The sequence below is a fragment of the Pararge aegeria genome, chromosome 16 (assembly GCF_905163445.1).
Source record: "Pararge aegeria chromosome 16, ilParAegt1.1, whole genome shotgun sequence".
In the NCBI taxonomy this organism is placed as follows: Eukaryota; Metazoa; Arthropoda; class Insecta; order Lepidoptera; family Nymphalidae; genus Pararge; species Pararge aegeria.
The window spans coordinates 9067549-9211727 of record NC_053195.1 but is presented as its reverse complement, the minus strand read 5'-3'; the positions used below and the strand labels follow the sequence as shown (position 1 = coordinate 9211727).

The 144179-nt window shown below is 36.1% G+C and overlaps 20 protein-coding genes, 1 long non-coding RNA gene and 1 pseudogene across 21 annotated transcripts in view; 12 read left to right on the top strand and 10 right to left on the bottom strand.

Moving 5' to 3' along the window:
* Positions 1-12316: 12316 nt before the first annotated feature.
* On the top strand, positions 12317-14831 carry LOC120630410. Its single transcript, XR_005659028.1, has 2 exons — positions 12317-12450; positions 14633-14831. It is a non-coding gene; the product is annotated as an uncharacterized LOC120630410 (long non-coding RNA).
* A 502-nt stretch (positions 14832-15333) lies between these two features.
* LOC120630712 lies at positions 15334-17319 on the bottom strand. The gene is made up of 2 exons (XM_039900000.1): positions 17305-17319; positions 15334-16004 (listed from the first exon to the last, which is right to left on the bottom strand). Exons 1-2 carry the CDS (start codon positions 17317-17319, stop codon positions 15684-15686), a joined length of 336 nt encoding a protein of 111 aa, XP_039755934.1. The 3' UTR covers positions 15334-15683.
* Positions 17320-19434: 2115 nt separating this feature from the next.
* On the bottom strand, positions 19435-20695 carry LOC120630563 (neuropeptide-like 4). The gene is made up of 2 exons (XM_039899819.1): positions 20565-20695; positions 19435-19727 (listed from the first exon to the last, which is right to left on the bottom strand). Exons 1-2 carry the CDS (start codon positions 20667-20669, stop codon positions 19527-19529), a joined length of 306 nt encoding a protein of 101 aa, XP_039755753.1. The 5' UTR covers positions 20670-20695; the 3' UTR covers positions 19435-19526.
* Positions 20696-24192: 3497 nt separating this feature from the next.
* Positions 24193-37560, bottom strand: LOC120630635 (cuticle protein-like). Its single transcript, XM_039899898.1, has 6 exons — positions 37549-37560; positions 36626-36848; positions 33683-33747; positions 33366-33553; positions 31366-31564; positions 24193-24492 (listed from the first exon to the last, which is right to left on the bottom strand). The coding sequence occupies exons 1-6, from the start codon at positions 37558-37560 to the stop codon at positions 24193-24195; spliced, it is 987 nt and encodes a 328-aa protein (XP_039755832.1).
* A 3047-nt stretch (positions 37561-40607) lies between these two features.
* Positions 40608-41372, bottom strand: LOC120630506 (pupal cuticle protein C1B-like). Its single transcript, XM_039899755.1, has 2 exons — positions 41314-41372; positions 40608-40823 (listed from the first exon to the last, which is right to left on the bottom strand). Exons 1-2 carry the CDS (start codon positions 41323-41325, stop codon positions 40608-40610), a joined length of 228 nt encoding a protein of 75 aa, XP_039755689.1. The 5' UTR covers positions 41326-41372.
* A 13128-nt stretch (positions 41373-54500) lies between these two features.
* LOC120630634 (cuticle protein 38-like) lies at positions 54501-55762 on the top strand. The gene is made up of 2 exons (XM_039899897.1): positions 54501-54534; positions 55466-55762. Exons 1-2 carry the CDS (start codon positions 54523-54525, stop codon positions 55760-55762), a joined length of 309 nt encoding a protein of 102 aa, XP_039755831.1. The 5' UTR covers positions 54501-54522.
* Positions 55763-60819: 5057 nt separating this feature from the next.
* LOC120630632 (vegetative cell wall protein gp1-like) lies at positions 60820-62705 on the top strand. Its single transcript, XM_039899896.1, has 2 exons — positions 60820-60831; positions 61257-62705. The coding sequence occupies exons 1-2, from the start codon at positions 60820-60822 to the stop codon at positions 62703-62705; spliced, it is 1461 nt and encodes a 486-aa protein (XP_039755830.1).
* Positions 62706-72270: 9565 nt separating this feature from the next.
* On the top strand, positions 72271-72848 carry LOC120630631 (cuticle protein 65-like). The gene is made up of 2 exons (XM_039899895.1): positions 72271-72282; positions 72456-72848. Exons 1-2 carry the CDS (start codon positions 72271-72273, stop codon positions 72846-72848), a joined length of 405 nt encoding a protein of 134 aa, XP_039755829.1.
* Positions 72849-75661: 2813 nt separating this feature from the next.
* Positions 75662-76431, top strand: LOC120630501 (predicted GPI-anchored protein 58). The gene is made up of 2 exons (XM_039899750.1): positions 75662-75679; positions 75772-76431. The coding sequence occupies exons 1-2, from the start codon at positions 75662-75664 to the stop codon at positions 76429-76431; spliced, it is 678 nt and encodes a 225-aa protein (XP_039755684.1).
* Positions 76432-77235: 804 nt separating this feature from the next.
* Positions 77236-77852, bottom strand: LOC120630503 (F-box/LRR-repeat protein 17-like). The gene is made up of 2 exons (XM_039899752.1): positions 77795-77852; positions 77236-77703 (listed from the first exon to the last, which is right to left on the bottom strand). Exons 1-2 carry the CDS (start codon positions 77810-77812, stop codon positions 77236-77238), a joined length of 486 nt encoding a protein of 161 aa, XP_039755686.1. The 5' UTR covers positions 77813-77852.
* Positions 77853-79715: 1863 nt separating this feature from the next.
* On the top strand, positions 79716-80414 carry LOC120630504 (cuticle protein 16.5-like). The gene is made up of 2 exons (XM_039899753.1): positions 79716-79771; positions 80094-80414. The coding sequence occupies exons 1-2, from the start codon at positions 79754-79756 to the stop codon at positions 80412-80414; spliced, it is 339 nt and encodes a 112-aa protein (XP_039755687.1). The 5' UTR covers positions 79716-79753.
* An 8800-nt stretch (positions 80415-89214) lies between these two features.
* On the top strand, positions 89215-96396 carry LOC120630505 (larval/pupal cuticle protein H1C). Its single transcript, XM_039899754.1, has 3 exons — positions 89215-89269; positions 95303-95494; positions 96205-96396. The coding sequence occupies exons 1-3, from the start codon at positions 89258-89260 to the stop codon at positions 96295-96297; spliced, it is 297 nt and encodes a 98-aa protein (XP_039755688.1). The 5' UTR covers positions 89215-89257; the 3' UTR covers positions 96298-96396.
* Positions 96397-103202: 6806 nt separating this feature from the next.
* LOC120630630 (proline-rich protein 36-like) lies at positions 103203-118451 on the top strand. The gene is made up of 7 exons (XM_039899894.1): positions 103203-103756; positions 104228-104232; positions 105096-105490; positions 106634-106816; positions 113785-114380; positions 116136-116158; positions 117708-118451. Exons 1-7 carry the CDS (start codon positions 103203-103205, stop codon positions 118433-118435), a joined length of 2484 nt encoding a protein of 827 aa, XP_039755828.1. The 3' UTR covers positions 118436-118451.
* LOC120630508 lies at positions 113794-114455 on the top strand. Its single transcript, XM_039899756.1, has one exon. It carries the CDS (start codon positions 113809-113811, stop codon positions 114445-114447), a length of 639 nt encoding a protein of 212 aa, XP_039755690.1. The 5' UTR covers positions 113794-113808; the 3' UTR covers positions 114448-114455.
* Positions 118452-120201: 1750 nt separating the features above from the next.
* On the bottom strand, positions 120202-121082 carry LOC120630502. The gene has a single exon (XM_039899751.1). It carries the CDS (start codon positions 120712-120714, stop codon positions 120202-120204), a length of 513 nt encoding a protein of 170 aa, XP_039755685.1. The 5' UTR covers positions 120715-121082.
* A 3394-nt stretch (positions 121083-124476) lies between these two features.
* Positions 124477-125145, bottom strand: LOC120630509. Its single transcript, XM_039899757.1, has 2 exons — positions 124734-125145; positions 124477-124619 (listed from the first exon to the last, which is right to left on the bottom strand). Exons 1-2 carry the CDS (start codon positions 125107-125109, stop codon positions 124477-124479), a joined length of 519 nt encoding a protein of 172 aa, XP_039755691.1. The 5' UTR covers positions 125110-125145.
* Positions 125146-128697: 3552 nt separating this feature from the next.
* Positions 128698-129366, top strand: LOC120630538. The gene is made up of 3 exons (XM_039899791.1): positions 128698-129109; positions 129221-129244; positions 129284-129366. Exons 1-3 carry the CDS (start codon positions 128734-128736, stop codon positions 129364-129366), a joined length of 483 nt encoding a protein of 160 aa, XP_039755725.1. The 5' UTR covers positions 128698-128733.
* A 3171-nt stretch (positions 129367-132537) lies between these two features.
* On the bottom strand, positions 132538-133106 carry LOC120630480 (myosin-1-like). The gene has a single exon (XM_039899722.1). The coding sequence runs from the start codon at positions 133094-133096 to the stop codon at positions 132599-132601; it is 498 nt and encodes a 165-aa protein (XP_039755656.1). The 5' UTR covers positions 133097-133106; the 3' UTR covers positions 132538-132598.
* A 1060-nt stretch (positions 133107-134166) lies between these two features.
* LOC120630664 (calphotin-like) lies at positions 134167-134610 on the top strand. Its single transcript, XM_039899928.1, has one exon. The coding sequence runs from the start codon at positions 134203-134205 to the stop codon at positions 134608-134610; it is 408 nt and encodes a 135-aa protein (XP_039755862.1). The 5' UTR covers positions 134167-134202.
* A 1643-nt stretch (positions 134611-136253) lies between these two features.
* On the bottom strand, positions 136254-138588 carry LOC120630629 (annotated as a pseudogene).
* Positions 138589-141318: 2730 nt separating this feature from the next.
* LOC120630628 lies at positions 141319-141888 on the bottom strand. Its single transcript, XM_039899893.1, has one exon. The coding sequence runs from the start codon at positions 141853-141855 to the stop codon at positions 141319-141321; it is 537 nt and encodes a 178-aa protein (XP_039755827.1). The 5' UTR covers positions 141856-141888.
* Positions 141889-144122: 2234 nt separating this feature from the next.
* Positions 144123-144179, top strand: part of LOC120630627 — a 582-nt gene continuing 525 nt past the window's right edge. The window contains exon 1 of the mRNA XM_039899892.1: positions 144123-144179. This exon is cut by the window's right edge and continues 525 nt beyond it. Coding sequence (XP_039755826.1) covers positions 144123-144179 — 57 coding nt within the window.

Genomic DNA, 144179 nt, shown 5'->3' with positions numbered 1-144179 from the left:
TTGACATTGCCTAATTATCTTAAGCATTGAAGTGTTTTTCTATTTTTTCCATAGACAATTTGCCGTTATATATTTATAAGCTGCCCGCACACACGGCTATTAATAGATATTATCGTCAATTTTGTTCATATTTTCAACAGTATTGACGTTTGTGTGGGCAGCCATTGCCATATACTGGGAGTATCTCAACGTGATCAAATTTAACAAAACTAAATTGTCATAGCTAAATGAGTCGCGAAGCTAAAGTGGGTAGGGAACATAGCTCGAATAACCGATGGACGTTGAGGTCCCAAGTTGCTGGAATGGCGATCCTGCATCGATGAACACAGCGTTGGTAGGTTCCCAACGAGTTAGACAGACGACATATCCGAGAGCCGCTGAAAACAAGCGGTCCAGGATCATGGATTTTGGTAGTACCTACAAAAGTGGTCATCAATCGATTAAGGTTTGATGATCATGATGATGATGATGACTTACCGAGACGCAGTTTTATGTTTACGTGATTAAAAAAAAAATCGCTAGGCTTACGTTAAAGGACTGTCATGCCTGATGAAAAGCAATAACTACGTTTCTAGGCATACATACCTAAATAAACCCATGATTAACTTTCGGTTATGAATCGTCCCGTCTCGTTTATGAAAGTTTTGTATAAGATGACAGGTCGTGACTTTTGTGCGACAATCTTTTTAGTGGGACTATTCCTATCTGTGCCCCTACTCTGTCTCCTAAGGGAAACAGACATTGAATAAAAAGTCTCTCCCCTTAGACTGACCAAACTAATTATTTTCGGTGTTTTCTACCGCGGCTTTTTAGGGGGACAGATTGGAATAATGGTGCAATCTCATCTCACATAAGAAGTAATAATAGAATGTCGAAAAAGAGTGACTGCTCTGTTTCTTCTAGAATGTGCCTTCCAAACCGGTCTTCAAAATTCCAAAGTGCTTAAAAAGTCGGCCTACTTAAAATACACATTTTTTTCCTTTTATTCTTCTTTAAAACATTGGAAACATAGTTTACGGGTTTTTAGACCATTTTTATCACGAGGCGAACATGACTTTGCTTCGCCATAAAAGGTAGTAGGTATTGGTTCAGAAATTGATAATTTAGATAGATATAGCAGCAATTTGTTACGGAACGTTTGCATTCTTGTTAGCATTTTAATAGCATCATTTTGAGATTAAATTAGTGGATTATATGTTTATGTTCTTCATTGTTTCTTTTTTATAAACTGACTTTGAATCACACAACATAAGAACCATCATTGTGTTTCATTTATTGTAGTTATACGTGAAACCATAATTTGGTATCCATTTTTTATGTAAGAAGGATTTTTAAGGAATTTGAAATTACAAATATAATAAAGAATACCTATCCTAAAAGCTAAACGATGTCGGTAAAGAAAGACCTAACCGTTTTTTTATTTCAATGCAAGTTAGACTGCAATCTCACCTGCTGGTAAGTGATGATGCTGTCGAACGGGCTAGCCTGTTAGGTGTATTTTAGTTATATTAAACCCATATCCCTAATTGGTCTCTAAGCTACATAGTACCTGAACGCTGATCGCTTAGCGGCAAATCTTTGTAGGTACAGTGCTAACGACTGAAGCCGCCCACCAGACAATACCGAAGAAAATTCAGAAATTATACTATGCATTCCCGAATTGCGCCTGCCGGTAATGAACCCAGGACCTCCGTCCTAAAAGCAAAACCCTCACCGCTGTGCCAGTGAGGTCATCATATATATGAAACTGACTTTTTATGAATACAATACGGGCTGATGTATTTTTGATATACGAGTACCTGATACCTAATATTATATCAAAACCTACTCATAAAACCACGTGAGGCATAGTAGTTAGTAGATTTTACTCTCAACTTCTCCAATATCGAAGTGGAGTTAATTTTAGCATACCATTGCACTTATAGGGGTTGATTTAGAAATATCTAAAACACGTGATTTAGTTAGTTGCTGTTTTAACGTACACTTAGACGTGCGTCTTATGTTGTGAGGTTTGTTATAAATTGGTTGAACTATGATGATATTTTTTTTATTGACGAGGCGAAAGTATACTATACTTGTAGTATACATACACCTGGATCTTCTCGTAGTTTTACTGAAAATCAAAGGAAATCCCTACTACAGAAAAATTCAGGCAAGTGACTTTGTTTTCACCGAATTAGCTAGATTCTGGAGAAGAATTTTATATTCCGGGACTTTAGAATTTAAAAAACAAAAAAATGAAATACCTCTGATATTTTGTAAGTACAAAATCTAAACCCTTACTAATAATTAAAATGCGAAAGTGTCATTATTTATTTGTCCTTTCCGAACGCTTTAACTAAGCAACCAATCATCTTGATTTTTAGCATAGAGTTAGTTAAAAGGACGAAAAGTAACATAGGCTACTTTTCATCCCAGGTAAAAATAAAAAAATTTGTTGCCTGTAAAGTCGGTATACGGGCGAAAGTTTTACGTGACAACGACTTTGAGTCGTAAAATAATTTTAATGTGAATATTCATTCGTATAGTAGGAAGAAGGATGAAATAATAGTAACAATTTAAAACATTTATTTATACAAAGAATTATATTTAAAACATTAATTTATACAAAGAATCTCGCACTGAATTTCATATTAACAAAATTTTATTTTTACCTTTACACATACATACGTATTTATATACAAATATACATACAATAACTTGCAATACATTTGCGTACAATGAAACAGCGTTTACTACAAAGGGACGCGTGCCTTTCACTTTTTATGTCTGTCTCTCTCGCTCTTAGGCGGGCTAACCATGCCCGAGTGGAAGGGACGCGTGCCTCTCACTCGCTCTCATTGTGAGCGCATAACGTGAGCGGAGCGTAACGCAGTTTCTTGAAGTGTCACCCGGCAAACCAATTTATAAGACGTTGTCACGTCAAAACGGTTGTCGCGGGGTTCTAAGTGTAAACCGCTCGTAGACGCAGGCAACAACACACACAGACACCTCAATATTATCTCGCTGTCGTTATGTCGCCCCGTCGCGTCGTCGTTTTGCATCGGCGGTTAATAATACACCTCAGATCTTTTTGAGAAATGAGTTCATTAAAAAATATCGGATGGCAATCATAACATCAGCTGTGCTTTAAATTGAGAACTTGTAGCCTTTTAAAGGTAACATCTTTCCATCTTTACAGTCAGCTTATAACAAATTCATATAACCCGGAATTACGATTACGATTTTTTTGTTGATAATAATACGTACGCACTAATAAAGTTCGAACAATAATATAAGGTACTGTACATAAACTAAAAAGTTCTTATGGATTATTATAGATTATGTTATTTAATCATACAAATACATAAATAGCTATTTTTCAATATAAATGCGAGAAGGGTATGTTTGCATTTCTAAAATTTATGTAGGATTATATTATTTTTATTTAATTTATGTTTTGATAAAGTTCTTGTAAAGCTATAATTATTATATACTTTTGTGAATACATATTATGGATGGGATAAGATCTTGATGCCTAAGGCACCGGAAAGAACAAAGTCAGAACGATAGCTCAGGAAAAACTAAATATGAGTGCAGGTGGGCTATGCGACGCGGTGGGTCGAGGTAGGTGGAATGTAGATATTGAGTGAAATAGCAGGCAAAGTTTAAGTGGGAAAAAGCTACTTATCAGAAGTTGTATGCGGACGAAGAATAATAAACTTGCAATCCAATATATTAGACTACATATAATAAGTAATTTGGAAATTGTATACAACATTACAATAGACTACCGGTATCTTGAAGATGCTCTTAAGAAGTTCAAAGTTTGTATAAAGGGTAAGCTTATAGAAGATGTGAATTATTTAAACAGGTTGCTTCTTGAATAATTTTAAATAACCGTCACTGATTACAAAAAAAAACACCCGGCTTGTTCTGGGCTTCTTTCTAGACCAGGTCGCGTTCCTCGTAGCTTTAGTAGCTTTAGTTCCAAGTTTCCGAATGTAGTTATCGCTATACTGCCTATTACATAATGGACGCATCAAAAGTTTTGACTTTGACATTAATAAAGAAATAATTTACTTTAACATTTAAAGTTTATTGGTGTTGATTTTCGTCTCTAAAGCTAGTATCGATGTTTACATACCTGACACCTGGTCGCAAAATACCTAACGTACGTAGGTTGTGCGTGTCTAGAAAATAAATAGATAATTTTGAGCATAACCTTGATCTAAACGGCTTATGTTTTTATTTTAAAAATAATATATAACAACTGTTTTTGCATTCACACCTAATCACTGCTAAACTTATTAAAATCACTCAGAAAATAGCGGATTACGTATTTTTCCACAACTTTTTCCAAACCCTCAGTATGTATATTAAATGAAAGGGCTAGTAGTAACTTTTAATGTACACTATTCAATATAGTGCACATAAGTAAGGGTTTTTTTTTAATTTTTTATAATATATTGGATATTTTTATGTTAAATTTCGTTCATTGTAAAGTCTACTTCTCTTGAGGATGCTCCGGGGTCGGAGCGTTAAATGCGTAGAGAGGACATTGTCGAAGATTTGTTTGGTGTCGAGTGTAAAGATTGAAAAAATTATAAATTACGCCATAAAAATTCTCCTGCTTTTCGCGGAGAATGAAGCTATATTTATATAATATAAAAATTAAAGTCCATTATTTTTGCTCAGACATTATATTGAAAGAAATAAAATGACCATAGGTACACATACACTAAGTACAAAAATATTAAGCTTGCCCAATCTTCTTTTAAAATGGCTGCAGATGAAGCTTAGCTTAAGTTTATTGAAATGAAAATACAAAAATAAACAATAATTTGTAATAAGTATTTAAGCGGAGCTCAATCCAGTTGAATAGTAACAAAGAACGATCTTTTGATCGGTTATCCAAGGTTAGCTTTTAGAAGGGTTGTTTTTAAGGCCGGATCATCACATGACTTTATAATTTGCTCACGTATGATGGCTCCCAGGTCGATGATCCCTGTCGTAAGCTACTTACGCTACCCGCTTAATCAAACAGGAAATACTTTAATATACACTCGCGAAAATATCATGGGAGTGCGTTTGTGCACTACATTCAATGATTATTTATTGAGGTCCATTTTTCAAACCAAACTTTGCAGGTTATTTTCACCAAACAAACTTGTTTGCTTCTTCGAATATTCTATAAGAGCTGCCACTAATCTCGTATTACAAAGTAAAATCGGAATTTAATACCAAAATATACCAAAATATAACAATAATATATTCAGCTTATGTTAATTATGCTAGAACCGTTATAACTTTCAGTTTTTACATACAAAAAACTAGTAGGTAAGACACTTTTCTACCATTACGCTTAATTTTCCCTATTGAGCTGTCGAAATTTTCATAAATATCTTTTTTTCGTTTAAGTTATTATTACCTCCGATGTTTATGGACAATGGTGATCAATATAAATGATATACTACCATATTCGACTCATGTTCGTACAAACATTCATGTGAAACAAAGAGTACCTTATTTTAGATGTAGTGCTCGTACTCGGTACGTTTTTCTGAACTCAGTCCCATTAGTTCTTTGTATAGTTTTCCGTTATGGTCCAAGTCTTCAAGGACACCCGACATGTATAAATTCCGATCAAATAATAAAAATTAAACAGTGCTATTGCGAAACCTAAGGGTGGAAGTAGCTTTTAAACTTAAAGCAAATTTGTGGATTTCATATAAAATGTTCGCCAAATTGGTGAGTTCTACTTGTTACGTTATTTTCATAGAAATCATAAAATTAAAAGGATTAAAAGAATAACCTACTCCAGTTTAAATAATTAATTAAAGATATAGCTCTATTGTTTTCTAAACTATTGCATTTTTGATTACGAGTAATTAGTTACACAACTAGAAAATGCTTGTGTGATGAACATGAATGTTTTACAGTGTTTATCTGTATATTATAAGTATTTATGTTTATTATATTCATAAAAATATTCATCAACTATCTTAGTACCCATAAACCAAGCTACGCTTACTTTGGGGCTAGATGGCGATGTGTGTATTGTCGTAGTATTTATTTATTATATTTATTATTTATTAATTAATTAAAGGAGAAGAAAGAGACTACTAAAAACCTGTTCGTTCAAACGGTTAATTTAGTGCGATACTGTAAAATAAGCAATAGTTAATTTACGCGGTATATCGCAACGTTAGTTTAGTGGTTCAATACTACAACTAACTTTATTAAAATTAGTAACTTTGCTGAGATTTATGATTCCCCATTCCAGTAAACTTCCAGCCTTAATGGTGTTTTTATTTTCAGGTATTTGTGTTCGCCATCTTCGCTTTTGCTTCAGCTCTGCCACAGCTGTACTCTAGCTACGGGTACAATGGATACCCTGGCACGTATCCCGGCTATTCTGGATACTCCAACCCAACATCCTACTTGGGTTACGGCAGTTACTCGGGCATTCCTTACAATAATAACTATGGTTACAATTATGGATTTTAATAATGTCAATAGTACCTAAGATCTGAATTATTTTATTTTAATTACGTTTATTTTAAAGATTTTTTTAAATTAGTGTTTATTAACAATAGATAAAGGCCCGCGCACAATGACACGGACCGCAATGCAAGGTATTGCGTTCCCTTTTTCCTTCTGTAAAATCCTTATAACTTCGCACATCGGTCTGTCTTTGGTGTAGGTACCTACTCCATAGGTTCTTGCAACGTAATGTGATGATACGAAAAGCTCCTTCACCCCGTATCCTTAAGGATTTTTGGCCATATATAAGTGCAATAATGTTTTCATGGTTTTGTTTTTCTCATTATAATAAATATCGTAAAGAAAAGTTACATAAAACCGTGAGTTTTATTTTGCTAAGTAATTTTATAAGGAAGATAAATAAATAGTTGCAACGCTTATCCTCAGCAAAACTTTTTATTTCTACGATAAGATATTACGCACTTACTCTTTACAATGTACGAGTATGTCAGTCAATCAGTATTAGAGTATAAGTCATCATCATCACCCAATAAAGGGCCCAATACAGGGCACGGGTTTCCTCTAAAAATTACATGGGTTTAGGCCATAGTCCACAACGCTAGCCAAGTGCGAGTTGGTACACTTAGAACGCCTTTGAGAACGTATAAGATTCTCAGGCATGCAATTTTCCTCACGATGTTTTCCTTCACCGTTAAATCAAGTAATATTATAATTACTTAAATTTAAAAGGATCTAAGTAATTATGGTACAATTATTTATTTCTTTCACATTTGTTTTATAAATATAACCTAAAATAAACTATGTAAAACTAAATAAAATCTAAAACGTCTTCGAAACCACCGCAGCGATTCACAGTTCCTAAGATGCTGGCAGCATTGCCCCATTAGATGGCAAAACTAATTCGTTGGGCAAGGTAACCCTTTAAGTAACCCTTTATAAGTAATTATATTTAAATATTGATGCAATGAGGGAAATAAAGACAGCTTTATTTTTTGCTTCATAAAAGTACTGGAATGCCATAAAACGTAGCTACACCACACCAGTTGAACTTGCTCTTTAAACAAACGCTAAGGCAAACCTTAATTAATGCCAAACAGGAAACTAAGGCGGTGCGCAAACGTAGATACTTATTTGTTACTGACAAAGGAAACGCAACTAAACAACATCATCATCATCACTTCAGCCGATTGACGACCACTGCTTGACATAGATCTTTTGTAGGGAGTTCCAAAACCCACGATCCTGGCCGCTTTATTTGATGTTTTCTGTCTAGTGTGGGGTCACTATTACAGCACCTTAGGGCCCCAGCTTCGCGGCTCATTGAGCTACGCCGGTGACTCTAGTTCTTCTACGGATCTCCATATTTCTGATTTGAACACCTAGATATACTCCTAACATAGCTCTTTTCATCGCGCGCTGAATGATTATCAGGCCCATAGTAACATTGTAATTAATCTAACAATAAATAATTAATTATTATGATATAATTTGCACCGTATTCCTATTAATACTTTAATAAAACTAGCAATTAAATAGGCCCTTGCCCAGTTTGAAGCCATCGGTACAACTTAATGATATCTTAACTGAAACCTGCTTAGTGCTTCATCACAACACACCATAAATCACTTTATAATCCACGATCGATGTACGTAGAATGGAAGTAACTGAACACTATATTTTCCAGCGCACCAAGCAAATAATGTCTTATTAATTAATTGAATAAATAAATATACTACGACAATACACTCATCGCCATCTAGCACCAAAGTAAGCGTAGCTTGTGTTATGGGTACTAAGACTGATGAATATTTTTGTGAATAATACTTATGAATATACCTACATGTAAACACCCCGATTCACAAACATTTTCCAGTTGTGGGAATCGAATCCACGGCCTTGGACTCAGTAAGCTGCCAACTGCGCCAATCGGCCGGACAATAATACCTGTGGTTAACGTGTCACGAGCCGTTAAAAAAATGTCCCGGTTGCGTATTGCCTAATGCGATCAATAAAGTTATGTTGTATAGTTATATAATTATTTCTGTGCTAACCTTTCCTCAAACAATAACAAACAAAGTTGCGTGGACGTTATCACAAGATTGTAGGTAAATATTATGTAGTTATGGCTTTATCTGGATATTGATGCCGATTTGCAATCATTGACTCTGATCATAGAATTATGATGAATAGTATTTGCTTATTATAGGAGATGTACTATTATACCACGTGCAACTAAGAAGATAACATATAAATACATAAAATATATACGGCTTAAAGGCTTCTAGGTGGCAACGTACCGAAACGTTTTAATACAAGGTATTCATCATCTCAACTGATAGATATCCTCTGCTGGATTCAGTTTCACATACCAGTAGCTCTTAGATAGCTCTATATATTGCACACTGAGTGTATCTGAGTATTCTTATCATGCTTATGCAAGCGACCATGTTTCGGAGGAAAGCAGGCAGAAGCTATCACATATAGTACCATAAAATTATGCCATTAATAAGTTATTTGAAATTTATTAATATACCTAATATTTTATTAAACAGTTTTAGTATACGCTAGGTATAAATAAACTTCTTACGTCACGAGATTGATTTTATTGATATTAGCAAATTAGTTCGTTTTTCAATAATACCAGCAGTGGTGTACTGTGAACTATGAGTGGAGCTCCCGGGCTCGAACCCCGGGAGGGTCAACTAGATTATGAAAATTAAGCTTAATTATTAAGCTATACTCCGCGAACAGCAGGAGAATCTGTATGGTGTAATCCGTACACTCAACACCAAACAGATCCTCGGCAATGTACCCTCTATGCACGTTTCGCTCTGAAACAAGAGCGAATCCGCATCCTCAGGAGATGTTAAGTGAACAATTATTCATTGTAAAGTCAACATCTCCGTTATTGTTAAGTGAATTCCTGTTTCCATCAACTTGAGGCGTACGTGTTAAGCCTCAGTAGCCTGTAATTACACCGGTACCTTCACTATTCAGACCGGAACAGCATTGCAACAATGTTGCTTTGCGGCAGGAATAAATATGGCGATAGTACTTCCCAGGACGAGCTCTCTCAATAAAGCTCTACTACTTGTTTTTATTTGGTCTGACCAGTGGGAGGCATAGGCCGTGGCTAGTTACCATCCGACTTAATAAGATATGCCGCCAAGCGAAATAGCACTCCAGTACAGTGCCACGTAGACTGTTCATCGCTTACCATCAGGTGGGATTAAAGTTAAGGGCAAATCAACTTGTAAAGGATTAAAAAAAAACTTTGTTTTTCTGGATGTAAACATCTTTCAGGTTATCAATCCAATGTAATCTGATCATAAATGATTTGGTGGATAGGTGGATATCTCCAGGCACGTCATGAATAGCCTGTTACAGTCCAATGCTGGACTAAAGGTCTCTTCCAATGGGAGGGTTTGCCCATAATCACCGGGCTGGGCAGACGGGTTCGCATCGCAGGTTATCGCAGTAGATGATAATAGTAGCACAGAGATCACTGCTCCCCGTTCTCTTTTATATTCCCTTAGTGGCCTTGAACGACACCCGCGGGTAGAGGTGGGGTGGTAACAACTGCATTCTGATCTGCCGTCGCCACACGGCTCAAGGCACCTAGGTAGATAAATTCCATAATTACCTACCTCTGTATTTTTCATCAAGATCGGTTCAGGGATTAATAAAAAAATAAATATACTACGACAATACACATATCGCCATCTAGCCCCAAAGTAAACTTTTGTTATGGGTACTAAAATGTATGATACATATTTTTATGAATAATAGATTCATATATACTTATTATATACAGATGGAAAGAAAGAAAAAAGATTTATTTGGATATACACACACTAGAATTAAAATACTACTTATAGTCTACACAACAATTATAGGAATGGTGTAGGAATGGTTTGGACTGTAGGCATTGGCGGAGCGACGCTTAAAAACTATGGATATGCTATAAAATAATATAATTTAAAAGTATTATATAATTTAAAAAAAAAAGAAAGAAATGTGTAATAATAATTAAAAATAATATACAAGATTTGTATACATATATAATATTTTGTTACAGCGATCAAACCGATAAAATAAAATAAAAAAGAATAAACACACGCAGGCACCCTTGTTCTGTTCGTTTTTGCAAAAGATATTCTCTTAATTTCTTTTTAAAAGAGAGTTTAGACAAACAGATAAACACTAAGACACTGAAAAATATTCATGTTCACCACAACAACACTTTCCAGTTGTGGGAATCGAACCCACGGCCTTTGACTCAGAAAGCCGGGTCGCTGCCCACTGCACCAGTCGGCCGAATCGGGAAAAAACAAACAAACACACTCTCACATTTCTAATATTATTATTGATGAAACCTATATTCTATTAGGAATGTTGATCAGATCACTATGCAAATACATGGGGCAGTAACACAACATTGTATGGAACTTCATACCACTGTAATAATGTATCTAAGTTATTCTTTATTATGTAAGTATTCAAATTGGATTATAAGACTTATGGTTATGGATATTGTGTTCCATTTAGCTATGTTAATAAACTGGTTTATATAACAAAGCTGTAATTAAATAAAGAGTAGGTATTAAGAGTTATTAAGGTTTATGATCCATAAGACAGATGTAGTTGAAACAAAAAAAGGAAACAAAGATCGGTTTTTTTTTGGTATCAATTATATCCAATTTCTGTTTTACAGAGCTCACGGGTAAAGACGAATTATGGACCTTAACCCTAATTAGGCTCTTCAGAGTTTCTTCAGAGACTATGAGACTGTGTATATTTTTATTCCACTTAAATTTAGCCCGTGTCTGAAATATTACCTGGTGTGTTAAGTACTGATGCAGCCGCAGATGATAATGAAATACACCTTTTTCGACAACGACGACGGTTTTGTGTCACTTCTCATAAGTAGAACATAAAACTATAGCTTTGAGTTCGTCGGTCTGCCTAATGAGTATTATTACAGCTGATCATTACAGCGTCGTCAGAACATCATTCCAGTTCCGTAGGTCTCAGACTTTTCAGGTTCTACGAATTTTAATTACTCTTTAAACATAAGGATGATGTATTATTTTACTATATTTAGGTTGAAATACTAACATGAATCGATGTAATTTAAAAATTTCGGAATTTAATTTCACTTAATTTCATATAAATTGTACGTTTCGAAGAGTTTTTTTGAGTTTCTTAAACATAGTTTTATTTTTCCATTTGTCGAAATGTTGATTAGCTACGAAAGTCTAAGTTTCAAATTTTTTTTTTTAGTTCTTTCAATTCCCTATGAGAATGAAAATTCAAAAAAAGTTATATAGTCTATAGCAAGTTATATATACCGCGAGACCCGGGCTATCAAAAAAATGACTTTACCTATTTAACATGACTTTACAGAAATTTTAGGTAGGTACGCGGACGAAGTGTCGTGGTATTACTATTAATTTAAAATACTATTCCTTAAATCTGGTTATTGTATGCCTTCAGCTTGATTTCTTGTAAACGCTAGTTGTATAATAATTTTAAAAAAAACCAAGCTAAATTAGAGGGAGGAAGAATTTTAAACAGAAAAGGTCACTCGTTATATAATGTTACAGTTATTTGTATAATATATAGTTGGTCAAATATTGAAATATCAATTAAACACATATCGACACGCATTTTGGACGATGATGGCTATCGTAGCTCTGTAGTAAAAAGCCAAGCGTAACCCTGAAATGCATAGAGATGACGCGAATTACCTAATACGGATGTCAATTACTCACAATCACATAGAATATATCACTGCTTTGAAGATCAAGGACGGTTTTTATCAAGGTATAACAAGACAAGTGATCTAGGCGTGGTCGGAGTTATAGTATATAAATCAGAGCATTTGTTCGATGGATATCACTTGTGAAAACTCTTCCAAGCGTACCTAACTATTTACCTACGAGTACAATGCTGTTCAGGCTGGTGAGTTATACAAAGTTTTATTGAACTATAAAAATAACCATTAATCATCATCATATCAACCGGGTAGGGATTTTTGAATTCCACGGTCTTCTACCGCCTCTAGGCTCTATCCAGTGGCTTTGTATGTCGCTCTCTTTTTATATAGTTCGTCGACGTGGCCATTGAAGCACCTTGGAATCCCAGCAATCATTAGATTTACCGTCGATTATAACTTTATTCGCAACTTAAACAGTTGTTGAGCTATATAGAAAACTCTGGTTATTTTACGTTTTACTCAATAAATTCACGTGAATAATCTATTTATACTGACAATGAAGCTGAGGAGTTTTAGTTTGAACGCGCTAATACGGGAACTAACTATCAGATTTAAGCGTAGCATTATGGGATGTAGCTTTAGGAGCGCAGAAAACGAAGTAATAGGGCGGGCGGACGAAGCAACGCGGTAGGTTATTTTGTTTAGAATAGCGGATGAAAGTTTGTATGAGAAACATATAAGTAGTATAATTCGACAAAGTCGTGGGGAGTAAACCTAGCGGGAGTTCCCTCCTCAACTAATGGATACTTAATATTTATTAACTTAAAAAAAGAAATATTTCAATCCCACAAGACTCTTGATTTTCGACACACTGGACAGACCTAGAGCTTGCAAAATAACCATTATGGTCTTTTTTAAAAGATTGGCAAAAGAAGTTATTCTAAATTAATCTTTGTAGTAGTGAAAAATTTTACATTTATTACCTACTATTAAACGTCCGTCTTATACAAACATAGTGCAAATCCGAATCCTAAAGAGACCGTTTTCTAGTTAGAAGCTTGGGTTAGCTAACGAAACCAACGCACTTTTGTTCAGCCTATAATGAATCTAGAGAGTCGAGCCAAAGTTTAAAACTAGTTTAATTGTAATATAGAAAAGATTGCAAGAACTCGTAGGGGCTCTTTAGAACTATTTTTTAATTCCAACGAAATCTAAGCACTGAATTCGATGTGAATTAGGCTCTATAAACTTCAATAGGCTAGTACTCGACTACTGAAGTTGAAAAAGCAATAATGGGAAATTAGAACTCGAGTTCGAATCTTGAGTCACAGAGAAATTCAATTATGTATTAAGAGCGTTATAAATATTTGACTTATCCATCCCCTGTAAGGATTTACAGTAGGAATGACATGTATTGCGTGCGGTCTTTAACCTTTTCAATGTCGAAGGTCAGGTAGTAAGTAAATCTTAGCGCGCCTTTAGCACCATTGCTTATTTTTATTGAATTTCTACAAGATTTTAGAGCTTGTGATGATTGTGAACTTAATTTTTTGGTTACTCTATATACTCTACAATAGTAGTTTGTTGAACATTTGGATAAATTTCAATCGTAACAAGAAGTTTTAGAGTCACTTCCGAGCATAGAGAAAGGGTTGCATCTATTATCCTGAGTGTAGCGGCTTAAGTTTAGAGGCACCCTAGCTATAACCCTGTATTTAGAACTTTATTGGTAACGCTTTTGAATTGGGGTAGTAGGTACAAAATTAAACCACGCTAATACATATCGATGTAATGATTTATTTTAACTTTATGTAACGGGTCCTGTAATAAGGCATAAGCGAGCAAGATTTTGTTTTGATATCTATTGCTTAAGTAAAGTAAGAAGTAAGACATTCTGAAGTCCGATAAAACTCCAACATCGTTACTTTACTGAATTATATGAAGTACATAATCCGGTTGATAATTGTACGGACACGATTCGTCTTCTCTTCGTGTATACTTACAGAATAGGGGTATTTATTGCTCGGGGTTAATAAAACTTTAACTAATTTGGAATGTATTATATAAATAAACTAGCGTTTACCCGCGACTTCGATCGCGTAAAATAGAAATATACTTTAATTTTCCGATACAATTTTTATCTTCTATTCTTTTGAGGATTGGTTTAAAAACATGCAGCGTGCATTTATAGGTAAGAGATTAAATTCAATAAGTGGAGCTCTCTTAATATACTTGCAGCTAGCTGTCATTCATACTTTATGAAAGACCGCTGGCATATTTTATTCGCAAATATATTACAAAACGTCTTTTGGTACACATGCGCGTTCTGTCATTTTCGATGCGTTTTGTAAAATAACAAACTTTTCGAAAGTGGCATCTGAGAATTACTATTATTCTCTTTGTGACATTTGTTTTCTTTTTTTTCAGTTTGCTTTAATCGCCCTGGTGGCCGTGGCTTTCGCCAGCCCGAAACCCGAGCCTCAAGTGGTCGCTTACACCGCCGGCGCGTACCCAGCTGCCTACCCTTACTATTCCGCGGGAGTGTACTCCCCATACACCGCCGCTGCTTATCCATACGCCTACAATGGATACTACTTTCGTTAATACCTAAAACGCCTGATAACTGACAATATTTTTTAAAAATTTTATTTTTTGTATTTCGTTTTTCGGAGAATTTTTAAAATTGCTTTCATTTACAAATAGACATTCGCTAGAAATTGATATCGATATGCCATTTACGTGTTAATAAATTTTTTCGCATACTTCTCTGTTTCATTATATTTTTCGCCTAATGCACTTTTGGAAACTTTTAATTACACTGCTGATTTAAGTTAACATTATACTGAATACTGAAAATGCGAATGATGTCGGGTAAAAGTGTATCCTTGGGGTGTATTCTTTTATTAAAGTAAATTCTATACTGAATCTATCTTATTAAATAATTATTTTAGTACTATAGATGTTATAATATGTGTTTAATTTGGCCCAAACTTTATTTAATTTGATGAATGTTGTTTGAGATAGAGGACAGAAATCCTCAGCGGACAGCATCCCTCATTTAAGGTTTAGCGATACTGAATACTTTATTTTTTGTAGAACTACAACTAAATTGAATGCCACATCAGAAAACAAAATCAAACGCAGACGAAGTCGCGGGCAACAGCTAGAATTAAATAAATACTAAGAAAATATTTTATAACATCCCACAATAAAAAATGATCGTTAATTTTCTAACTCTGGGCTAGTACTGAAATATATTTAAAGGAATTCAAGGCTAGGCAAACTGGGTGATCGAATTCAGCATCTCGTGATTCGTTGTTCTCTTGATAGCATTAAAATAATGAAAATTCAAGAGCAACTTGCTTTAATAATTTTATTTTCACCTACTTAATTAAAAACAACAATTTAAAAAAAAACATTATCAATGGATCAGTTTTACCATAATTAAAATATATTATTGACATAGTTCATATATTATTTACTTTCGATAAAACCAGTCAGCAGAGTAAGCGTAAGGTATCGAACTGTATGGTAGAGTTAATGCTGAGTTAACTACTGGGTAATAGTCCTGGTAAGATGAACTATAGCTGTATCTATAATCTGATAATATTGGTCCTACTGCAGAATATGAGGCCAGTGGACTATAAGCGGAGATTGCGGGTAAGGGAGCGACTGGTGGAATAAGTTGAGCAGCACCGGGCGCTACCAGGGCAGCAGAAGTTAGCTGCGGTGGCAATAGTCCACTGAATATAACAGCGGGATCTGCTGTTATGGCTGACGATAGCGCCAATACGGATATCTGTAAAAGAGAATATTTTTTAACAATCCATTTAATGTTCAGAAATATTTATTGATTAAAACAAGCAATATGTGGTATGATGAGAATATTGTAAATGCTATAATGTATTCGTTGGTATCTCTTAAACGCTGAAATGGCTGAATGGATTTTGTTGAAGTTGATATTTAGATAGATACCAAGATCGGTTATGGGGTTCTTATAATATGAAAACAAACAGAATACTCAATAAATGCGAAAATTTATTTGTTGGCCCTTCTTCCATGAACGGACTTTCGCATTTTAATAACTTTTTCATCACACTTGCTCGTAGCGATAGCCTTAATACATCGATATTCACGTGATAATCGCACTCTAGGCGTTCTTAGCGCAATGAGCTAAAAGCGAATGCTCCTAATACCGCCTCGACTGTAAAATGCAATGTTACTAAACTAGATGTATAAACTTCTACAGTAGAAAAATATATTAAGTGATACGAATAGTATATAAAAGTAAATCACGGGCTGATCTTGCATTGATCTAAGTAGATCTAGTATTTTACTTCTATCTTTTTTCGGCGATAATATTACTTATATGCTACTACTATTATCAAACAATCATTCATAAAGATGGTTCCTCGGAGAGTTATTGGTTGTAAAAGTTCTGACAAAATATGTTCGACTGAATAAGAATTAAGAAAAGACTAACTAACTTACAAACACCATAACGGTTTCATACCATTTTTTCGTTTTTTTAATAAATAGTCCCCTAAATATAACGTCCGAACGACTGCACCAAATTGGATAATTCTTTTTTTTGTATTATGTATTGTCAGCGCAAGGTTTATTTAAACAAAATTAAAAAAATTTAAACACATGACACAGTCGTGTTCATCCATTATAATAGTATATATGTCAGACTCTGTCTGTTTGTTTGTTACCTATATGCGGCTCAACCGTAGAACCGATCTTCGTGAAAATTAGCACGCAATATGTAGCTTGCATCCTGGAAATGGATACATAGGATATGAGTTATCACGGAAATCCTGCTAGTAAAAGTTACCCGTGGAATTCAAAAATACCATTTTAAAGAAAGACTTGGCCGCTTAACTTATCTATATATAATTAAGGTTCTAAATTATAATATCTATATATATTATAATTTAGAACCTTCATTAAAACCGGGAAAATAAAAGCTTTATGCGGAATTTTTCAAAATACAAAATAAACGCGAGCGAAGTAGGCAACAACTTCTTTTTAATATTATTTACATAAAAACTGAAATCGAAATTCAAAACTACGAATCAACACTTTACATAACTTACCAATAATAACTTCATATTTGGTAAGATTTTCACTTGTTTTCAACTGCTGACTTGATGACTAACTGAAGATGACAAAAACACCGTAGCCTTTATATTTGGAACACTCTAAATGGAAACAAAGTGACCAATAGATTTGTGTAAGTATGAAAGAATGACCGCTCCGAAAATTATTGCCAAGGTTGTTTTAAACGGTTTTCATGAAAACAAAAGAATCTATAATATTTTTAACAAGAGTTCAGTTGACAAAGTCTGGTATCGTTTTTTTTCGTGATGTCGTATCCTTGAGATACAAAGGATGACGAATATTTCTATATCCACAAAACATATATGGCAGACAATGCTCCGGAACTGTGATATGAATGGAGTAAATTCAATCTCCTTTCATCCGGAAGTAATGATTCAGTCTAAGATGGTAACCGGGCTAACCGGTTTGGGGTTTGACTGTCATGTATATTAAACCCCACAGTATTAAGAAACACGACTAATATTGAAAGATCAAAAACCAATCCACTTTAGTAGTGTTTCTCGACCAGTATTTAGCAATCGACCGTAATGATTTTATAGACGTAAAATCTGAAAAAATGTTTTAAACGTTTACCATAAAATGAGGAAAATTTGTAAGCTGGCAACATTCCACGGGTGTTAAGGGAATAAAAAACCCTCTAAATCGATTAATGGTATAGCTTTACGTAATTTATTTACCATAAAAAGAAAGCCTGCTTCCGTCTCATACCGTGTCATCACTTACCACCAGGTGAGATTGCAGCCAAGGGCGAACTTGAAGTACAATAAAAAAATAAACACTAAAGCTATTATATCATTAAATTTACTCGTTTATGGAGATAGAACATTTATGTATGAAATGTTGTAATAAGAGCGTTATTAGTAATTGAGGACATAAATATTAATATAGGTAGACCATAAATGTAATTATGAATTCTTGTAGTTCCTTACGGTTAAAATACATTGTTGTATTAATGTATGGTAATTGTCATTTATCTGTGAAGGCAGTCTGGTAAGAAGGCAACGGGTACAAATCAATGATTATCCTACCTACTCGTACAATTTTATGGTCGACCATATCGTCATGGCAGTATGAATTCTTTTCTCTCGAACAAGATATACCGGATAAGATTTCTGATTAGGTAATCTAAGAAATTATTAACTTTTCGCTGTGAAATAGTTCTGCCGCCTTTAAGAAAACCCGCGCCGACGGCAAAATAAACATGCTGTTGCCCGCGGCTTCGTCTGCATGTCTCATGGAGTAATGAAGCTCAGATACGAACATGCATACTCAAAATATTACACGTCTTTTGTGGGTAAACGTGTAATACTCGAAATGAAAAAAAAATGTACAGTTTGAAAAAGTACTACGGCCCTTACTACCTATCTACGACTCGACTCGACTCATTATTAAGTTAAAAGCTGTTTGGAACTTCGAGGAGGTCATGACGACCTATCGGTGTTCAGGGCAAACAGAGTAGCCTAGCACTTCTACGGCTCTGAACTTATGACCAAAAATTTTATTCGGTGGAAAGAGGTCGTATAACAGACTTACTCATCATAGTGTTGAATACTCACGATATGAGAAGCCAGTTGGAGAAAGAGATTCCTTAAAGCTAGGAAAAAATATGCGAAATTTGCTTGCGAAAAGAAAGTTCGTTTGATTATTTATAAATGTTGTGGACAGCAAGGTGAACTGCTATATAAAAATAACATATATAATATGTAGTCTCATTTAAAAGATACAACAACAATGTTCATCAACATAGTAAGCAATTTTATTTAATAAGTTGCATTTATTTTATTTGCAATTCATGAAGTACAAATGCAACAGGTGCTCTATAAATCAAAAGGTGAAATACCTTTTGATTTATAACAAAGAGTTGTACAATAATATATATTATTTTAAATACTTATGTCTACTGAATTCTATATCGTGTTATTCCTGCGGAATAAATAAAAAGTTAACATCGTATTTGTTTCATCGTAGTTAGCTGAAAGGACGGAGTAACATAAGATTTAACTTTTCCAGGAAAACAGACAGTTCCCATGGGATACGGGTAGTGTATAATATGAAATTTGGATAAGAGTATAAAATAAAAATCGATATTTCAATTGACAATCGGTTTTAATGACGCATTAAAAACAATAAAAACATCAAGATCCATTAACTTATCACTTTCGTTAATAAAAATTCATAAGCTCAATATTCGTCATACTCAAAGGTAGTAAGAGTACGGGGAGGCGTAAGTGTAGGCTGAGTAAGCGACGGGGGAGTACGCGCTGTATGGAGAGTACGCAAGCGGCGCGGTGTACGCTGCTGCGACGGGTGCGGTGTACGCGCTGTAGGCTGCAGTCAGTGGTGCTGTGTACACCAAAGGCTTTGCGATGGCGAAAGCCAAGAGAGCGAAGAAGATCAGCTGTAAACAAAAAATAATTATGTATCATCACAGATATACAGAAGTAGACAACAATAGTGATGATCTTTACTAAGGAGGCCAGGCCTGCTATGTACTAATCTGGTTTCGCGGTACGTCTGTATGACTTCCTTACTCTGTGATATTATGTGTGATATCTTGTCATTGATTTAAAGTAAAACCTATTCATTGGTGACTTTAATTTTGTGTTGTGTCTAGGTGGTGCGGGGGTGCACACTTGGTCCTTGTTTTTATTATAATGTATTTAGTACTTATATTTATTTTATTTTATACTATTAGTATGTTTAGGTATAAGGAACACAGCCCTGTCGATGTATAAATTGCAAAGCTGGAAATTTCCCGAAAATTGTAACTTAATATTTGCAAATACAGAATAAATTGTGAAAAATTAGTTCTGGTAGATATTCAATATTGTAATTGTTTAAAGATAAATAAAAAAAAATAAAAATGATTTTTATTTTTTTTTCTTTTATTAAGTTCTATTTGATTTTGTTTTTTACACAAATATCTTCAATCACAAAATGAATTAAACATCAAATATTTAAAAGCTGATTTGAAGCAAATCAAAGACAAAAAGTAAAAGGAGAAGAAGATAACACTGAAATCCAATCAATCTATAGTCGGTGAAACTGCAATAATAAACAAAAGCTGCTACTTAATAGTAAAATATAAGTTCAAAAATACATAATGAAATTTAATTAACTATCTCTTAAAAATAACGGTTTATATTCGTAGGTTAATTAATGGCTACAACAATTTAACGTTATGAATTATTTAGCTATGACTAATATAAAAAGAATGAGAAACACTAATACTTACAAACTTGAACATTTTGGTAGTTTGTTTTGATTGTCCGTTGAACACTGACTGTGGTGATGCATCCCGACAATATATAAGGGGCAGTAGTGACCCCCGTATTGGCATCGTTTCGGTGCCTACGTACACCGCAAGGACACGCGATCGGGACTTGTGCGTGTTACGAATACACTAACACCGTATTATATACAGGGTGATAGGATTTTTATTAAGGTGCTGAGTGCTGCTAAATGAGGTTGAATATGCTATATAGATTATAAATAGATGATCTATATAGTTCTTCACAGCAAAACTAAGATTTGTTATTGTTGACCTTATTTCTGACTAAAAGTCCGATTTACACGATTCAATAAAAAATTTCAGATAGAAAAAATAACAAAGTTGACTGTAACGAAAATTTAAAGAACGTATATATCAGTTGTTTATTTTTTTTGAGTTTACACTACACTCGTTTAGATTGTTTTAATTTTTTTTATAACTGATACTTCCTTAAAGTGTAGCTAAAACTTTTGATTAAATATAAAATTCAATTTATGACGAAAAAGTATTATAACGAATACTATGCTTAAAAAATCAGTCTTAATAAGAAACAAAAATTACTATTGCCTACAATTGGGGTCAACACTGGGACGTTACAGGCTCATGATATTTATTTCCTTAAATTTTGTATTTTTTCGCTAGTGAGGTAAATAAATTATTTTGAGTCTATCTCTATGCTCGGGCCACTTGACACCCAAAAACCAACTTTGTTTTTTCTATATACAACTGTTGTTGCATCATAGTACCTACTATAGACATTTTAAATATGAATAATAAAGTAATGGATTAATAACCGCATAATTCATACAATCGGAATGAGGATGTTAAGAGAAAGATATCATGTAATATTTTTAGTAATCCATCAAGCCTTAACCTTACCGTATATAATGTTTGCTATCTATACCTATAATTGCAGTATCTATTTCGATCATAAGTCATGACAGTTGATAGTATAACTGCCATAACATATGTTAGCGGTTTTTTTTTTAATTTAATTGTAATAGTGTAAAAAGTTAAGCATATTTATTTAAATCCGCCTGTATAACGGATGTTATAAGAATGTAAGGATCTAATGTTGTGTGTAGAACATTCGAAGCAGACATACATGTCGCATTCAAATTAAACTATGTACATCCTTAATCGGCAGACAATAATTTAAAACATAGCCTTACCCTTGAACTTGAATATTTGGTCTCGACTAATAACTTGTAATTCGTTGTAGCAAGATATTTATACACCATTTGTTAGTAATTGCTTGCATGCCATAATTATAAATTTTATTTTAAATGTCCTTTGTTAAAATTTCTCACTATTTGCTCGTTGTGTAATTTTTCCTGTATAATTGAGGAAGGCTGACTACTGAAACACAGTTTATACTAGTTCAGTAGTCAATGAACAATTGGATTGTTTTTACAATTGCACATAGGTATTTTGCGATGTAAATGTACCTACCTAATAACCATAACCTATAAATATTATACATCTAAATAATTTGTGAAGTTTTTACAATTTTGTATTTTGTAGTTGCTATGTGTATGTACAATATGTAATGAAATAAATAAATAAATAAATAAAAAAAAAAAAAAAAATTATTAGCATTATGATTTTGAGTTCTATATTCTGTTGTGGAGTCAATATAAACATACATATTTGACGTCTCATGAGTGTATATAGTGTAAATCCTGAAAAAGAAATGAAAAAAGATTTAATGAAAATTTTAAAATTTTGTCGCATTAGCAATATCTCTTTATTTTAGAAATACAAACTCCTACTTAATTGGTGAATTTAAATTTAGCGGGTATTTCACTATTTTCCTCTGGCCAGTTAGAACGTTTCTCGTTAAGATGGCTGGATTGGAAGAAAATAAGTAAATTTTGGTGTGGGTGACGGTTGGTGAGTAATTATATATAAAGTTAGTTATAATAGAAGTCATAGAAACCCACTTAAATAATGTCAACTTAGTTTATAAAACGGAATGTACGAGTACATTAGCAATAAAAAAAATTAGTGGTATATCATAGTATACTGCTTTTATAGTGTTGAAAGTTCTAAAAATACTGTCAATTTTTACACATTAAAAGTTTTTATTTGAGGGAGAGGCCGAGTATGACGGCTGATTCATGCCCTCGTTCGATAACTTATATTAGTATAATGCCAAATGATGTCATCCGTATGTCACATTATATTGTTCTATTGTGCAGCGCTTAAAAAAACACCTGCCAAATAGAATTAATGTGTACGAGTACGTGTTTTTTTTTTGCTTCTATCAAACCTACGTTTTTATTGCCATGAAATTTTATCACCACCATGGTTGACACCAATGGACTGAGTTATAGCTCTTTTATTGGGAGTTCCAAGTACGACGGTCTTGTGCCGCTTTGGTCCAGCGGCTTCCTGCAACTCGTTTCATTTTATCTGTCCCGCGTTGGGGATCTACCAACGGTGTAAGGTCGCAATTTCAGCAAACTGGGACCCAGACGTCCATAGGTTCTCCGAGCTATGTGCCCGCCTATTGCCCCTTTAGCTTCGAGACTCGATTGTCAATTTTGTATCCACTAGAATACGGGCATTTACGGGTAAGGTCAACGTTGAAGATTGGGATCGGCACACTGGGAGCTGGAGCCCGCTTGAGGAGCTAGGTCTGAAGGGTAAGGATGAATGGCGAACGTTTCTTGCATTCACCATCGGTGACTGAAGATCGGAGGGAAGGCATGGTGTTTCTCCTAAACCTCGCTTATTACTGGTATCTTCGGAGGGCTTGTGGGTGATGGAATCGGTAGTATCCATCACCTACAGTTTGGTCTTCGAGTTAGTGGGCATGCTGCACACACCTGACTGGTGAAACTAGAAACAGAGTTTCCAAACCTTCTAGCGTAGCGGTTTAAGCGGTGAGTACGAACACCTAACGGGTTTAGAGTCCGTAAGAAAGAAATAATCTTCGTGAGAATTTTCCGATGAATAACCGTTCTCTCTGAGACACAGGGGTGGACACTAACATTAACCTGAGGTTTTTTTAAAAAAGAAAACGCAGTTTAAATAATTACAATTACTGTAAACCCACTAATCTCATAATATTACTGTGTTATTTTAACCTAAATTACAACTAAAAGAACAATGTGCGCACCGATGTGAGGTGTCTGCAACATTGGCATGGGGCAGAAGGAGCCAATCCGTTTTATTAAATCCATGTCTGCTGCTGCTGAGACATTCATGCTGAAAATATGTTATTCAATTTGTGAAATGTTTGTTTAAATTGAAATGTCACAATCGTTTTTCAATTTAAATGTATATGAAATCATATAATATAATATGTTACTTATAACTAAGATTTATTCTCAATTATTTTGTCTGCCAGTCGGTTTGATCTGCATAATCTCTAAACCGCTGAACCGATTTGATTGGAGTAATTTAAGGTTTTGCACTTAATAGTAATTTAAGTAACTTCAATTCTAAATTTTATGTTTAATATTTTCGCGGATTTGTTAGGTGTTTATCATTTGAGAAAGGCGCTAAAATAAAATTCATCTAGATACGATATAGAATATATTATTTATTTACATTAATACCATTATGGGAGTAAGTCCAGGTGCAATCATTTAAATAAAACGGGAGCTCTGTATGCTGCAGCCACTATAGGAGAAGAGTACGCAGTGGCAACATTGGCAGTGTATGCTGCAGCAATAGGGGCAGTGTACGCTGCAGCAACAGGGGCTGTGTATGCCGCAGCAACGGGAGCAGTGTATGCTGCAGCAACTGGAGCTGTGTACGCCGCCGTAAATGGAGCGGAGTATGCAGAGTACACAGCTGGCGCAGCCACATACGATGCCGGATATGCTACGGAGTGGATGCCGGGCTTAGCGACCACGACAGCGATCAGGGCGGTGAAAACTATCTGAAAAAATAAATCAATGATTTTAATAATCACAATAAATTAAAATTAATAATAGTTAAGGTAGCCTTTTACTTTTAGTGATAAGGCCTTTTGCATATAATTTATGTCAATGTAAGTGTTCCTGTGTGTGTTTCCTTTATTATGCAGTAAAGTTGTTTAAATAGGTAAATAAATCACTGTTTTTATCCCGTACCAGAGTACCGTGGAGGTTTGGGCTTTGAATCTTTCTCTCCTTTTAAAGAGGAGGCCTAGTGTAGTGAAAGCATAATTAAATGCTCTGACTATTTTTCCCCCAAAGGAAATGTCATTATGGGTATGGGTCAAACATTTACTTTGTATAACCAAAATGTCTGTGCTCTTTAGTGATAAATTGTTAAGCTAATGACGGAGATTTAATGTGATGTGAAATGTATGCAAATTTATATGAGCATTAGTTGTATTATGAAGATACGGCCTAAAGCTTTTTTAGTATTAACTGAAAAAGGAAGCGATCCGCCATGACAGGTGAATAGCCGAATTCGAAATAATTACTTAATTTATTATTTTCATAATTTTGTACAACTTGAACTACGAAAATATCCGCGTATATCAAGTATTTTGTGATCTCAAACTATCTATGAAATACATATAAATGCTATGTTTTTGTTATCAATACAAAAATCAATAATCTTTCCCTAGGGAACAAGGACTTACTAAAGATCTAATTTGTCTATGACGTAACGTGCGCCATGGCACCCTGCGAACGCTTTCGCGGGAAATAAGTTTTTTTAATATAGTTGTCAATTTACATCAACAAAACCTTTAATTTTTGGATAAACAAAATACATTTTGGATATAGTACAAACTTCGTAACTGGGCAATTTTTTTTAATGTAAAAATCTATTTTTATAGTTTACATAAAACTATCATGTGTTTATACATAACGTAATCCATCAATTCATTGGAATTGGACCAATTATTAGCACCTTCCTATTAAAAATAAATGTTTTAATTAATTAATCTGTTAATAAATAATTGAGTTAATACAATGATTTAATTTTTACCTTATGATGCCATTAATTGGACAGTAAAAGGTCAACGAGTGCCTTACAAGTTTGAAAGTTAAGTTAAGTGGATACATATTTGGTACGTTCGTAAAGACACTTAGGTGACGTAAATGGCTTACCTGTTTGAACATTTTTAGTGTCTGAGTTTTGTTTGTTCTCGTTCAAAGGAGATAAGGGAATGATGTTTGAAAAGCAATTTCAACAACTTAAATAGTTGACGAGAGGGAAGATAATATTCTCGACATGATTTGGACGGTTTGCTAACTTACGCTGGGCGACTACCCTGCTCCGAATTCAAGACAAACATCTAGAAGCAGTTTATGCAATAATGAAGCAGTAATAATTTTATAAAAGTAATGACAAAACATTTAGTTTCCTTTTTTTAAATATTTTCAAAACAAAAAGAATAGCGCTTTAATTTCATCTCTTCTCTCGCCTCACAAGGATAGTCCTTACTTTAAGAAATTTCCTTAATATAAAAATATTTTCAACTGACTTAAAAAAGGTGAAAGTTCTCAATACGACTGTATGTTTAATTTGTGTATTGCACCGATTTTGATGTTTTGAGTGGTGCGAAATACCTGAGTGGTGGTGATATTTTAATTTCGTGACGATCTATTGGAAGGGTCCAGGGAAAATTGAATGAACTCTTCAAATATATAGCAACACCTATAGCGATTTGAGTATTTTTTTAATGTAACTTTAGAATTTTATTTCGATAAGTACCTATAGTTAGACACGTAAACTGATGATTAAGACCAGGGATTTTTTTTTACTTGTAATAAATATTTTCTACAACATTTTTAAATTGGTGGTTGTTGGTTGGTTCTTATTTGTCAAATATTTTTTTTGTTATGTCATTCCTCTCGCAAATGAGCGATTTTTCATTCTCTTTTTCGAATGAAATCAATTTTGTACTGTGACAGTGATTATAGTACATTAATTAGTGGTTAAGAAAATGTTATTGTTCACAAATAAACAAAAACTCTTTCGGCTTTAAGTAAGGACTAAAACAAATAAACACACTTTCGCATCGCATTTATAATATTTGTATGAATTCATTATCTCCATGAAAATCGTATTGAATATCTTAATATTGTATGAATCGTCCACCTTAGAATGCAACGCACTACCTCGCACGCATTGCGTCAGAGGTCAGCGCGAGCGTGCCAGTGCTGTGCTTCACTTACCAGCATTTCAACACTTCAGAGGTCAATGCGCCTGTCAAATGTGGATCTATACGGATCATTCATGGTTTTGCTGATCTTGATAATGATAAACTATAGCGACATGGCAATTCTTGTTAAGTGTATAAAGGTTATTTTTCTGTAATCCCTTTTTATATTTTTGTTCATATAATATTTTATATTTATAGACGAGCGCTTGACTGCAATCACACCTGATGGTAAGCGATGATACAGCCTATAGTGGAGCGCGCTTGCCTAGAAGATGACGGCCGAGTGGCGCAGTGGGCAGCGACCCTGCTTTCTGAATCCAAGGCCGTGGGTTCGATTCCCACAGCTGGAAAATATTTGTGTGATGAGCATGAATGTTCTTCAGTGTCTGGGTGTTTATATGTATTTAATAAGTCCATGTATATTATTCATAAAAATATTCATCAGTCATCTTAGTACTCATAACACAAGCTACGCTTACTTTGGGGCTAGATGGCGATGTGTGCATTGTCGTAGTGTATTTATTTATTTATTATTTATTCACTCTTGATTTGAAGGTACTCATATTGTAGGTACTGGGGAAAATGGAAGCTGGAAGGGCCTTCCAGATCCTAGCGGTGCGGATCAGAAACGACGATGCAAAGCGGCTCGTACGCGACGCGGTATATCGACCACGTAGGGATGCAGATCATTACGTTGCCTCGCGGTTCGATGGTAGAAAAATAAAAGTAGTATTAAAGCTTTTTGTGACAGAGCTCGTCGGCGGAAATGCTACAAACATGATTATTTTTGCAATATTGTTGCAATGTTGTGTTCCGATCTGAAGGGCATGGTTGCCGGTGTCATTATAGACACAAGAGGGACAACAAGGCCTCAGGTTGGTGGTCACAGGGCGGCGCTGGTCTTTCACTTACCATCAGGTGACTCATAGGCTTGGTCCGTCGATTATGACTAAAAAAAAGAAAGGACGAACTCTTTCAAGTTTCCCTAGAAATGGAATTTTGTCATTTCATCGGCTTCTTTCGAATTTTGTTAACATACGGAAATAAGTCTCCGTATAAAAAGAATTTTGGAAATATAAAAATTATAAATTGTAAGTAATTGTAGTAATATATAATTGTATTGAATTCTATAAAAAAAAATATACAAGTGTTTATATGTGATAGCGAAATTACTTTATCAGCTTATTTGACTAAGATAGTCATTAAAAGAAAAAGAATAAAAGGTTCGAAAGTAAAGAAAATAAGAATTATTACTGGCGGATATTTCGGGTAACATACCAACCTACAAAACTTAAAAAAAGTGAAATATGGCTTGATGATGAATGCTGAATTAGAATGAACCCACAGAAAATTTACATTTATTATCACATGCGAAATATTTAACTTTGATACAAACAATGCCCTATATATAAACTGAGACTAACAAATCTTTAGTCAAGCAATTTTATAATAATTGATTAACTACTAAGACTTCTGAGTATGACAAACTTGTTAAGTAAAATCAGTCTGCTAAGTAAACCTACGTATACGAATATATACCTCGTGTTGTTATTTATCATACAAAAACGTCTGCCCTTCAAAGAGTACGTCTAGGTTATTGAGTTGATTCATATATACCCTTATTATCATAATTGATGATAACTCCAACTATTATTTTTGAGTTCGTTGACCTCTCCTTTAATATTTTAATAAAGTTCATGAAGGTTCATGTTGGTTTATTTGGTCAGGACCTCTCGGACTCAATGCTTGGTCAGGCACAAAAATGTTTGGTATTTGGTTTTCGGACAATCGATCCCGTTCTTTCTTAAAAGTATAAAATTTAAGTTTAAAATAGTTGATTCAATGTTTTCACACAAGTAGTTCAATTCGCGTATTTATTTGCTATCTGCTACCCTTGACTTCGTCCGCTTTTTTAAATCCATCATACACCGTTAGTTTCCTTCAAATAAAAAGTATTTTATGTCTGTGTTCAGGATACGAGCTGTTTAGGATTTGCTAACTTTAGTTAATGTTTGCGCTGTGCTTATTTTCATATTTCATAGTATCAGGCAATTAGGCCCATAAAAACACATAAAATACAAAACAAGATCATAAGTTAATTAAATATTAAAAATAATATTTATACGCTTCTTAGCAATCTTAAAATATATACTATAATAAATATAACTTTTTAGTAGTAGTAGAGCTTTTAATGACAGAGCTCGTCCAGGGAAGTACTACCGCCATTGTTATTTCTGCCGCTAAGCAGCATTGTAGCTTGTGATATGTCACAAGCTAAGCTATTATGGTACTAAGATAGCTGATGAATATTTTTATGAATATAATATACATAAATACTCATAATTTAAACACCCAGAGACTGAAAAACATCACATTTCATTTCAGACACAATCTAACATCGAAACGAACCCACGTCAAAAGTAAACTATATAAATAAATTTATAATTTCTTCAATCCTTATACTCCACACCAAACAGATCTTCGGCAATATACCCTCTACGCACGTTTCGCTCCGAAACCGGAGCATCCTCGCTGTCTGTCTGTTTTGTCTCGCTTCCCTATAGCGACTGTATACTACGCCCTCATACTAAAAGTCCGAACTAAGGAACACGTACATACCCCAAACGGGAACGGTAATTCTCATATCTGTTAGCCTTAAGTTGATCCAGAGTCAGCTGCACTTCTACCATACGAGTTGTTAGACTACTTTTCGCAGTTGTACCCAGACGTTTCTTGTACCTTTCCCGTATGTACGATGTACAATGGTTATATACGTAGTACGGATTATGTTTAATGTAAAAACCTTAGTCGAAAAAAAATATTTCTAACCTCAAGTTGTACATTATCCGTCTCAGTTATTATCACTGACCTGCAAACTCACATTGGAGAATTGCAGTGGGTCAAAGCTCTCAATCCCATGTAGTTGGATATTTGAAGGCTGATAATGATGACGATGATCACGACATTTTAAAGGGCACAGGAAAAGGCTCGTCCAGTTAAACGAGCCATTGATAAAGAGCAGCGTTACCTACTTATCATTCAGACATCTCGTAATTGTCCTTCGTGTCTCAGTATAAAGTTGCGTACAGCTTGTAGAGTAGCATCATTCAGTACGCAGTTGCATTGAATACTACCACAATGTTCAAATTGGTTAGTTGAGTTTATTTACCTATTAAATACAATGTGAGCTATTAACCATATAATTATTTATTTTTAAACTATTACAGTCAAGCAGTTTATTATTTTTTTATTGTATATATAGACTCCATTTTTAATAATTTTAGTAATTTTACTATTAAAAATAAATTTATATTATTTCAAATAAAAAAATAATGATTGATATGAATCAAATCAATGAAAATTACCCACTCTCTGTTATTAAGCTTGAGATTAATTAATTTTAATTACAATGATATATTTAAGCTTTCACTCCATTATAACAACTTATTAAACCGATTTAAGAAATCAAAGTGTGATTGAATAAATTCAATTAACACGTCTTTTGATTCGGATTAAGTCTCTGAAAAGTTTGTCGCTCGCTTTTAATGTTTATAAATCTATATTAGGTTTACATTCTAAGGAATATGTAATTCAAAATTTAAATTCTTCACCTTTTTTTACAGTTCTGCTTCGTCTGTTTCTTGGCCTTCGCCGCCGCCAAGCCCGCTGTCTTTCCAGTCACCTATACAGCACCACTGGCTGCATACACCGCCCCCGTGGCTGCGGCGTACACGGCACCTCTAGCGTACTCTGCGTACACCGCTCCAGTCGGTGCTTACTCTCCCTACACCTACGCATCTCCTTACTCTGCATACTACTTCCGCTGATCAAACCACTCTGGACATAGTTTTACTGTGATACAACAAATGTCTTTATTCAATAAATTATGTGAACAATATTGTACTGAACTTTAATTGTTTTTATCTACCTACTTATTTACTGGCTGTACTGATATTTAGTCCAACACGATGAAAAAATATTTAATTCGTCATCTTTGTTTGATGTAAGGCTTCGGCTGTGCCTAGTTAACATTGTGTTGGCAATACCATTCGCCATATTGCTTTACTACCTATATGATACCGTGTTGTAATATAGCAGGGGTAGCGAACAGAAGATCTGTATTATTTGTAATTAAATAATATTGAATGATATTATTTAAATAGAAATAATACAGTTATATTAATGAGTATTTGTTTCTTAGCTGTAGAATAGAATGCATTATCCAAATTTACTGTTTTCTCATTTAAACTCATAAAAATATTATTTGTCAAAAAAACCGACAACTAAAAAGCAATAAATAAAGATTTTCTACAAAGATTTTAAACTAAGATTTTCGTGGTTTATCAACATTTCTTAAGTATAGTTCAGCGGGTACATACCACGATAATATTTTGGATTTGTCGACATTTCGACCCAGTTGCATGGATCGTGGTCACCACGGGACTGCGTAGGTACGAGATGTCAAGTCGGATGTCACGGGCAGAATCTGACTACCCGCTGTCGTGTTCTTTTTGTCGGTATTTCACGAACTGTTCGACACACTACACTGACAACGCCACTTTTCAAATTGAAACGGTGTTTATCAGAGCTAAGCGATACTTCGCGCCCCAGCACAGGCTTCTTGTATATAAAGCGCAAGTTCAGTCTCACGTGGAGTATTTGGAGTACCACCAGATGCAATATCGGGCAACTCGACTTGTTGACAATCACAAACTTACCGGGCTGGATACTTTGGCACACCGTAAAGAAGTCAGTTCTCTCTGTGTTTTCTACCGTCTGTCGCTGTTCTCCGACCATACTATGCGTTGCAGAAACAAATTTCACCACCTGGATGGCCGGAGTTCTTCGTCTGCCCGTTATACCAGATCTTTTCTCCAAATTAGGGAAACATTTTTATAAATTTAAAATGCATATAAATTTTTTTCGGAACCGACAGGATTTGAACCTGCGACTCTCGGGCAATCGCGGCCTGAGCGCTTTCACCAATTAAGCTACGGCTCTCCTAACGTCGATGCCGAAATTAGTATATGCCTTTCACATCAGTCTTATAGCGACTGTGGCGTCATCTAGTAGGAAACGTTGTAGTTTCGATCTACTTTTTCAAAGGTCCATATTACAATGAGACACGTTTGAAACAAGAGATGACACATTGCTTTTTATATTTTTATAACTTAAAAAAAAAAATTATATGCATTTTAAATTTATAAAATTGATAATTCCTCCAAGGGTAGGTAAAAACAGTAATAAAAATTATAAAAATTGTGGAAACATGTTCATTGGTGGCGGTGTTCAATGACATCAGGTGATCCACTTGGTCGTTTGCTCGCTATTTATTTATTTATAACTAAAAAATCAGGCACTGCCCATCTCTATATGCAATAGAATACAGATTTCATAATTTGATATTATTAATTTATGTCCATTGCTGGAAAAATTAATTCCAAAATTTGGAATAGTGGTAGCTGATATTTCGGGTCAACATATAGGATACCTTTTATCCCGATAAACAATAAGTTTCCTCCGGGATACGGGATGAAAAAAAATTTATCAATTTTTTATTTTATTTTAAAGTGTATACTATAAAACATGTAGTGTCTAATTTTAATGAAGATCTGATAAATATTGTCGGAGATAAAGGACATAACTCTTCACAAATAGAAATAGCAAGGCATATGGGACAAAGATCGAATACATGCGTACCATACTACTTAATATTATAAATGCGAAAGTTTGTGAGGGTGGATGTATGGATGTATGTATGTTTGTATCAACTAAAATAATGACAACTTACTAACTCACATCTATTCTAGCTTCTCGATTGACTCATACGCGAACAAAGTCGCGAGGGTCCGCTAGTTAATTAATATAAGCTTCTTGTTTATAACGATTAACATTTGAAATAGGGGATGAAAGTGTGCTTGGTAAAAATTTACTTAAGAGCAGTTAGTTATGCGCGTATGAAGTCCTGGGAATCGCTCATAAATAATACAATTTTAGTTAGTAAAGTTGAAAAACAATAGTTTTTCTTAACTTAGCAAAAATCTTATGCTTGTTACACATTTATGATATATACCTACTCAGAATAATTTATCTTTGGATGTCAATAACCTCAGATCGAGTACTTGACGGAAATCAATCAAGTACTCGATCTGAGGTTATTGACACTTTGATTTCAATTCAATTGTTTCAAAACTATGATGAAGTCAGCTTTTGGTTAGCTGAACTCTATCAAAGTAAATATAAAACAAAAAAATATTTTATTTGAAATAGTTTGAATATTCCGAGTAAAGAGATTAATGCCCGTTTTCACTAGCATCGTATAAGGCAATGCCTAAATAAGTCACGCCTAATCTGAGAAGATTCCTAAGCATTCCTCAACCGTTCACCATCATAGCTATCACCTAAGAGTTGGTGTAACATTTTTTTTCTATAGACATCGCCTTACTCATTAGGCATTCGATTGAGCGATGCTTAGGATTGGTGAAAACATATCGTGTTTTTATTTTTATTATTAAAAAAAAATGTGTTGAAGTAACAAAGGGGTTAATAAGAGTACTAAATTTATCGTAATGCTTCACATGATTTATTTGAATGAGACAATATCATAGTTAAACAACGTTCTATAATGGTGTGATCAGCGGAAGTAGTACGCAGAGTAAGGAGATGCGTAGGTGTAGGGAGAGTAAGCAGCGACGGGAGCGGAGTACGCAGAGTACGCTAGAGGTGCCGTATAAGCCGCAGCCACGGGGGCGGTGTACGCAGCCAGTGGTGCTGTGTAGGCCACTGGGAAGACAGCGGGCTTGGCGGCGGCAAACGCCAAGAAACAAGCGAAGAAGAACTGTAATAAAAAATAAAAAAAAATCATAAAACAAAATTATTTAAACTAAGTAGGTAACACCCAAATGAAAAGAAAATGCAGAAAATACAGCTAGTTCTGTTAATAACGTTTCTTTCGTTTTATTAATACACTAGCTGTGTCCCTCTGTTTTATCTGTATTATGCTATCCATCCATTTCCTCAACAAATGGGCTTCTAAAACCGAAATATTTAATCTTATTGAACTGTCATTATATAGATTAAAGAGCTAAATCGAATAGCAACATGTACTAATTCGATAGATTTTCCTAAGCATATGAACTAAAATATAAAACTATTAAAATATATTATTAATAAAAACTTTCAATCATCATATTAAAAAGATGAATAATTAAAACAAACTTTTGATTTTAAAATTTGACGATTTTATATGCATGAATCACTTCAACTTCAATAGGTTCCTAATGTCTGTAAAAAACATCTTCTATAATAGCACATTGATTAGAGTTGAATGAAATTACACATACGAGTAAAATCTAGCAATAGTTTTAAAGGAAAGCATACAATATTATTTTGTTTAATTAATTCAAAATGTTATTATATATACCTAACATTGAAAATAGAATAAACGTATTTATTGAAGTTATTTTTAGTTCGTTATTTTTGGGTAATAAAATTCAACTAACCAATTTAAACATTGTGGTAGTATCAGGGCAACAAGTACTGAATGATGCTTCTCAATAAACTGTAGGCGACTTTATACTGAGTTACGAAGGCCAATTTACAAGATGGCTGAATGCTAAGTAGGCGTAGCTTCTATTTATTACTCTATAGTTTCACACGAACAGCTTTTCCTTGTTTCCTTTCTAATGAATACTTTACCGATCACTAGTAGTAATATCGTATGTTTTATTGTATTGAGTTGAATGGTGACAGAACGTTTGGCTCCGTTTTGGCGACAAGATTCAGCCTGGCTGTTTAGCGCAGAAATGCAGTCAGCATTGTTGGCACCTTCCACGCGGGAATGACTTGTTTAGTTATAAAAGTAGTTATAATTAAATTGTTACATTATCACTTAATTATTTCAAAAGGTTTTTGGAGGGAGTCCCGAATTTTAAGGCCAAGCCGTTGTATCAGTACTCAGACCACGGATATGGAATCCGTTCTTGTGGACCAGTTTTAATTTCTTTAAAAAATATATAGTCTATTAAAACTATTATATAAATAAAAAACAGTCTGCGAAAACTACTTTACTTTGTGATATTGTATGCGAAGAATTGTCTTTTTTTTTTTTTTTCATGATATTGCTTTTATTTCGTCACTCTCACCTTCGAAATTGTCCCCCTAGATTCCTTATAAAATTTCCTGATGAAATAATTTATTTATTCAGGAAAGTAAAATAAAATTGTTCCACTTCTCAATGCCTCTTATTGTATATGCCCCGTCCATTTCCACTAAAGTTTTCTTATTCTAGTTGTTCTCTTATATACAACTTCTATTTTCGAACGGTTTCTGATGGCTCCACACAAAGTAACTTAATGAGCCTTTATGTTTACAACTACCTTTGAACAATTATATTAAAGATAGTTAAGACTCCATCATAATGTTGCATGGTTTGCGACAATAAAGCGGTCAAACACAGACGAGGAAGGTATAAGTGGAGAGTATACTATGTGGTGACGGGTGAAACCGCTGGGAACTGGTTGTTCGCCTTATCTAGAGGTCGTAACGTAATGGAACGTATATTTGCCACGCGGCTACGTACCAATATACTCCTCTCATACGTCCCGTGACATTAATTATTCATTATTATGAAAATGACGCTTAATTTCCTCTACACCACGAAAAGCAGTATACTCTGAATGGTAAAATTTATAATTGGCTAAACAATTATCAATTTTGATGTCAAGAATTCCTGAGGATGTTACGATGTCGGGGTAAAACGTGCGTAGAGAGTACATTGCCGAAGATCTTCGATTTCTAAGAGTAACCTAAACAAAGATATTAACCAACACTAATTGTAATGACTTGTCACATTTCCCCCTTTCATTCATGAATAAGAGTCCGGATCACTTTCGCGCATTGATGTGCTGATGCTGGTAAAAGTAGCCTTTAACTATAACTACGATATGCAAAAAATCATCGGCTTCACGTGCAGGAGGCTGAGTGCGAACCCCGGCACACATCTCTAACTTTTCTAAGATATGTGCGTTTTAAGAATTACATATAATTTGATTTAAGGGTGAGGGAAAACATCGTGACGTAATCCGCACTCCTCCAGCGTCTACGGCCTAAGCCCTTCTCATTCTGTGAGGAGACCCATGCCCTGTAGTGGGCCTATAATGGATTGATGATGATGTAAAAACCCGCATTACTAATGCAACACATAGCTCGGGGCAACCCTACGTGAAAAACCTGAATGCCTGAAAGTTTTCCATTATTTTCTCAAAGGCGTATTTGTAGCTAAATACTGCTGAGACCACTTACTTACGTAGTTAATGCCTTAACACTTCTTAACTTTTCTCTCTTAAAGAACCTGCGATTGCTTTGCTAATTTAGCCAAATGCTAAATGCTCCTGAATTTAACAAATCATAATAATTTTCGTCAATTACCGTATCGGGCAAATAATCATTTATTTATTATTGTTCGGCACCTCATGAGGTTTAGTGGCAAGAAATTCTTAGTACCAGCTAGGAGTAGGTGTAGGAAATTCGAAAAACTCTTTTTGATTTCGTAGACATGCTTATATAAAATAACATTTCATCAAAAATTAGAGTAATACAATTTCGTTTCGTTGCTGGAGATAATACGTACTAAAACTACTAAGTTTGGGAGTTATTTAATTCAGAGGGTACTTGATAATTTACCTTTTCTGCATATTAGAGTACACATTTGGCTATAAATTAATCTCTAATATAACTCTAATATACAAACAAATGAAAACATATGAGCAAACTATTTCGGTTATTTGTTTGACTACGGAACCCTGAAAAGGTGTATGGAGTAAATTAAAAAGTTCAAATATAAATTGCTTCAATAACATTTATTATAACCATTCAGTTTCGTATTTATTTTTTGGGATATTTTTTCAGCGGAAGTAGTAGGCAGAGTATGGAGAGGCATAGGAATAAGCTGAATACGCTGCGAGCGGAGCGGTGTAAGCGGAGTACGCTGCAACCGGAGCGGTATATGCGGAGTACGCTACGGGTGCCGTGTATGCTGCTGCTACGGGAGCGGTGTACGCCACAGGTGATGTGTACGCTAGGGACACGAGGGGCTTGGCAGTTGCCAGGGCCAGGAAGCAGGCGAATACAAACTGTAAAGAAAATAAAAACATTATAGTACCTATACAATATAACAAAAAAAAATTTTACTCCATTACATGAGTATGTATTAATGACCCTTTACTGCAATCTCAACTGGTGGTAAGTGTTGGGCTAACCTGTTAGGGAGTATTGCAGTCATATTAAACCCGTACCCCTAATCGGTTGCTACGCGACATAGTACTGAAGAAGTAAATCGTGCTGCATAGGCATGACAAAGCTTAATCTAAGAAACAAAAAAAAATATATAACCAACGTCCGACGACAAAAAATTTATAATTTATAAGAAATTTAAGGTTTTTTTTATTTATTTCTTAATGCTTTTACTTTTAGCCCTTGTTGACTTTTAAGTTGTCAAAAGCATAATAGTATGATAACAAATATAATAAATTTTATTGCTTGATAATAATCATTATGAAGCTAAAAAAGTGTCCACCAATCCGCACTAGGCCAGCGTGGTGGACTACGGCCTTTACCCCTTCTTATTGTGGGAGGAGACCCGTTCCGACCCGACCCGTAGTGGGCCGGTGGGTTGAAATGATGATGACGAGGTAGCTTCCATAATTAAATGGGGAAGCTGGAAGCTTTGTATGCTATCCAATACTATTCCATCCCCGTGCCCCCTAGTGGGCCGGTAATGCGTTAATATGATGATAAAAAACATGGAATAGGTTGATGAATCGATTTACTTACCAGTTTAAACATTTTGGTACGTTATCAAATGCCACTTTTCGACTTAGTGATGCCAATTCAGTGTTCGCAGTGAATTTTATACTAAAGTCTAGAAGGTCGACAAACGCAACGATAAGGCAACGGCATTTGTTGGTGACACCACGTTTTCTGAATTACGATGAGTCTTGAGATAGGGAAGGAAACTACGTACAGAACCCTTGTAATTTTCTAGCTCATGGTTAAACATTCTATAAACTTTTATACTACTTAAGATAATTTTCATTACATATTGTTATGAAGAGTGCCTTGTGGGGAGGGCACATTTGAATACAGTTGCCACGAACTCTCCTCTTTCTGCAGGTGTCGTACGAGGCGACATACCGAGTATATCGAAAAACGGGCAGTACCGTCCTTAGTGCTGCTACTACAATTTACTATCACCTATACTATCACCAAACCAGTGTGGTTATTTTGGGGAAAACCTCCCATCGGGAGAAGCCATTGACGATTGAATAGTTGCTCTAGAGCTTAGAGTTCTTACACTTTTAACAATTGTTCGAACCCCTTTCAAGTAAAGTTCTGAAACAACTTTCATTAAATCAATGTAGATAAGGCTCAGATGGTTATATTGATGGTAATTTAGTGTGAATTTTAGTTTTTATCTAAAAGAAACCTCACAAAAAGATTGATCAATCCTTATTTGAATGATTGATGTATACAGGAGTGTGAACGTACGAGTGTTTGAATTATTATTTTAACATTTATTCTTGTATCTTAATCTTTTTTCTTTTGATATAGAATAAGCCGTGAACTTATTTGACCTCAAAGGAAAACACATAACGACATGATTTTTTTTTTTAAAAGAACTATGTATCTCTAGTTATTTCTCAAATATTGTTCCCAGATGGAAGTTATGGGACCAATATTTTATTTTAAACTCCAATATTAGTTAGCCCTTGAATGCAATCTCATCTGGTGTTAATGAAGTCTAAGAAGAAGGTGCCTTACCTTCTTCTTAGGCTTCATTAACCTATTTGGAGTACGAAACCCACGTCGGTGTCAACGCGGTCTCGCTTAGCAGCACGTCTTTGTCAGCAGTGTGGTAACTAGCCAAGGAGTCTTCCAAACAAGAGAATACGTAAATAGGTAGACATAATAATCTCGTCGCGTGCACTTTAGCGCTACAGAAACTTGGTTTATTAACTAACTAAGACTAGTCGCTTAATTAATCAACTTATCAAGTACGGAGTACGCTGCTAACAGTTACATTGTGTTTGTAATGCATAAAACCAATGTATTTGAAACTGAAAGTTTAAAGTACTGAGCTTTTTACACTTTCTTGATAATCAAAATAATGTTAGTAAAACATTTCTTTAAACATATTTTCTCGGTCTTATTTACTTTTACAGGTTTCTCACAAAAAAATAACTAACTGTTGAAAATATTACAGCATACTCTTTGGCATACCAAACCTTATAATGGGAAAATGAAGTTTTTTACCTATTCGTCCGTTCGTTTGTCCGCTTATTCATATTAATCTACTATACTTTCCAGCTATTCTAAAATAGCATAATGGATATATATATATACATTCATACTTTAATGGGAAGAAATCTGTGCGTCACTTTTTTTTTTTTTTTTATTAATCTACATTGTACCTAAAATGCATGGCAAATGCTGAGCTGTACACCTTTTCTGTCTGGTGTTACACACAAACATTGTTACTATGTTGTTACTATATTATTTAAGATGTATACTGTCTGTAACATTTAACATGAATAAATTTATTTTCTTTCTTCTTTCTTTATTTTCTTTCTGTCTTTAAGATCCCAGGGTTGATTCCCATCGGGGGCATTTCGGAAAATATTAATTTTTTAAATAGGTCTGATCAGGTCGGAGGCTTCGGTCCCTTTTTGTTACCACCCTACTGACAAAGATGTGCCGCCAAGTGATTTAGCGTTGCGGTACGATGCCAAGATGAAACCGATGAGGGATATGTGTCTAAAATAACTGCACTACCCCTAACAGGTATGTACATCATCAACCTCAGTCTGTTAATGCCCCACCGTAAACTGCGGGGCACAGGCCTCCCCTCTCATATGAGAGAGGGAATTAGAACATTTACCCACCACGTTACTCCAGCGCGGTTTGACGGGCAAATTTAAAAGTAGTTATAATGAAGTTTTAAAATATTTTAGCCACTATGTAGTTTATCACAAACTTGACATTCTGAATGATAGTATTAATAGATAATCCCCTTAGTTTTCTTTGCAAATTAAATTATTGTCTATACATCGCATAGATTCACACGATATACGCATTATGTTTTTACAGTATGGCAAATAAAATTAAATGAAATCCAATAAATTCACATCAAAAGTTGACGACCTAAAAAAAAACTTATTATTAAGTAAATCGTTTTCTCGAATTATGTCTTTGAAGAGAAATGAGTTCATATATTCGTAATAATTTGATGAAAGGTACCATATTGGAATGCCGAAGATAATGCCATAATATATATAGTACCTACCTACTTAACAATTCCGCATTTCATTTTTTTTTTTACTCGTTTTTTTTTGTTACGATGTTATTCAAAGAACATTGGTGCTGTTCTTTGGAGAACATATTAATTGATAATCCCTATTGATGTCACACCATCATCATCATCATGTCAATCAATCGACATCAACTGTTGGACATAGGTCTTTTGTAGAGAGTTCCACAGTACACGGTCCTGGGCCGCTTGCCATACTACGTCTATTTATTTTTGATTACACTATAAGTTAGCCCTTGACTGAAATTTCTCCTGGATGCAGTCTAAGATGGGAGCGGGCTAACCTGTTAGGGAATATGGTACTTATATTTAAACCATATCCCTTTTCTTTTTCGACGCGGCGCTAAATCGCCTAGCGACACTTCTTGTTCGGTAGGTTGGTAACTAGCCACGGCCAAAGCCTCCCACCAGACAGGAAGCATACGTGTATACAAAAAGCGTAGGTATAATAAAACAAAAAAATTATCATGCCATTGTTTATTAACAGTAGTAAGTAAATCCGTTGCTAAGCATAGCTTCAATTAAATCAACGGCGGAGGTAGTACGCGGAGTAAGGAGACGCGTAAGTGTATGGCGAGTAAGCCAATGGAGCTGAATACGCTGAGTAAGCAGAGTACGCCACGGGAGCGGTGTACGCTGCGGCGACGGGTGCTGTGTACGCGGCGGCAAAAGGAGCGGTGTATGCGATTGGTAGTACTCCAGGCTTGGCTGCAGCAAGAGCCAGGAAGCAGGCGAAGATGAACTGAAAGTAACAATACATAATATTAGATTTCCTCTCTACCTACAAAGCATATAACGTTCTGTTCAGGCTAAAAACACATCAATAACTAAAAGTTAGTTCAGGAGGTTAAAAACTTAGTAAGAGGGCCAAACATAAAATAAATTAAATCCTTAATAACTTTCTTAGAATATATCAGGATTTGAATTAGTGGTCATATTGTTGTTTACTCAAGAAAACCAATCTATTCATTACAAGTATTATGTTAAACAACCAAGGCTACATATATTGTAAGAGTTCCTCTTGAGGTCCGTCCTTGTTCTACTTATTGAACTTGCTTGAAGTCGCTTGAGGGTTTTAGCGGTAAAATAATTTTATATATAAATAAACATCAAAGAAAAGCCCGAGTGGAAAGTCTGGACTGATTTTATAAAAAAAATTTAATTTCCGGCACATAACTAAAAATATTTATGTTTCTATTTTGTTAACTATGAAAATGGAAAACATATTTTACCAGTTTGAACATTTTGAAGGGTGGCTTGGATTTGAATTTGTAGGAAACAATGAGTTCAACGACTGAATCGTGTGTGATTCTAATTGTTTGACATCAAGTCGTTTTATAGGCGCCTCCGTTTTACCTTCTATGAAGAAACTGCCTTGTGAGACATGTTTTGAATACAAATTCAACGTCTGGTGTGTATAAGAAAGTATATCTACCTTTATGTTAAAAAGCTATTTTATAATAGTTAGTTGTAATTATTTAACTGAACTGGGACCTCGTGATACCCTACTTTTTGCAAGATGGGATCCGTATTTTTTACGACTATAGAGAATAAAGGACGTAACACACTCTGTACTGGTTGTTGACACCAGCCAGGTTGAACCCCGAGTTCTGGTATGATGAGGAATAAAATGATAGAGATCTAATTGTAATGTAACGGAGTATAGCAAACCGATACAAAAAAAAAACAAAAATGTTTTATTTATTGCTGGCCTATCACAGGCACTTATGAAGCGTTAATACCTATTATGTTACCATTAATTGTGAGCTAGGAGGATTTCAAACGCGCCGTGGTTTAAGAAGAGCCATATGTAGAATGTAATGTTAAAATTAAATTATCTTGGTGCGTAGCATCATTAAGTTACATTGATAGATAAGACCCTACTTATCACAACTGTGTCCAGTTGCAGCGTTATAGCGTTGTGCCCTTCGGAACCTATTTAGGAAAGCAAATCAGGTCGCGAAATCTTGCGATTGTTCGATTTTAAAGAATGTTCTAATTAATCTCATATGCCGTGAAAAGCGACGAAAATATTGTACTAAAAGTACAAGAAATATTAAAAGCCAATAATATGCACAATATTTTGTTGGGAATAGCGCTTCTATATATATAATTCAATGCGTGTTATAGGCCTATTTATATAACTAATTTTTGATTTTGTTGTTGTAATTAGAGACGTAAATTTTAACAGTTCTGTTTAAAGAGTGAAAGTTTAACAAGTCGGATTTGAAATCACAATTTTTTCTCATATAGAGATCAGAGTCTTACTAGTCAGACTCTAAATTAAATAGTAATCGAATACAGCTAAAATCTGGGCGTTGTTTTCAGCGCTTGTAGGTTTTCGTTAATATTACCAGTTTACTGACTGCGGAGTATGTCATTCCTAATATGCTTCATTAATATTTTAACTAACACATTAATCAATCAGTAAATGAAGAGGTATTTATTAATAAATTGAGATGAAAGCACGTTCACGTGTTCTATAGTTCACACACCTTTGAGAATGTTACGGAGAACTCTCAGGCATTCAGGTTTCATCACTATATTTTCCTTCACCATTAAAGCAAGCGATATTTTTTAATGTCTCTAATTTAAAAACGCACTAAACTCCGAAAAGTAAAGAGTGCGTGCCGGGGATCGAACTTGGTAACACCGCATCCCTTACTAGTAGTTAATAAAACACTACTTAAATATGTGCACTATTTTGTATCGCACGAAGAAATATGACATAACAATATGTCAGTATGACAATAACTTGAACCGACGGATTAACGTGCTCTTTCAATGTAACTCCGGGCTTGTACTGAGAATTTTATTTCAGCCCGCCCCACGGATCGATTTCAGGACCTCGAGATTCGCAGTTGAACATGATAAAAACTGGACCATAGAGGCAGTAGTAATTAATATGTAGGGATAGTTCTGATAATAAGGTTGTAATAGCACGATTTATTATTCGCGATGATATTACTAGATTTCTGAAATGAGATGAAAAAACCGCATCGCTACCTTTACTACGAGACAGATATACTTCGTATTAAAAAGCTTAAAAGTTTGGTTGCATATTTGTACGCATCAACGTTTGGCACTACTAGAACAAATATTCCTTTTAGTTTTCAATTTTTTTTAAAAGTTATAGTCGTGGGTGAAACTGAAGCTAGCTCTTAACATAAGATTTAAGAGTTACTAGGCAGAAAATAATAAGCCTTAATCATCTTACGGGTAATTTTTCATAACATTTCGCACAAGCACTAAAATATATAGACATCCTGCTCAACAGCTTTGAATGATCATAAAAGTCCAAAAATTACAAGGCTAAAATAAGAAAAATATGCGTTCTAGGATTGTAAACTACAATAGCCTCGTTTGACAAGATCAAGTGTAAGATATAAACGATTAAGTTTCAACAGTAAACTTTCGTGTGGCCGAAACTGGTCCGTAATCTTTTTTTAGGTTTTTATAACCCTGACCTTATAATTTTACTTGAGCAAAGGCTGCGCGTGACCACAATGCTAAATGGGGGTCAAGAGGATATTTGAAAAACTATCCGCTTTGATGCTAGGACATCCCATATACCATGATCCTATATAAACTGAGAATAATGAATTGATTTTTATCATTACATTTTGATTTCCATCAATACGGACCGATCATACATACAACCATCATAATGTTGAAATATGTAAGTATTTTTCTTGTTAATTTAATATGATAAAATACAGCTCTAAAAATAATATTTAGAGGAAAAAAAAGAAGCCTAAATAGAACTAAAGATATTTCGGTTTTCTCTGGTTTTGGTTAGGTAGAAAAAGTTTTAAGTTTCATAAGTCTGCATTCTTCGCATCCTAAGAGAATCTGTAGTGGGCGGGTATTGGGTTGATTTTGATGAATTCCTGGTTCGGGACGGCTTTCCCTTTTTTTTTTTGTCAAGATATTCTGAGTGCAGAATTAGGACCGGGGTTCCCGGTGTGCCTCGGAGAACATGCTATATCGTCCCGGTCACTATCACTAACATGTGAAGCGCAAACCCTATTGGTGCAGCGTGGTGGAAATATGCTTTTAACCATCACTCCTAGAAGAGTTCTGTAATCCTTTCTGGGTATACGCCTCCTCCTTCAGAAAGGACTATGTACGTGGCTTGAAGTGGTGATAGCGCATGGTAGGAGTTCTATTTCATTTTCGCGGGGCCGATTTCGAATCCCAGCTCGCACGTGCGCAGCTAAGTTATGTGCGTTTAAGTAATTCAAACACTTTTTTATCACTTGCTTCAACGGCGAAGGAAAATATCGTGAGGAAACCAGCATGCCTGAGAATTCTACATGATGTTCTCCAAGGTGTGTGGGGATGCGAACCAATCCGAACTGGGCTAGCGTGGATGACTAAATACCCCTTTCTCATTATTGGAGAAGGGTCTTGCTCTGTAGTGGGCCGGTAATGGGTTGATGTCATGATGATGATTGGACGATGATGAACTTAAGATCAACATGCATTTGGAGTAGAGATTTTGGGACCGTGGGGTCCGGAGGCAAGAGCCCTTTTCAAAGAATTATCGAAAAGGGTTATCGAGTCTACCGGTGATCCTAGAGCGGGCAGTTATCTTGGCCAACGAATTTGTTTGGCCATCCAAAGGGGCAATGCTGCCAGCATCTTAGGAACTGTGCCTTGCTGCGGTGTTTTCGAGGACGTTTTAGATTTTATTTAGTTTTAAATAGTTTATTTTAGGTTATATTTATAGAATCGATGTATTAAATACTAAAAATCGAAAAAAAAAAAACAAGCATTTTCATTAAAAAAAATCTTTTTCAGTTGTTGTTCGCTGCTCTTCTGGCCTTCGCTGCTGCCAAGCCCCTTGTGGTGGAATATCCGGTATCGTCTGTTGCTACCTACTCCTCCCCCCTTACAGTTGAATACACAGCCCCGTACTACTACCCTGGATACGCTTCAGCCTACGACCACTTCGACTACGCAACTTATACCTACCCTTACAGCTACGACTATTATGTACGCTAAAACTCAGACTTACTGTTTATTATGTGACAACAAATATATTTAATCCCACCTAATGCTATTTTATTATTTCAACGATTCGTTATTTTGAGGTAATGTTAATTATGAGCTAATATGAGATTTTGGGCTTAAGCTCACGCCTTAAAATTAAGATCTATGATGTATATTATGGGTAATGAGTTAAAAAAAAAAACACGTTAACATATTCTACGATTTTTGACACCTCCATGGCGCAACGGTGAGCGCTGTGGATTTAAGTGGGAGGTCCCGGTTTCGATTCCCGGCTGCGGCAATTTGGGAATTTATAATTTCTGCATTTTCTCTGGTCTGGTCTGGTGGGAGGCTTTGAGCGTCGCTAGTTTACATCGATTTAGCGTTCTGGTACGATGTCACGTAAAAACCGATTAGAGGTTATTTTAAAATAACCGCCATACCTGCTAATAGCTAAGTAAGCCCATTACCATCTTAGACTGCATCATCACTTACCACTAGGTGAGATCGCAGTCAACGGCTAACTTTTAGTGTTTTAAAAAAAAGCCCTGTGAAGTTAATAAATACTAGTGTTGTATTTTCTATTTAATAACTGTGAATATCATCGCCGATGGGAGTCAAGGTTTTTTTTAAATGGCATATTTCAATGGTAATTTCAGTTTGCCGACAACAGATTGAAGTCGCTGTTTCCGATCAATTGAAGCCATATCGATGTTATTACTATAAAGAGGAAAATGGATTATTGTCTGTAATTATTGAAATTTTCTAAACTAAACGATCATTCATCTACACATAAAAAAGCGAAAGTTCACTGACTGATTCATAATGAAATCTCAGGAACTAAAAGGCCTACAAACTTAAAATTTAAAAAATAGGTTGTTTCTAGGACGTAAGTGTCAGAAGAAACAGTTTTGAGAAAGGGTTGAAATAGGGGTTGGAAGTTTGTATGAAATCCTTTGTTTTTAAAGTTACATATGTGGATATCGACATTTAGGTTATCAGCTTATAGTACTAGTTTTTGAAGTTTTCAATAATAAAAAACCTATAAACAATTGGTATTTCTTAAGGATGGTAAAATAGGGAATAACATTTGATAAAATAAGTTGTTTTCTTTTATTATTATGTTTACAAACTTTTTAAGGCATAGACTTCATAAAATATTTTTCCAAATCTACCTCTTAGGGGGTAAAAAAACAAGGATTGGCACTTTGTATGGAAGTTCCATATGTTTTCGAGGTTAGACACCAAAATTCGCATTTAGGTCAGTAATTATAAAAAAAATGGGCTAATAGGACAGGGATGCACGCACAACAACCCAGAAGTTTTAAATTCAGAAACCGGTTCAGTAGAAGAAGGAAAGTGAGGGGTGACTTAAGGTGGTCAAATTTGGACAGCAACATACGGGATGAAACATGCCTTTGTATTCTAGTTATTCCTTCATATTCCTTTTTTTTGTTTCTTGTATATATTCTTTATGTGGTGTACCAATAAAGAGTACTTAAAAATAATAATAATAAAAAAAATAATAATAATGAAGCTACGTTGGTTATTGTAATAATCCGCAATATTAATATAGTTATAGACGCCAAACTGTGTCCATCAGTCTGTATGTGGCCATCTACCGTATAAACTTTGAACTGATCTTTAGGACTTTTGAAATTTGCCGGTAGCTTTCTTCTTGGAGAAATGTTTACGAACCACAGGGAATATTCTCAAACCCACGGGAAATCAGGAATTCTGCGCAGACGAAGTCGCGGGCATCCGCTTAAATCATCAGAGGTAGATACACATCAGATGTAATAATGTAAAGGTATTAAATGAACTTGGGAGTATGTATTTCTGTCTGGTTGTGTTCAGATGACGTATAAATGATGAAACTGATTTTGAGGTCCTGCCGGGGACAGGCTTCTTTTAATATCAGGGCACGTCAAAATTTAAAAACACCCAATATTTCATGCCCGCACTGAGATAGTTCTAAAAAAAGCTCACCATTTTGTGGCGGCGGCTATCTTGCATTTGAAATAAAAATAAGCCATTTTGTGGCGGCACCCACTGTGACTAATTTTCAGCAAACCTAGATAAGAACACTCCTATTTCTACTTTCAAACAAACAAAAACAAGATCAAGATTGGTTCATCCGTTCGCGAAATACGATGCCACGACACGCAAAATCATTAGCCCCAGCCACTTTAATGATTTATTTTATTATGTTTCTTACTATTTGTTAAAAATATTTTTTAACAACGTTGTGTTATTGCAGCAACGGAAATACATCAGCTGTGATAATTTCAACTTTCTAATTAACATAGTACCTGGTGAGAGGCAGACAGGCAGACGGCCAGCGATTTCCTAGTACTATTACTAATTTAAGGTCCCGTTTTATCCTTGGGTACGGAATCCTATAGTCCGAGGGCTGTAATAATACAAAATTTTTAATATTTGTTTCATTCAGGTAAAACACATCTCAATATACACGTTAAAAAAGCAGTAAGATCTAAAGAAATAAATACATACATATATACTACGACAATACACACATCACCATCTAGCACAAAAGTAAGTAGCTTGTGTTATGGGTGCTAAGATGACTGATGAATATTTTTATAAATAATGTACATAAATACTTAGATATACATATAAACACCCAGACAATGAAAAACATTCATGCTCATCACACTAACATTTTCCAGTAGTGGGAATCGAACCCACGGCCTAGGACTCAGAATCCAATAAAGAACTACGCCAATCGGCCCTCAAATTTAATTTAATTAAATGAAAACAATTTAAAAAAATACAATTAAAATAAAATAAATTACCCCAAAAGAGCGTTCGTACCCGTATAACCCGTATATTCACGGCACCTAAGCTCAACACTGCGCCAGGGTGGTCGTATCGCAAACAGAGTTCTCGCAACGTAAATCCTCATTTGTAATTCTAAATCTGTAATAGAATTGGAGTTATTGACTTGGTGTCGAAAGTTCAACCTTGGTTTATCTGTCAACACTCCGTCAAGTATTTATTTCAGTGTTGGCTATTCGCAAATAATCCCCTGGCATAACTAAGTTCAGGTGCCTTTACTCACATGTTTATCAAAATCTGAGAATAACTAAATTCGCATAGTTAGCGGATTGGCATAATTTATAAATAGATAAATTTAAATTCTCACAAAACCTATTAAACTTTTTTTCAATTGCAATTCTACCCAGGAATTAGGATCCTCTTCTCAAGGGCAGACTTATAAATAGTTTATAACAAAGGAATAATATCTAATATCCCTATAGGTCAGATATTGGTACAGTCGGTATAATCCTTCAGGTATTAAAATGATCTTAACGGCGTATATATTAAGAAAGTGAGTCGATTGCGTGGGGCAAACTATGAAGGTCCGAACTGGGTCCATACTAGCTTTCCTCCTTGCCTTTGATCATCAATAGCCTATAACAGTCCACACAGTCCACTGCTGGACTACAGGCCTCTACTAACAGGAGCGTTTGTACACTATCATCACACGGGCAAGGCGGACTGGTGATCGCAGTTGATGGCAGTAATATAGTAGTACTAGCTGCTGCCCGCGACTTCGCCTGCGTTTGATTTTTGATGTGGCATTAAATTTAGTTGTAGATCTAAAAAAAAAAAGTATTCAGTATCGCTAAGCCTTAGATGAGGGGTTTGCTGCTGTCTGCTGAGGAGTTCTGTCATCTATCTCCAACCACAGTTTGGGCCAAATTAAACACATATTATAACCTTTATAGTAAAAAAAAAAATTATTGAAATCGGTTCTAATTTGTCGGAGTTATGGTGTAACATCGTCAAACACTCATCTCATCTCCCAAAGGAACCGAGCTTAATGTCAGGATAAAAAGTATCCTATATTACTTCTTCTAACACTTCCAAGAATATCTGTACAAAGTTTCATGAGGATCGGTTAAGTAGTTTTTGCGTGAAAGCGTAACAAACAAACTTACATTGCCATTTATAATATTAGTAGGGATAGGGATAAAGGACATTTCTCCATTGCCAATTCTCCGTAATATTCACTTGGTCGCCTCGTACGATACCCGCAGCAGGAGGATGGGTGGTGAGTGTAACATCTGATCTAGCGTAAAAACACAGCTAATTGCCTCTGATATCAGCTGAAAGTAAACGTAATGAATAGCATAGAATCTTAGTTCAGATGTTGTTTTATCAATTGCCAAAGCCGATTGAAATGCTGATTTTTCTATTCTGTAATATCCGCCATGCCTGAGATGAAAATCACGTGTTAAACGTGATCGCGTGACATCTCCCCTATGATTTGAGAGATAACAAGTTACTGGAAACTTTCACCCCGCTGAGTGACGCTCAACATGGTTTTAGTAGTTTTCACGTCACCTGTAGATATCAGTGGGTGTAGGTTCTCTTGGAATTAAATATCGTCATCATTAAATACAGGTCACGGGTTTGTTTCTCTCGGCTTGTTTTTTAGACTGTTAAAACATTGTCGAAGACTGTAGGAACATTATTGAGAACTCTCAAGCATGGATGTTGCTCGTAATATTTTCTTTCAGCGTAAAATCAAGTTATATTTTAGAATGCACACAACTCCAAAAAGTTAGTTAGGCTGAAATCGTAATCAACAAGGGTATCAAAAATTGTCATGGTCTTGCAATAATCGAACTACGAGTATATACAGCGTTCTAGGATTAAATATGAAGAAAAGCTTTCTTTGTTAAGTTTGTATAAGAAAATGGAAATATTTATTAGAATTTTTCGACAACCTCCTTGGCACAACGGTGAACGTTCTGTTTTATAAATTTGAGGTCCCTTGTTCAATCCCCTGATCTGAATGTTGTTTTTTATTTTCCTTCAGACCCGTGCCGCCAATCGATAAAGCATTCTATACATCTCCGCGTAGAAATCGATTAGGAGTATGGGTTTTTATTTAACTGCCATATTCCTAAAAGTTAAGACTGCTACGATCTTAGGCTACAACATCACTTATAACCAGGTTAGATATCTATTCAAGTTCTAACTTACACGCGGACAAAGTCGCGATTAACAACGGGTACGTAATAAAGTGTCATAAACCCACCTCTTATAAATACAATAGCTGTTCACGCATTGTAACAAAATATGTTATTGACGTATTTGGTGTATTATTTCATCATAAAATCCAAAATGATTTTTCTTATAAGATGAAGAGCTTTGTTCCACAAAGCTTACACGCGCGCTTATCAATGTCACATGCATTGCGTCAAACTCTACATGGGCATTGTTCTCGGGAAAGTATTGCCCTGTTTATAGCGTCCAGATCAAATATCAAGTTATTATGTGTATGAGTTTCAGATAAATATTCTTTAGACTTTTGTCTGGTGGGAGGTGCCTAAAAAAAAGAATATCGTTACTATTAAAATAAAAGACTGCTTTACTAATAACATATTAAATGATAATAAAAAGAAAATTGTTTTTTTTTAATTAAAGGTTTGATTGACTCAACTCATTAACGAACCTTTATTTTCATTTGACATGACCTAAATCCTAGAAGAAAACAGAGAAATGTTAAGTACTGATATTTGTACCAAGATACTCTGGACTTAAATAAAATAGTAATAGACCGAGTACTTGGTTTATTACTCAGTACTCGGCATACTAGCCTAGGCAGTTTTTTAATTACTCGTACTAGGCCAAATTACAATGTTTCTACACCGATTCATTTAGCTTAGCACGAGTCAGAAAGAATGGTCTTGGATAGCATACAAAGCTTCCAGCTTCCCCACTTAACAGGAAAAAGTGTATTCTTTATAGTGAGTGTATGCATAAACGACACTTACGACTTGTATACGAAACGTTTAGTACTTGCATAAAATACACTTGCGACCTGTATACAAGACGTTCTAAACTTGAATAAAAGACACTTGCGACCTGTATACAAGACTTACTTAACTTGCATAAACGACACTTACGACTTGTATACGAAACAGACGGTGTAAAATAATAAAGATATGAAGGAGGAAAAGCTAATTGTTTATCTAATAAAAATCAGAAGTGTCAGCTTCATATGCTTTGCATATAAAAAGTTAAGGTACCACACGCTTTATGCATAAACATATGGTAATGATTCATATCTAAGTTAAGAAATATAAAAATAAGAATTTAAGAAATTTTACTAATATGACGTGTATGGTGCTTTTGGTATTTTAGCGAAATTTGTAGTGGCCTGAACGAGAATGAAAGAGGAATCCAATAGAGTCGTGAGTTAGAGCAAACGCTTGCCATTTAAACTTCAATTATCAATAATAATGTCCCACTGTTGGGCACAGGTCACCTTTCTCATTGGAGAGAGAGACTGAGAGCACTGGCACACAACGCTGCTCCAATGCGGGTTGTCGGTTTTTATGCTATTATAATTACATCAGGATCGCGTACGTCTCCAAAGCACGGGGTTTGCCAAAGCTAATTTGGTGATAGTTTGTTGATAGGTAATAAAAAATTCCTCTTAGAAAACTTCAATATCATTGCATTGAATCGAAACCAGGGCTTCGTGATCCTGCTAACAACTAGACCATAGAACTACTAGAACCACTAGACGACGCAGTAACAGAGGAAGTAAATTTAAGCATGATGTTTTGAGTTTCGACCCGTCTATTTAAACAACGTCATAGACTAGCGCTGTTTCAGGTGACATTGTGCTGTCTAGCGCAGACTTTGACGATAACCCTTGTATGAGATATTACACAACAAGCCTGTACATGATTAAATTGTGTTCATGGTTATTTACCTTGAATACGGCAGCTCTACGGTGTTTTTTAAACTTTTTTTTATAACTCATTATAAAGCTCATTGTTAGCAACCACTATTGGCCCACTAAAGGGGACAGGTCTCGTCTCAGAGTGAGAAAGGCGAAGCTGAGAAGGAACTTCTCCGGATTTTTTTTTCTCGCCATCTCAAAGTGTCACCTAAAACTTAACTTACTTTTTGCAAATATTGTGTCCATACAAATCAGTCCATTAGGGGCTCAGTACAGGGTCTCCTCTCAGAATGAGATGGGATGAGATGGGTGGTCAAAGTGGTCGTACTTTAGAACGCTGGTCAATTGGTAGACTTCACACGTCATTGAGAACATTATGAAAATCTCACAGGCATGTAGGTATCTTTACAATGTTTTCCGTCACCGTTAAGGCAAGTGACATTTCATTGCTTGAAATACACAAATCAACGCTTTTCCATAATGTGGCTATAAGGTTTTATTAAACTCAAATAGTAACCCCAGTAACACATATATATGAACGCCGTTAGCGAAACTATTTTATGCTCGAGAACAAAAAGATTATTATTTAAGCAGTATAAGTTTGTATTGTTATAGGCTACATGAAGCCATGACGAATCCAATAAAATATTAAATGAAAACACAGATGAGAAAAGAAAAAAGGAATTAATTTGAGGCTAACAAGTTTAAGGTATATATCTTCAGATTTGGAAAATATATTACTTATAACAAAATAATAGTTAATTTTTCGTGGTCGTATCATTTAAAAGATGAGAACCATAACACTTTACCGAAGACTAAGAAAAAGTTTTGTTGTGTCCATCCATGTGCATTTTATTTCAGCCAGCTTACGATATTATCATATTAAATCTCAATGAGTACATTTGAAAACTCTGTTGAACGATTACGTGAAGGTTATGTTAGGTGTCAAACTTGTAATTTTCGACCAAGATTTACGATATGGTCAACCATCTAGAATTCAAATTCAAATTCAAAATTCAATTATTTCAAGTAGGCCTAATATAAGCACTTTTGAAGCGTCAAGTCTGTCTGTGTGCAGTGACTCTACCACTGGTTCGGAAGGCAGATTCTACCGAGAAGAAGCCGGCAAGAAACTCAGCAGTTGCTCTTTTCCAATGTTAACAATTTACATTTTACATTTTAAAATTCATTTTTCTATCTTGTGAGAGATGAAATAGGAGCCGGATGCTTTCAAGCAACCTTGTCATTATAAATGCAGATAAATGTTGCGTTGTAATATTGTGATTACTATTTTTCCTACCTTTGTGCTCTAAATCATATATATTTTAAAGCTACCGTTGTTCGTAAAGATTGAAACCGGTTTAATGTAGTAAATATATATAAAAAAAACTATTAGATCTTTTAACTTACAGTGAGACTAGTTCTGTCTGCGGCTTCAACCATGTGTACTGCTTCTCTTCCTTTGGTAGCAGGATACAAAATATTCTGTATATTGTTATAACCTTATACTTCATTTCACCATTGCACTTTAGATTTATCTCATAGGAACCGTGAAATTTGTCGGGATATAAAGTAGGCAATGCCAATTTCAGGCACATAAAATATCTGTACCTATACAAAATATCATGCAAAAATTCTCTATTTTTATATTTTTATTTCACTGTTTCTTTCCCTGAAAAAGCTAATAAATAAACTATAAATATGACAACTCTCGTACTTCTTTCTCTTGGCTCACAATAGGGTTTCAAAAATGTATATTTACGTATTAATACAAAGATAATGGTGCCAATTCTCTGTGTAGATAAATCACTGAACGAAGCGAAATTATAGACGTTTAAAAAGTAATGCTACCCATTTTTTATCCACTCTACTTGCAGTGGATGAAAATAAGCTCTTGACTGCGAACTCACCTGATAATAAGTGATGATGCATTCTAAATTGGTAGCGGGCTAACCTGTTAAAGGTGTCGCGACATCGTACCGGACCCTACCGATAATGGCGAAATAATGATGAATGAATGATTGGAGAGCCTCCCGCCAGACCAGGCCAGAGAAAATTCAGAAAATATAAAATCCCATATTGCCCCCTCTGGGTATAACCCCGGGACATACTTATAAACCCAGAGCACTCACCAAGGCGCTAGGGAGGTTGCTATTTCCCCGGAATTAACAAAAAAAACAGCAGCACATTAAGACCGGTAAATTTATTTTAAATTGACAGCCGAGTGGCGCAGTGGGCAGTGACCCTGCTTTCCGCGTCAGATTCCCACAACTGGAAAAATGTTTGTGTGATGAACATGAATGTTTTTCAGTGTCTGGGTGTTTATATGTATATTATAAGTATTAATGTGTATTATATTCATCAGCTATCTTGGTACCCATAACACAAGTTACGCTTACTTTGGGGCTAGATAGCGATGTGTGTCTTGTCGTAGGATATTGATTTATTTATTTTAGTTTAAAGATTTGTGTACAACATAATTGATGCCATTAGGTTTAAGTCTCATTAAGGATTAAACACTCCTTCGTGCAAAACAAGTGGTAGCGACATTTGATTCAAATCACGCGTGGTCTACCGTCCAATGCCAGAGACGTCACCTCGTTTGGGTATTGCGCCACACCTCCACTGGCTACTATAAAACATCCACTGAAACAACCGACTTGCATCATTCCTTCTTTTCTTTCTTACAGTAACATCACTAACCAACCTCCCTATCAAAATGTTGAAACTGGTAAGTGATTTCACATAATACCACCAATTAATTAATCTGTAAACACTTAACAGTGTATAAGACTAAACAGTATTGTTAAGACATAAAACAATTAAATCTTAAATATTTATATTGTCGTATATATTCCAGTTATTTTATGTGTGTTTAAAAAGTAGCCACCATACAATGATATAAATGTATATGATTTGTTATCTAAATCTATACTTTCTTGCTGTAAAAGATATATTTATTAGTCTTCCTAGTCAACTGTGTCAAAAATGACAGCAAAATGGGCTTCGTGACATTTGTTATATATTATTATATCTTCATTTTAATTACTTTTGCGCTCTCAGATGTATCCAGCTTCTCCAATGACAATCATTTATGTTTTAATAAATTATCAAACGTTCGTAATAATAACCGGGACTTGCCTTAACGTGCTTTCCAATGCACAAAAATTGAGCACCATTACTTAACCTAAGGCTGGTATTGAGAATTGCTTCGAAGGAAAACCCAATACCTGTCAAGTTCAGCGTGACACATAAGCTTCGGACCTTTTTATTGATAATTAAACAAAATAAATGTTAGACTGAAGGGACTGTTAATTTTTATGTTAAGTTAAGTTTCATAAAGCAAAGCTGTGATAGCCTAGTGGCTAGGACTTCAACTTCACTTTCAGGGTGCCGATTTCTAATCCCAGCACATACCTCAAACTTGTTTTAAGTATGTGCGTTTTAATTTCTAAAATATCACTTGCTTCAACGGTGAAGGAAAACATCGTTAGAAAACCAGCATGCCTGATAGTTCTCCATAATGTTCTTAAAGGCGTGTGGGGTCCACCAACTCGCTTTGATCTAGCGTGGTGGACTACAGCATTAACCTCTTCTCATTGTGTAGTGGCCGGTAATGTCAATATGATGACATTTGACAAAATACAAATTGTTCCTTACAGATCGTCGTTCTTTCTGCGCTGGTCGCCATTGCTGCTGCCAAACCAAGCGTTGCTGCTGCGTTCATTGCCGCCCCGGCACCTGTAGTTACGGCTACGAGTTCGCAATACTATCACCGAATTAACAATGGTCTTGCCGCCTACGTCGCTGCCCCAGCTGCTTACGTTGCTCCTGCGGCTTCCTACGTTGCTGCTCCGGCGCCCTACATTGCTGCCGCTTCTCCGTACGTTGCCGCTGCCGCTCCCTACGCTCCGTACGCTCCCTACGTAGCAGCGTCCCCCTACGTTGTTGCCAAATAAATGCCATTACAGATCGATACCAAATATTGTGATATTATAAAGTAAATGTTGTAATGCATATCTGACTTATTATTCTTAACACGTGCGACCCTTGAAAGTTTAGAATAGAATTATTCTTAAAATAGTCAAGCGCAAACACGTTTTGTGTATTGAACATTCTGCATGCGTTCATCTTTCGTTTACAGTTTAACAAGTAGAGCAAAGATGGCTACATTTTTCTGATTTATTAATATTTTAGCTCAATATCTATGTGTCGAAGTAAGGCTGATAATGTGATGACAAAAATATTGGTTACTAAAAAGTTATCAGTGTGATAATCATCATGATCCTCAGTTTTAACAATAATATTAATGAGCTCAAAATTCGAAGCACTTCTCAGGTGAGGCTGAAATTTGTTAGGTATTACACTAACAAATTGCTATAAAGTTTTTGACGGCCGATTGGCGCAGTTTGCAGCGACCCTGCTTTCTGAGTCCAAGGCCGGTTCGATTCCCACTACTGGAAAATGTTTGTGTGATGAGCATGAATGTTTTTCAGTGTCTGGGTGTTTATATGTATATTCTAAGTATTTATGTATATTATATATAAAAATATTCATCAGTCATCTTAGCACCCATAACACAAGTTACGCTTAAATTGGGGCTAAAGGGCGATGTGTGTATTGTCGTAGTATATTTTTTTTTTTTTTTTTTTCCCAAATTTTGTACGAAATTTTAACTTACCTATAAACATGTAGGTAAAGATAGCAAAAGTAAGCATTTATGAAAAACAAAAAAACAACACATCGTTACTCAAGGAATTTATTTATTCCGAATGAAATTTTGACTGTAAATGTTTATATGATCTAATGTTTTGAATGAAGAGCGCGTGGTTTCAAGTGAGAGGTCCGGGTTCGATCCCTGGCAGGGGAAATTGGGGACAATAAGTCAGTCAATATATGTCAGAAATCTTTATGTATCGTACAGACTTCGAATTGTACAATACATATAGATTAATATATGTCCGAACATATTATGATAAATAAATGTACGTTTAAAACAGTTATGTAGGAACCTATAATGAAGGTGGTCGGCTTTGGGAACAGCTGGTAGGTAATTAAATAGTTTAGTGTTTGGCTCACTATTTATATATTTCTCAAATTTTGCTCCTCTTTGTTATTTTATTCCAAGTATTTTTATTAGTTCAAAGAACTTCAGTTCAAAGAATTAATTGCACATGACAATTTTTTATCAATGAGTAACTGCCTCGTTGGTCGAGTGGTCAACGTTTTCAACGGAGGCTCACGGAGTCCTGGATTTAACTCCGGAGTAAGGTTAGAATTTGGAATGAAAAAAATCAGGACCACCCCGGAGTTAGGAGCGGTGTCCACTCTCATGTTCCGCAGATGATGCCACTGTAAGGCAGTGGCGTGCATAGAGGGTATGCACAGGGTAAGCAGATTATATGAAATGATAAAAATCTCCAGCACGAGTTATAAAAACTTAAGGCTAGGCTTTTTATAACTCTTAGAATGCCTATCCTTAAGTTTTTTATTACTCGAAGATTTTTATTATTTTATATAATCTGTGCATAAGGCGTCCGACCTGATTATTATCACGAACATGTGATAATAGGCCACCAACTCGCTTTGGAACGGCGTGAAGGGTTTATGCTCTAAATCCCTCTCTTCTATAAGAGAGTAAGCCTTAGCCCACCAGTGCAGTAATAACTAGTGGAGTTAAAAATAAAGGTAGGTTACAGGTAGGTACTTTACAGGTAGTGAACAGTATGCGCAAAGAAAGAATAACTTTAATAATAAGACCAAGTGCATAACATTCGTAATAGGGGTTAACGTATGAAGTTATTGTTTTAACTTAAAAGTCTTTTCTTTAAAATGGTACTTAAACGAAACGCCCTTATACTCGTAAATTTGTTATAGTTAACATTCCCAAAATTCTATTGCAAAGCCGCAATAATAATTCCAGACGTTACACAGTTTTCACCATATATTAAGCGTTGTTATTTACAAGTTTTTTTTCTATTACCAACCAAATTTAGATCTTCCATATTGCCCTTGCCTTGCCCTTTCCCTAATGAGTTGTACATATTATAATCCTATTAAATAATTATTGTACTTTTTCGTACTAAACAAGGCTGTTCTTTTTATCAATATAAAGCGACTATTTCCCAACTTATATTTAAATCGTCTTTATTACACGCCTTTATTATCGCCTTTATTACACGAAGGTGTCTCAGAAATAATACTAGCAAACTATCTGTTTGAAACTACTGCTTCGAGTATATTGTCTGTTAGGAATAAAATACCTTACTTTTAAGTTTTGATAGTCATGTACAACATAGCCGTTGGTAATTTGTACATGACTAAACTGTAACTATAATAAAATCAGTTCTGTTTTTAAGATTTTACGGGGGTTAATCTATAATACGTTAATCATATTTGTTCATTATATTACAAGTGCTGTTTAATTCTAACTAATTATAATATTCGTTCATTTTCTTTACAACACAGAGTATAAAAATTAACGTAAAGTCAACCAACCGTTGATCACATAACACTAATTATTGAACATTTACCTTTGTCGTGACACATCGAAAGCTTATGGTAAAGTTTGAAATCAACATGCTACAAATAGCATAATTCTAAGACGCAAATTATTATGTTATCGCAAAGTTTATTGAAGTCCCAATACACGTGCCATGAAAAACGTGATTAGCAATCACGCCTGAAGTTATCCAATCGCAATTTGTTGTTCTGAACGGTTGTTAATTAAGAGCTCAAGGTGTTTGTGATATTATTAGGTCACGTGAGTTTAATTTTTTTTTTAAAGTAGGTATTTTTAATCTTTTCTATATAGGTACATATAAATGGACTGGAAAAGAACACCCGGCAAAGTTTGAGGGCTTCTTTGTAACCCTCGTAGCTTTAGTTTAAAAGTTATCACATATTTTTATGTAATGTACGCATCATGTGTGTGGCCTATTTGAATAAAGAAATTTGTCTTTGTCTTTGACGGGTACTTCATTTCGAGTAAGGACCACGCCATCATGGTTGTCAGGCGTTGTAGGGTTTCATTAAAAAAAAAAAATCGTAACATTCCACGACCATCCCATCCCACTTATTGCTTCGCGCTGGGTGTTTACTGAGATGAATCATTTGCATTTAATATGATATATATATTTGCTAAAAACATTGTCCAATGCATGGACGATGATCGCCAAGCAAAGAAGATTATGACGCTACAGCCTGATGGGCGGAGATAGATCGGGAGGCCAAAATTACGCTCGATAGATGTAGTAGAGTATGGCTAGATGGATGCCCAAGCCATCGTCATGCGAAACTGGCGTACATAGGTGGATAGGTGGAGAAATCGATTGGAGCAGGCCCGTGTCCACAAAGGGTTCCAATGATGATGATGTTTTGTTAATCGACAACAGAATAAGAGCTAAAATAGTTGTTTTTTTCGGAGTTTCAGGGTTAGTTTTCGGAAAATAAAAACACCTAAAATCAGCTAGTCTTGAAATAAGATATTGAAAAGTAAAAAGATACTTTGTGCTTTGTTTTTTATCTCAATTTTCTTGTATTATCATGAATAAAAATAAATAAAATTGAACGGTATATAATGTACCTTACGTTAGAAGTTATAGGGTTGAAAACACTTTATCCATATAAAAATAAGTAGGACCTCATTACTAAATTTTAAATAATTAAGATACCAGACAACTTCTATAGCTACCCCGGTTATAGAATTTGCTTATATCAACTATTAATTCAATAAATCATTGGTATATTCAATAAAAATAGGTCGCTCAGTAATAGAAATTCCGTTTTATATAATATTTTGCTTTTTGGCCTCTTTCCCTACCTCTGATACTCACGGTATTTGATGAAATGGTTTATCTGTTTATCTTGACGTAATTAATATCTACATTTTTTTATTCTACTTCAAGTAAGACTGCTATCTCACCCGGTGGTAAGTTCAGGTGATCATGCAGTCTAAGATGCAGGCGAGCTAAGCTGTTATAGGCCATTCTCATCTACGGTTTCTAAGCGGGCATCGAACTAGAATGCGGTAATGTAGTAACTACGGCCAGAGCTCCCCACCAGATTCATCATCAGCATCTCTTCAACCGATTGACTTCAACAGCTGGACACAGATCTATTGTAGTGAGCTCCAAAATCCATGATCCTGGGCCGCTTGTTTCCAGCGGCGCCCAGCGACTCGTTTGATGTCGTATGTCCTCCGCGTTGGGGGCCAACCAACGCTGCGTTACCTGTGCGTCGCCGTTCCAGCACCTTCCCAACGTCCAACGAGAATCGATGCGATTGCGACTTCAGCTTTGAGCTGTTCCACCAAACAAAATACAGAAATGATAGATTTCCAAATTGCTGCGCCGGTATCAAAATATCGGAGCCTCCACTGGAAAGACCACGGCCCTCAACACTGCTTCTGGGAGGTTTTCAAAAATATTGTTTAATTTTTAATAACTATACTTTGTATTACATCTAAACAGGCCTTTGTATTGTTTGTAAGGCGTCATCATTACTACGCGTCAACTATGCTATCTAGGCTATGTTTGCGGTCAAACAGTCTATAGATGAAATAAAGAAATTCATTGGCTGAACAAAAAAATCAAAGCATTGAAAGATAAAATGTCCCCCCCAACAGGCAATCGGATATAAGGAAAATGCAGAGTAATTTACATAGGTGAAGAATCGAGATGGTGATCGTCACATCCAATGTTTAGTCGACGCCAATTTGCCGTCGAGAATAGTTTTCTTTAAGCATTGATTAAAAAAATCTAAAATGTCTGATTACGATAGGTACTTTCCCAATGCCCACGTCTAGTTATTGTTATTCCTACGCCGTAATTTCAATACGATTTTTGTAGCCATCAAGGTTCATGTCCTTACACATTGTAACATTAAGTATTCCGCTACACGGGCTCCATTGCCACACCACGATGCAAAATTTGTTACACCTATATAAAAGCGTGCACCCCATTTTCTATCGCCCGCATTTCAATTCAAAAGAAGTATCGCGGGGGACGTTGTTACGATGCTTGTGACGGTATTGTTTTATAACTCAATAATTTATCAATATTAGTATTCCACGATAAAGACTATTTTTAACTTTCGACGCAGGTCTGTGTTGTTAGTTGATCTGTATTACAGTAAAGCTCAAACAAATATGTCTTTATGTCTGCAATTATTCTACTTAAACAAGTGTTTAATAACGATAATTGTGTTTTGCTGTTTGATGAATTATTTACTCTTTTACTAGGGAAGGAATTTGAGACAATTGTTATTTATTTCACTTTCACTTGTGTAATCTATTTGAAATTTGGTTAATTTAGTAAACAGCAAATTTTATTAAAAAATTTGAGGCATTAAGTGGCTTAGAGGTTGAAAGCTTGAGTCATATTATTGTATTTGTAGCTTATAATCGAAAAAAGGGAGTGTGCCAAACCATTCAAAGTCATGTTTCTATTTCAGGTTTTATTATTGCTGATAACATGTGGAATCGTTCAAAGCTCAGGAGTACACCAGCTAACCCCAGCAGTTGGCGCTCCAATTGTGACAGCTGCCAGTTCGCAGTATTTCGAAAGAACGTTTAATCGGTTAGTCCCAGCGCCACCTCTACTTGAGCCAGTATTGCCATTTGCCCCTGCGCCCGTGGCACCAGTGTTTCCCGTTGCGCCAGCTCCACCTCGACCAATATTATCAGTTCTGCCCATTGCACCCGCTCCACCGGTAGTTGTAGAAGCAACCAGAACAACATCAGTGCCAGTGAATCCAACAAACCCACCTTTGAGTGCTGGAAACCCTAATATTGCCATCGCAATAGCAACTGCACATGCCGCTGCGCCAGTTGCCACTATACTTCTTCCGCCATACCCATTCGGATTCCCACCATCGTTCGGATTACTACCGCAAGCCCCACAAACGCCGTCAGATCCAAACAATAGAGAAGCAACAACATTAAAGACTACTACAACAGTTCAAGCGACAAAAACACAACGAGAAGATGCTACAACGCCTGTACCGTCAAACATAGATAACAGTTTCGCGCAAGCACTTCCCTCAGATGTCAACATTAGGCAATATTTAGCCCCACAATTGCCTGTGCAAGGAGCAAGACCACAACAACCTGTTCCAAGACCACAAGACCCTAATCAGATACCACAACAGTTTCCTGTACCTAATCAGAGACCACAACAGTTTCCTAGACCAGATCAGAGACCAGAAGAGTTTCCTGGACCCAATCAGAGACCACCACAGTTTCCAAGACCAGATCAGAGACCACAAGAGTTTCCTGGACCCAATCAGAGACCACAACAATTTCCAAGACCAGATCAGAGACCACAAGAGTTTCCTGGACCCAATCAGAGACCACAAAAGTTTCCAGGATCTGACCAGAGACCACAACAATTCCCTGGCGCTAACCCGAGACCACAACAGTTTCCTGGTTCTAATCAGAGACCTCAACAGTTCCCTGGACCTGATCAGAGACCACAACAGTTTCCTTTACCTAAACCTTGGCCACACCACATGCCCGAGCATTTGCCTTTACCTAATGCAAGGCCCATCAAACTAAAAACGAACGTGGAAGTAGTTCCTGTACCGCTAGCGTATATTGCTCCGCCTTCACTGCATCATAATCATCAGCACCACCATAATCATCTTATTCATCAGTCATTAAAACTAGTCCCTCACATTCATACATTTATACCAAAGACTTCAAAGATTATTATTAGGCCTGTAACTGGTCGTCGAGTTAGAACCGTTCGGAAACCCGCAGGTTATGCTATATACGGATCACACAAATTAGTTCGGCGAGTAGCTTCAAAGTACTCACAAAATGACAGATCTAGTTCACGTGACATAGAACCAATTACCCGCCGTCCAATAGATAGGCCTTTTACTAAACCGCCAAGGTTCTAAATTTATAATAAAATAAAATATAATAATGTAGAGAAATAATAGTCAAATGTACACTTGTTAAAATTGACACCTTAGATCTAAGTTAGAATATAATTTTAAATACAATATTTATATTTTTTACACTTTGTTTTATTAAGTATTACTACCTAATTAAATTAAAAATAAATAGAATGCAATGGATTGCAACTCGCATCATAATGGATTGTCATGGCATGGCCATGGCCTTTTTATAATATTATGTATATATTATGTGTTGTGTATATATTAATTTAAGTACTCTATAGCAAGCTTTCTGATTTAAAAACTCTACAAGTTTTCTGAATTATCAACATATTATGTAACCAGATTTTTGCCGCCAGAATTAACACTAATATTTTTAATATATTATTTAGGTAGGGAAATCTAAGTTTTCCGGGTCATCAAGTGATACATAAGAGGTTGGGGAAAAAGTCTTTTCGCATTATAGTATTTATGAACTATAATGCGAAAAGTAAAAATAATTTGGGCTATACTATTTTTATCTGGTTTTGGTATCATTAAAAGTATACATTTTAAAGAAGATCATTCCACATTCAAATTAGGATAATGTGTGATTTTTATTTGTTTTTCGTACTTTGAAGATTAGTGAATCTAAGGAAGAAATTTGATACTTTTTAAAATTAAAAAAATTTGAGATGTTTATATGACCTAGTGCAGTGTCTGTGAGAGTAGCACAAATTTGGTTTAAGCGTTTTCAATCCGGAAATTTTGATGTCAAATATGCACCTCGCTCTGGTAAAATTGATGCCATTTTTGAAAAAGTGGAGCAAGATCGGCATATCAGTAGTTAAAACGTAACTGGGTACACAAAAAAGTCGTTTTACCTGTTAATTTTGAATTAAACGTTAAATTTGGGTACCTCACTAGCTCACTGAAAGAAACCTAATGAAACATGCACTCATTTGTGATTCTTTATTACGATGTAATGAAACCGAACTATTTTTGAAGAAGCTGATAACTGGTGATAAGGAGAGGATCATGTACGACAAGAACGTGCGAAAAAAGCCGTGGTCAAAGGCCGGTCAGGCTTCACAGACTGTGGCGAAAACCGGGTAAACTCGCAACAAGGTGATGCTGTGTGTGTGGTGGGATTGGAAGAGCATTATTCATTATCAACTGTTATCACCAGGCAGGACCATCAATTCGGAACTCTACTGCGGACAACTGATGAGACTAAAGCAAGAAGTTGAGAGAAATGGGCCGTAATTAATCAACAGAAAGGGTGTGGTTTTTCATCATGATAACGCTAGACCTCACACATCTTTAGCCGCTCAGCAAAAATTTAGAGAGTTTGGCTGGGAGGTGTTAATGCATCTGCCGTATAGTCCTGACCTTGCACCTTCAGATTTCCACCTGTTTCGGTCTCTTCAGAATTATTTAGGCAGTGTCAGGTTAACATCTTCTTGAGAGTTCTTGGTGTGGCAACACCGCCTATAACAGCTGTTCAAAGATCTCTGTACTTTATTTTGTTATTTTAATTTATTTTGTGTGTTTTTAGTGCCCAAATCCAATTTAATCGCCTAATTTATATAATAAATAGTAGTATATATTAATAGTTTAAGTGTTAAAAGTGCGTAAGAAAAGTTTTCGTCGATGTAAACAAAGTGACAGTTAGGTTAGTAAAACTTGAATTTTAAACTTCTGTTTTGGTGTTTTTAAAGAGTGCTAGTAGCTGTTTTGGCTTTGACACAACTATTTAGCGCATAAAAAACACATACGTGTATATGCAATTGCCCGTTATCCAAGTGTAACGCTGCAATTGTTATAACAATACACTGCAATACCGAAACCTACCTGTCATTTCGCATTCTTTGGGTGATTACTCCTTGTTTCATTAATTAATTAATTACAAAATGATGACCCGCAGAGCCTTAGCGCGCCAGGAGCAATCCAAATTACAATTGGCCCTGAAAGAATTAAAGGCAAGCAAGGAGCTATGCACCCAATTGAATAATGAAAGAGACGAAAACGAAAAGGAATTATTAGACGTCCTTGGGAATAATAATAGACTAAAATTAGAACTATCGGATTTGCACATAAAGTATGTAGACATTGTAGAAGAGCGGGATAGACTTCAGTTATTAGTAAATAGGTTTGATGAGTGCCGTGCTGAGTATGAGGAGGCTCTGAGCCAGATTACTACCCTGCAGCGGGAGCTAAGTGATGCCCACCACCAGATCACCGAACTGGAAGATGCTGCCCATAACACAACAGCAATACACACTCAAAGCCTATATGAAGAATTAGTTGATAGGGCCCCGCAGTTGGTTACTGCTGCTGCTGACATGTCTACTGCTAATACCAACTTCTCTAATTTATTGATAGTCAAATCAGATACAGTAGTCAATCCCTGCAGCAGTAGGAAACTAAAAAAGTATAACAAAGTTAACCGATATATTAAAAAAACACAGAAACTGTTAAAAGTACATAAAAATTCTGTTAAATCTCTGAAACCAAAGAAAGAACGTTTAGAATTATTGAATGAAATTAAAATGTATAGTTCACAGTTAGAAAGTAATAGATTAAGTTATGAATCTGACACACAAATCCTAGAAGCACAAATAGCCAGATTACAGACTTCTTTACGTACACTGGCAGTAAAGTTTGACATGTATCAAAGGCAAATGATATCTGAGTACACACAGACTTCAGATGAATGGCATAAGACAGAACAACCCAGTGGTAAATTAACTTCTCTATCTACCCATAGTTTTGATAGTATAGGCAGTCATCCCCAGTTTGTGTCATCAGTGTCATCACCCTCTAATGTGAGAAAGGTGTGTGTCAGGTTAAGTAACTCAAAATCACAAAACATAAATATTAATAATAATTCCTTTATTGAAGCAAATGCTCATAGTAGCAGTTCAATAAAAACAATTATGTACAGCGATGAAATTGGATGTAACATGGGCTTATATCTTAACTCTCAGTTGAATGGACACACAGTTTTGAACTACTGTTTACCCAACTCAAATTTAAAAGCTATTGTAGCTGCAATTTGTAGAAATAGGAATATGTTTGACTGTAAAACTAATTTAATTATCATAATGGGAAATAGAGGGAATGTTAACAAACCTGAGCTGATTAAACTTATTGATTCTTTAAATACATTAAATGTAAATAGTATTGTATTATACACATTTCCTTATTTTCATAACTTGCCACACCAAGAAAATACTATTAGGTATAATTTAAATATGACTTTGTACAATTTATGTACATATAATAAGAAATTTCATGTTTTAGACTTTAGCAAATGTGCTAATCCTACTTATAATTTGTACCGAGATAGATATTACCTATCAAACTATTTTAAACAACAGATAGCTGTTTCGCTATCATATTTTTTTACCATAACAGCCAAGAACTTGGAAATTATTCCAAGTCATTTTAGTTTAAACTAGTTAAGGACAACAGAGGTTTTCTCTTGCTTAGAAAAGCAGACAACTGAGTCTCCCTCAGGCATATATGAAAAAAATTATAGTAAGGGGTCGCACAATGTACTATTAAACCAAAAATATAATAAAAAATCTAATTCTAATTATATCAACTTGGTTCACCAAAATATTCAATGTATTAGAGGAAAAGACTTAGAGATTGAATTATTTTTAAATGATTTTAACATTAGCATTTTATGTATAACTGAGCACTGGTTGAAAACCCATGAATATTTGTTTAATTTTGGTAACCACCAGGTTGGTAGTTCGTTCACCAGGGTTACAGCGATTCATGGAGGCTCTTTAATTTTATTAAATAAAAATTTAAAATTTAAAAACAGAAACGATATTGTTAGCCTTTCTGTTGAACGGACAATAGAGCTAGCCTCGGTTGAACTAGAGCAATTTATAATTGTTACTGTTTATAGGCCACCCTTGTCAAACTTTGAACTTTTTGAAAAGGTAATGGATGAAGTGTTATTTAAAATATCAAAGTGTAATAAAAAGTTAATAATATGCGGAGATTTTAATGTAAACATTTTAGAAAAGTATCAAGTTATTGAATTTATTTAAAACTTACAATCTATCAAATATGTTCATGGAGCCCACAAGAATAACTGCTACTAGCGCCACCTGTTTGGATAACATCTTTACAAATATAATTCCTATAAGCAAAAATATTATTAGTAAATTAGACTCTGATCATTGTGGTCAAATTATTCAATTTGAAAATGTGAAGAAAAATGTTTCTAAACGTAAAATAACATTTGTTCCTGTAACATCCAACCGCATAGAGAAAATGAGAATTAGCCTAGTAAATGACCTCCCATTCCTACCCTCAGGGGCGACTCCAAATGCAATGTACAGCTCCTTTTTCAATACCTTTAATAGACTATTTCATTCTATATTTACTAGTAAGTCGGTTGTGATTACTGATACATTAAATTTTAGTGAGTGGGCGACAGTTGAACTTCATAAAAATAGGCAAAAGCTGTACGAATTGTATGCTGAACGTCAATTTAACACTGGTGATAAGTTTGGGGATTATGTTAAATTGTTTTCCAAGAATTTTAAACGCGCTTGCCACTTAGAAAAGACGCGATACATCAAAAATAAAATTAAAAATAGCAGCAATGCAATCAAAACTACTTGGAACATAATTAATGAGGAGACGGGAAGAGTAACACCACGAAATATTAACTTTAAACTTAATGTAGATAATAAAGCCTTAACAACAGATTTCGAGGTGGCTACTGCTTTTGAAACCTTCTTTACCAACATTCCCGTCTCCACAACAGAATCATTAAACTCTTCACCAGGTATGGCTCTCTCTCTATTAAAGGAAAATGTGCCTGAGTGTAACCATTCTTTTAAATTCACGCATGTTAGTGGCTCTGACGTTATTAAAGCCTTTAAATTATTAATTAATAAAAAAACAAATGATCTGTGGGGCATTTCCGTAAACGTTGTCAAATCATTGATTGATATTGTTGCACCCGATTTAGCCTTAATATTTAATAATTGTATAGATTGTGGTGTGTTTCCTGACTTAATGAAACTTAGTAAAATAGTTCCATTGTTTAAATCGGGTAGTACTTCTGACCACACTAACTTTAGACCAGTATCCGTACTACCCACTTTCAGTAAAATCTTTGACAAACTCATTTTAAATCAATTACTTTACCATTTTCATAAGTATAATTTACTTCATATTAAGCAATTTGGTTTCACACGGGGTCGCTCAACAATCGACGCAGGTGTTGAGCTAATACAAAACATATTTGAAGCCTGGGAGGAGTCACGTGATGCACTTGGTGTGTTCTGTGACTTATCTAAGGCGTTTGATTGTGTTCAACACGAAACGTTAGTTAGGAAACTACACCACTATGGAATTCAGGGTGTAGCTCTAGACTTAATGAGTAACTATCTACGCGATAGAATTCAGAAAGTCGACGTGAATGGAAAACGGTCTAATGGATCAGTTATGAAAATAGGTGTCCCACAGGGGTCTATATTAGGACCATTTCTGTTCCTTATTTACATTAATGACCTTCCTTACCTTGCCAAGGATAAACACGGGATAGTTCTGTTTGCCGATGATACATCACTGACTTTTAAAATAAATCGACGTGAACTAGCTTTTGACGACGTAAACAACTCTCTCGCTAAAGTGGTACAGTGGTTTGAAGCTAATAATTTGGTTCTTAACGAAAAAAACCAAGTGTATAAAATTCACTTTACCTAATGTTAAACACGTGAAAACCACTGTACTACTTAATAATGAGGAACTGAAACTGGAGGATACGACAGTTTTTCTAGGAATAACGTTAGATTCTAAACTTCAATGGGGCCCTCATGTAAATAATTTATCGAACAGGCTTAGTTCTGCTGCCTATGCGGTAAAGAAGATACGCCATATGACCGACGTAGAAACTGCGAGACTGGTATATTTTAGTTACTTTCACAGCATTATGTCATATGGAATTTTACTTTGGGGTAATGCTGCTGATATTAGCACTATTTTCGTGCTGCAGAAGAGGGCTGTTCGTTCTATCTACAAAATGGGTCCGAGAGAGTCATTGAGAGATAAATTTAAAGATTTTAAAATAATGTAGTCAGTACATATTTGAAAATTTAATGTACGTTCATAAAAACATTTCTAAATTTAAGAAAAAATGTGACTGCAATAATTTAAACATTAGAAGTAAGAATAAACTTACAGTGCAATATACTAGGTTACATAAAATTCATAATTCGTTTAAAGGAAATTGCATACAATTCTACAATAAACTACCAATTGTCATCTTGGAGATGTCTCTTAAAAAGTTCAAAGTTTGTATTAAACGTAAGCTTATAGAAAAGTCCTATTATAGTATAAAGGACTACGTAAACGATAAAAAAGCTTGGGTGTAAATTATTGCTCTAACCAGGTTGCTCTTCTAATAATTAAAAATGACATTGTGAGATGGTGATAACAAAAAAAAAAAAACACCCGGCTAAGTTTGTTGTGGGCTTCTTCTTAGACCAGGACGCGTTTGGAACCCTCGTAGCTTTAGTTTTAAGTTTACGAATGTGGTTATCGCCATCATCTCACTACCGTGTGGTTCTTATGTACGCATCAAAAGTGCCACCTGTGGGCCTACTTGAATAAAGATATTTTTGACTTTGACTTTGACTTTGACATCTGTTGAGGAGAGGACTGCCAAAACTACTTGTCGCGGTTTTTTGATCAGAAGCCCCAAAATTTCTACAGTTATGTCCCTACCTACAAGATGGCAAAAAGTTATCGAACAAAATGGTACCTATATACTCTAGTTAAATGTAAATAAACTATATTAAACAATTGTTTTTGAACTTTCTTAAAAATTGCGAAGAAACTTTTTCCCCAACCTAATATGTATTATTTTGTAATACACTTTGTATTTTAAATTGTTATTTCATTTTTCATGTGTTACTTATATTTCATCTTTTTTTTGTTTAGTTTGGTGTCATAAATGTAGCCTAGGTAGACGAATATATTGAAACTGTAATGTGTCTCTTGGTATGTAAATAAATAAATCAATATAAATTAGTAGGTAAAATAATAATATAATGGTAGTCTTAACACGTTACATTTTAATTATATCACTTTTACTCGATAAGTTATGTACGAGTAGTCATCTGTGCACCCTGTAAGATTCCCCTTATCCCAGATTTATCCACTTACCGTGCCCGTGTATTGTGGAAATGATGTCGCTTAGCATCTCATGTTTCTGGGGCAAGTGGTCTATACTCAACGTCAATATTCAGGTTACCTTTTATTCATCGATTTATAAGTTCAACAAAAGTATAGGCAAAGGTATATAGCTATTGCTCGCGACGTCGTCCAGCAGGCAAGGAACAGGCTGCGAGTCTTTGGTTTTTCCGTGATAAAATGTATCCTATGGCCGCCTTCAGGATGCAAACTAATTCTATGCCAATTTTGATCATGATAATTAAGCGGTCAAGGGATTACATAGGTATGAAGTTGTGTATTTTTTTTTAAATTCCCGTGGGTAACTTTTACCAGCGGCTCATCCGCAATAAACATCCACTCGGATGTTTATTGCGGATGAGCCGCTTGATTGATTGATTGATTGATTGTTGTATCTTTATATAATAACATTTAATATCGAACATTTTAGTAATTTTCGTTTGGTAAGTTAAAAATAAATTGACAATACGCAAAAACTTTTTTTTTTATATATTAATAGTTGAGGCAACAAGCTAGATGACCCCTCTGATAAGTGGAAAACCATCGCCAATGAACATAGCAACACTTGCAAGGAGAAATATTATACACATACAAGAAGCACGTACTGCACCATGCCGCCCAGTGTCCATCAATTTGAGGCGTAGGATCATGTGCATGCAATTACACAGGAATCCGGCCCTTAGAATTCTACTAAGAGGCAGATAAGCTCGGCGATAGTACTTCCCCCGGGCGAGTTCTGTCACAGAAAGCTTTACTACTACTTTATAAAATAATTCTTTTTTTGTAAACCTAAGTTACAACACAAAATTTCAGACATATTAAAATAGCATGTTCACTTATACACTGCTGAGTCTCATAGTTTTTTGGAGGAAAAGGAAGTATAAATTTGTATCTTCTCCCACAGCTTTATCAATTCGCAATTTTTATATTTTTACTCTAGTGCGCCAATGCTCGGAGCATTGGAGCGCACTAGAATAAAAAATATGCAAATAATATACCTGTACTAATAAACGGGTGTAAACTTCTCTTATACCCTGCTCCCGTGCTTCGGCAAGTGAATAAGTTAATTTTATTCCTTGTCAGGGGATATAATCGGGGCACATAAGTTTTGTCTCTTGCATAAAGTAGCCGTGCAGGTATAACGTGTAATCGTATGAAACCCTGTCGCGTCTCTGTCATAATGATCATTTTATTAGCTTTTGTAAACATATTAATTAAAATCGTGAATGCCACCAGTTGAGTTCACTGTATATTATAACTGACGTCCCAGAATGGCCTAAAGTTTCAGTGTTCATCGGCTGATATAATTCGTATTGAGACGTTAATACCACATTTCCTTATTTGGATTATTTATAATTTCGCCTTTAACTAAAGGTTAATTGTATTTTCTTTTTACGTTTCTCCACCTGATATGAGCAAGACGAGATTGGATTTTTTTTTTTATTTCACTTCAAGTTAGCTCTCACACCAGGAGGTATGTGAATATGCAGTGCAGCGCCTGAAGTTAATAAAAAACCTGTAGAAAGCAGATTGGATATAGTAGGCTATCCTTATCCACAGGGATGAGTAGGAAGGGGAAAGCAAAAGTTCAATCTGCCTGGCGGAGTGGAGAGCACTGTAGGTCCCGGGCTCGTTAACACAATTTAGGAAATTATAGTTTCTGATTTTTATCTGGCCGTCGTATGTTGGGATGCTCAGTGAGGTACCTATTACCCTACCAACAAACTTCGTTTCGGTAAGATGTGGCTAATAAACTAATCAAGGGTATGGATTTCATATAACTGCCATAGCCCTAACAGGTTCATCCGTTACCATCTTAGAGTGCACATCACTCAGCACTCGAGGCAAATTGCATTGAAGGGCTAACTTATATATTATGCACAACATTTTTTAAGTCTGTGCTAAGTGAAATGTAGAATATTATTCGGTATAGATCATATAATATAATCATATCATATCATAGATCATATAATATATATATTACCTTTTATATAGTAGCAAGGAAAGGACCAGTAGTAAGTACTATATATTCGTTTAACTTAGTAGGTTCTTTATAAATATGTATGTAGTTAAATGAATATATATAGTACATGCACTAACTAGTATTCAGTGGTCATTTAAAGTGCTTTAAATTTGTCCAAATATGTGTTATCAGTCAGTCCAAGCTTGCTGTTGTAATATAATCGTCAAGCACGCGCCCTGAATGTGTGTCCAGTCAACGAGTATGCCCGCAACGCAATGATGAAACCTACAAGGTGAATCTTACACTTTGTATAAAAGGTACCTATTGTCTCCAAACCTTATACATAACTTCGAGTTCTTTGACCAGCACTACACCACAGAAACTCCATTCAAAATGTTCGGAAAGGTGCCTAAATATTATTAACTTAAAACAAACTTAAAAAAAACGCATTTCCCAACTCCGCGGTCTTCTGTCGCTTGTTTCTAGCGGCTTGCTGTGACTCGTTTCATGTCTTCTGCCCACCTATAGACCGAGGTATACAAATTAAATTTGTATTGTAATAAAATTTTATTTTGCAGGTTATCTTCATAGCCATCTTCGCCGTAGCGACTGCCAAGCCTAGTGTCCCTGCCGCTTTGGTCGCGTCCGCTCCGCTCGTGGCTGCCGCTGGCCCAGTCGTTGCTGCACCCGCTCCCTTCGTAACCGCATCCAGCTCGCAGTACATTTCAAGAAACTACAATGGACTTGTTGCCACTGCCCCAGTTGTGGCCTCAGCACCGGTCGTAGCTGCACCATATGTGGCTTCGGCTTCGTATTATGCTCCTGCGGCGCCGTATTATGCTCCGGCTGCTCCATACATAGCGCGGGCTGCTCCGTACGTAGCTGCTTCGCCATATGTAGCTGCCTCTGCTCCCTACATTACTGCTGCGTCTCCGTATGGAGTACCCGCACCTATTGTTGCACTGAAATGAAGACTGGTTATGTTAGAAAATGCTGCTAAATGAATAAAATTATATTTGAAACATAAAGTATATTTTAATAACAGTATATTATTTTTGTCTTCTGTGCAAACTATTCTCTCTACTACTCTCAGCTACTGGATTCACCATTCCATCTGCCCTGCGTGCTAAATACGGGCTAACTCTCCTATTGGAAAAAGCCAGAGTTCAGCAGTGGACTGTTATAGGCTGTCGATGATGATAAGGTTTGTGGGTGGGGTAACCAAGTGTATTCTTCTAGACTTGTAGTCACCCATTTAATGGAATATGGTAGCTTAAAAACTCTTTGCAAAATTCTCCTCCTGTTGAACAGATCTTAAAAAATCCGTTCAATACCTACCCTATCAAAATTGGTTAAGAAAAAGAGAGATACACAGTCAAAATTATTAAAAACTTGTGAAACAGGTCTAGTATGTAACAACTTAATTAGTTTCAAATAAAGTGTTTCTTATATAATTGTTTGTGTTGTAATATGGCATACGGAAGGCATCTGTCAGATGAGTGTTCAGAGGTATAATCTTGAACATGAATTAACCTCCGACATGATACGGCAAACACTATCCGTACATTTTATCCGAAAAAACACAGTTGTAGGAATATTTCTCGTTTCGAACTTATTCTAAATTAAATTCATGGAATTACGATTTGTAGCAGCAAGTACGATAAAGATTCGCGTGCCGTCGGTTCTGTACCTTAGGATTAAAGGTTGATATGAAGTTAATCAATAGTTATATGATTTAACAGTCTTAAGACACCGAGTAAAAAAATCAAACAACTTAACTAAGTTAATTTGTTGAGTCATTAATAATTTAAAAAAAAAACTGTACTTGTTAAGTATATAGTTGTAAACTATATATGCTGCGCAAATCCTCAGCAATACTATTTATTTTTGATTTTTCTACTTATACCGTTCCCTAATAAATACTAGAAGCAGGGAACACACCTAGTAGTTTGCAGAAAATATTTATTTCTTGCTTTATAATTCGTAATACACTTAATACCAAAGTATGTCTTCAGTGTTCCTTTTACTATTTTGGTAAGATATTCACATGAACAGTGCCCGACATAAATACGGCCGAGTATTTGTAGTCGGTGAAGATAGGAGATAGAGCCACATGCCAAACAAGGCGTTAGGTATTTTCCATATTAATGTGACGTAAACGTAGGTTCTTAAGGAAAGTACAATCTCGATGACCTACATTTTCATTTAAATCACAGTATGACACATATTTGGTTCAGGGACGTACATAATATCGAGCAAGTACAGAATTACCATGTTCGTGTTGAATCTCTAATGAAGTGCCGTACCAGTGACTGTAGGTTAACGTTTAGTATTCATCAGGTATACAACCATAATTCAATGTGGACCTTTAAACAAATGGCTCTAGGATTATTTCGGTGGAGAAGTTGCCTAACGCCCAATATTAATAATCAATCCAATCCAATATCTTCAGATCACATAATAAAGTCAGTAGAGTCATCCCTGTTTATAGGGAACATTAAAAAAAGGGACAGCACTATTCAATTGTGACCTAGTTGAACGTTACACAAATCTGTAAAAAAAAACTTGTGTGTATTTATGTACACGCGTTAGAAGTTATACTTCTTCGGCGTAACAAGATTAAAATCTTTTCAAAAATTGTTTCTTTCGCCTTATTCTACGTTTGTAAAAAAGAACACTAACAATAGAAAAAAGGTATTTAATACATTGAAAGTTTTATTATAACGCATTATGTAGTTAAATTAAATATCACAAAAATATTTTTACATAATAATTAAAGAAGTGGACATAATAAACATAAATAAATTTAGAATACCTAAACATCGGACAACCAAGTTGCACTCAACATTAAAATTTGAGATTTGAGATTGTATCAATTAAATCTCCGGAATGAGCACGCAGACTTTTTGAATTGAAAGTGTACACTGTCAAACCTTATAGCTAACTCAGGGTGTCGATTTTTGTGACAGTGTGCCCGCCAATCGTGCAATTTAACACGCATTATTTTTCCCTAACGCGCCAAAAGAAGTATAACGTCAAAAACTTAATAGATAAGTCTATGAGTAGTGCTGTCCTTTTCTACAGGCAGCTAATGAAAAGGATACCTGGAAGTTGAGTGTACAGCAGAATTTACATCATTATAAGATGAACATAAAGAAATGAAAAATCCCTGTTTTCAAATTCATTAGCGATTTGTAGCAACACATTCCTGATGAGTAATTGATGCACTATGGAATGTTGTCTTTCATCTTTCTTTTCATTGGCAATCTAGAAATTGACTTATTACCCAAAAAGAGTTTAAATTTAAAAGTAAGATCATGTGAGATATGATACAACGGAGCTTCATTTGGTTCTTATTTTTTTCCACAAGATTTTTTCATTAAATACTTTTTTACTAGATGCAAACCCTTGCGGAAATAAGATTTGCAGTCGACCGTTTTTATAGTTTTCGTTACTATGTTTCGATTATCTGCGTTCTACCTTTTTATAAGCCAATAATATGCATTACAGAAGTTACAACACACCATTATAATTACTCACAAACCTCCATGAATTACATAAAGCGTCCTTTGATGGTCAAGTGTGTGACGCATTCGGTAACTGATAATGTCCGCATCGACACCATAAGGAGAATGCGAATGTCCTGTCGATGTAAAGAGAAACTATCGATTCGAATATAGACGCAATGCTTGCAACAGTATGAAGTATATAACGACCTGTGACACATTCATCAAAATACTTCTATATTCCCACTTGACTAATCAAGTCGTGAACCGACAAAAATATGTCGCTACTGAGATTAGTAAGTGAAATGATCATGGAAACGCAATTTATGCTAATTCCCTTTGATTATAATTTTATTTGTATTCTATTAACAATGTTTTTTGATTGCAGGTCGTTTCCACCATCGCCATTATAGCTAGCTGTGAAGCTAGCGGGTTTGGCCACGTCGTACCGGCAATAAAATCAACATCAGTCGTGCGATACGCACCTTTCTACAGCTTCCCTAATGGAGTGCGGTCAATTCACGCAGTCCTACCAGCAGTGGCCCCAGTAGCCCCAGTTGTTCGAGCTTTTGCTCCAGCGCCTTTGTTACCAGCGCCAGTAGCTGCTCCGGTTTTGCCAGCACCTCCACCACTGTTTCCAGCTCGTGTATTGCCAGCGCCTGCTTTCCCTGCTCCAGTTTTCCGTACTCCATTTATACCAGCACCAATTCCAGTACCATTACCAGCTCCAGTTTTTGCGCCCGCACCAGTGTTTCCACATAGTATTCCTGCGGCCGCTCCTGTTTATCCTGCATTCCCTAGATTTGGCCCTATTCCTACTTTGTCTGCGGCACAGTTCTATGCTAGACCTGTGCCAGCAGTATCTACTGTGCCTTTTTCACCTATTGTTAGAGCTGTCGCTCCTGCAGTGTTACCAGCTCCAGCGCCAGTATATCCTGCCCCAGTGTTTGCACCTTCACCTTATGGCCTAACAAGAACTGTAGCCTACCCAGCTCCTGCACCCTTTTTACCTGCCCCTTTAATAAAACATGCACAAGCGTGGAAATGACTCTAGTCCAATCAATAACTTATAGTTAGTCATAAGAGTTGTTATCTGAGATGTAGATGTATTTTGTTATTTTTTTATACAGGCCAATTTTATACTTTTACAAAAATAAAATAATTAATTTGACAGTATTTAATTTTTATTCCCTTTTTTTTAAAACTCAATAATGGAGCTAGAGTTAAAATTATACTAAACATACAGTAAAATAAGAAATAGCTGTTCTTTATAATATAAAAGTATAAAATATTGAGAAACACAAGATCAGCACACGATGAAATAGGTAGTAGGTGGTTTCAGCCATGGCTAGTTGCCATGCGTACCGTTACCATGTTACGCATGGCTAGGAGTACAAAAGATCTTGAAAGGTCGAAGTCAATCCGCTGAAGCTGGCCCCACCATAAGATAGATAGATACCATGCTACCGTCAAAGACGCCATCGCCATCGATCGCCAAACGATGAAGCCTTCGGATTAGGGGTACGGGCTTAATATAAATGCTCTACCCCTAGCATGCCAACCTGCTACAATCTAAGACTGCATCATCACTCCCAACCACGTAAGATTGCAGACAAGGCCTAGCTTGCAGCAGAATTATAAATACTTATACTAATTTACATTTGTAAATAACGATTATCTTCAATACAGGATATTATGTTTATTGATACTAAATATTAAAAAAAAAACACTAGAGCTCTTTACAAAAATATATTTTTCATAATTCGGTACATATAAAATAATATTATCGTGTAACAATCTAAGTCTAATAATAAGTCTTTTAGGAAGGAAGGTCTTTTAGTTTACTCTAAACCTATCGCACAAATGCTGGACCAACACCGAACGCTGCGCGAACTAAAGGTGCACCTGCTGCGTATGGGTAAGGAGCAGCATAGCCAGCTGGGCCAGCGAAGGGGCCAGGGTAAGCGTAAGGAGCGGCAGCGTACGGAGCAGCGGCGTATGGAGCAGCAGCGTATGGAGCAGTGGCGTATGGAGCAGCGGCGTAAGGAGCAGCTACGTATGATGCGGCTGCGAACGGAGCGGCAACAGCTGGTGCAACCCTAGCGGCTATTGGAGCGATGGGTGGGCCGAAAGCGGCGGCATACGGTGCGGCAAGTGGACCAGCGTAATACGGGCCAATGGCCTTACTTTCAACGCTGACTTGGGATGCATATGGAGGAACGTTTTGCGGTACTGCATGTGCATATCCGACGTGAGCTTGTGCAACCAATGGAGCACTGCATTCAGCGCTGATGGTGAAAGCTGCAGCGATGAGTACGATCTGTGGAACAAACAATTGAATTCATTAGTATTTAGGCAGCAAGTTATCAAATTTAAGTAAATTGGAAGTTGTGTCGATTAATAAAACTTACAGATTTAAGGGAAAACATTTTGCTTGATTCAGAAGTGGACCTTCCTTATTGAAAAGAGGATGTATAGTGTGACGAATGAGAAAGAGTTAATGCCTTTTATACGTTGTTTATTGTGATTCAGATTACGTACAACAATGTTTACATTTTGACACATTGCGGTCGATCGATTTGGATTCAAAGGATCACTTGGGGAAATGGAGCACTTGGTTAACTTTTTTTTGTTGCGAAATTTTTGTGTAAATCCAGTTAAGTAGAGTTTGCAGTGTGCACACCATACTAATTTTGATTCCGTTTGAATGCGCTTACAACTTCGATGTGCAACTACATTTAAATCTTCATTTCCATGTTACATTCTTAACAGGTCTGATTAATGAGTAATTACCAGTACCATGAAAGCAGGAGAATGTATAAAATCGGAATTAGTAATTTTCTGGGTAAAATAGCAATACATATTATACAGAACCATGCGATGTGACAGCACTTTGACACCACTTTCGGGGTGCCGAATTCGAATCCCAGCACGAATTAGTAATATTACACCTCTAACTTTTTTAAGTTATGTGCGTTTTAATTACTAAAATATCACTTGCTTCGACGGTGAAGGAAAATGTTATGTTATCATAGGCGAGTGGAGTCCACCAATCCGCAAAGTAGACTACGGCCTTAACCCCTTCTCATTGCGGGTGAAGACACGTGCCCTGTAGTGGGCCGGTATGATACTATGATGATGCGAAGTAGATTGGAAACGATGATATTTTTAGATGAAATTAAAACTATTTCGCTATTTACTTTATCAATTTTAGTTAATTATACGTTACCGATAGATATACTTATACTATAACTATCTAAACGGTTATAGGCCTAGTGGTCAACCCTCCAGTCTCCTTATCGGTGGGACCAATATAAACATCGCAGGCACCTCTCTAACTTATCTATGTGCGTTTAAAGAAATTAAATATCACTTGTTTTAACGCTTGTAAATATGATCAGAAAAACTTGCAGGCTTGTCAGTTCTTCTTACTGTTCTCGAAAGCGTGTGAAGTCTACCCATCGCACTTGCACAGTAGAATACGGCCCTTCTCATTATATTAGAGGAAACCCGTATCAAGAAAAGGGCTGTTAATTTGTTGTTATTGATGACATTTTGTTGTTGTTTGTCCGTTTTTAAACTAAAAAGTACCGACGTTTCTGTTTATGGTCACTTTAATCTCTAAATATTACTTAAATTAACTAGGATTTACGTGGGGCCAGTAGTAAATCCATAAATTGGAACACCACCTGCCTATCTCCGCCAGAGTTAGGTTAGGTGTTAGCCCCTGCACTTTGGAGAGCACACTAAGCTTTGGTGCCAAGTAATATTACTAATATGATGAGTTAATAATTGTTAAAGTTAACCAGCCCACAACGGGCAGCGTGATGGGTCTACATTATAAAATCCTTTCCTACGGGAGTGGCGCTAGTAGGCAGCATAAGGACGTTTACACGGCTGAGTATAAAAAATTGATATTATATTGGCATTGATAGTTCACGGCCCTTAGTGTTTTCTCGGTAGATGGGGCGCATTACATAATTCTCTAAAAGATGACATTTTAATTGTAAAAAAAAACATGGTAGATACTAACCAACAATAGCAATACACCTCCAAATCAATTTTCCCTATATAATAGGAGAAATTTGGCAATATCTAGGAAGCGATTTTCCCTTTTGTTTGTTACATAACCAACGGTGAAACCGATGTGCCCAGAGTCTAAATTAGAATGCACCGCCCGTCAGCAGAGTCTGGGTCAAAAATCGTGGTGCCAACGATGTCCTGCGCATTAACTGCGTATGTATGCACCGTACGTGCTGTTGCCCAATGAAGTGGACACTTGGTATATAATATGAAGGAACCCTAAAGACGACACAGTCCATCGAGTTCTTTCTTGTAATCACTCGTGAGCAGTCACCAAATCAAGCAAAATGATCGCCAAATTTGTCGTGAGTATTAACATAATTTCTACAATTGTAGACCTATTGAACTTTCATTTTGTTTACACGAAAACATGATCATCCCCCATAAGCAAAACATTTAATAATTCAATACAAGTACAGACTATCAAAAAGTTTTCTTAAAACGATTAAAAAATTATTTTCCTTGCTTCAGTTACATATCATAAGAGTCATTTTTAGATAAAACAAAAATAAAAATGTTAGAAAAAAATCAAGCTTATTGATTGATAATATTAATTTTGATCTCGTAAATATTGGTCATTGTCTATAACATAACGATGTAAAAAACAAAAACAAAATATTTTTTCAGGCTTTCTTCGCTCTCACTATCGCCGCGACCAACGCTGGAGTGTTGCCGCTCGCTGCCGCACCAGCTGCCCTCGTAGCGCCAGCAGTAGCACCTGCAGCGTACGCCGTGGCTCCCTATGCCAGCTCCTACTCTGCCCATGCCGTAAACCACGCAGTGGCTGCCCCTGTCGTCGCTCCCGTTGCCGCTCCTTACGTTGCTGCTCCGGCAGCACAATACGTTGCTGCTCCAGCAGCACCGTACGTCGCCGCCCCAGCAGCACCTTACTTCGCGGCTCCCGCCCCCTACTTCGCTAGATACGCTTCCGCTCCCTACTACCTATAAACAAATTTCGGTGTGATCATTGCCCAGTGACTTGCTCAAAAATGCTGTGTTATCTTAATATATGTGTATATATTTTTATATTAATATAAATATCAATGATATAATACATGTTTTACACCAAAATTAATTTTTGTTTTCTAAAATCACAGAATTAAGAACATACAAAATCCTTATTCAGCCATAATGGTATACAGTGCATTGTATCCAAGGACAGTGAAAAGGCACCGCGCACGTCTCACTTTAGACCCGCGGAATGTTGCTAGCTCGCAAACTTTATCCCATTTTATAGTAAAAGTTTATAACATTAGAGGAAAAATAATTACTGTCAACTGCTAATTGGTATGAAATGACTAACCGACTATTCGAGAAACACTACTAAAGTGGAATTAGTACCTTAATGACAAGGTTGCTTGGAAGCATCTGGCTCCGCTTTCATCTCTCACAAGATAGAAAAATGAATTTTAAAATGTAAAATGTAAATTGTTAATGTTGGAAAAGAGCAACTGCTGAGTTTCTTGCCGGCTTCTTCTCGGTAGAATCTGCCTTCCGAACCGGTGGTAGAGTCACTACACACAGACAGACTTGACGTTTCAAAAGTGCTTATATTAGGCCTACTTGAAATAAATGAATTTTGAATTTTTGAATGGTTTTTGATGCTTCAATATTAGTCGTGTGCACGGTTTCTGTATGTTATTCATTCTGGTCTATAATGATTTATCTATTTATAATATTATATTGCTGTGAATGATCAATATTTATAGATTTTAACATGCATCATTAATTTTTAGTTTATACTGTGGCAATGAATGTCTAATTTTAGGTACCTAAAAATACTAAGCATCTATACCAAAATGCGGTTCAAACAAAAGAGACAATTAATAAATCGTTACTCTTTTTCACGGCGAAAAAAGATATTTAAGTAAGATTCTTGGGGAAATAATATTTATAAGTTTACGCGCTTTTATGTATTCATAGGTATTTATCTAAATATATTCAGATAACTGATAAATATAATCCGGTCAATTCGGGCTTTTAATTCAACTAGCTATATCGAAGATTTAAAATGGTCTAATATAGTAGAACTTCTTTGACTGCATTGATGTACACCTGTGCATCTCAACACTCTCTAATATCAGACATTCACAGTGCATAAAGGTTACATAATATACATTTAAGTTAAAACAGCAACATTTAAAAGGCTATATGTCAGAAATATACATAAAAGTTATCTGAACGCAGTTAAAATATTGGCTTTAAAGTTTATGATATGAAATGATAAAATCAGCTGACCGCAGATTAGTGTCATTGAAACAAGCTGCCCTCGCTTACCACATATGCTTGCGGGAAAAACAGATTAGATTTTGGATAGATACGAGTATATTCATAGACGTACAAGTATGGCTATCCAAGGACTGGACCGGGAATATCTTAACATCCGATTTTGTTTGTGTGATTTTTTTTTTCATCATCATCATCATTAGCAAAATTTCTATATATATGCTCCTGCACAGGTTAATACATATACGAGTAAATAGTAATACTACTTGGTACCATCTTAGACTGCATCGTCACTTACCACCTGTGTCAAGGGCTAACTAGTGAAAGAATTAAAAAAAGATAAAAACATGCATCCACTACTGCTCACAGGACTCTTTAAAACAGTATTAACTATTTCTGTGGTCGGGTTTCATAACCAGTCGAATCCTGCCACCTGCTGAAAGTCGTCTCTCCACAAAGTCTGGCGCACCTCTACGTGTGCACCGCACCGTCCGTATCTCAACTTAACTCCGTTAGTCATGACGAGAGGTCTGCTCGAGCCTCTTTTGACACGAACTTCCAGCGGTTCTCTAAAGAAATACATTAACCCAAAGAGCCACATCAGTTACATTGTTTCAATATTTTTCTATTTTTTGCACAGAATTTAAGTTTAGTCTGAAATCGTAGCCCGCTACTAGGATGGTTGCGAGCTACAATTTTATTTCTTTACAACATGTTAATAGCCACAAAAAACTATATTAAATATTATAATCATTTCTTTAAGTCTAGTATTAGTTATAATATAACCTAACCTGCTACCTATTATTTGGATCATCCCTTTACGAATGTATGGGTACAGGTAATTAATGTACCCGTATGGTGATTTGAGTGTATATTAGAAACGATGGGGCAAAACATTTGTCGCATTACAACATTTGTTGTTTTGACAAAGCGTTGTCATAATAATAATAATAATAAATATTTATTGACCAAAATAAATTAATTACAATATACTACACCAAGAGGACAGGGAAAAAGAAAAAAAGTATATAATAATTTAGGCGTATGTTGCTTCGTTGTGGTCAACGGATCACCTTCTCAGCTCTGTGCCGCAGCACCATGGCAGTAAATGCCAAGGAATACTACAACGCTGAATTTCGGTAAGGACCAACTCTAAAATATAACGCCTGCTGTATCAGGAGTTCAAAACACACCGCTTAAAATAAATCAATTTAAATACACCTCCGTATTTCTCGAAGACTGCGTATCTCTCAAGAAATTCCAACAGACGCATATTATAACCACTCACCCACGTGACCGGTTTGAGTCAGATGCCCCGGGCGGAAAAATTAAATGAAACCTTCGGTCTACTCTGGAATTAATGTTATCTATTGTTAATGTTTATGTTATATAATGAATTAATGTTATATATTGCGTTGTATATAGAATTTGTTAAAAGAAACTACTTTAACAGTATAGTAATTAAATAAATCATATTTTTTGTGTTTAATATATACATATTTTGGAGGCCTTTTATTATCATAATTATTTAAACTTAATTAACTCTATAGTTAGTGTTTCAAATAATGAGAGCATTGAACAAAATAGTAACTGAGTAATTCTAGTTACTCTACTGCAAAGAACAAAAGTTTGATTAATAAATTGCTTTAATTTTAAAGAAAGCACTTTTGATTCGTCACAATAATTGTATACATTCCGATGAGATAGTATACATAAGAATTATTTAAAGGTATATCTAAAATTTACTCCTTATATGATACGGTGATATTATTTAATTATGTTAGTTAAATCCTACAAAGTAAAAAAAAAACTTTTGAAAGCATTTTTTTAGTAACTTAAAATTTAGTTGTTGCCCGGGTTATTTGTACGCGTTTTTTCACGTGGGAACCGTTGGTTGTTCTGGGATGAAAAGAACTTTGATCTACGTAGTAAGTACTCTACGTCAAAAATCTCCGTGATTGGTTTCTTACTTATGGTGTGAAGGAAGGAAAATGAAACAACCAAACTCATTTGTGTAATTAGTAAGGATTGTACTCAGACGAATTCGCTGGCTTAAGATGTTCTATCAATGTAAGTAACTTATATGTAAGAACTGGTATTTCCCAAAATATAATGGACTCGGTCAATCTCTACCCAATAATTACACTGTAGTCCAAAGTCGATAGTATTTACTTGGAATAGGTAACAACCGAAACAACTTACAAGTAAGCAATTTTCATGAAGGTGATATAAATTTTAGTTAGCTTACCGACAATAATGAGACATTATGTAGTTGGATCGAATGTCTTTGGTTTTCGAAATTGAAACACACATTTTTGGCGCCCTTATGGTGTAGCGTTTAAAGGCTTTAAACCCGAGTCCAATCTCCGGAACGAGCAATTTGGAAATATATAGTTTCCTTTAATTTTTTAGTCTGGTCTGGTGTACAAAGACCGCCAAGCGATTTAGCGCTTCGATACGATGTCGCGTAGAAACCCATTATGTTGTTATACCGGTTTAATATAACTGACATTACCCCTAATAGGTTAGTCCGTTAAAATCTTAGAATGCATCATCACTTACCAAAAGATGAGATTGCAGTCAAGGGCTAACTTGTTGTTGGATAAAAAAAAATCACGTATGTAGGTTATCCAGTCGCTAACAGAATACGTTCTTGTTCTGTCAGAATGTGTATTAAAAATATAATTAGTTGCCCTATCCTACTAAGAATAATATAAATTAAAAAAAATAGAACAGGATAAATTTTAAGAAATATTGATTTTATCTTTATTTAAATAGTACACGTTCGCATCGTATTTATATTGGACTTCTTGTTTTGTGATCACTATATACCCTACTTGAAATAACGTTAGACAGACTTCTTTGTAATGGCTAAAAGCTTAGGTTCTTGTAAATTAAATAATGGGTATTCTACTATAGTGTTAGTTCATTATCATCAAAATAATTACAAAATACCGAGAAAGAAGTGCCGCCAAGCGATTAAGCGCTCTGGTTAGATGTCGTGTAGAAACCGATTAGTGATAATATGATTTCTAACTACCATACTCCATAATAAATTAGCCTGCTACCATCTTAGACTGTATAATCACTTACCATCAGGTGAGATTGCAGTCAAGTCCGTCTGATGGGCATAGAGCTACCCACTCATAGCAGAGGAAATTGTAGAGCATAGGGCGATCGCACGGCTCCTATCCAAAATATTCATCACGTATTGTAAGTTAACAAACAATTGTGGGACAATTGCTTGTTAACTTAAGCAGCAGCATAATTCCTTTAATATATCAATCGTTCAAAGTATCAAAACAGATCGATCGTTGTATACAGCTTTATGCACTCTATATTCGAATTAAAAATAACTTCGTTTAAACACCCAAGTGTTCGAAGTACTGTTAAACACATATTACTTAGACTTCTAAATATTTTTTTTTCTTCATGCATCGGTTTATAAAGGACCAACTCGACTGTTTGATGGCCTGTGTGAGGCATGGGGTTAGACAACGCAAATTCCCTAATTTTGGAGTAACTAGGTACGATTTAATAAGTGGGTTCAGCTGCCAAATCATCTCAAATAAAAATGCCCAGCTTTAAAATAGCAGCTGCAAGAATATAAGCGGTCAACATTGCACAGAATGTTGACAATCAGTGTGGACATTCCTGGCGCCTATTGACCGCTATGGTCTTATAATTAGGAGGTCCCGGGTTCGATCCTTATCAGAGGCAATTTTAGAACTTATAATTTTCCCATTTCTTGTCTGGTGGGAAGCTTTAGCTGAGGCTAGCTTCCATAAAGTAGTAACAATTCGATAGGGGTGTAACAACAGGTTAGCCTGCTACCATTTTAAACTGCATTATCACTGACCACCAGATGAGATTGCAGTCAAGGGCTAAGTTGTAGGTCTATGTGAGGTGGATAAACTTGTGTTAGTTCCAACGAGTTACGTAAGTAAGTACCTACTCTATTTATGTTTGTATAAAAACTTCGTTGATTATTAAATTTTTCATAAAGACGATAAATAAATTAGCAGTTACTAAAAGTTAATTATTATCATACATTAGAGTTTTATGCATAATTGTGTCGAAAAATAGAACGTGATTTTTAAAGATGTAATAAAAATAAATTATTAGGTTTAAATAATTTGGGTCTATCGAAATGGCTATTCTGAAGCGGTGATAGCCTAGTGGCTAGTGGTTAGGACTTCGGCTTCACTTTCGGGGGACCGAGCTCGAATGGTTTGAAAAAAATGATGAAATGGCTATTCGAGACTTACTTATTCACATTCATAGCTTACACACCTCTCTAAAACAGCTCTCTATTTATAGCTTGAACCCGATCCGCTGATCTAAGGCGGGTTGGCAGGTTTCTATAAAGACAATTTTAGAGAAGAAACAGAACATTCATTAAGTTTGGAATTTGTAAAAAATAAAATGTTCATAAACAGGTTTATTTAAAGTAACTGTTTTCTTCTGGCCCGCGCATGTGTTTTATTAAGATAAGATTGGTTTGTTGATAACAATTTTTTTTTTTTAATTCCATCTGAGACGATCTGTCCTGGATGTCCACATCAGTCATAGCTATGGAATTATCTTTCTCTACAAAATCTTTACGAAATTGAAGTTGTCCGGCTAAACATATGAATGAAACAAAGAAACAGGAACTCCTCCTCATTCAAATTCATTTATTTCAAGTAGGCCTACTTTATAAGCACTTTTGAAACGTCAAGTAAGTATGTTTTTAGTGACTCTACCACCGGTTCGGAAAGCAGATTCTACGGAGAAGAGCCGGCAAGGAACTCAGTAATTGCTGTTTTTTTTTCTTTCTTCTTTCATTTATAATATTACCAGCTGTTGCCCGCGTTCTTCGTCCGAGTTTATAACAGTTTTTCCCAAATCCCGTGGAAACCGTTTGTTTTCAGACATAAGAAGACTACGTTACTCTCTGAGCTTTTGAATAACACTATGACAAAAATAAAGTTAATGGGTTGCTTAGTTAGGGCGCTTAACAAGGACATACAAACAAACAAACATACTCTCTCATTTATTTAGTAGGTATAGAAATCTATCTTAGTACGTTTTTATTTACGAATTATTTACAATTTAGAGTGAATATATTTTTATGCAAATCAATGGTGCCAACTCTGTTGTATATAAATCTCTTAAAGTAAACTAAATTCACAAGTGTAAAAGTGAAGCTATCTTTATTCCACTGCATCCGCGTAAAATTGATAATCAATCCAATCCAAAAAATTCCGATCAGAGAATGAGTTAGTAGAGTTATCCTTATCAATAGAAAACGAAGTAATTGGACGTAGTTTAACGACCACCTTACAATGAGCTAGATTTAAGAAATTGCGATTTATTAGTAGGAGAGCTTTTGAGCTGGTCCAGGAAAGGGCTACTGCCACGCTTATTTCTACCGCCTAGCAGCATTGCTGTATTCCGGTCTAAACTGCATGGTTACCGGCGTAATTACAGGTACCTACATGTCACTTAACACCTATGTTTCGTGTGACATAGGGCGACACTTTGTAGGACGACGTGTTTCTCGCATGCCCTGCGAAGTATCGCTCTGTTTATGCGATGGTTGGTTGGTTGGTTGGATGACGATGGTTTTCCACTTAACATCATGTGGACTATCTGCTTGGACCGCGACACTTTCAATGAATATTTTATACCATTTTGTATTACCTGAAAATTCTGAAGACGAACTAAGAGACAATTCTTTGCAGATAAATAAACGAAATAGTATACTTATCTTTATCATTTTCTGCGAGTATCACTATGAGTTCAAAATTCAATACACTTTTAGTAATATATAAAAAAGAGGTGTTATATCATATCCGTGAATCTTCATTTCTAAACGAAATTACTTTATATTGCCTTGATTTAATGTTATCAAAGTGTGCATAAATAATTGTATATAATATGTACATAATAAAACAATGACAATGATGTAATAAACAGGTGGTGTTACAAAGATTCAATAAATATTTTATAAGAAGGCAGTTGTGTTATTCAGAACTCCAGAATGTGGTTATTTAGAAAGGCGTAATTTGTGAAACTTGAAATTGTGAAATCAAATTCAAAGGTTTCTTAGGATTTAAATATATTTAATATTATAAGGAACTAGCAGTCCCTTCAGCGCACAACTAACTGATAAGTATATTTGTCCTATAATATCTTTCATTATACGACCTTAACCTTTTTATGGTCATAAATTAGTGTCATCTGCATATCGTCTGCGAAAGGTACGGTGTCATTTGTGGGATTGAGTATACGCTTTTATAATATGACTCCTAAGGTGATTTTGGACCTGCCAATGCATAAGTTTAAAGAATTTGTTAAAACACATTTATTACAGCGAGGTTACTATACAATTGATGAATTTCTTAATGACAAGGTTGCTTAGAAGCATCCGGCTCCGCTTTCATCTCTCACAAGATAGAAAAATGAATATTAAAATGTAAATTGTTGATGTTGGAAAAGACTGCTGAGTTTCTTGTCCGCTTCTTCTCGGTAGAATCTGCCTTCCGAACCGGTGGTAGAGGCACTACAAACAGACAGACTTGACGTTTCAAAAGTACTTATATTAGGCTTACTTGAAAAAAATTATAACTTTTATTTATTTATTTAAGTAATAATACATATAGATGGAAATAATAATTACAAACTAAAATTAATATTTATAATAAATATAAGCCGTCTAACTGTTCACTTATGGGCATGGTACCCAAAATGCTGGCGCTATTGCCCCTTTGTATAGGTAGACTCAATAAATTAATTAAGAAATAAATTAATTTTGAATTTTTAATTTGAATTTGACCTACCGCGTTGCAGTGTCTGCCCGTTGCCCGACTTCTAGTTGATAATAAATAACCTATACAATTTCTCAAAAATTTGGCAGTCGAATGAAAACCAGATTCTTCATGCGTCCGGTAGCTGTTCCAGAGCTTAGCGCCTTTTTTTATACTAGATAGGCTTGCGCTTGACGTCTCTCATGCCTTATTGGAAGCAATGATTCGTTCTAAGTCACACGTGATATATATCTATATATAAGTAATAAGTTAATACTATATAAAAAAAACCTAAATGTTTTCAAATGACAAAGTGGGATGGTGATAACAAAAAGAACAACCGGGTAAGTTTGTTATGGGCTTTTTCTTAGACCAGGCCGCGTTTGGAACCCTCGTAGCTTTAGTTTTAAGTTTACGAATATAGTATCGCCATCACTACTCGCTACTATGTAAAAATTTTGTATGTAATCAACGCGTCCATAGTACCATTAATGTGCCTATTTGAATAAAGAAATATTTGACTTTGACTTTGAGTAAATCCAAGATGAGAAATTAATAAAAATAAGTTCAATAACAACTGTTTCGCATGCCTGTACTAACATATTATCTAGATCAAGTGATATAGATGACCTAGGCCTAGCAGTAGGGTTAGACAGATTTGGCCGAGTTATGTGTCTAAGCACTATAAAAGACCCGTAGTTAGAGCCCTTTACCACATTCGTTATCAAATACTTAACCGCCTTCAACCAACCCAACAAACCCACCCCTATCACCATGTACAAACTGGTAAGAATAAAATTAATCAATCACATACATATCTTATTAAAATCAGTTTTTATTCTATATTCAAAAACGAAAAAAAGGTGATAAAATATTTTTTTAAATATGTTTTCGCTCATGCCTTAGCCAAATTTATAAAAACAGTTTTTTTCTATATTATTATAGTTATTTTGCTCTATCTATTTAAGTTTCTTTTTTCAAATATTCTTTCTAGTTTTTTTGTTTGGCTTCGTACTTATTGTTGTTTGTACCGACTGTAATTAACTTATTTTGGTTCGGTTAGGTATTCAAAAATCTGCTTCTTATTTTAAGAACTGAGGTTAAAGCGCAAAGACATAGCGCTCGTACTGCCCTAAATTATATTGTGATGATTAGAAGGTCATACTGCCAGAGAAAGCTAATCATTAAATAACAATTCATATAAGTTTAAGCAATTTTTTTTTCTCGGTTTATCACAAAAAATATGTTTTTATTAATATTTTTTGCATTGTTATTATATTATTGAGCAAAGCGTGAACTCTGTATTCATAGAAATAATGTGAATTTATTTCACTGAGATACACTTAATAGCTTTTATGAATAGGTATATAAACGTAATTAAAAATAAAATGATGATGGATTGAGAAGGAATGTTTTCATTCACCTAGAGTCTAGGTATCCAGGTCCTCCAGATTAGACAAGGAATCCTTAGCAAAACGTTTTATGTATGTACCGTACCTAGGTACCTACTATTATATCTATCTTTCTAGCGTCTAATATATTGCCAACTACTGTAACGTATAATCTGGAATTCGGTATAAAGCGGTAATCATGGCCCTGCTCCAATTCTAGGGTCGGGCTTAAACATGACAGGTATTGTGTTTTGTGTTAAATAATTTTCAGTACCCGGAGATAGGAATCCCATATCTCGGAGAGCACGTGAAGTCGTGGGTCCCGGTTATTACCACTTAAAATTTTTACTTCATATCTCCGTTAAATTTGCACCGATTTCAGTATTTTTTTTTGACAGTGTGTACTGATAAAACTGTGTCATGTATTGTCTAATTTTAATGAAGATCTGATGAATATTGTCGGACATAATTCTTCAGAGATAACAGCAAGTCGCAAGGCATATGGCACTACGATCGAATGCATGCGTACCATCCCGCTAATATTATAAATGCGGAAGTTTGTGAGAATAGATGTATGGATGGATGGATGGATGTATGGATGGATAGATGGATGGATGTTTGTTACACTTTAACGCCACAACGAATGAACCGATTTGGCTAAAATTTGGCAAAGATACCTGCAATATACTCGTAGTCTGGAATAGCTCATAGGCTTATTTTTTCCCGGAAAAGCAAACAGCTTCTACAGGATAGCATCGCTATTTTTCCGCATTTGTCTTTCAAAATCGAATTTCGAGTGCTTCTCGGCTCACCTCTATACTTTCTACGGCACTCAGGATGGGAAGCCCTGGGCTAAGGTATAGGCTGATAGATATATATATATATATATATATATATATATATATATATATATATATATATATATATATATATATATATCAGCCGGCACCGATTAAGAGTACCTATACTCATGAGCACTATCATTTTCCAAGTGTCTTCAATATCGTGAAAGTGTTCGATAAACGAGGCTCGACTTTATTGACTAGAACTTGACATTCTCGTTAACGGCAACGACCTCGCGAGGCCAAGCTATCCGGTACGAAAATTGATACATTTTTTATTCAATTATATTACGATAATAGATCCCTCAACATGACGCTTGTGAAACAATTACTGTCTAAGATTGATGTTTTTACGTAGTAAAGCTTTCAGCTTAGATACTTTACCTATACCTTTCTGCGTGTGGTGTCATTGGGGTTCATTTGTCCGAAAATTTACTTCGAAAATGGAAACTTTTACTATGAAAGCTACTTAAATACTTCTAAAATAAAAGCTAAGTGGCTTTTAGGAATAATTGTGGTATCTCATGGTTCGATTTTTCACAACTAAGCCTTACACATATCTAACTAATACAGATTTACTAAACTCTTATTACCCTATTCCTAACCCTATCTTGGACAAAATATTAATTTAAAGTTTTATTTACTATGATACAGAAATAGGTTAACACGTATAGCCTTTGACGAAAATTCTGAGTTTAGTCATCTATTAAACACGGTAAATTAACGCGATTTTTAGTAAAAAATTCCTCCATAAAATATGTTCAATCTGTTATGTATTCCTAAGTAGCAGTCAAGATAGGTAGTTATAAGCTTATCAGATATTGCGCACGCGCCCAGGTCGTGATTGTCTACAGCCTTGTTAGAAGGGAAGTAGGTTCTTTATTTAGTGCATTAAACCCACGCTGGTTTTAGTGACGTATTATTTATTACACCTTATTATGATACTTGGACATTGTTATGCGGTTCATAGGTTTGTTTGCTAGTATCTAAAAATCTTTTACATGCCTGATCGAAATTTCAGTGTAAATCAGTCACGAAACTACTGAGCTCCAATATTCTTAAACCTAGTAAGGCTTTTGTAAAGTATTTTACTACGAATTTATTACATTGGCATTACAAAGCTGTTGATTGTGAAGCTGTAATACGAGTGTAAAAAGAAACTAAATGTGACATTTGACGTTTCAAATGGGGACAAAATTGAAATTGTTAGTTATAGTTGTAATATTGTTAAACACTTCTTTAGTGTTAATTATGAAGGACCGAACTTAAATGAAATAAGGTCGAATATTTTACTTCTTCATGTAAAAAGAATTATGAGTGCATGTTGTTTGTTTCGTAACAAACAAAATATTTTTTATTTTGCACATATTTTGTTAAAATGTAATGAATATTTACCTAAAGCTCTAGCCTGTAGTTAAAACCTGCAGTAAAATTTGGTAATTACTATTAATTTTAATACAGAATTTTGCCAGAATATTTCTTAGGCCAAGAGTTGTTTTTCTATAACAGCTATTTATGACACTGACATTAATATAACTCCATATATTAAGTACGGATATAACGTTCCATTTTATTTCTCTTAACATTGTGCGCCATAAATTATTCATTGAAAAACTCGAAAAGCTCATATACATACACTCTGTTTCAGATTGCGTTCCAAATAACACAGTCATGTAATATAAAATTTGGAGCGAAGGTAGGACTAGATTTTGAATAGGTCGCGTCACGCTGATGGTTACATGAAAATAAATGTAATTATTATGAGTAAGTGCCGAAAACTATATTATTTAGATACTAAAACTCACCAGACTAGACCAGTAAAAATTCAGAAATTATAATCAAATTGCCCCTGTCGAAAGTCGAACCAGGACTGTAACTTAATGATGTTTTTTTCAACGTTTAAATGGGGCGTAATAGGCTACATACAAGATTTAGTTTCCGGCATGTTACGTCACCTTGTTATGCTATTTCAGTCTGAATAAATCTAAATTAAGTTTTAGACGTCTTTTTCTCGTTTTAAAATTTTTTCTAATGGTTAATAAAAACTGTAGACTATTGAACTGCTTTCATTGTTAAAAGTACTCAGAAGGTCAGAATAAAATAAAGTAAGTACGATTTATATAAATCGCTTGAATGAAAGCATATTATACGTAATCTCCGTTATACTCGTATGTTATAGCTATTTCTCTTTAATTTAATTTTATAAATGCGAAAGTTTGTATGGATGTTTGTTTTTCAATTCTGGCTGAACTGAACTGATCTGGATGAAATTTACCGGGTAAAATATACATACGGTCACTGTGGGACAGATTTTATTATTAATATTCACAGAGCAATGGATCGGCCTCTTTTTTTGCGGAATGGTAGTTCAGGGATCAGAGAATAATATAGGCATACACATCTAAAATTTTTCACGCAAACGAAATCGCGGGCAACAAATAATTATGATGTATATTTTGATATTATGAAGACTTCACGTAAACTACTCCATACTAAACTCATTCGTGCCGATGCCGAATGAATAAATTCGACAGATTATCCGCTTCCCAATTTTAACAAATGACGTGTTTTACTACGATCAACAGGTTCAAAATTCATTTCCTGAGTCGGTTGATTTTTTTTATCGGGATATACCTAATCTATATAAATATATATGTATATATATATATATATATACTAAAGACTAAACTACCTTTTAATACTAAAATATAAAAGTTATACATATGCTGTAGCTTAGGTAGGTTTTGTAGGCATTACTAAGTTCTACAGCTTTTCTGTAGAACTCAATCATCGTTAATGTAGCGTTCCTAAGAAACGTTTTCGTCTTTATATTGGTGAAAGAATTTTCAAAATCGGTTCAGTAGATGCAGAGTTTTCCCCCGACAATCTCACAATCTCACAAACTAGTATATTTAGATAAAGAATACTTTATCCGTATAGATTTTTTTTAAGTCCATGTGTAATAATAAAAATCTGTCTAGGTGCGTGTTCGACGTGCACATGAAAGGGACTGTACCAAGGTACAATATGAAACACTAGGTTATTGGCGGTGCGCAACTCTTTGCTTTAGCAAGCTTAGGCCGTCGATGCAGGTTATTTTTACTAACATGTGATAAGCACCTATCGTTAAAACCCCCCGTGAGAGCCCATTGGAGCAGCGTGTCGGATAAATTCTGTAAAACCCTCCCTCCTATGAGAGAGCAGGCCAGTGCCCAGCATAGAGGCAAATGATGGTGATGAATTGTCAATTTGTAATAAAAATTACACGCTGGTGCTATCGATCGAGGCGAAACCTATTAAATTGTAAAGAAAAATATCAATAAGTAATAAAAATAACACACCAAATACTGACTAGAGCATTTCAAACACGCCGTGTTGTTGCTTGCTTGTAATTATTTCTTTAGCTATTGCTCCAGTTACCTCTTTCGAGTTATTGCGTTCACCATAAAGGACAAATGTGATTTACAATTTAGTGCATGTTCACATAAAACAAGCGATAGAGTGAGCAGTGAGGATAACCACTGGGGAGCAATTTCGAAAATATTTTCCACTTCCAACTTTTTAGCAGTTACTTACCTTAATATAACTAAGCATACACGAAATCAGTTATCCCTAATTAAATAATATTTTATTTATTTTGTACCAAAATTGTAATCAATAACTAAGAAAACTTTTTTTTTTCAGTGAAGAAAATTTGTTACGTGTTACCGTCATCATTTAACCTATCATTTAATCCGAAACATGGTCAAGAATAACGCACATTTTAAGCGCTGTTAAGCTTCATATATTTATTAAATACGAATAAATGTTGTTCGAACCCCATTTAGGAATACTTTTACCTTAAGTGATTAACGTATGATGTATGATCATAGAAATCTTATTAACATTGCCTTATTATTAAGACTTCTGTGTATGATAGACAATTGGAAACAGGGAATCAATAACGTTTTATTTATTTAATTTGAATACCTGTCATCATTCATTATAGCAATTATTTATTTAATTCGATATATGGTCAAGAATGTTTTTTCTGCGCTCTGAAACTTCAAAGATTTATTAAAATTAAATAAATATTGTTCCAACCCCAAATGGGGGATATAAGTATTCATAAATAGGAAAACTTATATCTTAAGTGACAATGTATGATGTATGATCATAGAAACGTTAATAACATTGCCTTGTTAGTGTCTATCAAACACAAGTCTTCTATGTATTTGATAGACACTAACAATTAGAAAAAGCGAAAAATAATCTAGGAAGTTATCTTTGAGATCAAAATTGTAGAGAATTTATTACCAACGTTTATATGTTTTATGATAATATAAAACGAAATAATTTTATTAAATACACTGAGATTTTATCAACTTAACCGTTTAAAAAAAATCAATCCCACGTTATTGTTTATATGCCCCCTTGAATCTTAAACACGGCCAATTCAACGCGCAATTTAACCTTCAGTATATCAGATAAGCTTAACAAAAGGGCATTGTGTAAGAAAAACTATTGTAATTCATTTTATTTCGCAGCAAAAATAGAAATATTCTATAAATTCTCTTTGTGATCTATAATAAAACGTAATCTTACAGGTCGTACTCGCCGCCCTTTTGGCCTACGCCTCCGCTGGCCTTATTTCCCCCATTGCCAGTCCGTGGGGTAATGCTGGTGCTTGGGGTCATGGACTCGTCGGCGCCCCTGCCGTGGTGAGCGCGCCCATCGTCAGTGCTCCCATCGTCAAGCAAGCGGTCCCAGTTGCCACCTCTTACGCTAACACTGTCAGAGTAAGCATTATAACATGAAAATTTTATACCACCTCGCTTATGTTATCCTAATACGTAGGTTACTCCGCACAGATCGCTACTAAACGATAAGGATGCTTTTATATTCTACATTCGCAAAAAATTCAGTTTCAAAAGTATGAGTATAAAAATATGTAAATGATTTCCGAAATGAATTATTACATCACATCATTATTACATCTTAAGACTGCAATGGAGCAATTCAATCTCTTCTTCAAGGATTTTCCGGCATTTGTCTACATGATTTTTATAAAATAAGTTTACGAAGTGGTGATGTTTAAATAGTCCGCCATCAATCTATCTAGCAAACAAAGCAGTATTTGACGCTCTTAACTGATATATGAGACACTTTTCCCAAATGAGCTTAGTAGTGGAAATTGTACTGTTTCTGGTGCCAGTTCTTTTCTTTAGTATTAAGTAGTCCCACTGCTGAATCCAAGCCTCCTCTGTTTTATCAGAGAGGGTTAATGAGATAAAGGCATTATGTTCTCAAGGGTGTGTGAAGTCTACCAATCCGCTCTTGGCCAGCGCTCGCGCCCAGACTACGGCCTTAAACCCTTCTTATTCTGAGAGAAGAGCCGTGCCCTGTAGTGGACCGGTAATGGGTTGATGATGATGATGAATTAAATAAAATTATATTTAAAAATATAATTTTATGATATATTATTTTATTATAAAATATAATTTTTAAGATTGCCGCACCCGCCGTTGCCGTCGCCGCTCCCGCACCTCTCGCCTACGCCGCCCACGGTCCCGTGGTCTCTTCTTATGGCCACGGCTGGTAGACAACCAGTTTGACACCCAGGCCACACCAGTAGAGCCTCGTCAAGATGCAACAGTCAATATTAAACTTATAACTTAAGACTCTACGAAAACTTTTTTTTGGACGAATGCAAAATTAAAATTCTATTTATTTTTCACAAAATTAATATAGTTTTATTGAAGCTTTCCATATTAAGCACCGTTATTTTGGAGAGCGAATCGGGCGTTTGTGACACAAAACAGTACACAAAACAGTAGAGGTAAGACTTGATCTTCCCTTTTGGGGATAACGAGATTTCGAGGGGAGAGAGGAGTTATGTCGGTTTTAAGAAATTATATGTCTTGATTTAACAGTGAAAGAAAAAATTGCGAGAAAACCTGCATGCCTGAGAATTCTCTAAAATGATCTCAGAGGCGTGCGTAGTCTACAAAACCGGACTTTGCCAGTGTGATCTTTGCAGGCAAAGCTCCTTGGCGGCAAAAATAAGCATGGCGGTTTTACTTACTCGGGTGAGTTCTGTCACAGAAAGCTAATATTTACTACCAAAACTGGAGTGTGTAAATCCCATTCAATGACGACGTATGCAACCAGTATTATATATGTAAAAATATAATGCTTAAGCGCCGTAAATACTCCGTTATTTTTAATGACTACGTTTTTGCGGAGCTTGCGTTTGAGACTCTGGGCCCATGGTCTTCGGACACGAAAATTTTTATTAACATCGCGTCCCGAAAATTAGTCCTTACGTCTGGTGACCCAAGAGCTGGCGCTTATTTAGCCCAACGGCTAAGTCTAGCAATTCAAAGGGGCAATAGCGCCAGCATTTTGGGTACCATGCCCATAAGTGAACAGTTAGACGGCTTATATTTATTATAAATATTAATTTTAGTTTGTAATTATTATTTCTCTAGAGAAATGTATTTTTCGTTAGTTTATTAATAAATGATATCCTTAGGAAACTCTAAATAATAATCAATTAAGATGGCGATAATGTTATAAGCATTTCGTAGCGAATTTGAAGTTTTTGGTACCACGCTACAATTCATTTTTCTGTGTACTTTGTAGCGCATTATTTGAACCTCAATAGACCCATAATAATAATGAAGTTGGAAAAAACAATGAATAATTTCCTCAGCCTTTTTAGGCTTAAAAGATTAATATATAAATAAGAGCATTGTTTCCATCATATCAACGTCCTTTTTTTTTGTCAGTCCGTAGAAGAATTAATGACACATTAAACATTAAAGTCGTTGTGGATAAACCGATATCCATATATGGGGCAGGCATTCCGCATACCAGTTAATGTGAGACCAGTGTTCACTTGCAGTGGTCACATATAAACCTAGAGTTGTGACAACTGTGACAAAAGCAAAGATTGTATGTCGATGAAAATACATATACGCATTAGCATATTATCAATTCGTAGCTTCTAATAAACCTCTGTCTTTGATCTGTAAATAGTTCATATAGACTTATAGGCGAGATAGAGAATTATGTTTATATAAAAATATGGAACAAAAAAATCAATGCGTAGTATCAGATCACTAATAGACATCTCGAAAATAAGCAATAAATTAAGGAACATTAATTAGGTCATATACACTAACTATGAATTTTGCATAGTTTCATTGTATTTGGAAAAAAAGACCTATGCCCAGCAGTAAACGCCCATTGGTTGACATTATGTTGATATAACTTTGTCTTATTAAGTCATCATGGCTTAATAAGACGATGTTATTACAAAATGAATAACCGATACTCATTTATATAGATGCACACATTGCATTACTGGCAATGTAGGTTTTATAGTTTTAATGTTCTAACCTCTTCAATTATGTTGTAGCAACTCTTGGGAATTACAAGAAAACAAAACCCACCCAGTTGTCCGGCGGCAAGCAGTGTAAACTGCTCAAGGCCCTAGTATAAACCTTAACATTTCGCTTTATAGATCACCTAAAAAGAAATAATCACCATTTCTCGACAGGCTCACATTACCCTACTACTTCCAGTGATTCGACATTTACCCCGATTTTTATGGAGCCTTAACTGGTTTAATGAGAAATGAAACTGGTATTATAAGTTGTAGAGCGACGGGCATCGTTCTTTCTTTGAACACATAAGATTTAAAATTTGAAATAAACTTTGTCGACTTTCCTGGTTCTGGTGAGCCCTGTTATCGTAAAATTGGGAGGTCCCGGGTTCGATTCCCGGCTGAGGCAATCTGGGAATTTAAACGTTTTCTTCAGTCTGATCTGGTGGGATGCTCTTAGGCTGTGGCTAGTTACAACCTTACCGACGAAGACTTGCCGCTTAGTGGTTTAGCGTTCCAGTACGATGCCGCGAAAAACCGATTAGGGTATGGGTTTAAACTGCCATACAGTTTAGTCCGCTACCATTTTAGAATGCATCATCACTTCACCATGACGTGAATTTGCAGACAATGGCTAATTGGTACCTAAATAAATTAAAAAAAAAAATATATTACTTTCCAAGTAATAAGTAAATCGGGTATGTTTGCATCTCACAACCAGATAACAAACTAAGTTTGTGAAGTCGGAATAGTTGCCGGTACGAATTTCACCAGTTGTTATATTTCATGTTACCTAAACTATAATTCCTTAGTACTAGTAGTTTATGATAGGTATAAAAAGTCAGTCATATGTAATTTTAAGAGATTTTTAAAGATTTTTCGTCACCAAAGCTATAATCGAACTCAAAACTTTTTAATTCAAATAGGTTTAGGCACATATTCTTAGGAACATCCCTATCCCTGTCCCTACTTAATATTATAAATGTCAATGTAAGTTTGTTTGTTACGCTTTCACGCAAAAACTACATAACCTCATGAAACTTTGTACCCATATTCTTGGAAGTGTTAGAAGTTCGGTTCTCTTGGGAGAGGGGATGAGTGTTTGACGATTTTACACCATAACTCCGACAAATTAAAACCGTTTTAAATAATTATTTTAGTACTATAGAGGTTATAATATGTGTTTAATTTTGCCCAAACTGTGGTTTGAGATAGAGGGCAGAACTCCTCAGCAGACAGCAGCAAACCTCTCATTTAAGACTTATCGATACTGAATACTTTAAATTTTTTTTAGATCAGAAAAAACAAAATCAAACGCAGACGAAGTCGCGGGCAACAGCTAGTTAATAAATATTTTTCCCTGAAGTAGTTGAGAGGAATTATTGATAACGACATTCGTCAGCCTGAAATAATGTAAGTTTAGCCTTAAAGTGATGGATAAATATTTTATACCGCTTAATAAACTTAAGTCAAAACTTGTTTCATGGGCAAAGGTATGCAGCGATACAACAAATTAATTTCATGCGATGCGTAAGGGCACATGTTGAACTTGACTTTTCATACATTTGGTACTTGGTATAAATATGCCTGTCGTCGGAAAGAAAGCATCAGTACACCTTTGTCGTTTATACCTGAACTAACACAGACCACGATGAACTCGCTGGTGGTGTTGTTTTCCATGATGGTGCTGGCCGCAGCCAAGCCAAGCTACCCAGCTATTATAAGCTACGCTGCACCAGCTATAGCGGTTGCTCCGGCCGCGATTTCACACCAGTCGAGAATAGATGTTAAATCATCACCAGCTATTCTTAAGACTGACATTGTTGCACCAGCTATCGCCCCAGCTGTAGTCGCTGCACCTATCGCGTACTCTGCTCCTCTTGCACTCGCTCCCGCAGCGGTATCATCCCAGTCCAGCATCGACATCAAGTCATCTCCAGCTTTAGTCAGCACGATCGCTGCGGGTCCACTTGCCTATAGCGCTCCGTTGGCTTATGGTGCTCCGCTAGCATACGGCGCCCCAATTGCATATGGGGCACCTCTCGCCGCTGCGTACAATCCAGCTATCTACACTGCAGCCATTGCCCCGGCAATCGCCCCGGCACTACTGAAGACTGTCGCTATCGCACCTGAGGCTGAATCAGCGCCCACCAGTGCTGCCTCTCCTGATGCTGCTCTGCCTGTTGCACCCACTGAAACCCCTGAAGTAGCTGCTGCTCGCGCTGCGCATCTTGAAGCTAAAGCTTTCGAAGAGGCTCATCAAATCCAGAAACGCTCGGCTGGTGTTTTTGCGACTTCCCCTGTGGTGGCTCCATATGCATCCCCAATCGTGACTAGCTACGCTTCATCGCCCATAATCTACTCATCACCAATAGGGGGCAGAATCTCTCCCCTTCCTACGACTTTCCTGACGGGAGCCTATGGAATCCCCCACTACTAAGTGCCATCACAGAAAAGAGGACTCTTCTCCTCAGTTCAGTGGAAATACGCCTTATCTTAGTTTAAATCGAAAATAAAAAAAATATGAAAAGAACGTGTTTTAATTTAAGATTTTTTTTTAATGATCTGAAGAATGAGTAGTAGGTATTGAGCCAAAAAAACTTCTAACCTACATAATTTATCAGGTGTAAATAAGCTAATTACGTTAAAAGGTATGTACCTACACATAACAAAAGAAAATACGCTAATTTAATTTAAAAGTAAAAAAAAAACTATGAACGACCTACTGATTATCCAAACATGATAATATTTTGAACTTGAACCTCGTCACGTGCGATTTGACCCATTTGATAGCTAGTAGGTTAAAGTAGTAATTTGAGCGAACACAATAAACTTGTTTCGGTCGGTCTAAAGACAAGAAAATTTTGGCTTATACATAAAATATTTAGATTCATTTGGCAGGAGTAATACGTGTAATTTATTATTTCTTATAGAGTAGAGTGATTCAAAATCATCCGGAGAAACGTTCTAATTTTGAAATTAGGTCTGCAGTATTTATTAGCTCTCGACCTAACTTTAACCCATCCGAAAAATTAGGTACATAAATACTTACTTTCTAATTTTTGTTAGTAACCAACACGGGGTTTAATCTTAACTTTTATAGTATATAAAAATCTGTAATTAGAAAGTGCTATTTTAGACCTATTATATGATATCTCATACTCGCACAAACAGTTAAAGTTTGTAAAAAATAAAAGTCGAGACATGATTTTGTTTAACAATGACATTTTAGCTCAGGGGCCACGGACTTTTCTGTATCACTCGCGCTGATAATAAAGTATGACAATGCAGGTCTTTGCAAGTTTAAGTCTAAACACAAGGACCGGAAACGCGTGCCTGTATGTTATCCAGACGCGCGTGTGACCTAGACTTGTGCAAAACAAGTGTGAAACGAACATTTATTATGCGTGTATCTTGCAATTTGACCTAGCTAGGCTAATGACTTTATTGTTTTCTTAATTTGTGTGTTCTTAAAGTGATCGCAGAGAAGTGACGTAACGTGACTTTTTATTAGTATGTTTGTGTTTATGTTTCTTCGAGGGTCCATCAAGTGCAAAGGAGTACTTGATTTTGACCCTCTTCAGCGGTCTGATTTCGTTCAAACTTTGCAAATATATCGGAAACCGATGACAAAACACTAACTAACTTGATGAGATCACTCAATTTTTCAATTTGCAAAATATATTTTTGTTTATTCATATAGCTTCCACCTTTAGTCGATAAGGCACGAATGATGTTAATTTTAATTTCCAACCATTATCTTCAGCCGATTTCTCTAATATTAACAAATTTTATGGTTATCAGACTAACTTGATTTTTTCCATAGAGATATTTTATGGCCTGGCACGTGACATAGGCTACTCAATCATACGTGGTGGTAGGGCATGATGCAGTCTAAGATGGTAGCTGGCTATCCTATTAGAGGTAAGGAAGTTCTATTTTATCTATTTCTAATCGAGCAACATCGTACCGGAACTCTAAACCGAAAAGGACGTGCCGCTAAGTGAAGTAGCGTTTACCTAGCAGGTTAACCCGCTTCCATCTGGGACTGCATCATCACTACCACTAGGTGAGATTGCAGTTGACTGTATTCTTCACCTCACTTCACCAGGTAGTAAGTAAGTTGTAAGTCCTTGAGGGCTTAGAAATATATAAAATGAGTAAGGAAGTTAGAATACAGCGAATGACCAACGCAGGTGAAGATTCAGGCAAATCTAGTGTAAGAATTAGACGGCCGATTGGCACAGTTTTCGGCGATCCTGCTTTCTGAGTCCAAGGCCGTGGGATCGATTCCTAGTACTGGAAAATGTTCGTGTGATGAGCATGTATGTTTTTCGGTGTCTGGGTGTTTATATATATATATATATGAATATTCTAAGTATTTATGTATATTATTTATAAAAATATTAAACAGTCATCTTAGTGCCCATAACACAAGCTACGCTTACTTTGGGGCTAGATGGCGATGTGTAGATATTGTCGTAATATATTTATTTATTTTATTTTATTTATTAGAATAACATTGACGTCTACCGCAACATTTAACCATAAGTGCATTGGACAATTTATATAAGATGTTAATTGTCATGTGAATAACCACATAAATCGTTAGGGTGTGTACCTTTGAATAAAATAAATATATATAAAAAAAAAAAATATAATGGATCATGCATTCGACAAACGTGACATTTAACTAGAGTACTGGTTTCTAATAAAATGTTAAAGATCATTAATTATTGTGACTAGCTAACCATCGACCAACAAAAAATCTTCTATTATAAAAAAATCGATACATACGTGTAGGTAGACTTCGTAACTACACGGACCAAATAGGTTTTCGTAACGAAAGCCATGCTTAACATAAAAAAATCACGTACCCGTACCTACTTCTTGAAATTTACGATATATAATGGCTTCCGGCTAAAAAAGTGCTATCGCAACTAAGCTTAAAATAAAAACAATATAAGTTGACAACGATCTAAGACTATTTTGAAGGTGATTCGGTAACATTTTTTGCACCTAATTATTTCGGACGCCTGCTATATAAGGATCAGAAGCAGTGTGTGTAGCATCAGTCGTTCTAATATCATCGACAGTACATCTCAACGCATACCAAAATGTTCAAGCTGGTGGTACTTTTCTCCGTGCTCGCTTTAGCAGCTGCCAAGCCAAGCTGGGTGACTCCTGTTGCCTACAGCGCCGTGCCTGCCGTCAGCTCAGTGTCGCAGTACAGCAGCGGCGTGTACCACGGAACACCAGTCGTGCCCTCCGTGTACAGTGCGTACTCCCCAGTTGTCACTGGCTACGGCGTCGTTCCTGCATTTTCTCAAGCGCCCAACTCGCCTGCTGTAGTACTAAACGCCTACAACGGAGTGCCCCTAGACACCCCGGAAGTCGTTGCTGCCCGTGCTGCTCACTACCAAGCTAAGGCCCTCGCTGGTGTGGGTGTACACACCATTGCCAAACGGTCTGTTGTCAACCCTGTTGCCTACACGTCAGTTGTGAGCCCTGTGGGTCACGTCGCTAACGTAGCTTCGGTATCACCCTACTCTCCTCTGTTCCGCGGTGTTGTTTCCCCAGTAGCCTACTCCTCCCCATTCGTAACTGCCTACAACGCCCCTGGATACGCATACCCTGCTGTCGTACCTAAAGCCCTCTCCGTGCACCCTTGGTGAATGACTTCAAGACCGATTAATTTTAAATCTCAGAATACAAAACCACTGATTCTAAGATTTAAATCAACGTAAGTTATTGTTACTACATTATGTCCACACTGCCCAAATAAATACGATTCGAATATATGCATTTAATTTTTATTTATGACCTGATATTAGATGTATATACCTAATTACACTATATAGACATACGTCATCCTGTACGTGTATTTAACACAAAATTTTGATGAGTTGGTACATTCAAACAACAACACAGTGTTAACCAAAGTTTGTAACGTGATTTACATTAACTTTTTCCACGCAGTTAAGATTTTCTATGATAAAGAGTAAAATGTTAAAATTATTCATATTGCGTAAATAGACTTTTTACCTTGTTTTTCTTTAATTATTACAATTATCCACAATTCTTTCTTTACCAATGTGAGTCTATTAAATTTTAATATTAAATTGAATAATTTTACTTCTAGTGCTTGTACACTTTTCATTATTAATAGTGAACTTGAATTATGAAATCCTCATTAAAATAAACTCTGACCGTACAACCTAAACAATTAAATATAAATATTTAATTATTAACGAATATAATAATATTCGTTCTGTATTCTGAGGCGTTGTTTTCATATACCTATTGATGATTCAATTAAAATTAAAGAATCACCAAATTGGTCACTATTTAAGGCACTTCGTAAATAAAACATTTTTCGTTAATATATAACTAGTAATCAACATCATCATCATCATATCTACGCATTATCGGCCCAAAATGAGAAGCGTTTGGACCGTAGTCCACCACGCTGGCCCAGTGCGGATTGGTGGACTCCACTCGCCTTTGAGAACATAAAAGAGAACTCTCAGGCATGCAGGTTTCCTCACGATGTTTTCCTTCACCGTTGAAGCAAGTGATACGTATTATAATTGCTATAAACGCACATGACTTAGAAAAGTTAAAGCTGCGTGCTTGGATTCCAACTCGGCCCCCCGAAAGTATAGACGAAGTAAGTACACTGGGCTATCACCGCTTTTGAACCGAAACCGAAACCGAAACCGGTAATAATAACCGAAATTTATTATGTATTCAATTCAATTTATTCATTTATTATATTTTATTACAATCACAGTTTCAAACTTAGTTAATTTCAAATTAGCAAATATTTATATATCACATATTTATACATTAACGACCACCGTAAGCTCCAAGACCGCCATAATGAGCGGGAACTGCAACGACAGGTGCAACAACTGCTGGCGGGTGGTGTATGTCCAAACGCGCCTGGTGGGACACAGCTACTGGGGCTACAGCTACGTGACCATAGCCTCCATATCCACCTTCGCCAGCACCAGCTCCACCAAAGCCTCCAGCTCCAGCACCTCCGAAACCTCCAGCACCAACTCCGCCAAATCCTCCGGCACCAGCTCCGCCAAATCCTTCGGCACCAGCTCCACCGAATCCTCCGGCACCAGCTCCGCCAAATCCTCCGGCACCAGCTCCGCCAAATCCTCCTGCACCAGCTCCGCCAAATCCTCCGGCACCAGCTCCGCCCAATCCTCCGGCACCAGCTCCGCTAAATCCTCTAGCACCACCGGCACCAAGTCCTCCAAAACCACCAGCACCTGCACCTCCAAATCCACCGGCACCACCTCCTCCTAAGCCTCCAGCACCAGCTCCTCCGAAGCCTCCAAGACCAGCGCCATTAAGACCTCCAAAACCAGCACCAATGCCAGCTGCGAAGGTAGGCGACCTCTTCAGAATGCGATGTCCCAAAGCTTGTCCAACGAAGCCATGGCCGATTCCATATCCTCCATGGCCGTATCCTCCATGGCCGTATCCTGCATGACCATATCCATGACCCACGTAAGTGGTCAGCACTGGCGCATGTACAGCATGTACAGCTGGCGCAACCACAGGTAATACGGCGATTCCATTGCAGAGCGCAAGGCTAGCTAACAAGCACACTAGACGATACATAATGACTTAGATTACTTCAACCTACAGATTCTAACTAATGCTCCCTGGTACGAACCCCTGTCTCTTATAGTTCGGATTCTGAATCACGGTGACAGTAATAGTGCCTAATAATACTCAAATTCGCCACGCTATTGAACAAAGTCATTATCATCAGAAAAAATATCGGAATTTGCTTCCTTTGTTGGAAATAGACGCTGCTGTGATTTTTCAAATACACACCTTATTGCAGGAAGTTCTAAACGTGGAAATAGAGCGGGCACAATATTTTAGTGAATGTTGCAGTGCATTTTAAGAAAATAAGTATTAAGAGTAATTAATAATAACTTAATTTTAACGAATAAGAAATGTGTTTGTTTCTCCCTTCACGCCCTACCTTAGCAACCAATTACCATAATTTTTCAGCTTAGAGCATAGTTAAAACGGAGAGTAAAATAGTGTTCTCTTTTCGTCTCGGGAAAACAAACATTTCCCACGGAATTCGTAAAAAAAACAACAATAACATAAAAATAATACGCTTAGAAATATTATCTAAACAATGAAAATTAAGCTTCATTTTTATTGTATATCATGGGAATCCGCAAAGTAACGCCTGCTTCTATCCAATTTACTTTTCTAAGACGTACCTAAGTAAGTATTTTTTTTTTCGTTTTAGAGACAAAATAGGGAAAAATCAAACAACATGCAGTATTGTATCCTATAACGGATCAACCGTAATATGAAATGCTCAAGCTTGCATCTTAATCCGGCCATCGGCCCGAAGTGATGCAACAACCTGTCGTATCGGCCGTGAACTTGAATTCATCGCTTACGTGCAATCGACGCATAAAAACCGTTATGCCGCTATAAAAACTACGACGCCTCTCAACGTCACGACATTAATAAAGTAATTGACTCTACAATGTTTAAGCTAATAATAGTTCTGTTCTCCTGGTACTTGGTAAATCAAGTAAAAAGTCAACTACTGCCAGTGATATATGCAGCACCGAGTGCTGTGTCGCATCAATCACGAATTGATGTCAAGCATACTCCTGGAATAATAACCCCCTCAATAATATATAGTCCGACCATATATGCAACATATCCATTAAAGGTAGAGAAACCAAGAGAAGTAGTGCTGAGAAGAATGACAGGCGATACAGTGCTTACTCCTATAGCTCTGAGTTTTTTTCACAATCTTCCGCTAGCCAGAGCTTTAGAGCATCCTGTTTCAATAAACCAAGACAATGAATCAACGGAATCGTCTACAGTGGCATTCGACAATTGAAAAACAGATATTTTCATACAAGATAATACGGAACATTCAATTAACTGAATTCAACATTAAATTGGACAAATTGGGTGAATGTTTTTAATAAGCAAATAATTATTTCAGTGCTTTTTTAATCATTTGACTGTAAATTAGACGTATTTTAATATGGTTTATTTGTAAGATTATTTGAGAGAGTGACTGAATTATATGAATTGAATTATTAAACTATTTGATTGAAATTTGAAATTGTTGATCTTTTTGCATAAATAAAAAAAATATTACTGTATGACTTTTTAAGTAACCACTTTCCTTGTTTTTAATATAATTAATGCTAAGTACTGGATTGAAATTTGTTTCATATCAAATACAATATGATTTTTGAAATAAAATTAATACCTAATGATACTTTTTACTTGAAAAAAAAATTTATTTTGTAATTTATAATTATAACAATTATTATTTTAAATTACAAAATTAAATTCTTTTTATTTGACCTTGATGTGAATCATAGGAATATAAATAACACAACACGTTACAATAAATATTACAGGAAATAATGAAAAAACATATATTAAAATTTGGTTAACTTTATTTACATTTGATCTAACATGTACAATTGAAACGAACAACTATTGCATAGAAATCAAATTTTGAAATTTCCAAAAAAAACCACTGATATTCACTTTAATTAGATCAGACGAGTGAAACCGTATGGACTAGCGTATGTGATGGGGCTGGAGTACGAGTAAGTTGCCACAGCTGGGGAGCTTTTAATGTCTACTCTGGATTGGTGAGAAAAGGCGGCAGGAGCTGCGTAGGCTGTCAAGGCGAAAGGAGCAGATCGCTTCTTGATCAAGTGCGTGTACGTAATAGGGGCAGAAGAAACATAAGGAGTAGAATAGATAGGGGCGGTGTAAGTAGGTGTCAACAAGGGAGCAGCGTGGTAAGCAGAAGGTGCTACGTATGTGGTGGGTCCGTAGAAGAGTGCAGACCTCTTCTTAATAAAATGCGCTGCAGTGGTGTAGATTGGTGCTCCATAAGTCGTTGCCAAGGGCGAGTAAGACGTGTAGGCAAAAGGTGATGCGGCGTAAGTTGTAGCAATAGGAGAGTGGGCTATGTATGTAGATGGCGCGATGTATGAGCTAACCACTGAAGGAGACCGTTTCTTAATCAGATGGCCCAAAGGCGCGTTGTAAGCCCATGGCGCGGAGTAGGCGAACGGTGATGGGTGGATGACGCTGCTGGCCTGGTTGGTGATAGTCGTTCTTGCTGGCGCCAAGAAACTCGTACTGTAGGCTAAGGGTGCGAAAAGCCCACTAGGTTCAGCTACCGCCGCAGCGAGGAAAGCGCACAACACCACCAATTTGAACATCTTGGTCTGTGTTGTTCGGATGGGGAACGACTGATGCCAGATGCTATTTTGCATTGTATTTATAGAAAGTGATCACACGAATACTAAGGGCGATCTCGTATTGTAAAAACCGGTGCAGGGAGGTCGTTCAGGAAGCTGATATTTACACAGAGCAAGGGCGCCGAGATCACACCACTCAGTTCATCACTGTCGAACTTATTAAGGACAAAAGAAATAAAAGCAAACAAACAATGCGTTTAAAAATAAATTAATACGTCCAGCAGTGCTACTTTCAGTTTTAAGATCAAAGCTGACAACAAATAAATATACAAATTGCGCTGGTAACTACGTACTGAAGCCAATTAATGACGTGTGCCGAAGCTATAAATGCTATAAGTATAGGTGTCACTTTTAATAAAATTATTACACGTTATTTCAGCACATTCTAATTTCAACTAACCTAACTAGTCAAAATAAGTAGTTTTAAACTTGTAGGTACTCTGTTACTTTATGAAATTGAAATTGTAACAAACTCGTTACTGCATTTATTTATTATTATTATTATTATTAATTTTTTTATTGCACACACAAAAAAATACAACGGGAAACACATTTACAAATAAAAAATATTAAAAACTAGTTTAGGTGTGCAAAGGCGGTCTTATCGCTAAAGCGATCCCTCCCAGACTACCTTTGGCGAAAGTAGTTCTTATAAGGAAAGGGTTGGTGCGGCAATAAAAATTTCTACCTACATAAAAATAATACACATATAATAATCGATCGATCAGTGCGCCGTGCAATAATTCTTGACATTACTATTCCACATGACGATAATCTGGTGAAAGCTGAAAAGGAAAAAGTATCTAAATACTTGGACCTTGCTCACGAGATTACCGCCATGTGGAATGTTGAGTCGACCGTTGTTGTTCCGATTTCAGTCAATGGTCTTCTCGCAAAAAGCTTCGACCAACATCTTAAGAAGCTTTCGCTTGGTTGTTGGATCAAGGGTCGGATACAGAACAGTCGGCAGTAGTCCTTGAAACGGCGCGTATTGTGAGGAGGTTCCTCACTCTGGAGTTCTGACCACCGGTTGCATGGGCATTCAAAAACCCGCAAGCGCAAGTTTTTTTTTTTAAATTTTAATAGTGTTTTTTAATTTATTTTTAAGCATTGTTAATAATTTAAAAAAAAAGAAAAATAATAAATGACAAAAAAATACACATATAATTATTATATATAATATATATTATTATTTATGTCCAACTTCAGAGTTGATGTACGAACAGATATCCTAAATTCATGTATATATAATGAAAGAAATTAAGTTTATTCCCCCAAAATGGATACTTATAAAGAAAGATATTAATACCATCCATCTTTGTCTAGCATATCCACGTGTCCCAAACTGTAATGATGTCATAATACTTGCGTTTGTGCCTTCAATTTTAGCTTCAATTCGTTCCTATAAAATAAATGACGGCAAGTCAATTCCCTACGTTGCTCTAATGTAAGTTGACGGATAAGTTCCTAAGGATATGTTAATAGAGCTAACCACGTGTAAGGATGTCGTCATCTCCACCTCCGTATTACAATACGGGATATAGGTCTTTTTAGAATTCTGTTGCTGGTGATAAGAGGCTCTCTAAAGCGGTGATAGTTTATTGGTTCGGACCTCAACTTCGAACCCCCCGGTACGCTTTTCTAACTGTTTTAAGTTATGTGTGCATTAAGAATTAGAAATCACCTTTCTAAAACGGTGAAGGAAAACTTCGTGAGGAAACCTGCATGGTCATGCAGGGTTCTCCATAATATTTTCTAGGGTGTTTAAAGTCCGTCTGGGAAGTGTACAACGGGTTCCCCGAACGTCCAATAAAGCCAACGAGAGGGACATGTCGTGGTGGTTTTAGTTGGGGTGAACGAGTCCCACATAACCTCTGTCCTGCCCAAAAGGACAGAGGTAGCCATAAAGCTTTTCCACCAAGACAAAAAAAAAAAAAAGGGTGTGTAAAGTCCACCAATCCACACTTGGCCAGCGAGGTGGACTATAGTCTAAACCTTTCTCATTCTGAGAGGAGGCTGATAATGAGTTGATGATGATAATAAGTGGCTTTCCACGAATTTTTTGAGCGTCGATTTATGTAATGCACATATTTATAGCACTAATTTTAAGGCTTCCATTGTTTAGCGTTCCGGAACGATGCCGCGTGGCATATGTTATGTAATGCATTTATTTATTATACATATACACAACTCAATTGCAAATATAATTGGTAATATGTTGTACCTGAAAAGAAACCTACCCTTTGCGTTACAGGAGCTACAAGGATAAGGGCACAATTTAAAATAAAGGTTGCTTGCATCCCGTTGAAGTAAAACGGTCAAACGGTTATTTAAAAAAAAAAAAAATACAGTCGGCTACATAAAGTAGTACTTGTAACTTGGACAAATAACAATATTTAATCTCATAATATATTGATCGTCATCATCCCACGTCCGACTGCTGAACACAAGCCTCCTCTCTCATACTAAGCATGGTTTTAGAACATAAATCCACCACGCTGCTCCGATACGGGTTGGTGAGCTTCGACGACTATAGTTCAAAACTCAGTGATAACGGCTTAACATGGTCTCCAAGGCACAGGGGTTTACACCGCCAATTTCTTAACTCCGGCGTGTTGATGAAAATTTTTCCTATGAAGGAGAGTATATAACAGCGGCTTCTTTTGGTCCTGGAAAAACATCGAATTCCCAGGTGTGGTCTACTGGAACATTCGTATTTTTACACCAAATATCGTCCTCCCTTCAAGTCCTAACAAAGCAACCCAACGACATAATCACCATGGGTAACACCGCGGGGCCCAGCTAGTTAATATAATCAAGAAGGTGGCTATTCAGCTAAAAATAGTAATACAAGAATTCTGAAGGCGTTGCATTGTTGCGAACAACACGTGTACTTTACCTTCGAATCAGGTCACATAAGAATCCCATAGTAAATCAATAAATTACATGAGGGACCGAAATAGCTTCTGAATATTTAATTATTTAAATTAATCCACACAGAGTGTTTACCATATTTTCTTTCTACTAGACACTAATCACTAATTCTTCTGCTTATTTGTATGTAAGATTTTTTTTAAAGCATTTGTATTTTTTTTAATATTTTACTGTAAAATGTAAATTATTATACATATTGGCATTTGCAATATTTTTATCTGTTTTTTATTGTTAAATTGTTTTTATTATGTTAATAACCTAGACTTGAGGGAAACAAGGCCAGCAATCAGTAAAACGTATAATACAAACTCATTTGACGACCTTCATGGCGCAGTGGTGAGCGCTGAAGCAGGTCCAGGGTTCGATGGGTGACAGTGGCAATTTATAATTTTTAAATTTTCTCTGTTCTGGTCTGGTGGGAAGCTTCGAGCGGGGTTAGTTACCAGCTGACAAAAACGTACCATCAAGTGATTTATGCATTACGGTACGATTGGCCGTAGAAACCAATTAGGACCATTAAACTGCATCATCACTGCTGAGATTGAGGGCAAATGCTAAGAGTTTAGCGCCAGCGTTTTGGATAAAATGCCAACAAATTGAACATTTGGGAGCATGGTTTGCTTGAGAATACTTTTCACTGTAAATACCTAGGGTTAGTTTTGTTGTTAAATATTATTTGCGTGAGAAGTCTGTTCATAAGTCTATACTCAAAAGCTTCTTTTTTCACACAAAAGGTAAATAATTAGGGGGAAAAGATTGACCAAACTTTCCATTCATTGTACAAGTGTGGCCTACCGCCTCAGATTGATTGACTCGAGATGTTTTATAGGTATAGAATAAGGTTCTTACGCTAATATAGGCAATGTAATAATTCAACACTTTGGTATTTTTCTCCTATTATGTATAAGCTGCAAGATTAACCCACTTTGCCACAAAAGGGCGGCCACTATTAGGTACCATTAAGTTTTTATTAGGATCGTATTGTTAAGATCAAAGTTAATTAGCATTGATATTTACATCCTCTCCGTGTTTACAATAAAATATCAACATACAAATACGCTTAAAATATGTAGTTATACGTTTTTCTTATTTAGGTTATAGAATGATTCATATAATAATTATTGTGCTGGTCTGAATGCCTTAATTCTGTTTAACATTAGAGTATTCTCGTTAAACAAAATGTATTACGTGATACTTCTTGATACAGTATTTGTCAAGAATATTTTTAATTGCCTTTTTTTATTTTTGATTGGTTTTCCCCAATCATGCCTGATAAAGTCATTGGAAGAATTGACTCTTGTTTTTGCTCTTTGCAGAGCCATACTGCAGTAGGTGACTGCAATAAGAATATAGGTACTAGGTACAAATAAATGTACAGTGAGGTTTGTTGACGCCCTAGACGGCGCAGTGGTGGAAAATTAATATTATTTAAGTCCATCCCCACGTTTCTAACACTGGTCTCTAAGTGGGAGGTCACGGGTTCAATACCTGGCAGGGGAATTCGGAATCTTGTAATTTCTGATCTGGTTTGGTTCACCTTAAGTTACCGCTTTCATAGTGGAGAATAAGATTGCGTTTTTTTTATTTGAAGTTAGCGCTTGGCTGCAATCTTATATATCTAAGATGCAGTCGGTCTAACCTTTTCTAATCGATAGGTTCCATAAGTTACCTATATGGTAACCTACGGTACTTACGGTTTTTTATGGTCTCTTCTGTACTTATGGTGTCGCTTAGCGGGACGTCTTTGTCGGCAGAGTGGTAACTAGCTGGTCGAATCCTACCACCAGACAGAAACTATAATAACTATAAAACTATATGCGTGTAGTTTTTCCTTCTTAGTAAGTACATAGAGAAAATTGATGGCTACCTTTTAAATAATTCGGCTCGCAAATTTGATAAAGAATTATATTTCCGATTTACGATTTTTTGGAAGTTTTTACTTTATTAATTACTATTTTCTTATTATACCTGTCTTAAATATAATCATCATCATCACCACCACAACCACCATCATAAAATCATAATGAGTAGAATAATGATTTTATCAAAAATCGTGCACGTTATTTTTGAATTTAAAAGATTTATTTTTAATCATTTTGTGTCGACAACTTTATTTTATAAAAATATTAAAATTCAATATATACTCTGCAAATAATGACATTATATATCACTGCGTGAAAATAAATATAACGAAGTGCGCTAATAACTCAAGGCATCAGACGTGCAATCGAGAATAAAACTGCAACTTGTGGCATTCCGAATGCATAAAAATCAGAACAAGTTCGCGCAGTGAATTATTATATCGTATAGGAGAACAAATCGTCTTGATAAACTAGCTTTCCTTTCCCAGCAGAAGTTGTTCTTTCATGGCCAACGATGTATTCCGGTGACGCCTATCAAGTTAATTATACAAGTATAAAAGAAGCTTGCCACTTGACAATGGCATCAGTGTTTCTGGATCCAGAAAACAACGCAGACCACTCTAACAATGTTTAAGCTGGTGGTGTTGTCTTGCTTCGTGGCTGCGGCGTCCGCGTCAGGACTCCTCGCGGGTTACATTTCTCCCCTGGCATATGCCGCACCTTTGTGGCAGCCGACCAACTACCGCGGACCGCTGTCGCTGGCTCCCGGCCAACCCGCCAATATCTTAGCTGCTGATGGCAGGCCTCTGGACACCCTGGATGTAAACTTGGACCGCTCAGCTCACTTCACTGCAAAAGCACTCAACAATGGATTCCACTTGCTGAAGAAACGCTCGGTCGCAGTTGTGGCTCCCTTCACAGCTCCGTTTGTGGCTCCTTTTGCTTACGCAGCGCCTTACTACCAGCCGTACAACTACCGTGGGCCATTGTCGCTCGCTCCAGGACAGCCCGCCAACATCCTCGGTGCTGACGGCAGGCCTCTTGACACCCTTGATGTCAACTTGGACCGCTCCGCTCACCTTACCGCCAAGGCTCTTAGTGGCGCACACATCCTCAAGAAACGCTCCGTACCCGTCATCGCTCCCCATCTGAGCACCATCGCCGTTGCCAGAGCACCACTGATCGCTTCTCCCTACTCGTACGCCGCCCCCTGGGCTCCCTACAGAACAATCTCTTACGCTGCCCCCATCACTCACATCCTTTAAGTCCTACCCATCCGATTTCGTGTAAATAAGAAATAAAAATAAATAATAACAGTTTAATTCATTTTACTTATTTTATTTTTTCACTTATTTTATTTTTGACTTGGCTCCCTTTTGCAGCATGAACTTAAAATTAAAGGTTTTTCTATATTATTGGGATAAATTATATCCTAAATGATAAATAACGTAAGAACCAAAAAAACTTTTAGTAAAGTATGACAATATACAGCCAATAAACATCTGCATACGCATAAAATTAAAGTCAATCCGTTGCTCCGTTGCTGCGTTAAAGAAAATAGACAAAAAAAAACAATAAGTCCACTTTTGGATTTATGATTATACCTGTTGCCCACGTTTTTTGAGCGAGTTTATTACCGTTTTTTATAAATCTCTTCGGAACCATTTGTTTTTCTGGGGTAAAAAGTAACTTATGGTACTCTCTCCGTCCTTTCATATAACTATATACTAAACTTAGTTAGGGCGTAAATGAAGGACAAACAAACACACTTTCGCATTTATAATATTAGTAAGGATTAGATTAACAGCGATTTTTAAAATAGGATTTCTTTTCTTTACCAACTGCCGATGTTTTAAGAAAGAAGAAGCAAAATTTATTATTTAATTTTCTAAATATTATAGTATATTTTTCTTAGAACGATACAATATTAAACAAATTGCAAGTATTTCATACAAACGCATAAACAAGCACTATGGGCGTACATAAAGATAACAATCAATGAAACCCAGTTCATCATCATCATCATGTCAACCAATTACCGGCCCACTATGGAACACGGGTCTCCTCCCACAATGAGAAGGGGTTACGGCAGTAGTCCACCAAGCTGGCCCAGTGCGGATTGGTGAACTCCACACACCTTTGAGAACATTATGTAGAACTCTCAGGCATGCAGGTTTCCTCACGATGTTTCCCTTCACCGTTGAATCAAGTAATATTTTAATTCACTTATAACTGCGTGTAAAAAGTTAGAGCTGCGTGCTGAAAATCGAACCCTGAAAGTAAAGTCGAGCTCCTACCATAAGCGCTATCACCGCTTAAAAAAAATAAAACCCCGTTATACAATGAGAAATAAACAAAAAACAAAAGTTGTGTTCTGACGTTACGAGATATAAATAGCGCATGGAAAGTAAAAGGTGTACTATTTTATTTGAAGACTGGAAAATTCAATTAAAAAGTTTGTTCTCGCGATCAAACGCCGTTTGCAAGCTATTTTTATGTGCCTGCAACTTTCTAAGAATAGCTTCTAAAAATAACATCAAGTTATTTTGCAAGAATTTCTCGAATTAGGTATTCATTCTTTCTATTCCGATTAACGGGTTATATAAATGAACAGGCTTCGTTTAATAAGTGTTCCAAACTTAATAAATAATGCGACTTTATAATACTGTTGCCTCGTTTGTTTAGCCTATGGATCACGAGGTCCTGGCGAAATTGTTATATAAAACTTTGTTAGTAACCATTCGAAACTTGATAAATAATATATCTTTATAATACTGTTGCGACGTTGGTTAAGCCTATGGATCGCGAAGTCCTGGCAAAATTCTCAGTTAATGGCGTAGTTCACTCCCGTTTTTCAGTGAGCGCATTAAGCATATCAGTTCTTTAAGTTGATAAAAATATTAGTTTATTGTATTAGTACGGGTTAGTTTGATAAACTGCCATACTGCTTCAGTCTTTTGGAATCACTAATGAACGGTAAGGTGAGTCCACGATCGTAGGTCAAACTTATAATAGATAAAAATAAACAGAGTTACATCTTTAGTTTTACGACACGCTCATAAAAGGTAGAGAACGATCTAACTTTCTAAACTTAATTAAAGACCTCAATTTTAAAAATTAAACTAGAAAATTAAAAACATACCTAAGTGGATAGCACATGTAAAACTACATTACCACAATTACCTCTTCCCAGCATCAAATACTAAATTGGCCATCTTTATATAAGAAATATAAAAATAAATTGCCGTGCACCGTTTTCAAGTATTGTTTGTCAATACTGGGATGGTTTAGAAAAATAGAAAATTGGGAAAATCCCAAAGGAACGAGAATGAAATCTGTATGGGAATAGCCACTTGGAATAATTTTCAATAAGTACATGTCGTTCTTTAGGTAGATTATGACTCGGTCTTAAATATATAATCTTAAATATTTATATATATAATACCCATTTTATAGTTGACCTAAATATTAACTTTTGACCCGACCGGATCCTAAATCTCGAACTTCACACAATCGAAGTGAAATGCATACTCATTTATTAGCCAAGACTTAAATATCCACCCGTCGCGTTGGCTAGGGAAATAAACATCTCGGAGAAAATGGATTGTTTGAAACACTTCTTGCTTAATCTACTATTTACTATTTATTTCTGCATTGTAAATTCAGCCATAAAATACAGTAAATAGCACAGTATGATAAACTAAATTAATCAAAATATTCTAGCCGTACGTCGTCTTAGTGGGACCATTAATAATGCGAAAGTGTGTTTTTCCTACCCAACTAAGCAACCAAAAACCCGCCCGAATGCTACTCTCCGTCTTTTGAACTAACACTAAGGCTCCTGCCTTTTCGTTTCATTAAGTTCATGGGTTGCTTAGGCAGTCAAAACAAACAAATAAACTGACATTCCTTTCATAATATTAGTAAGTATGAATACCTTTTTACCTTAATCACACCCTAACTTGAGAACCGTTTTTTACGGAAAATTATTCAATTGTAAATTCCCAAATTATACCCACCTTTATATAAGTGGGTGGGTATAATTTAGGAATTTATCGAACCGATTTATTAATCGCCGGGTTCGATTAACCGGGACCTCTCAGATGTCTTCGAATTATATATCTTTGAGTTGACAAAAATGTTTAGCGATAAATACCACATATTGGTAACAAATATACAAACATATAGACTGCATATTTTAGTACGACTAATTTAGCTAGCCATGGAATAGTATTGTTAGATTCAAAAGCTTTCGTGCATTAATGACTGTGTTTGTGGATTGTTTTAATCATAAACAATCACTTAATAACTTATGCAATTAATTAAAAGTGATCTGGTTTAATCTGACGCCTGTTATTATTATATTAAGAAGAAATTACCGATTCGTTGCAATGAAAAAATGCCCTTTCAAGTGAACTTTAATATTTTTTATCAAATCTTGTCCTCTCACGGCCGTCAATATATTCCGGTGACGCCCATCAGCTTATTGGCATCATACGAGTATAAAAGACACATGTAGTTTCAGAGCTGCATCAGTGTTTCATAGCAGCACAGACCACTTGCACAATGTTTAAGTTGGTGGTGTTGTCTTACGCGTTCGCGGCGGTTTCGGCCTCTGGCCTCTTCGCGCCGATTGCTCCCTTAGCGTACTCGTCAGCATTGTACCAGCCCTACAACTACCGTGGACCGCTGTCTCTGGCACCAGGCCAGCCTGCCAACATCTTGGCCTCTGACGGCAGGCCTCTTGACACCTTGGATGTAAACCTGGACCGCGCTGCTCACTTCACCGCTAAGGCATTTGACAATGGATTCCATCTTTTGAAGAAACGTTCCTTGGCAGTAGTTGCTCCTTACGCTGCTCAGCCTATCTTACCCTACGCTTCATTTACACCCTACGCGGCTCCCTACGCTCCTCTGGCCTACTCTGCGCCACTTCTGCAGCCCTACAACTACCGCGGCCCATTGTCGCTGGCTCCCGGACAGCCTGCTAACATTCTTGGCTCAGATGGCAGGCCTCTTGACACACTGGACGTTAACTTGGACCGGTCTGCTCACCTCACTGCCAAGGCTCTTAGCGGTGCGCACATTCTTAAGAAGCGCTCTGTTTCTCTCATCGCCCCCATCAGCACTGTTGCCGTCGCTAGGACGCCACTGATCACCTCATCCTACGCTTACCCGTCTACTTACGCTACAACACACTACAGCCCGATCTCGTACGCCTCGTACGCTACTCCCTACGCTCACTACCTGTAAGCTCCGTCTACTTTCGATCGACCGATGCAAAAATAAATTGTTGAATCTACCAATATGTTTTATTTTATAAGTTTCGATAATTTTCCTAACAAGACGTTTTAACTGTAATTACGATTAAGTACAAATACAAATAAACGTTGGGTAACGGAATGTACGAAATACACGCACATACATTTGTAAGGTTATTCCACTTTATTTGTATAGCCAAAGTTACTCCGTTTCTATGACTACATCTATATCATCGGTGCTGTGACCCAACGTCGCTAACTCGATCTAAAAAGACGAAAGAATCGAATTGTCTGCAGTCCGTTTCTTTGCGTTAAACTAGCGCACTGAGAGTTCCGTGCAAAAAACGTTTTGATAATAATATTTTTAGGTGTTTTAGAAAGTATTTGGTGTTAAAATAATAATTCACGCTTTTTTGTGGGTAGGTTTGCAATTATATCTAAGCTGTAAAAGTCAAACGTGCTCATAACCTTCTACAAAATATAGCTTTTCACTAAATTTAGCGTTAATGGTTGAGGAGTCCTCACGGCACTTCACCATCAGCTTCTTTATTGTAACGATAATTAATTGCTTACCTATAACTAGATACCATAACAGCAATTAGTTTAATAGTTATTATTGTATAGTTTCGGTGCTCATCCTTGGTCTTCATCATCAGTTTGTGTTGTAAAAAAATACCCGAATCGAGGGGGTGGGTGGGTACTAATGGGTGTTGCTATAATCTTTCTTTGCTATAAGAGTTCCCTGAATATACCAGGAGCCGGCAAATAGATCTTCGCTAAAGTAAAATGAGACCACCTCTGACATATAAAATACCAAACAAAAAAATAATCATCAAAATCGGCGAATAATCGGCGGAGTAATCGCGAAACAAATGTACATACAAAAAAAACTTTAGTCGAGAAACTCCTCCTTTTTGAAGTCCGTTTGAAATATCAAATTCCTTTTGTTTTGGGCAGCATTACTAAGTGAGTTTATATACTTATCATCTTCAAGCGTTCAGTACAAATTCAAGTTAATCAGTTCTGGCACTAGTAGTGCGATTTAAATAACCTTTGCACTATCTTAGGTGTAAACTATAAAGTTGATGAAATCTCAGAACGTGAACGCAGAATATAGCTAGTCTTCTAGAAAAGAAAATGTTCAAAAATGTCTTATAAATAGTAATATTTCTGCTCGTGTAGTCGTGCGCTGATATATTGTTATTCTTTGCAGGAAGAGAAATTGGCTAAAGCACGGTTATTTGGCAATGAATTTCTTTGTAATACCTACTAAGTTACCTGCTGGTAACTGCTTATAATAGTTTGTGTAAGTAATGTATATAATAGCAATAAATCGAGCCAAAACTCTTGGCTAGGTATACATTTTTAAGTCACAAGACATCTTTTTTTTTGTTGTATATACGTTTTATACGGTGATTAATATTACGATTACAGCTGTCGTCGTGTAAGCGATGAAAAACTATAAATACGTTTAAAAAAAAATTGCAGATAAATGCAGCATTAAAGTAAAATTTGATGACGTTACGTTACATTTTAATTCAACACAAAAAAAAATGTCAATACCAGTCCAAAACTAAGTACCTACATCACAACGTGCCTTCTGCCTTAAAACTGTTGATTTAGACAAGAACAAGCACCGATATATCGGATTAAAAAGATTGCATAAATGAAAGAAAAAAAAAAAAGACCAGTAGCTTTTTTGTAGCTTTATATTGTTTTCGTAAAATTTGTATATCCTATTTATGATGTTTGCATCGTTCACCAAAGATGACCCAAACTTGCACCGTGTACACCTAATCCCAAAGGTGCGATGGGTGCAGCAGCGATGCCAACCGGAGCGATCAAGCGCGCTGCAGGAATGTCGATGCGGGAAGAGTGCGTCAAGGCAACGACAGGGGCAGCCCAAGGTGCAGCTATCAAGGGAGCGCCAACAACTGACCTCTTCTTCAGCCAGTGGCCGTGACCTTCAACAGCCTTTGCATTGAGATGCACCGCACGGTCAAGGTTCACGCTCAGGGTGTCCAGAGGCCTGCCGTCAGCAGCCAAGATGTTAGCGGGTTGACCGGGAGCCAGAGACAGTGGGCCTCTGTAGTTGTACGCGCCAACCGGAGCAACAGCTGCAAGGGGAGCGGCGGCTAGCGGAGCAGCGAGACCAAGGCCTAATGGTGCTGCGATAGCAGCATTCCATGGTGTAGCCAGACCTCCCCAAATACCACTAGGATTAGCTGAGGCTACAGCGAGTGCAACGGACAACACCACCAGCTTGAACATTGTGGTCTGTGTTGTTATTAGTTCCAAAACTAACTACTGCACACTCCTCGCTGCACTTATCTTTTATACAATTTGAACTTGTAGGTGTAGGTCCAAATACCTTTGTGACGTCAGATACTATGCAATAGGGCGTTGTTCAAACATCATACTCGGAATGGAAACCTCTACAAGGGTAGAATAGGCGCCACTAAATTACTCATGTGCAATAACAAACCTTATGACATTTATGATTAGAAACATTAAATAGCTGATAGCATAACTACTTTCTGAGCTCGCCTTGATCAGCTTCTTAATGTCCGTTCACTTCAATAATTGTTAGTTAGGTACTGTATTGAAACATGCACAAAATAAACAAAGAATTATTTACATATCCAAAATAACATATAGATTCGATTCATATTTGACTATAATAATGTAGTAGGTATACCGACGGGTTGAGATTAATTACTAAGAAAATGTGAATAATTTCATTCTAGCGTGTCTATAAAATTTGTTAACTCTATTTAGCTACTGGCTTGAGTAAAGTGAAATTAGCGGTGTGAAATTATCTTATAGGGACGGTATTATTTTATAGCATCGCGGCGCGCGAATTCCAGAAGATGCATTAGCATCCAGCAACCCGTCACTTTCACCACATTTTGTGTGATTTTAATATATATATATTATATCATGGATACTAATCGTATAAGGAGCATTGATTAGTTTTCTTGTATATATCTAAGTAATTTATAAACTACTTAACCGATTGTTAATATAATAATATTTCAACCTGAAATAGTGGCACAGTGTACACACTTCTGTGACTGTCTGTCAGTATTTATAAAGGGTGCAAAGGGTGTATGTCTATACACCCTTTCATAGTTATTTTGTGATTTACAAATAATTATTATATTACATTGAACGAATATGTTACCACCGTAAGCTCACTGCTATATTATAACCATTCTTGACAATTACATTACAGAGCTGGACTCAAGATGAAAATAAATATACTACGACAATACACAGATCGCCATCTAGCCCAAAAGTGAGCGTATCATATCATAGGATAACAAAAAAATTTAAAGTTAGATAAGTGGGAGTCGACTACCGCAACGAAGTTCATTCCTGATTCCTCATGATCTACCGCTGAAAAACTCAGTATAACAGCTATTTTTAAGAATACTTACCCAAAGAATAATGAGTTTTTCCTCCTACAATTATTAACCTGGTTTATGTTACCTGTATTACAGATTGAATTACTTCAGGATGTTTTTTGAAATAATAAATAAATGATAAATAAAAATACTACGACAATAAACACATCGCCACCTAGCCCCAAAGTAAGCGTAGCTTGTGTTATGGGTACTAAGATGTCTGATGAATATTTTTATGAATAATATACATAAATACTTAGAATATATATATAATAGCGAAGAACTCGTCCGTAAAAATGTGTTTAACTCATTGGTAGGTCCAATATCTATAGTCCTTTAGAGATTGTGTTAAAAGGTATATTCAACCCCATAAATGACTCAATTTATACGAGATTTGTATTTATCGAAAACGATATGCAGATGTCCATATTAACTGATTTATGTTCATTTTAAAAATTAAGAAAATAAAGCTACTATTCTAAGATTTGTATAAATGGTTAATATTTGAGGGAAATATGAAATAAAAATAAATAGTAATATATTATGAAATAAAGTTGATAAATTTTTTATCCCGTTTCCCGGAGAAACTTAACGTTTATCGGGATAAAAGGTATCCTATATGTTGACCTGGAATATCAGCTACCACTATATCAAATTTTATTTAAATCCGTTCAGTAGTTTTCGCGGGATGCCCGGACGGACAGACAGACAGATATAGATGTTCATTCCGAAATGGTTTTTATATGTAGAATGGTAATGTAATTTCATGCTTTTAAACTTTAATTTAACGCGTAAATTAATTTTAATTATGAACTTAAATGACTCCTAACGGACCTATTATTACGAGTAAGTGATTTAATTGTAATCAATATAGTCATGAAATATTATAATTGTCTATCAAGAGAGTCTTTTAAGCACGTTTTTTATAAGTAATTAAATTTCATATGTAGTCATGTACAGACTGTTATTTACTATCCATTTATTTTGTTTAAGTATAACAAAACATACTTATTTTTCTGTCTTATAAACCTACAACTTACGAAAAGAAATTCGGTTTGAGAATAACGTAAAAAGGAAAAACTACTGATTTTACTGGTAAAACTAATAAGACAGAGTTATTTTTACCCTTTCAAGGAGAAATTTACCAGTTATATAGTTATTGAATATTTACTTAAGGCTACCCAACATCGTCACTTATCCATCACTTAGGGCTAAATAAGCACCACCTCTTTGGTTTGGGAACGACGTACAATTTTCAGTATTCTACAATCTTCGTAAATGTTTCCACTCAAATATAATCAATTAAAAACGTGAGGCCTGGTATAGTACTTAGCTTATTTTACTTTTCAAGCGGACAACAGCTAGCATAGAATATAAAATATATATATATATATATATATACATATATATATAATAGCTTTTTGTAATAGAGCTCGTCCGGGAAAGTACCTACTATCGCCACGCTTATTTCTGCCAAAAAGCAGTATTGTTGCAACGCTGTGTTCCGGGCTTGGTTGCCGGTGTATTTGCAGGCCTATGAAGCTTAACAACTATCTCAGGTTGATGGATACATGGCGATACGTTTTAGAACATGTTCATGGCATTACCTTCGCAATGTTGCTCTGTTTATAGACGTGGGCCATTTTGCTTTGTGCGTCAACAAATAATCAAAAAAAAAGAATACGTCTTTTTACATCATAACCATATTGCTCAAATTTATATTTAGCTCTGCCTATTTGTAGCCTCATTAAACATAATAAGCACTGAGTACAATAGTTATATTCAAAATATCTCTATAACAGTGTCTTATTGAGGTATTCGGTCGAAAATAGATTCTAAAAATACAAGCAATGCTTGATACAAGGGAATAAAAAATATATTTCTAACAAATATTTAATGGAATAAGTTAAAAGTATGATTTCATATAAAAATAAAATTTCCAGTGTGTTTTTGAAACTACTTGATTAAGTAAACTGTCGCAGTGGTGAGCGCTGTAGTCTTCTAAGTAAGAGATCCCGAGTTAAATTCCTGACAAAAACGCCCCTAAAATGTTGCGGTACAATGCCCTTGAATTGATTATGGTTATGGGCTTAATTAAACTGCCATACCCCAGTTAGCCCGCTTCCATCTCAGACTGCATCATCACTTAATATCAGGTGGGACTGCAGTAAAGTAATAACTTGTAGATGAATAAATAAAAGAATCGTCCATGCGTCACACTACTGGCATAAAAATATTGAAAATTTTAGCCTTTGTCACTGTCACGTAACATAAAGCTCACATTCTGATTCTTTAATTTAAGCTGCGTCCATGTTGAGTCGATATGGTGTGTGATCGCCATAAGATGTCGGTCCTTGTTATTATTACTAATACATTTATTAGAAAAAAGTGAAAGGGGGCCCCTGGACTCTCCTGTGGGAGAAAAAGAAAGTGCCCAGCAGTGGGAAAATAATACGCTAAGGATAAGATACTATTTCCTTACTATTCTTTCAACATTAATCTAATTATAATAAATGTGGTAAGTTTAAAAAAAAATTGTAGGTAGTAGTGATGACAGAAAAACAAAACTTTAGCTAACTCATTTTATTTTATCGCAAAACTTAAGAAATTAGTTTTATTTAAGCTTTCACCACAGTTGTCCCAAACCAGCGCCGTATCTTAATCCCAAAGGTGCAATAGGTGACGCAATTGCGAGAGGTCCAGATTGAGATACAGTAAGAGGAGCTGCCCATGGAGTAGAGATCACACCAGCACCAGCCAATTGGGTTGCTGCCAAGTTAGTGGTAGCTAATGGGGCAGAGATCAAACCAGCACCAGCTAACTGGGCTACTGCCAAGTTGTTGGTGGCCAAAGGAGAGGCGGCCCAAGGAGTGGCAACCAAACGAGTAGCGGCCAGAGGTGAGGCGACAAGAGGAGCACCTACAATTGACCTTTTCTTCAGCAAGTGTCCGCTTCCCTGAATAGCCTTCGCGGTGAGATGAGCTGCACGGTCTAGGTTCACGCTCAGGGTGTCCAGGGGCCTGCCATCAGCAGCCAAGATGTTAGCGGGTTGACCAGGAGCCAGAGAAAGCGGGCCTCTGTAGTTGTACGCGCCGATGGGAGCAATAGGTGCAAGAGAACCAGCGAGAATCGGGCCAGTGAGAGGAACTCCTAAAGGTGTCGCGACGGCGTTCCATGGCGTAGCTAGTCCACCCCAAATGCCACTAGGATTGGCTGAGGCTACAGCGAGCGCAACGGACAACACCACCAGCTTGAACATTGTGGTCTGTGTTGTTATTAGTTTCAAAAGTAACTGATGTATGTACCTCGTTGGTTCTATCTTTTATACGATTCGAACAATTACAGGCCTACCAAATATCGGCGTGACGTGAGGTACTATGCAATATAGCTGATATCAAACATCATACTAGGAAAAATAACATCCACAAGGGTAGCACAAATACGAGTACACCTCCAAATAATTATTAATAAACAATTATAAACCTTATCACTATTAAATTAGAGTGCAATAGCTTTCTGCGATTGTTATGGACTATGGACAGCTCTAAGGTCACTTTACTAATTTTATACACATTAATTTAACAAACAAATAAATATTTCAATAGGAGTTAAAAGTAGTATAGAGCTTGGTAATATTAGTTTAGTATTAGAAATCTGTCGGTATGCATTTTAGTGGGTGCTTGAAAGTATATGGTCTTCACTATCCTATTAACGTCCCAGTGCTGGACACAGGCTTCTTCTCTCATATAGAAGATAGAGCTTTAGAGCATAGAACTACCACGCTGTTCCAATGTTGGTTGCCGGGATTTAACATTTACTATGATATTTTAGTGATAATAACTGGCGGACCGGCGGTTTGACATGTTCTCTTAAATCTGGGCTGGTATTGAGAATGTTTGGGCCCACCTGGGAATCGGGACCAGTACCTACCTTGTGATCCACGATTGAACATACTAACCGCTAGACAAACGAGGTAGTATTTTTTCTTGGGAAGATAGAGCAATCCAGTCTAAGCTTTTCAGCAAATAGTAACATATGACGGCCGAGTGGCGCAGTGGGCAGCGACCCTGCTTTCTGAGTCCAAGGCCGTGGGTTCGATTCCCACAACTGGAAAATGTTTGTGTGATAAACATGAATGATTTTCAGTGTCTGGGTGTTTATCTGTATATTATAAGTATTTATGTGTATTATATTCATATAAAAATATTCATCAGCTATCTCAGTACCCATAACACAAACTACGCTTACTTTGGGGCTAGATGGCGATGTGTGTATTGTCGTAGTATATTTATTTATTTATATTAAATCAATGTTTTCAGCTACCCGTAGAAGCGTGTTTATTATTATTATATTAATACATGAAATTTATTATGAAAGGAGAACCTGGAAATCCAGGAATAATTCTATTGATGGCATGATAGAAAAAATTAACATCTCGTTTAACTTTTACAGTTGATAATCATTCTAAAACACGGGCCTTTCAAATATACCTATATATTAAATATCTCATCATACGCATATAATTTGAATTCGAGTCAGGCAAACAAATAAATTCATTTTTAACAATAATATGCTTATATTAGGTTCTGAATTCGGTATGTTTGTATAATTAGCAAGACGCTTTAATAAAACAATTCAATAATGGTTCCATTTAATTGAAACACCAATGAGCAGTCTAAATATTTTTATAATTCATTGCTCATTTTGGTAGCACTTCGTTCATCGTAAAATTGAGATACATCCCTATCCGTATCCCTATCCCTATCCTTACTAATATTATAAATGTGAACGTAAGTTTGTTTGTTACGCTTTCACGCAAAAACTACTAAACCGATCATCATGAAACTTTGTACATAGATTTCTGAAGGTATTAGAAGTAATATAGGATGCTTTTAATCCCTGAAATTAAGCTCATTTCTCTTGGGAGAGGGGACGAAAGTGTTTGACGACTTTACACCATACCGCCGTCAAATGATAACCGATTTAAATAACTACTTTTGTACCTTAGAGGTTATAATGTCTGTTTAATTTTGTCTAGATTTAGTGTAGATCTGATGAATGTGATTGGAGATAGAGGACACAACTCCTCGGCGGACGGCAGCCAACCCGTCATTTAAGGCTTAGCTATCCTAAATACATAAAGTGCGTAGAATTACACCTAAATCGAATGCCACATGTCTTTCGAAATACTAAAACAAACGCAGGCGAAGTCGCGGGCAACAGCTTGGCCACACAAAGTTCTGGGAAACAATCGGGTGTATAATAAAAAAGTTTTCCCCGACCGTATTCGGCTGCAGTGGTCAATCTCCGGAGAGATTTTCCAGTTACGCGGACGCTACTATAGTGCACAATTGCACTTTCTATTGCCTCAGTCTCCTAGTCTGATGGGACATGACCGGAAAGTGATCTGGCGCAGGACCGACCGCTAAATGTGCTCTCCGAGGCACGGGAGTGAATCAACCAATTTGTAAACTTCGGGTTGATGCTAAAAATTTCTTGATAGAAACCCAGGACCTCGTGATCTGCAGTCGAGCATGTCACCACTAGACCAACGAAACAGTGACGGGTGTATAATAATAAAATTAAAGCATTAATGGCCAAGAAGCGTGACCACTGTCGACTATCAAATAAAAGAAATTCGTTATACAGAATTAAAAAATATATTGTGTATAACAGATACAGAAATAGCATTTAGTATTGTTATTAATAGGTGCGTATTGTAATATCCACGTTTCGCTGTTGCGCTTGCCTATAAAAGTAAAATTGAAAATACGTGTAGTATGAAAAGCAAAAACTTTAGCTTTCTAGCTTTTAGCTTTTGACTGGTGGTTAGTGATGAAGCGGTCTAAACGGTAGCACGCTAACCTGTTATATTGAACACATACCCCTAAATGGTTTCTAGGTGGCAGCGTACCGGAGCGCTAAATAGCTTGGAGGGACGTCTTTGGCATGGTGGTAACTAGCCATGGCCGAACCATTCCACTAAAACATACCAGACAAAATTCAGAAATTATAAATTCTCAAATTTCCACTGCCGGAATCGCACTCGGACCCCCACTTATCAGACGCAAAAAGCTTTCACCTACATTTTACTAAGCCACTCAAATCTTTTATTATTTACTAGCCGTTGCCCGAAACTTCACCCGTGTATAATTTTTATTGTTAAAAATCTCCCAGTGACCCTTCATTTTCCCGGGATAAAATGTATTCTATGCATGCAAAGTATTTCTATATTTAGATTTTTTTAAATCCCGCAGGTTACTTTTACCGTTAGGTACCGGTTAGTTCAGCAAATTCTACGATCTGCTACCTTCTCACCCGCCTTATTTGTATAAAGCGATTAGTTATGAATTCCAGGTTAACTCGGGACTAAGCATTTTTTTAACGAACATCTGTTCGTATGTTTTGGCGATGGCCATGTTTTATTAAGTCAAACAATTCAAATGAAGATCGTCGGAAATGGAAAATGGAACTCTTCGACGGACGACAGTAAATCACTCACACAAATCTATAGCTTACCTCCACTATGCCTTTTTAATAATGATATCGTCAACTTATGATGAAACTTACGAATTAATAATAAAGTTCAAAACATTTATTTTTAGTTATGTGACCTTAAGTTGCCCACAGTCTACTACAGGGTCAGGAAGGTATTTTTTTCTAATTATATATATCATAAGGTTTACTATTGCATTTTAATTATTTCAGAGGGCCATTGTGGATGTTATTTTTCCGAGTATGATGTTTAATAGCTGTTCTATTGCATAGTATCTGACGTCACAGCTATTGATAGCAACTATTAGAAGTTCAAATGGTATAAAAGATAGAATTAGCGGGGTACATACATCAGTTACTTTTGGAACTAATAACAACACAGACCACAATGTTCAAGCTGGTGGTGTTGTCCGTTGCGCTCGCTGTGGCTTCAGCTAATCCTAGTGGCATTTGGGGTGGACTAGCTACGCCATGGAACGCCATCGCGACACCTTTAGGAGTTCCTCTGGCTGGCCCGATCCTCGGTGGTTCTCTGGCACCTATTGCTCCCATTGGCGCTTACAACTACAGAGGCCCGCTATCTCTGGCTCCAGGTCAACCCGCTAACATCTTGGCTGCTGATGGCAGGCCCCTGGACACCCTGAGCGTAAACCTAGACCGTGCAGCTCACCTCACCGCGAAGGCTATTGAGGGAAGCGGTCACTTGCTGAAGAAAAGGTCGATTGTAGGTGCTCCTCTTGTCGCCTCACCTCTGGCCGCTACTCGTTTGATTGCCGCTCCTTGGGCTGCCTCTCCATTGATCGCCAACAACTTGGCAGCATCCCAGTTAGCTGGTGCTGGTTTGATCTCTGCCCCATTATCTGCCAATAACTTAGCCGCAGCCCAGTTGGCTGGTACGGGTTTGATATCTACTCCATTAGGTGCACGTCTTGCTCTAGCGCAACCTGGATCTCTCGCTATCGCGTCACCTATAGCACCTTTGGGACTAGGATACGGCGCCGGTTTGGGACAACTGTGGTGAAAGAAAACAATTTACCTAAAATCTTAAGTTGTACTTTAAAATAAAATGAGTTAACTATATATTTTGTTTTACTATTTTGAAACTTTCTACAACCTTCTTTGACTTTGTTCAATCTTAATAACGCTGATAGTCGGCACTGTATCTAATGTATTCAATTACGAATATGCAGTTATATACGTTCAGATGATTATTTATTTTTGAAACTTACGCTTGAGTATTTACTAAACATATTTATAGTTTAAGTGGGGCCTATCTTTATATACAGTTGAACCGAACATGACAAAAAACAACGTTTCAACCCCCCCTTTAATTTTAAACTTTTTTGTTTTGACAGTAATCCCTATCCCTATCCCTATCCCTACTAATATTATAAATGTCAAAGTAAGTTTGTTACGCTTTCACGCAAAAACTACTAAACCAATCCTCATGAAACTTTGTACACATATTCTTGGAAGTGTTAGAAGTAATATACGATACTTTTTATCCCAAAATTAATCTCGTTTTCTTTGGGAGAGGGGATGAAAGTGTTTGACGATAACTCCGACAAATTATAACCGATTTAAATAATTATTGCCCAATATTGCCCAAACTTTGTGAAGATCTGTTGAATGTGGTTGGATATAGAGGACACAGAACTCCTCAGCGGACTGCAGCAAATTCCCCATTTAAGGCTTAGCGATACTTAATACTTTAAATATTTTTAGAACACAACTAAATTGAAGGCCACATCAAAAAACGAAATCAAACACAGACGAAGTCGCGGGCAACAGCTAGTAGCAAAATAAAAATATTTATTTATTATATTCATCTATATTCTTATTCTAATATCTGACATTCGGACGGACTAACAGGCTAACTTAGTAACTAATCATAAAAACTCTTAAGAATAGCGTATCTATATGCAAAAGTAAACTAATACGTAATTTTATATTTGCTTAAACTAGCTGACCCGCGCAACTTAGTCTGCACCGAGTCGGTTATTAGAGGTTTCAATATCTTAAGAAAACCTAGAAACGAATTGCAGCGCTGCCTACCAGGTCCAGCTTTATTTCCAAACTATGTTCATCCATACATCTATTCTCACAAACTTTCGCATTTATAATATCAGTAGGGTGGTAAATGCGTACCACCCTACTGATATTATAAATTCCATAGTTGTGCCATATGCCTTGCGACTTGCTAGTATCTGTGAAGAGTTGTGTGACTTTATCTCCGACAATATTTATCAGATCTTTATTAAAATTACACAATACATGCTTGTTAGTATACACGTTATACACGTTATAAATAAATAAAAAAAGAGTTATTAAAATCGGTTCAAATTTAACGGAGCTATGAAGTAAAATTGATAAAAAAAATTATCCCGTTTCACGGAGGAAACTTATTGTTTATCAGGAAAAAAAGTATCCTATATATTGACCCGGAATACCAGCTACCACTATACCAAATTTTATTTAAAACTGTTTAGTAGTTTTCACGTGATGCCCGGACAGACAGACAGACAGACAGACAAAAATTAAATAAAAATCTGTTTTGGACTCAGTATCGATTATAAAGCATCCACCAATCAAAATTTTCAAAATATAGAAATCTTCCAGTTACAGTTTTATTATAAGTATAGATTATAATATAACCGCTATGAAAATTGTATTAACCAAATATAAAATTTGTAATAACCATGTTGTTTTGGGCAGCATAACTATAGCGAATTATTTCTTGCTTGCCTAAAGTCATGTATAAATTTAGAAAAAAATCGAACTTTTAAACACAATATTTATATATATTTTCATTATTTTTTATTTAAATTTAATTTATCCCTTGACTGCAGTCTTACCTTATAGTAAGATGATGCAGTCTGAAATAGTTGCGGGCTAACCTGTTTGGGCCATGCACGTTATATTTTACCCATGCCCCTAATAGGTTTCTACGCGACATCGTACCGGAACGCTAAATCGTTTAGCGGCACGTCTAATTTTTTATAGTTCTTGTATTTCAAAATATACTTTATACTAGAAAGGTTATATAAATTTAGTAAGGAAATTGTTTGTGTGATGAGCATGAATGTTTTTCAGTGTCTGGGTGTTTATATGTATATTCTAAGTATTTATGTATATTATTCATAATAATATTCATCAGTCATCTTAGTACCCATAACACAAGCTACGCTTACTTTGGGGCTAGATGGCGATGTGTGTATTGTCGTAGTACATTTATTTATTATTTATTTAATTATAAAAAAAACGACCACAAGTTTGTTGGTACACGATCATCATAATTTAATTATTAAAAAAATTGCTGGTAAGAGATAGTTAACATCTTCTTTTTAATGTTTCGTTGCTGAAGTAGTAAAACCAAGCTTTATGGTGCGACTTTGTATGTCTGTCAAAAAAAAATTTGTCTCCAATACTAAAACAGCAGAATCGGGAGATTCAATCAGATAAAGAGAAAAGGTATTATTAAGAAAAAAATTGTCAAATTGTTTTTTTTTGCAATTATCTAAGTTTTAATAGACCAAGTCAACTGCTCATAACCTTTTACAGAATATTTCTTTTCCCGAACCTGGAGCTGTCATTGGATCCAACTAGTTATAAATTTTATATCAAACATGTTTTATTCATGTAGACCTTATCACAGGCACTTAAGAAGCGTTCATACAATTATATTATTATTATATAGTGATAACTACTTTCGCTAAATCAAAATAAAACAAGTAGGGTTCCAAACGGACCAGAGCCCACAAAAAACTTAGCCAGGGTGTATTAATAAATAGAGAGAGAGAGAGAGAGAGAGAGACTAATTATCACTACTGTATTCCATCCATGCGTAACACTGCAACTAATAAGTTACTTAGTCGCATTCTAAAAATTATGACAATAGTAAATGCAAACAAAGTCCTTTCAAAAGTTATAAGGGTAACCGAATTCCCTATGCAAACTGTCTCCATTCCCTTTTTTGCTCTTTTTATAAGAAAATTAGCTTAAATGGCTTTTTACCAAAATTGTTTGTTTTAAAAATGACAAGTTTCATTCATTATATGCTACGTTTAACATATATTTAAAAACCTGGTTTTTGATACGAAAACAAGGAACATATATTTAAAAACCTGGTTTTGAATACTAAACCAAGGAACATATATTTAAAACCCCGGTTTTTGATATTAAAACAAGGAAGTAAAGCAACTCTCTTTTTATTGTCATGTAATTTGAAAACCACATACTAGCGTTGTTCATCTTCACCAAATTCCTACACGGGCACCGACTCCCAGTCCCCATGGAGCAATGGGGGCAGCGGCAACAGCAATAGGGGCGGGGGCAGCCCACGAGCGACCCCAAGCAACGGGAGCAGCGGCCAAGGGACCAGCAACAAGAGGAGCAGATACGATTGATCTTTTCTTCAGCCAGTGTCCGCTTCCTTCCACAGCCTTGGCAGTAAGGTGAACCGCACGATCCAAATTTACGCTGAGGGTGTCTAAGGGCCTGCCGTCTGCTGCCAAGATATTGGCGGGTTGACCGGGAGCAAGAGACAGTGGGCCTCTGTAGTTAGATGCTCCGAGGGGAGTAGCCACAGCTAAGGGAGCGGCAACTCCTGCAGCCCAGGGTGTAGCCCAAGATGCAGCCAGAGGTGTAGCCAAACCAGCAGCCAAAGGTGTGGCCAAGCCAGCACCCCAAACAGCGTTAGGGTTAGCAGCAGCCACAGCCACCGCTACAGATAAAACCACTAGTCTGAACATATTGTCTTGTTATTAGTTCCGTAACTAACTGATGCATGTACATCGTCAGCGTCAGCTTTTATACTAATGCAACTTATGGACAAACTACGTATTTGAGACAGCTATGATGCAACAGGGTGATCGTCAGTCATCATGCTCGGAAAATATGAGTTGACCAGGGTAGTAAAGATAAGGCCAAATTAATAACTCACAATACTCAACCTTAAGCAGTTTATAATTAGAACAATTGTGAATTCTAATACCGAGTTTACCTTGAACAGTATAATAATATAATCCATTCACTATATCCATTGTGTGAAATAAAAATATTATAATAAAGACATACGTTTACATATAGCGAGCCTTTCAGCGTTAAAAAATAGTAAGCCGATAAACTTTTTTGTTTGAATCATACCGTTGAACTGAACTGACCAATAACGAAGACCTTAGAGAAGTTATCAATGGATATAAATTTACTTTCTTTTAAATGCTTAAAAAATTAAAAAGACATACAACCTCGTTTCAAAAGATAAATGTAGTACTATGTACTACATCAATCTACTACACATGTGTACTATTGATCCACTACATGTGTAATATTGATTGCAGGTATTAGGCCGCCAGGAAAAGTAAATACCTATCATCAATTTTACAGGACGATATTTCATACATATAAAGATTTTTCTGTATTTTATTATCGCTAACAGCAAGTGGCAATATCCGTCCCTTGGCGGGTTTTATTTTATACTTACACCGTTATAGATAGAGAGTTAAAAAATGACACTATATTTGTATAGTTACATTTTATTTGTTGTGACGCATTAAATCAAATCAGATTAATAAAACTTTAATTGAGGGCTTGCTCGATTTCAATTAATATCAATACTACTCATATATAGAGGGTTCATATTGCATCTCGTTACGGAACCCTTCATTTTCTCACATTTACTTCCGTAGACTGTGGGCTTTATTTTTCATGTATGATGACTGCACAACAGCACTGTATTGCATAGTAGTGCCTGACGTAACAAACATATTTGGAATAACAAAATAAACAAGTATAAAAGCTGAAGTTGTCGAGGGCTTTGTATCAGTTTGTTTCAAAACTATTAACAACCTATACCAAGATGTTCAAACTTGTGGTTTTATCTGTTTTGCTTGCCGTGGCGGCTGCTAAGCCCAGCGCTATTTGGGGTGCTGGAATAGCCACACCTTTGACTGCTGGTTTGGCTACACCATTGACTGCTGGCTGGGGCGCACCCTGGGCCGCAGGAGTCGCCACTCCTTGGGCTGCACCCATCGCTGCTCCTCTTGCCGCACCAGTTTCTACAGTCGCCATCGGCGGTCCCGCACACTGGGTTAAGAAGAGGTCCATTGTAGCTGCTACTCCTTGGGCTGCTACACCCCTGGTTGCAGGACCTCTGGCCGCTACTCCCCTAACCTTGGGTCGCTCATGGGTTGGTCCTGCTCCAGTTGCTGCTGCCCCCATCGCTCCTTGGGGTTTGGGAGTCGGTGCTCGTGTCGGACTTTGGTGAAGCTCAACTTGACGGGTCTAGGGTCATTAAATTAGAAAGAAAATACAAAGAAAGTTACCTAATCCCATTGTTTTACTAATTACGGTACCCATAATGTACTTTGACCCTTTTTGTCTCATGCTTCAACATGGCATCAAGGCTATGCTTATCGAAGCAAACTTCTTTAGCCTGCTATGAGTTTTGTTCATAGTTAAGCCATTGTAAGAACGTTCTTGATTTAAATGGTCTAAGATGAGATAAATACTGGTGCAAAATTCTGCTGTAAACGAATATCTGATCTAACTAAATTGACGGGTCTAAAAGTAATGCTATTCTATTTACAATATTGTAATTAGAATATTTGTAGAAAAGGACAGCAATTTTCTGGCGGGAGAGTTTGGCTGTGGCTAATTGCCACCCTAAAAACAAAGAAGTGCGCCAAACGATTTAGCGTTTAGCGCACTTCGTTTCTTTCATTAGGATGCCGCATTAGAGTGTGAGTTTTATAAAACTGCCCAACACCTTACAGGTTAGCTCGCTACCATCTTAGCGTTAGCCTTACCTCGTTATCATCTCTCTTCATCGTCATAACTTACCACCAAGTAAGTTATGACGATGAAGAGAGATGTAAAATAAAAAATCTCTCTTGGTTGTAAAATACGGCTAATTTATAGTGGAACAAAAAAAGAAAAAAGACCTAACAATAACGATTTATAATGATAGTCTGAACTTCACTTTTTAAACTATGATGACTCATTTAACCAGTCTCGTAACTGATGCTGCAAAAACTAATGGACTGGTTAAAACTGATTTAACCAGTCTTGTAACATAAGTTACAAGACTGGTTAAATCAGTCATCATAGTTAAAAAAGTGAAGTTCAGTGTGGTTTTTCTTACGGAGCCGCCGAACTACTACAACATAGTAACTACTACCGCTTAACAGAGCTACTGAAGTTTGATTGGTTAAACAAATCGGTGCAATTGAAAATCGCTTGCATCGTCTTAGTACAGGCTCTTTATCCTACACATTTATTTTAAATCATTAATATACAGAATCGTCAATCAGTTTTAGTTTAAATTTCTTCTTTCCACATAACATGACCATATTAAATATTAAAATATACGAATCAATGAAATTGAAGCATCTGTATTCAATAAAATAACTTACTGAGTAAACGCTTTTATAATATGATTCCTAAGGTAATTTTGGACCTACCAATGCATAAAAGAATATGTTAAAACACATTTATTACAGCGAGGTTACTATACAATTGATGAATTTCTTAATGGGTTGCTTGGAAGCATTGAGGCTCCGCTTTCATCTCTCACAAGATAGAAAAATGAATGTTGAAATGTAAAATGTAAATTGTTTATCTTGGAAAAGAGCAACTGCTGAGTTTCTTGTCGGCTTCTTCTCGGTACATTCTGCCTTCCGAACCGGTGGTAGTGCAGCACAAATACACATTTTTTTTTTGATAAGACAATGTCTTATTGTCTTAACAAAAAAAATCCTTTATTATCTTTTTAATATTTGCGAGTACGTGATAGGTTGATAGGTAAATAGGATAATTTATAGGATAGATAATTAATGAAACGACGAAATACTGTAACTCTCTTTATAATAGTTATTGCATTATTTTCAATATTTCAGATATTATAGTGATTTACCAAAGGTTTCCTAAACGATTACCCACTCCAAATCCTAAAGGAGCGATAGGAGCTAGGCCAACCCACGTGCGACCTAAGGTGAGGGGTGTAGCAGCCAAGGAAGTCGAAGCCAATGGTCCGATAGGCAAAGATCTGGCAGCGAAAGTACCTGTTGCTAAAGGACCAACAACAACAGGAGCACCAGCTAAATTAGCGGCAGCTAAGTTTCTGACAGCTAAATTAGCAGCAGATAAGTTGTTCACAGCTAAATTAGCGGCAGCTACATTTGTTGCGGCTAGATTAGCAGCGGCCAAGTTAGTAGCCGCTACAAGTGATCTCTTTTGCAGTCGTTGCCCGCTACCCTCGAGAGCCCTCGCAGTGTTGTGAACCGCCCGATCGAGATTTACACTGAGGGTATCCAAAGGCCTGCCATCAGCAGCCAGAATGTTAGCGGGTTGACCGGGGGCAAGGGAAAGTGGACCTCTGTAGTTGTATGCGCCGATTGAAGCTGCAGGTCCGACTGGGGCAAACGGAGATGCGATTATTGCAGCCGAGGGTGAGGTCCAAGATGAACTCAAGGATGAGCCCAACCCAGCGGCCCAGAAACTGATAGGATTCGCGGCCGAAATGGCAAGCACAACAGACAACACTACCAAACTGAACATTTTAATATCGTTGTTGCTGTAGTTCAAAAAGTAACTGATGCATGCTTCACGACAGCTTCAGTTTTTATACAAATTGAACTTCAAACATAATTCCAATTTCTTTTGTTATCATTCTAAGAAAAATAATGTCAACGAGGATAGTGTAGAGTTCGTGAAACTAATTACTGACAACAATATAGCTTTATAGTATGAAATTAGAAATAGACGTATAGAAATTAAAAGTTGTTATATGTCTATACACGTACAGAAATGAAAGGTACTTTGCTGAATGCCTTATTAAAAATATAATTATACATGTATATTTCCACCTTCATACGCAGCATGCTTCATAGCTTCATGGTAGAAAATATTATTTTCAAAAATAAAAATCAAATCCCATATTTGAATGTATATTTATTATTATATTCTTGAAAATTACAAAATCTTAAATAAAACAGCTATAAGGAAATTTTATTTTTATAGAAATCTTAAACAGGGCTGCGATGCAGAAAACAAGTATCCACACATTAATTGTCATTTTAGTCACGTAGTAACGGTAGTAGTTAAACAGATTCTCCGAAAAGCTCGTCCGGGGAAGTAGTACCACGACGCTTATTTCTGTCCCCAAGAAGCCGTTGCTGGAGATCGTAATTGCCAGTATAATTACTGGATCGTAAAGTTTAAGACCTAGCAGGATGACGTGTTAAGGCCAGAAAAACCTATGCCAGGTCTCTTTTGTTTTAATAGTTTTCTAGAAACTGTCATACCTACTGCAATACTAACATTATCTGTCAGTGTCAAACAGATTATGAATATCAATAAGCAATCCTCGTGAGCTTTATGAAGGTTGTTTTTACAAGACAATTTTGTTTCCTTTTTTTATTTTACTCCGATAATTACAGCGGGAAACTTCATAGTCCATCGTCAGATCAGCTTTTAAATAAAACAATATGTTTTTTTGTTTAAGATTTTAATGAAAGGACGGGTTATGATGGTTTTGGTTTTGTTAAAAACCTAAAGGTCGAAGCGTAGATTACTAATCGACAGACAATTCGGGTTAGATTGTCTAAGGTCAAGTGTAATCAAAGCTTTCTTTGATAACATTCAAATTAAATATTTATTATTGAAAAACTTAAGAAAATTTATTTTTGGCTTTTCTCTCTAAGCTCTATTTTGAACTACGGCAAATGTTTCTATGTATTCTGGATGGTACGCAATACTTCCACATAAATGTAAAGCTTTTGGTAAATGAGTAAAACAATTTGGAAGAGCAACTCTCAATAGTATAATTATTACTGTTTTATTTTAAAGCTCCTAAAGTAAGCTCTGATGAACTTCACCAAAGGTGTCCCACACGAGCACCGACTCCCAGACCCCAAGGTGCGATGGGGGCAGCGACGGCCACGGGAGCGACGGCACCAACCCATGAGCGACCCCAGGTCAAGGGGGTAGCGGCCAATGGAGCGGCAGCTACGGGAGCAGCTACAACGGACCTCTTCTTCACCCAGTGCCCATGACCCGCAACAGCTACAGCTGGGACTGGTGCGCTAAGAGGGGCGGCGATAGGTGCAGCCCAGGGTGTGGCAAGTCCAGCTGCCCAGGGTGTGCCCCAGCCAGCAGCCAAGGGTGCGGCCAAGCCTCCCCACACGGCGTTGGGGTCCGCAACTGCAGCGGCGAGCACAATAGATAAAACCACGAGTTTAAACATTATTATATATGTTACTATTAGTTTGGGAACTAACTGATGTTTGTTTCTCGACAGTTGTACCTTTTATACTAGTAAGTATGGACATTATTCTAAATACCTTTGTGACGTCAAATCACTATGCAATGGGGCGTTCGTTATCATCATGCTCGGAAAAATCATGTCAACACAGGTTGCAAGGACGTCTATATATTGAATACAAACAACAGTGGACCTTACCGCATATGTAATTAGAAATATAGAAGTTCTATTCTTAAAGCCGTTGATCTTGCCTTCGCCAATCCTTATAAGGACCATTCACTTGATTTATAAATAATCTAAATATAATAATTTGATAAAACAAAGGTTTATTCTGGAAAATTGTTGATAAGCCTATTTGAAAATTTAAAAAGGCCTTATATTAGTTTTAAGCACCCGAATCTAAAAGTTCAAGATTTATTCTAAGTTATCATTGTAAAACGCTTCTTGTAAGTCCTAATAGAAGGACATTTAAGTAAGTTAAAAGTTGGGTAGCAAAGATGTTATATTTTCAGAATTCTGAAAAAAAATAGATCTCTGAGATACGTTATGAGGGATTTGTAACCACTAAAACCTCCTCGGTAATGCCAACATTCGTTTACAATTTCGTTTACAACATTGGTTTAAAATTGAAGATCCCGGGTTCACTTTCGCAATTTATTATTTCCGTATTTTTTCTGACCTGTTCAGGTGGGAGACTTCGGCCGTAGCTAGTTACCACCCCACTGATAAAGACGCGCCGCTAAGCAATGTAGCGTTCCCGTACAATGTCGCGTAGAAACCGATTAGGAGTATGGGTTAATTATAACTACCATGCTCCCTAACAGGTTTGCCCGCTGACATCTTAAACTGCATAATCACTTACCACTAGGTGCTAAAAGCTCCTTGACATATAAGCGAGGCTTCACACCTAAACCTATTTTGACAAAATTTTGCATAGAAATAGCTTGCAAGTTGCTTCCTGAAGACAAACATGAAATAATTTTTATCTCAATAAAACTAACGACCCCGCGTGAGTTTTAAAAAACCTATTAAGCGCGGGAAATGTTTATTATAACTCTGCCGGGGAGATTTTTATAGTACAAAACTCGATGTGCCTTGCGGCTTCGCCCGAGTTAGTTACGAGACGCAGTGTACTGGAACATTGTCTACGCCTACCTCAATAAATCAGATTCAAAGCGTTAAGTTTTCCCGTCGTACCGGTAGTGCCAATTAGAAATTAACTACGCCCGCCTCAATAAATTAGATCCAAAGCGTTAATTTTTCCCCGTCGTACTGGTAGTGCCAATTAGAAACTTACTCATAATATTAAGTACAGATAGTATTTCAACATGTTTAAACAAATAACTGATGCGTGGGCATAACTTTTCAGAGTTATGTGCGTTTGTAATTTAAGCCATAGAAATATCACTTGCTTTAAAACGGTGAAGGTAAATTCCGTGAAGAAACCTGTATGCCTGAGAGTCCTCTATAATGTTTTCAAAGGTGTGTGAAGTCCAACAATCCGCACTTGGCCAGCGAGTTAGACAACGGACTGCTGAGTTTCTTGCCGGCTTCTTCTCGATAGAATCTGCCTTCCGAACCGGTGGTAGAGTCACTACACACAGGCAGACTTGACGTTTCAAAAGTGCTTATATTAGGCCTACTTGAAATAAATGAATTTTTGAATTTTGGACTGAGCCATTATCATTCTAAGAGCATTCCCGCGCCCTGTATTGGGCCGGGAATACGTGGGTGGTGAAGATATATAGACAAATAGATCATCATCATCATCATTACCAACACATATATGCTATACTATTGGTGTCTGCTGAGTTTCTTGCCGGCTTCTTCTCGGTAGAATTTGCCTTCCGAACCGGTGGTAGAGTCACTACACACGGACAGACTTGACGTTTCAAAAGTGCTTGTATTAGGCCTACTTGAAATAAATTAATTTTGAATTTTATGCTAAGGTAATGCTATACTTACTTACTATTGCACTACTGTTTGTATTATGCTAGTAATGAATTGCTGGTATAATACAGCAAGACATAATTATTATTAATGGGTACTTATTATGAATCAATATCGTTGAGTATGTCTTTATTACGGAACACTAAGTTCACCTATACCCGTTTTCACTTAACCTAGAAATCGCCTTAATCGGATGCCTAGAGATTCAGGTGATTTCTTTAGAAGAAAAACGTTTCACGAACTCTTGTTTAATGACTAACGACGTAAGGCGCCGTCTAAAATTTCGACATCGATTCTTCGGATTATAATTAGGGGACTCGTAAACTGACACTAGGCAGATGAAAAAAAGCAATTTTTTTTATTATTAACTTTTAATCCATACGAAAAATGAAAATAAAAACACAAAATACCACACTTGTAAACTTTATTTATATGCTTTTTAATAGCATATAAAACTAAAAGTTACTGAAAAGTGCTAAAGACATTATAAAAATGTAATCATTAACCCTCGGCGATATGAAGTGTGGGAACACTTCTGTTTATCAAGTACTATATTGAATGTAAACAAACATTAATGCGTAACAGCTGTGCTGACTAGCAAACCCGCAAAATTGTTTGTAACATATGAATATAGAAATATCTAGATAGTTTTATGCAGGTACTTGAATAGGTGAATTAAACAAGCCATATATTAAGTAAATCTCTTTATTATGTATATTATTTCATTATTCTGAAGATCCTGGTACTAGCTTTGTTTGTGATTTACCAAATGTTACCGAAACGACCGCCAACTGCCAATGCTACAGGAGCCAAAGGAGCTGGGCCAATCCATGAGCGACCCAAGGTTAAGGGGGCAGCGACAAAGGAAGTTGCTGCCAAAGGTCCAGCACCCAAAGGTCCGGCACCCAAAGAACCAGCAAATTGGCTACCAGCCAAATTAGCAGCAACAATCGATCTCTTTTGCAACCTATGGCCATTACCCTCAAGAGCCCTTGCGGTGAAATGAGCAGCCCGATCCAGATTTACACTGAGGGTATCCAAGGGCCTGCCATCAGCAGCCAGAATGTTAGCGGGTTGGCCGGGGGCAAGAGACAATGGACCCCTGTAGTTAGGTGTACCGATGGGTGCGATAGGTCCTGCTGGTGCGATGAAGGGACTGAAGACAGGCGAACCGAAGGGAGCGGCGTATCCTGCAGCCACGGGTGTAGCCCAAGGTGTTGCGAAGCCACCGCCCCACAGAGCTTGGGGACTACCGGCCGCCACGGCGAGTACTACAGACAACACCACCAGCTTGAACATTGTGGTCTGTGTTGCTATTAGTTCCGAAACTAACTGATGCTTGTACCCCGACAACTGTACCTTTTATATATAAAGCGTTATTTCGATTTCTTTTGTATATCAATGTACCATTATGTAAGTAACGGTGCATTTTAAAAATCACCGTTTACAGAAAAATAATATCACGAGTCACAACTAGAAACGTTTCTATATTAGGCAATTTTAAACCTTAATTGTTTCAAAATAATATATAGGTACACCGAATAATCTTATATGTAAAAGCTTACAAGTTGTCTGAAAAACCATTAACTTTTTGTTATCTTTACGCCTAATAAATGTGTAATTGGTGGAAAATTAAGTCAAGGTAATAAAGTTTTGATATATCTAAGTGATTTCATCGGTGGGATGATGATAATATATTTGTCTAGTGGGAGGTTTTGCCTGTGGCTAGTTACCACCCTACCGACAAAGACATGCCGCTAAGCGATTACGCGTGGAAACCGATTAGGGTTAAGGGACGCTAACGCTGCATACAAATTTCGGTTTGTTAAAAAGGAATATAATATTTTCCTCTCAAAAGATTTATTTGCTTGTCACATATTTAATATAATAAACTATTTCCTAAATTCCTAAGTCTGAAATGAACATTTACTTTTAGTAATCATTTTAATTTCATTAAACATCCCTTATTAACGCTGGCGCTAACATGTATAATCTCGTAATAATTGATGAGTAAGCCCGCATGGTAGTGCGTATCTATTTTGGCACTTGTAGTGTAAACTACAATAGTCAACTATCATAGTAAATCATTTCTAATTATTTATAACAAAGTCGGCCCCCAGCGGCCTAAAGGACTTCAAACGAGTCACTGGGGGCATTTGGAACTCAGTACAAAAGACTTATGTCCAGAAGTGGGCGTCAATCGGTTGAAATGATGTTCTTGATGATAGAAATATATTTGTCGTCGTATCTACGGATTATCATGATCATGCTATAGTTTATTTGATTGTTACTTTTTTCCAGCTAAACGCTTACACCGATTTGAATAAATTTGTGATTTTAACCTGGATATAATTCACTTTTTACCCGGTAATCCTGAAAATTACACTCGAACTCGCAATAAATTATTGAGTTATGCCGTTTCGACATTCAATTGTGCTGATAAAGTAGGCCTACTTGATATAAACAATTTTTTTTAAACCTATAAATTTCGTAGTATTATCGAAAAAAATGTGACAATATTTTCGTACGTGACTTAATTTGTTTCGAATCACTTAACATTACGGTTAATAGAGCATATGACAGCTACTTGTTAACTTTTTATTTGACATTTAATTGCACTCAAATGAAGTAGGTTACTCCTTTTTCATACAGATATGTTTTTTTATTGATATAGATATGTCTCGTTGGTCTAGTGTTTCGCTTGATTGACTCCGCATCAAGAGGCTCCGGTTTCGATTCCCTGATCGACCAAAAAAAATGTTTAGTATTGGGTTTTGCTATTATGAAATTAGCGGCTATCTATATAAATTATACACGATGTAAGCGTTTTTTTTTTAAATAGTTTGGGTTACCTATTGTTAAAAAAACGCTTTTAGTGATATTTTATGTTCTACAGCAATGCAGATTTTAGTGTCTACAAAACGTAACTAGAGTAGTAGTAGTAGTAGGACTAGAGACCTCATACTGGTAAGTCTATCAGTAGTAGGTCTCTAGTCCTGTATGGACAGATTTTCAAGCCTATTTTACTATTTTTGAAATCATCACGTCTTAAAACGGTCCAGCCGTTTCAGAGTTAACAACAGCCGTAACAATCAGTGTAGGACTGTACCAGCCCGGAGCTATAGAAATTGAGCTATTTAACCCCAAGCCTCGGATAGTGCTTACTTTAAATGGTCAGTTCTGTTTTGTTCTGGTTGTATGCATATTATAATCACTTAATGTGTAATAAAAATGATCGTTAAATCCTCCCCCAACTGCATTAACATACAAAATTTTCCATCAATTCTTACCTAATAAATGTCTAATTAGGCGTAAAGACAGCAAAAAAGTGAATGGTTTTTCAGGCAATCATTCAGTGAGCTTTTACTGATTATTCAGAGTAGGTTTAGATTTGAGAGAAGTAAAGTTTAATATTGCTTAATTGCGAAGCGTTTCTCCCACACTGTTTTTTTTTTTTCTTAGAACGTTGATTTTATAAATACACTGTCACTTAAATAAAAGTTTATTGCTTTACAAAAGAAATCGAAATAACGCTTTTTATATAAAAGGTACAGTTATCGGGGTACATGCATCAGTTAGTTCCGGAACTAATAGCAACACAGACCACAATGTTCAAGCTGGTG

Coding starts and splice junctions, on each gene's coding strand:
- LOC120630635 (XM_039899898.1), bottom strand. Junction 33,554..33,682: donor AACAGAGGGACACAGCTAGT/GTATTAATAAAA, acceptor TTTTTATTACAG/TTCTTCTTCGCTTGTTTCTT. Junction 24,493..31,365: donor TGGTACTCCAAATACTCCAC/GTGAGACTGAAC, acceptor TTATTTTTTCAG/ATAGTTTTCACCGCCCTGAT.
- LOC120630628 (XM_039899893.1), bottom strand. CDS start 141,855: ATGTTCAAGCTGGTGGTGTTGTCTGTAGTACTCGCCGTGGCGGCCGGT.
- LOC120630538 (XM_039899791.1), top strand. CDS start 128,734: ATGTTCAAGCTGGTGGTGTTGTCCGTTGCGCTCGCTGTGGCTTCAGCT. Junction 129,110..129,220: donor CTCACCTCTGGCCGCTACTC/GTTTGATTGCCG, acceptor CCAATAACTTAG/CCGCAGCCCAGTTGGCTGGT. Junction 129,245..129,283: donor AGCCCAGTTGGCTGGTACGG/GTTTGATATCTA, acceptor GTCTTGCTCTAG/CGCAACCTGGATCTCTCGCT.
- LOC120630509 (XM_039899757.1), bottom strand. CDS start 125,109: ATGTTCAAGCTGGTGGTGTTGTCCGTTGCGCTCGCTGTAGCCTCAGCC. Junction 124,620..124,733: donor CTCACCTCTGGCCGCTACTC/GTTTGGTTGCCA, acceptor CTAACTTGGCAG/CAACCCAATTGGCTGGTGCT.
- LOC120630480 (XM_039899722.1), bottom strand. CDS start 133,096: ATGTTCAGACTAGTGGTTTTATCTGTAGCGGTGGCTGTGGCTGCTGCT.
- LOC120630630 (XM_039899894.1), top strand. CDS start 103,203: ATGTTCAAGCTGGTGGTACTTTTCTCCGTGCTCGCTTTAGCAGCTGCC. Junction 105,491..106,633: donor CACCAATGCCAGCTGCGAAG/GTAGGCGACCTC, acceptor ACAATGTTTAAG/CTAATAATAGTTCTGTTCTC. Junction 106,817..113,784: donor ATGCAACATATCCATTAAAG/GTAGAGAAACCA, acceptor TTCTGGATCCAG/AAAACAACGCAGACCACTCT.
- LOC120630563 (XM_039899819.1), bottom strand. CDS start 20,669: ATGCCAATACGGGGGTCACTACTGCCCCTTATATATTGTCGGGATGCA. Junction 19,728..20,564: donor CTACCAAAATGTTCAAGTTT/GTAAGTATTAGT, acceptor TTTTGTTTACAG/CTGATCTTCTTCGCTCTCTT.
- LOC120630505 (XM_039899754.1), top strand. Junction 95,495..96,204: donor CTTACGCTAACACTGTCAGA/GTAAGCATTATA, acceptor ATAATTTTTAAG/ATTGCCGCACCCGCCGTTGC.
- LOC120630508 (XM_039899756.1), top strand. CDS start 113,809: ATGTTTAAGCTGGTGGTGTTGTCTTGCTTCGTGGCTGCGGCGTCCGCG.
- LOC120630502 (XM_039899751.1), bottom strand. CDS start 120,714: ATGTTCAAGCTGGTGGTGTTGTCCGTTGCACTCGCTGTAGCCTCAGCT.
- LOC120630664 (XM_039899928.1), top strand. CDS start 134,203: ATGTTCAAACTTGTGGTTTTATCTGTTTTGCTTGCCGTGGCGGCTGCT.